Source organism: Periplaneta americana, chromosome 4 (genome assembly GCF_040183065.1).
Source record: "Periplaneta americana isolate PAMFEO1 chromosome 4, P.americana_PAMFEO1_priV1, whole genome shotgun sequence".
In the NCBI taxonomy this organism is placed as follows: domain Eukaryota; kingdom Metazoa; phylum Arthropoda; class Insecta; order Blattodea; family Blattidae; genus Periplaneta; species Periplaneta americana.
In genome coordinates, this window is record NC_091120.1 from 146,386,398 (window position 1) to 146,524,310 (window position 137,913).

The 137,913-nt window shown below is 36.0% G+C and overlaps 1 protein-coding gene across 1 annotated transcript; it reads right to left on the minus strand.

Moving 5' to 3' along the window:
* Positions 1–24,179: 24,179 nt before the first annotated feature.
* On the minus strand, positions 24,180–70,647 carry LOC138698274 (ice nucleation protein-like). Its single transcript, XM_069824062.1, has 4 exons — positions 70,483–70,647; positions 45,893–46,538; positions 40,714–40,770; positions 24,180–27,238 (listed from the first exon to the last, which is right to left on the minus strand). The coding sequence occupies exons 2-4, from the start codon at positions 46,497–46,499 to the stop codon at positions 25,608–25,610; spliced, it is 2,295 nt and encodes a 764-aa protein (XP_069680163.1). The 5' UTR covers positions 46,500–46,538; positions 70,483–70,647; the 3' UTR covers positions 24,180–25,607.
* Between the last annotated feature and the right edge of the window lie 67,266 nt (positions 70,648–137,913).

Consider the following 137,913-nt stretch of genomic DNA (forward strand, 5'->3'; position numbering starts at 1 on the left):
ACTGAATTTCAATAACTTAAAATGAGTAATATTGATATCAATAATCATTATTTCATTAGTTTCAATATATTAAATTTGTGCAGCTCTGTTTATAAATATAATATAGTATTCTTCTTTAATGTTTAAACATACTTTTTTGTGCGTATTTTAGTGTATAACTAAAAATTTCAGTGAAAGAAATAAGTATGATACCTTGATGTGCCTAAAATGCCTATTTTCATTAAAATAGAGCCTAATTTTACAAATTTTGAGCTTATTTTAGGCGCCTAAAACTGCAATTTTTAGTGCCTAAAAATCCGATGTCTAGTTATGAGTGAAACGCTTCATCACTGCACAGTGAACTGCCACCATTTTGAATTAAAAAAATATATTTTTTTTAAATCGTAAAATTATTTTTTTCATATAGCAGAAGGACACTGTTTTGCATGTACAAATTTTCATTATTGTACAAGATACAGTAATGGAGGAAAACAATGTTAAATAGTTCCAAAAATTTTAGCTACTGGTGGAAATTGTACCTAACCCCTTATAGAGAGAAATAAAGGTAAATTGAAATAGTGTACTTACAATTTTGGTAGTGTTTATCAGTGCCATGCACTAACCACATTCATGCCACGAAAATTCGGGCGCACAAATTGCTAAAACTCCTTTTCTAAAAGAATAATTCGCTGCGTCCAATACAGAACAAGTTGTAGCTTCAAACGGACTCCCAGAGTTCAATGTACAATTTGTCAACTATTTCAGTTGTTACCGGTGACGTACCAGCATCCCCCAAAGCTACAGACAGAGGTACTCCGTTGTGTGCAACTCCCTGTTTTATCAAACTCTCCTCTACAATTTATTTCATTGTTTACCTTACTTTTTCTCGTTGCAAAACAAATTCTGTACCTTTTAAAGGTTCTCTGTTATACAGGGACATCATTTTATTTTTACTTCAATTCTTATTGTACCTGAGTTTTTGAATGTACTTCACTCCCACCCCCTCTACTAGTAAACTTCCAAATGTTCACGGAACCAAGGCCGCATATGCAGTACTGAGTTAGTGAGTATAGTACGTTCCAGAAATATGTTCGCGTTTTCCAGTGACGAAAGAGCTTTCAATATTGAATCATATTTTCGCACAGGTATTGTCGTCCGTTTGCCTACGTCGTATCCTGGTTTCCCCACCTGCTTCTGTTCGCCCCTCTGTAAAGTCTAGTAGCTGGGCTGTCTTACCTCTTTTCTGACAACATTAATTTCTGTTAGGAATTAATTGGACGTCTACGTAATATTATACAACTGTTTAAAATAACTTAAATAAAAGGGCCTCGTTAAATAATTAACTGTCACGTGATTCAAAACTACTTGAACAGACAGTAGATAGCATTTCTGAGTAATTTCATCTTTTCGAATCGGGCAAAAGTGGAGATTAAATTTACAGTACGTAAGGTACTCTTTTATAGAGTAGGTACAGAATTATTTCAACATGAACGGCCACCATTTTCAAAAATTTGTTTAAATATCCATGTTATGATTATTTTTCAATTTAACTTCATTCTCTATATTGTACGCTAATGTGCTGAAACAGTACAATATACACTGCATAATTAATACGTCCGAATGGATAGCTCAATTCGTGAGTAAAAACACTGTTAATACAGTACTGTATTTTGATTAAACAAAAACCTAATGAAAATTATCAAACCCAAAATTGCGATATTTCCTAGTTTACATAAATGGATGAACTACTTTTCTTCCCTCCTATACATAGTAAAGTGGTTTGTATTTTCGCCAGTATCATCGAACTTCAGTCTTGGAAGGGGGAGCAAGCGGTGTTTCCGGTTCTAGACCTTTAATCCAAAGATATAGGCAGGTTAATATTAAAAATGTTAGTAAAAATAAAATGATGTCCCTGTAGACCTGCGTCGTTACGTACAAGGATATTTTTAATGCTGAAAAGAATCATTGAACATCACATGATGCCTGCCGACCCGGAGTTGCGCTCGGGCTGTGTTCTACTCCCACTGGGGCCGACTACCTGGTGAGGTTCCCCCCCCCCCCCCGATGTTTCTCCCAAACCGTAAGACAAATGTCAAGTATTCTATCATAAATCCTCTGCCTCATTTCGGCAAATGCCATCTCGCTATCACCAATTCCATCGACGCTAAATAGCCTAGTAGTTGATATAGCGTCGTTAAATAACTAAGTTAAAATAAAATCACATGAGATCACTGGGCAAAATTTTAGTGTACAAATAATTGTGTATTTATAAGATCCAGGTTCAAGCAGCCACGGTTTCATCCTGTGGCTCTGAGAGTGACACAGATATTGGGCAAAAGGTGTCTTCATAAAATGCCTCACAATACTAATATTTTTATACAGATACTGTTTTCGTTCCCGGGATAATTCTAGAGAGGTCATTTCTTTTGGGAAATCCATCTGAATTGAGGTGTCAAACGTGATTTCATGCCTGTTTCTTTGATTCCCTACGGCTATTAGAATATACACAGCGCTTCTTTCCTGACTACTTAGCTTCAAATGTTGGTAAGTAGTAATTTTAGGCATGAATGTTCGATTTATTTAAAAAAAAATACACATAACTAGTAGTCATAAACTGCAACAAGAGATTCATCTCTTTCTGTGCCAGTTGTCATAGGTTGATTCATCTTGCTCAGAAAAGTTGAAATTTTAACATGTTCAACTACAATTGTTTAAAAAAAGGAATCACCAATGATTATTTTTATTACATTTTAAAACTTGTTTTAAGATAGTTGCGATTATATGAAGAGGTGGATTCCAAACTGGCCTAAGTTCAAACGACAAATTTGAGAAAAATGACAACTTAAAAATAAATTTGACCCCTTAGATCCGTTTGAAAAAAAAACACAGGCGGACACTAAGTCAAGACTTAGGAGAATCTGAGAAATAAACTTACACAGTTATATATGGGCTTGAAAAGAATAAATTAAAACTTGAATAAAGAAAGTTAAAATCTTAAAAAAGGACTTAGGGACAGTTTGGAATCCACCTCTTCATAATGTAACCTACTGTAATAATTTATAAATATTATGTAGTCCTATTATACTAGACTACAATAAAAAGGACTTTAACTTCTATTTAGTTACTGTTGGTAAAGACAATGTGCCTTTTCTGATTTGTGCAAGGGTTACAATAATGAATTTTTACACAATCTAGCAACTTTGTACTGAGCTAAAAGCTATTCGAAGTGTAGAAACCAAGTGTAGGTATCACTAACTGTGCATAACCAAAAATATGAAATTTACAGCTCTCTCACTGTTATTGACTTTTCTGAAAAATTAGTTAGGTGAAGTTAAGGTCTCTTTTCCTATAGACGGTCGCAATGTTCTTTGGCGTTGATAGAGTTTATGATGAAATAGTATTTAGCGAGATGAGGCCGGTGATCCGCCTTGAGGATAAGAATTGAGTCAATATTGGAAACGTTTAGTTAGGTAATTTTAATTTACAGCAATGGAAGATGTCCAATCTGTACTAATTGTTAACAGTGTAGTAATATTGATAAAATACAGAGGGTCGTACTGAAAGTCATGAGCAACACATTGCTAAAATTCAATTTCAATAATGTGACAGAAACGATTATATGATCATAATCTACAAACTTTACACTATGTATTGACATATTGTGACGTCATTAATTTCTATCACGTGACCACAGGCATTGTTTGCAAAATGGTCGAAAACGATGGTTCGTTTTGACAGCGTGCTGTCATTAAATTCCTTGGTAAAGAAGAAAACTCTGCTGTTGAAATTCACCTCAGACTACACCCTGCATACGGAGATGTGTGCATGGGTGTCAGCAATGTTAGGAGATGGGTGAAACATTTCGAAGATGAGAACACGAGCATTCAAGCTGAGCCTCGTAGCGGTCGCCCTCGATCTGCCTCCACGAAAAGCAACAAGGAAAGAGTTGATGAGTTCAGGGATGCATTTTGGTTGAATCTGTTGAACCTGGACAGACCATAAATGCTGTCCGCTATATTCAGACAGTTTTGAAGCTCCGTCGTGCATTGTGCGAGAAACGCCCTGGAAAGAAGATCATCCTGCAACACGATAACGCGTGGCCTCACGCTGGTCGTGTCACCGTGGAGAAAATCAGAACATTTGGGTGGGAAACTCTTCCGCAATCTCCCGACAGTCCCGACTTGGAACACTCCGACTACCATCTTTACGGTTCTATAAAGGAGCAGCTGCGAGGCCAACGCTACGAGACGCTGGAAGTCATCCGGAAAGCAGTGCGTTTGTCTCTTTGGGAAGATAAACGGACTTCTACAACAAGGGAATTTTCAAACTTACACAACGGCGAGAAAAATGTGTGCAAAGAAATGGAGATTATGTTGAAAAGCGACAGAAAAGTCTGTACCTGGTTTGTCTAAAAATAAAAATTAAGATTTATAACAATGTGTAGCTCATGACTTTCAGTATGACCCTCGTAATACTGAAACATAATACTCAAAATAAAGTAGCCTATTGCAGTACAGAGAAAATTGTGTAGACCTACATATCGAGCGCAATGCGGAAATTTTGAATTGATATTCCTAACTTTGAGACATTTTATACACAGTTTCCTAGAATATTACAGAAAAAGGAGTGTTTATATCTTTATATTAATTGATGCATCAGATTCTAAAATCCGTGTTATCCACTTTTAGACGAAATTGTGTTAGCAGCAGTTTCTGAATATAACTTACTTCCTTTCCCCTATCTAAAAATCTAACACTAATCCAAAAGACTTCTAATCCAATTGTATGTTGATTCCAAAATCAAAACTCACCTTATTCATGTTGTTTTCATGAACTGCTCATGATCATGCAAATATAGGCCTATTGAATTTAGATGATGATGGTTTCATGATGCTCTTCATCCACTCGCATCTTGTTTAGCAGAAGAATTTGGTTGTTACTTAAATGCTTATTAATATAATTCGATATTAAAATAAATCAGTATGGAAATTGTTTTATTTTTATAGATAGTGAACAATGTAACAGTTACAATACCGAGCTTAGTTTGATTGTTAGACAAAGTTATGTCTACTAGTTTTATTGGTGTTTAATTGTAATTTAACAATTCAAATTTTGAAGTCCAGCACCATCAATTCACTTTATTCTTCTCATATTTTACATTTTACACTTTACATTCAGCTCAAGAGACATTTCTTTTCATTTAGTTATTTTTTATGTTTTTATCATGAGGCTAGTAATGACATTTGATTAGTGAGTTCAAAACAATTAAGTGTCATTGCTTCTTCAGAAATGTAACTAATATATTGGCGGACAAAAAATTTGGGACACTTGAATTTTGCTTTGTGTTTAATATGTCACCAATATGTTATAAGTGGTGATTGGTTTAATAACGATTATAAACGTAACATAAGACTGAAAACGAAAATGATTATGATTTTATACCATAAACAATTGCCAACAATAACATCACAACCTAGATTTGAACACATTTTTCCTTATGTAGAACATTCTGCATGGTTATTATTGTTGGTAAATAATTGTTGGTGTTTTGAAGTCGTGTTCATTTTCTTTTTTTGTATAGTAAGATTATAATCTTATTAATCACTATTTAAAACATATTGGTGACTTATTAAATATATCTACAAAGTACAATTCAAGTTTCCCAAATTATTTGTCTGCCAGTGTACAGATTGTCAGATTGCTATTTTATAATACCAGTACTTAAAAAGAAATAGACGTATAAGTGGCTTCTTTAAAGAGAGGAGATCAATGATTTACTTCGGTTGCAAATACCCTTAAATTTCTGAGTTGCAGTTCCAGAAACCACATTGCTCAGTGTATGGCTCCAAACAACATCTAATCCAAAATATTACACTTTTGATAAGAACACTGTATAATTGGCCCAACATGTGTGGTTTATCTTTGAATATATTACACTTTATTTTGTTATCACACTTAAAAGATGAGGGATGAAACTTTTCAGATTTGATTTCTTATTCTTTATTAATATTTTATCACATAGATTTAAGTAGATTGTCAAAGAATACCTTACTAAAATGTTTTTTTTTTTTTTTTTTTTTGTGGTTTATGGAAAATAATAGAAACCGTATAAGAAGGATTCTGCAACCTGATCCACATTTGAAGCACTTATATCTAGTTTTCTTATTTCTTTATCTATGTTGCTAACAATTTCTGAGGAGCTTCCAGCCGTGCATTACTTTATTGTGACATTAAAAGAAAATGCTAGGGACGACAAATTAAAAAAAAGGAAAAGTAGGACTTACATTCTAAAAAAAAAACTTAAGAAAATGTTTGAAGTTTTTCTAATCTTTTACGTATCAAGCTTTACGTAGCCTTAGAAAAAATGTTTATTGCAGAAATGCAATTATAAGTCCCAGAAAGGAGGAAGTGCACATGATCAGAGACCTGGTTCACAAGAGAAGGACTAGTTGAGGTAATACTGCATTCAAAATCTAAAGATGGAAATAGTTTATCATGGTTATGTATCAAAGAAAGAAAGCATTATTGTAAGGGTAGAGTAATAAGTGGAATGGCAGGAGGTCACAGTCCAATCTTGTGTAAATTTGGGCTGTCTATAGCTTTCTACCTCCGCCCAACTTCAAGGTAAGCCTGGAACGTGATGCCTGCTATTGTTTGATTATAAAATTAGTTTTGCTTTGTTGTATGTCTGATCATGCGCACTACCTCCTTTCTCATACTTATAAAATATCTGTGCGACAAAACATCTTTCTAAGACTGTACAAGAGATATACACAGCATTCCAATTCCTGCTACAGTTCCTTTATGGCTTCATTTTTCATGCCAGTTTTCTTTGTTGAAAGGCAGTTTTTGAGCTGAAACTACTCCATTTCCTGAAATTAATTAAAGAAATATAATTAGAATGTGAAGTTAAAATATGAAAGTACAGAATTCATTCAACCATGCGGGGTTCAAATCCCAACTTTTATTTCATAAAGAAATTATACACTAATCAGGAAGATTAAATTGGCTGGGTCACTAAGAAGAAATTGCCTGCTACGGGTACACTGGAAGGAATGGTGAACGGTAGAAAAGTTCGAGACAGGAGAGAAAGTGTTAGACGACAGGGAACATTAAGATATATACTGTATTATGGATCGTATGCGGAGACTAACAAGAAGACAGAAAATAGGTAAGATTGGAGAATGCTGGGTTAGCAGTGAAAGACCTGCCATTGAGTATAAAAGTATGACTGATTGAATAATAACAGTGTTAAGCCTAATATTTGCATTTACCTTCTTCAACGGGAGGTGCCCGTGTGTTTGTTGAGGGCTGCACACTCGAATGTTGAGGCAAGTTGCTCCTTTGAGCACTTTCTGCAAAGAAGTACAGGGACATCATTTTATTTTTACTTCAATTTTTATTGTACCTGAGTTTTTTAATGTACTTCACTCCCACCCCTTCTACTAAGGAAGTTCCAACTCCACACAGACCGCAGATAGTAAGCAGTACTGAGTTACTGAGTATAGTACGTTCCAGAAATATGTTCGCGTTTTCCAGTGACGAAAGAGCTTTCAATATTGAATCATATTTTCGCACAGGTACTGTCCGTTTGCCTACGTCGCATCCCGATTTCCCCCACCTGCTTCTGCTCGCCCCTCTGTAATAGCTGGGCTGTCTTAGCTCTTTTCTGAAAACATTAATTTCTCTTAGGAATTGGAAGTTTACGTAATATTATACAGCTGTTTAATTTAACTTAAATAAAAGGGCCTCGTTAAGTAATTAACTGTTACGTGATTTCCTCCCTTTCTACAATCCTGCGGTATAACCACTTGGACGGACAGTAGATAGCATGTCTGAGTAATTTTATATTTTCGGGTCGGGCAGAAGTGAAGATTGAATTTACAGTACGTAGAGTAGGTACAGAATTATTTCAACATGAGTTACTAGTACGAAGGACGAAACTGGCAATTGGAATTAGATGCAATAGTCTATAGTGCGATAGTATGCACAAAAGAACTGAAGCCTGTATCGAAATGAACGGCCACCATTTTCAAAATTGTGTTTAAATATTCATATTATGATTATTTTTCAATTTAACTTCTTTCTCTATATTGTACGCTAATGTACTGTAGACAGTATAATATACACTGCATAATGAATACGTTCGCATGGATAACTCACTTCGTGAGTAAAAACACTTATTCTTAATACAGTGCTGTACTTTGTTTAAAGAAAAACCTAATGAAAATTATCAAACTCAAAATCGCGATATTTCCTAGTTTACGTAAATGGATGAACTACTTTTCTTCCATCCTATACCTAGTAGAGTGATTTGTGTTTTACGCCAGTATCATCGAACTCCAGTCTTGGAGGGGGGAGCAAGCGGTGTTTCCGGTTCTCTAAAGGTATAGACAGGTTAATATTAAAAATGTTAGTAAAAATAAAATGATGTCCCTGTATATATTTGTAAGGAAACAGCTACTTATACGTACATATCCTCTATGAGAACAATGTTGTACGTAATGAATCTAATAAGTGGAAGCTCTTAAGTTAGACAGAAAATAAGTTCGACATTCTATAGTTCGACTGCTTACGTAGGAGAATTAGACACGCCCCTATACGGGCACTAAGCAATGAGTTTGTCATTTGAATGGGAATTGGTTCTGTGTCTTGTAGTGATACTTTTGTTAAAGGAAAACATAATATTTTATTGATTAGGACATCCATATTTAATCACTGATTTTAAATTAATGAACTCTTCTTTTTCTATTTGAGAATTTTGCCGTTTGTGAGACGGAACTGTCGAAACCCACTGTGGTACTAGAAGAGCATACACAAGTCTCTGGGCAGGCAGTAAATGCAAGTACAGTACTGTATTCGTTGTTGGATATCCAGTAAGAATTTGTATTCATTTCACCTGCCACACCCACTAGCCTTATTGGACTGAACTTTCAATTCTTTTCAGTTGAACTTAGGAGAGCCCACTGTATTTTGTTTATTACTCCGGGCACAAAATATTGCAAATAAAGTATTGTAAATTATCAAAACTTTAAAGAAACGGTAGCTTGAACAGTTTGCTTTATGTAAATGAGATCAAAGCTGATGTTTCAGAATTTTTCAAAATAATTTTAAGTGTTAAATATCACATTGCGGTTTACCTCCTTCAAGACGCGATGAAAATCCGCTTGCGGACGTTATGTCGCTCACGCGAGCAGGCATGTTGCTGCTTTGCATAATATCTGCAAAGAAATAAATTGTACAAAGTGAGTAAAAATTATGGAACACCGCCTGTGACTTTGCTATTGTTAATTCTATTAAGACACTCTATAGTGTGTACAAAGTTTATTATTACATTAATATTTTGGTAATATGTTTACTAATATTTTGAACACATTTGTAAAGTCTATATTTTTCGCTTTTAAGGAATGTGCCAAGGAATCTGTCTTTAAATTATCTTCTGTTTATATTTATTCATATTGTATTTGGATTTTTCAGGTCTCAATAAGTGCTAAAGCAATCCATTTTCACTATTTATAATCATAGACAAAAACTAATAAAACAGTTGTGTAAGAATGGTTTTTTCATGAGATTAATTATGATGAATCTTACAGAAAGGGAACAAATTGAAATAGGCCTACAGTTGATGATCCGTCTTTGTTACTTCAAATGACAATATTTACTTTTATTACTTTCATTTTATAAACGTTGATTTTAACGTTTCAGCCGCCTAAGAATTGCCACAACCATTCAATATCAATATATTTCAGACAGTATTGTTTATTACGGCGAAGTACTTATTACTCGACCAAGGCCAGTGGAGTCCTGCAGCCCTGAGCCATGGCGCTACTGCTCCTGCGTTCGTAATACCGCATCGCGATAGTTCACATTACGCCCGCGGCTCGACTTGCCACGATCGAGTAGTACTTCAGAAAGTGTGGGTTCGGGTATAAATGGCTCAGCAGTTTGTATTTTAATATCGTTCTGATTATTTATATTTGGCCTGTGTACATTTAGTAGTTGCTCAAAATAGTTTTCCTATCTGTTCAGGATTGAATGAGAGTCTGCAAGCAAGTTAGGCCAGTGGTTCCCAACATTTTTTTGGCTGACGACACACTTTATTGAATGCCCACGATATCGCGACACACTTATTTGTTTTTATTAATAATAATATAATAATAACAAGTAACTTCTATGTAGTGTCGGACATCCATTGTTGTAGATATGTTGATGTTAATACGCAATCGATTATTCTACAAAGCAGGCAGCAACTTGAGTGACATTAGAAAAAAAAAAACAAAGGTATGTGTCAAAAATCCTAATCTATCTATGCTGGATGTCCGATGAAAGATTTTTATTATCGTTTTTGAAAACTCATCTATTTGAATTTAATGTGAAGTCTGAACTTTGTAGATTGCACAGAGTTTCTCTATACGTGACCTTATGGTTGATAGGCCAACACGTAGGCCTAAATCATCATCAAGATGTAGGAGTCTGTTCCTTTTTTAGATGTCACTATTTTTATGGTAAAAATGCTGATTCACTCAAGTATGAACGTTGAAAACGGCAGTTCTAAATGTATTTTTAGTTTATTCGGCACTATCCACTGAATTGACAAAACATTTCCGCATATAATACACTTGGGATTTTGTTTATATTCATCTCCACGCCATGTAAAACCACATAGCAAGTATCCATCACTATATTTACGAAACGCGGTGCATTTTTGTGAACCCAGAAGAGAATTTTCGCTCACATTATTTGAATTAGTGCTGCTGTCATCTAACCCAGAACTTGATTCAGATTGTCTTTTTCGAATTAAAAATTTGGCCATGTCAAAATCTAAAAAAGCACTTGTGATAAAATAGTCGCACTATCACTCCCTCTCACGTCATACATACTGTATATACTGAAACTGACGATTCTAAACTCTGTTTATTACTAAGTGGGAAGAGTAAACGAATTACTAAGCATTTTTGCAGGTGTTCACATTTCATTAATAAAGTCTGCCTCAAAATAAAATATACTATATCAAAGACTTCGTTGTAAATAAAAAAATTCGTTGTAAAGAGTCCTTCTGAATGACATAACATTTATTTTTCAATTCCAAAATTTCGCGACACACTGGTTGCGAACCACTGAGTTAGGCTACCATTCTCATCCTTGATCGTATTTACCCATGCCTGTTTTGCTTTCTTAAATTCCTTTATGCCCTTATATGTGTTTATTCTTACTATTTATTCCTACGTCTTTCTGTTTTTCCTTCATGTAGTCTCTCGTTTTTCCTAAGTGTACGACTTACATCCTTTCTTTAATTGAAATAATTATCTCTATTGTCTATTCGCCTGGACTGGATTCTGTAAGAATTTCAATTTTGCATGTTTCCGTCTTTCTACTACCATGGAGTAATCTTAATCATACCACGGTTTCTTTTTCTTAGTTTCGTTATAACTTATGCTCTGCTCAGCTGCAATTTGATATTATCTCGGGAATTTTCTCACACGCTGTTAATATCTAATTCTATAACAAATTAAATTAGATCATAGCAGAATTTGGAACAAGTTCCTGATTTTAATTACCTATTTAAGTCGTCATATTACATAGGGTAAAAGTTGGTAATATTGTGATACTAATAATATTATGAGAGTTCTTTTTGAGAATTTTTTAGAATATTACTGAGCGAGAGGAAGATCGGCTTTTTGCGTCAACGTATTAAGGGAATGTTCATGGACAAGTTTCTGCACAAAACCAGTCCTTTTCTCGCTCAGTAAAATTGTAAACAATTCTCAAAAAGAACCATCATAATATTATTATCACAATATTACCAACCTTTACCCCATAACCATGATGAAAACTTCATTAATGAATTAAAAAAGAGAATTATTCCTAAAAAACATGATTTTTAACAGTTTCCCTATGTTCATAGCTACAATGAAGCTAGCACGGATGGAACGTTCGGTCCTATTTTCCGTATTCTGCAAAGAAAATGTTTCAGTACAATGGACAGGACGTACTGAAATCTAAATAATAAGTAAAATTAAATACGATACAAAATAATGGTTTCTCATTTTATTAAATCTTGCAACGGCTGTTAAACAGAATGACATTTACCTCTTCGGAACTTTCAAATGCAGATTTCAGTTTCGCCATTAACTCCTTTCGTTCAAGCCACCGGCGTAGCTCGATCGGTTAAGGTGCTTGTCTGCCGATCCGGAATTGCACTCGGGCGCGGGTTCGTTTCCCGCTTGGGCTGAGTACCTGGTTGGGTTTTTTCCGAGGTTTTTCGAACCATAAGGCAAATGTCAGGTAATCTATGGCGAATCCTAGGCCTCATCTCGCCAATTATCATCTCGCTATCACCAATTCCATCGACGCTAAATAACCTCGTAGTTGATACAACGTCGTGAAATAACCAAGTAAAAAATATAAAAAAAAAGCCTTTTCGTTCATCGCTGGTGATGTTGTGAGTCGCCGATTGTTTAAAATTGTAATGCATACTGGTTATATTTTTTGGATTTCAATCCAGTGTAGCACATCAGAGGTAGCCTATATGACCTTCTTCGTGTTGCACAGATTTCAAAGCTGAATATCAATGCGACGTGTTGAGTTTTCTAAACCCACAATTTTATGTTGTGGAGGGCATGATAGAAATTCCAGAACTGTCATTGTCTCAGTTTTTATTGGTGGTGGAAATGTTCAGTTCTGGAAATGAACTACTCATATGAAGTAGAGCTGTCCAGAGTTAGGCCTGACGTATCAAGCTCTGACAGTGAGCGGGAACTTTGAACTAGAATATCAAAACAACAGTCGTTGCGCTTGCTTGAATGAGCATCACAGAAGCTTGTACTTTGATTGATTCAGAATGTATATTTTTATTCATTGTAATGGAGATCTGTAAACCAGTGACTAGGTTTGTTATATAGGCTGGATGGTAATCTCTGCACCAAAATGAAACTGGTAACACTGTAGATTTTTTATTATATTTTTTAGTTGGTTATTTAACAACGCTGTATCAACTACTAGGTTAAATACTGTAGATCGTGAGGAGAGATTTTAAAAATCTAAATAATATTTTTTCTTTAACAATCACCGTTTTAGAGTAAATCGTTATGTTACTTTAACGATTTTCGCAATTATTCAATTTAAATCCATGGCTAAACGGTTTAATTTGAAAAAAATTCAAGACATTAATTATTCAGATTATTTTTACCTATCTGCTTGTATAACAATCAGCCATTTCTCTCGGGCCGTTACCACAATAGAGGCTGCAAACATTGGGCAAAGATTATTTTTTTCCTGCTTAACGGTGCTTCATCGAAGGAAAATTGTAATAAAAGTTTTGTTATATTTTACTTTTAGACTCACCTCTTAAATGTTGGTGCATCGGTCCTCTTCCACCCTATATACAATAGATGTGTATTTAATTTAGGCCTATGTATTTATTTTGTATAAAAAATCAATGAACCAGTGACTAGTTATATTCTGGCCTGTCTACACCTATGGAGTAATAGTTAGCGTGTCTGGCCGCGAAACTAGGTGGCCCGGATTCGATTCCCGGTCGAGGTAAGTTACTTGGTTGAGGTTTTTTCCGGGGTTTTTCCTCAACCCAGTATGAGCAAATGCTGGGTAACTTTCGGTGCTGAACCCCGGTCTCATTTCACCGGCATTATCATTCAGACGCTAAATAACCTAAGATGTTGATAAAGCGTCGTAAAATAACTTACTAAAATAAAAATCTTCTGGCCTAGTTGTCTCACGACTGATGCCTTGTTGGTGTTACTTGTGGGTCCAGACAGTTGACTAAACAATAACAATGTTTTTCTATGCTATTTATGTCGCTATTTATGTCTTTTATTCTGTCTGTCCTAAATTACAGTATTTATAGGTTCATATCACTTAGAAATGAGAAGCAGGCAATTTTTGCATTGATTTAAATGACTACCCTGTTTTAATCTACCGGTTGGACAAAGAAGCGACACTTTTGGAAAAATATATTATTTCTCAAAAACTGCTACCAATGAATAAATCATAACTTTTGTGGATTGACATGGATAATTGCTTAATGTGATAAAAGTAAAAACAAAAAAAAGTCATAATTTTAACCACATAAAAGGCTCACTGCAGACCGCCAAGTCTAAGGTACCATATTTTATCCAACTTTCTCCACTTTTTCCTTCCTTAAACATAACTTATAGGTGGGGCACCTTTAAAATAGCAAACAAAAATAGTTAAATAAACATTATTGTTATTATTATTATTATTATTATTATTATTATTATTATTATTATTATTATTTAAATTGAACCTTTTCCAACTGAACTGAACAAAGAAAAATTATTTAAGGATACCTATACAATTAATTCTACCTACTCGTAAATGTATAGTTTGTTAGCTGTTATTTCAATTTTAAACATCAGAATTCAATTTGTGAAGAAATATTATTAAACAGGTACATCTGTCTTTTATGTAGGAGAGAGTCGGGTAGTATCGGACATCGGGTAATATCGGACAGTGCGTTTCTTTCATCTACCACCATATGGTAGTATCTGAATGACATGGTTACGTTTCTCTATGCGACATCACAGAAACGTAACCATGTCAATCAGGTACTATCATCGTGTGGTAGATGAAAGAAACTCACTGTCCGATATTACCCGATGTCCGATACTACCCACTCTCCCATAATTAATATTCACGTCGCACAGTGATCCTGTTACGGTATCTGGCCGCGTAAAATTCGATTCAGTATTAAAATTATATGGAAACATTAAAATAACAATTTGTAGGCCTACATATGTTAAGCATTTTCCTTATCCATATCGACATGATTCGAATTCAGTTTAGACTTAATATTAACTCTCAATCACAATCACAGACTATAGGCATTCTATAGACAACAACACTGTAGAACTTCAGGTCTTCCTCACTGCATAGGCCTATATGAAATATATAATTAAAATACATGGAAGAAATCAGTTACATTATAATTTTTATTTTAATTGGACTTTTAACTTCACACATGACATAATATTTCAATAAAAACACTACATGGTTTCCTTTATGTTAATCAAGTAAGATATTTCACTACAATCAGTAAGTACATTTTCTTTCCATAGAGAAAGTAGTGGATGCTTCATATTTTAACAAGTTTTTCATAACAAAATACATAAAGCATTAAAACTAGATAGGCTACATGTGAGTGTATTCCTATATATTAAATTATTTATATATTCACAGTAATGATTTCATGTCTACAGTAGCAGTGAGCCGCATGCCATTCCTGCAGCTACGTGCTACTTACGTGGTCCTAAGAAGGGTGGTATTGTAATCAAACATTCATTTTGAGGGATGTACCACACATTTATCACTTCAGTGTTTTATATTGTGACGTGGCTAGTTTTTTTATTATAAATTGTGAGGAAAATGTTACAAGTATAAAGTAATGGGGAAGATGACAAGACGTACACTCATAATGAACAGTTGTCACTACTAATTTTTCCTTTACTGTAATTCAGTGTTAAAAGTGTTTTCAATAATATTTAGTTCTCAGTGCTGCTGCAAGCTTCAGATTAAGTTGCTGAAACAGGCGCGGGGTCTTGATAAACAAAGAACTTCATTGAGTATAGTTCCACTTCTCTTTCGCGTTTTCTTTGTGAGACTGCTTATTACACGATCAGCATTCAGCATTAGATGACAAGCCACTTATGGAAACTTTTTCTATATTTTGTTCACATAAAAAACAAATTTCTCTCTAGTCACTTCTTTTTGTGACTGGAATTTACTCAGGATTCGGTGACAAGCAAGCAAAATTAATAATCTTAACAGTATCTTTAAAACGGATTATCTGTAAGTTTTCAAATCATTATTTTACAGTAAACAGTTAAATAGTTAATCACTTCTTTCTACTTTGTCATCTGTATGACGCCAAACATGAAGATCGTTAAGCGATACCTCTTATGAGAGTACTAAAACCTGAAAAAAGGCAAAGTTGCAAAACGTAGCAGCTAGTTTTTATATAGGAGAAAGAATAACGTATTGGATGTAGTCTTCTCAAAGAAATTTGATCGATTGTTGACAAATTCTAAATTTCCGGATGTAAAAATACTCAAAATTAGAAGTTAAAATAGGCCTAGCAATAATTTCTAAATTTTCAAGCAAATTTCACTTTAAAGTAGTAAGTTCTGTGGGATTTTTAAAATATCACAAACATAGCACATATCTTGATCTCCCATATCCACCAGTAACCGGATAAAATTGTCGGAAAAAACACGTCCTTTCAAGCACAGTTATCGAACATAAATTATGAGCTCGGCTTCAGGCCGGGGATGCGATAAGAAACGCCATACTTCTGGCTTCTTTTACAACACAAGAGCTGCACGAATAAGCATAACTATAACAAATCTCGTATCCTTGGATATTATAGTAATTAAAAACTCCATAAAACATGAAAATATGTGATACTCAATTTTTGTATTTTGCGCGGCCAGATAGCGAAAAAGGATCACTGTGCGACGTTCAGATATCGTTATTTGAAGATGTGCCTTTTATTGTGTGAATTATGCCCACAGTCAACGCGCATGTAAACACTATGCTCTGAGCAAATGTACTTCTTGCATATCATATCTTGCAAAACATGTTTGATTTCTATCTTTATCAGACCTCAGATTTAGGTATAGTGCCGCCCCTAGGCAGTGCTAAAATTTACCACCCGTCAACTCCCACAAACAGTTTATGAGTAGCTATTATATACTTCTTCTTTAGTTTAAATTAGTGTTAAATGAAATGTACAATTCAGAAAACAAATTACTGGAATAAAAATGCATGCTTCTTACTTGTGAATTAAAGATATTTCCTTCGCACTTTCTTCACAGAGCATTGATGATGTCATCAAAGTCGATCTGATGAAGCACATCAGAGTCGATGCAAAGAAACAAATTCAAACTTATTCATTGTTGAAACGAAATTGATTTGTGAAAGGCAGGCTGTGGTTTATTTTGAAGCAATGGTTTTTTGTTGGTGGTATAATATTATTACGACTATTTCTTAATTCGACAGGAAGTATAAAGTAAATTGAAAAATAAACTCCAGCTCTTTGCGGAATAAACTTTTCATATCGAATTTTTATGTACGGTAGTTCATCCAGAAGTTTAAGATGGGCAGGCATATAGCACGTATGGGCGAATTCAGAAATGAATATAGAGTGTTAGTTGGGGGCCGGAGGGAATAAAGATCGTTGGGGAGGCCGAGACGTAGATGGGAGGATAATATAAAATGGATTTGAGCGAGGTGGGATATGATGGTAGAGACGGGATTAATCTTGCTCAGGATAGGGACCGATGACGGGCTTATGTGAGGACGGCAATGAACCTGCGAGTTTCTTAAAAGTCATTTATAAGTAAGTGCACATGCTGGAAAATGATTAAATAGTATTGTTGACGATATAATTATATTGGAAATGTAACTGGGAGTTGTGGTTACTATCTATAGCGATAAATATCTAATCAACACACATCCAATTTGGTTTTCAGCAATGCATCCTTGTTTGTACAAGCGGTTTTATGGTATAATAACGTGATACATTACAGTACAACTATGCAGCTGCACACTTTGCTTTTACTCTCGACGCGACCGCGACAATGCAATAAGAAAACGATATCTGACTTCCAGAATGTGTTCAAGAACAGACTTCAGAAAATATATATCAACAAGTGTTTTAAAAACAAATTTCACTGTAAAAAAAAGAGAGACAGAAAATGCCGCCCACCTAGAAATTGCCGCCCTAGGCAACAGCCTAGGCCAAAATCCGGCACTGATGTTTATCCCGTGGACAAAAGTCACACCGTTTTGTCTTTCCTCTCTCGTTTACTTGGACTGGCTGATGAGGAGGTATTAGTAGTGGGTTTCCAGAAATATTTTTGATGAGGGCTTTCAGTTTTCTCGGAAAATTCTTGTTCTGCAATCTCTGCTTCATGAAGAGTAGCACAAGAGCCAATTCTACGTCCTTGAAGTACTATCTTCTTGTATTCCTTCGTTTCTTCTTCCATTTGGAAACGGCGAATGAGAATATGATGAATAGGAACCGGATTTTTATGTAATATCAATGTGTGAAATATGTACATATTTATGTAAGAAAAATAAGCTGAATATGTACCAACATATGTAAAATCATGAAAATAATTAATATCAATATCTGGCAGGTATAGGATAGGTAAGACTCTCCAGTTATGATCTCATAGTCCACCCGACTTTTTTACAGCACACTTGACACATTAATATTTTTCCATCTGTAGTGAAAGCTTCGTCCATTGCAAACAATGATTTTATTTTTGTCGGTAGGGTTGAAGATACAGGGGCCATTTTATTTAGTTAAAAGCAGTAGATAAACTCACTTGCACTTTATAGGTACTGTAAGTACTAAAACTAGAGAACTGATTGAAGTGAATGACACAACAGTACCGCAAGCACTGTTTCGCTTTACTGGATTAGGAGAAAATAAGAGGAGATATGGGACACATGCATTTTAGCTGCTCCCTGTAAGAAACAAGTAGGCCTACAGTACCTACTAAAACCTCAAACTATAGGCATTTACAAACTGTTGTTTGAGAAGTGACATTCCTATCTCATTCAGAAGGGAGAGATTATTCCAGCCAAGAACAATACTTTCTAATTGCTCGAAAAATGCCATTTCCGTATAGGTCTACTAAATTTAAAATAAAGAGGAAAAAACAAAAACCTGAAAGTCTCATGTCAAACTTGACACGGGTTTTCCCTGGAAGAATTAGGAAGAAGGTAGGTAAGGTTGCAAATTGCATAGGAACGACTTGTTAAGAAGTGAGCAGAACAATTATAGTTCGAGAAAGTCCCGCATATAGGCAACGCTACTTTTTGAGTGATTTTTACAATACAAGGTAGTTGTATGAGAAAGATTGCCTTTTGTTCACTCATGTTTACAGTGGGCGGTATGGGGTGAGTGCCTCTATTACTTCCTGGAACTAAGGACGTTATGTTTAGTCCGAAATATGTCCTTTCTTGGGTAGGTAGAAAGCTTTTTTAAATCTGTGTATTTCAAATTGTAAACTTCCACAACAGAAGTTTTTTTTTTTCCTTTCAGAGAAGTAAACATGGATAAAACCCCTAAATATGTAGATTTATGTAATACCAAGCCATTATATGTAATGTGGGGTAATTATGTAAAAATATGTAGTATAAAATTTTAATATATTAATGGTAATTACAAGATTCGCAAAGATTTGTTATTTATATAAGGTTAGGTTGAAAGGAATATAATATGTAATTGCATAAAAATCCGATCCTTAATGATGAGTGAGTTACTTACACCTTGGTCCAGCATTCCATAAAAAAGTCTCATTGACTATCGTCTTGTTCATTTACTTAACTAACTACAACTGAATTTGACCCCACCTATATGTCCTAGAATTAAGGATTAATAGCTCCAGGACGGTTGCAGGACTGTTGAATATAGTAAAAAGTAATTGGAATAGGTGTGTTGACAAGCAAATATATGAGAATTGTAAAGAAAGTCAAACTGAATTCTGTGTTTATATTTATAGTACCATAAAACGGGTGAATCCGATGTAATATTGTGAAACCGATCAGTTATGTTGTTTTATAACAAAGAACATTGCTTAGATGCCGCTGATAATTTGAAAGCATTGTTGACACCCGTGTTTCTAAGAAAGATAATTTGTCAGCAACAATTGATACTCAACTCACGCAACTCACTGTGTTCAGTAGCGACAAAGATTCCAAGGTATGCTATATTTTTGTGTTGGAAAATTCTTGTGGAAAACTTGTACTGTACTTCACTAAGTACATATTGTGTTAATAGAGAAGTAATACAATTTTTAATTTCATAGGAGTTCCTTAAGGGTTAGTGTAAAGCATTAGAGATAAAATTATTTTAGTTTTTATTTTATGCCATTTTAAAATGTATTGTTCTTGTTTTGGAAGATGACTCGATCACGAACGTGTGTAAGGAAGAAGTACTTGATTGGTATTAATTTTGTTATTAACAACCAAGTTATGCTCCTTCACTTAAATTTCATTACGTTGTAGGTTAAATTCAATAATGTGGGTATATGAAAAGAAGTTAGGGCCAAAAAGGAAGTGCAATTGCAACTCAGTGTACCTTTGTAATAGGCTGAAAGCTTTAAAATTACGAAAACTAAGCATTAGGATTTCAGAAGAATATGAGGTCCCTTACCAGATACTGAATGATAAATGAAGTCATCAGAATATAATTTCGCTAGTGTAAAATTCCCCACTAAGACGATAATAAAATACTTTATTGGCAGAGTGGACAGAAAAATAGGGAAATACTTGTCTGGGCAGAAATTTGTCCGAAAAAGGTGGAAGAGTGTGATACATTTTTCTATACAGGGTGTAAAAAATAACGTTTACAACGTTTCAGAGGTAATAGCGGAGGTAAAAGCAAATATCTTTTGTAAGTGAAAAAAATTGGCAGATGCGCCGTTTATTGTGTACATGTTAGTATAATCCATAAAGAACAAGACCAATTGTCGTTTTAGACGTGGTGTTCAAACTTCCGTTCATTGAAGGCTTTGCACAACTGGTACCTTCGTACTATGGAGTGTTTGCAATGCTCAAAAAGGCCAACATTATCTCTAATAACGTGTGCAGCTTCAACAACGCGAGCAACTAAGTCTTTTGTCGTATCGATCGGTGTCTCATACACAAAACGTTTCACGTCTCCCCACCTAAAGAAATCCAGTGGGGTTAGGTCCGGTGATCGAGGTGGCCACGGTACCGGCCCACCCCTGCCAATTCAGCGATCGGGGAATGTAGCATTTAGATGGTTCCTGATATGACGATCAAAGTGTGGAGGGGCACCGTCATGCTGAAACCATATTCGTTCTCTGATGTTCAATGGGATATTTTCTGAAAGTTTTGGTAGGACGTCGCGTAGAAAAACAAAATAATTATTACCATGGAGGCTGTTAGGCAACAGACAAGGCCCTACCATGTGGTCGTGCACAAACATAACTAACCAGTGTGTGTTGTGACGGAAGTCAAGTCGTCTAATCATTCAGGCCATCTAGCGGAAAAACGGCGCATCTGCTAAAGTTTTGACACTGAAAACAGATGTTTGTTTTTACCTCCTCTATCATCCCTGAAGCGTTGTAAACGTTATTTTTTAACACTCTGTATATCCTGCCACTGAAGTAGAAGAAGGGCAGGCGGTGCAACAAACTTTGCAAAATGGGAAATACACGTTCCTCAATATTGAAGTCTACGATATTATGTCATTTATGATATTCTTATGATTATATTTTGTCAAAAATTTTGAAACACTCTTTAATTTCGCTTCACTACGTTGTAACTTTATACGGTTAACGCTTAGAAAACTGAAATTTAAATTATGGTTTATTTAACGACGCTCGCAACTGCAGAGGTTATATCAACATCGCCTGTGTGCCGGAATTTTGTCCCGCAGAAGTTCTTTTACATGCCAATAAATCTACTGACAAGCCTGTTGCATTTAAACACACTTAAATGCCATCGACCTCGACTGGGATCGAACCCGCAACCTCGAGCATAGAAGGCCAGCATTATACCAAGTACTCTACCGAGGGCGACTAGAAGAAACTGAATATTTTGATCGGATTCACCCCGTGTTACAGTACAGTTTGCTTATGTTAAAGGTAAGCAGGAACAATCTGTCTTCAGTGTTTAAAATGTATTTATGTTTATGATAAAGCTAGACTGAAGGATACATGATTTCTGAGCATTGCAGTGTACTACTATTTTTCAGTTTTGTCAAATAGGCTATTTTTTAAACATAAAGGTTTCATAAAAATACTGTAGACAAAAACTGTTTGTTTTTGTGCGTACAATCAGAAGCTGATGAAATGTTTATGTTCCCATTTGATGAAATCAAGTTCATCTTAAATGACCTTGACAACCTATACCAAATGAAAAGTAACTAATAACAGATTTTTCAACAGTAATCTCACTAGAGGTTTTGATTTATGTAGAGAAAATCAAAACTCGATTAGAAGAAAGTATATATATAAAGATTAGAAGAAATAAAGTACTCTAATACAATAAAATGTTAACTGACTTTGAAATTCTATTTCACTAATGTTACCTTCACAAAAGTGTTTGAACGGAGCCGCCATTTTCAGTCAACTATTTATGTGGGAAACAAATTACGATCGCAAAGATGTTTTATAGTACCGTAAAAAAATTGCAGTTTGAAGTGTTGGCAAACAAAGAAACAAATGCCAGGGTAGTGATAAAATTAAAAAAATGCTATGGAAGCGATAAAATTAAACAAATGCTAGGGAAGCGATAAAATTGTGCGATAAGCAGCCATGATTGGTTGAAAGACGTCCTTTCGTACCGTTTTGTTGGTCAGAAGTAATGTGACGTAGTAAATGTGTAATAGTCACCATAAAAAGACGAAGAAACGTTTATTCAAAACTACGAGGGGGATCCAGGAAATAACGACCGTTCGCGCATACCCGCCGCGCAGCTGACTCCCCTTCCTTGTTTGAAGGTCAACTGGCTTCCTTAACATGTGTTCTCATAATGTTGTGAGTACTGGTTGCAACAAGTCGCCATTGTGCATTTTGTGTTACTTCACAATGAACGACGTGATTGATAATCCCGCCGACTGTGAGGTGAGGAGTGTGATTCGATTTTTGAATGCTCGACATTTGAAACCTGCAAAAATTTACCGGCAATTGAAAGAAGTGTATGGTGATACTGTAATGAATGAAAGAAATGTGAGAAAATGGTGCGAAATGTTCAACAATGGGCGAACAAATGTCCACGATGAAACTCGATCCGGACGCCCATCACTCATCACAGAAGACCTGAAGACTAAAGTGAACGATAGAATCTTGCAAGGCAGGAGCACATCACTCGACGAATTGCATATTGCCTTTCCTGACATTTCTCGGTCTTTGCTTGGTGAAATTGTGTCGCAACATCTTGGCTACCACAAAATCTGTGCACGATGGGTTCCACGGCAACTGAGTGACCAACACAAAACTCAGAGAATGGCCTCAGCATTGACATTCTTGATGCGATATCACATAGATGGAGACGCCTTTCTTGATCAAATTGTGACTGGTGATGAGACCTGGGTGTCTCACAACACCCCAGAGACCAAGCGCCAATCACGTCAGTGGCATCATCCCTCATCACCCAAGAAACCGAGAAAATTCAAACAGACTCTCTCAACACAAAAAGTCATGGCTACTGTCTTTTGGGATCGCAAAGGTGTTCTTTTGCTGGATTTCATGCCAAAAGGCACTACGATCAATGCAAATCGTTATTGTGAGACTTTACGAAAACTACGGCGAGCCATCCAAAACAAGAGGCGAGGAATGCTTTCGAGAGGAGTTGTGCTTCTTCACGACAACAACTGCCCGCACACTGCTGCTTCAACTCGAGAATTGCTGGATCATTTCGGTTGGGAAATCTTTGATCATCCGCCCTATAGTCCAGACCTTGCTCCTAGCGATTTTCACCTTTTCACTAAGCTGAAAGACTTTCTGGGTGGTACGCGTTTTGGAAGTGATGAAGAGTTGAAGAAGACAGTGAACACCTGGCTTAATGGACTGGCGGCAGAGGAGTATAACACGGGAATCCTAAAGCTAGTGAACAGATACGACAAATGTTTAAATGTAGGTGGTGATTATGTAGAGAAGTAAAGGAAGCTTCAGTTATGTAACAGACTTTGTTTTTTCAAATAAATATATTTTTTTAATTATTAGAACAAAACGATCGTTATTTCCTGGATCCCCCTCGTATATTCTCGCAAGAGAGTTGCTTTTTTTCTTTTCAGGTAAGCAAACGTAACGTTAAAAAAAAACCAACCTATATTTTGTTTTGTATCTGAAAGTTTTAAGCTCATTTCTGCTTCTGCATTTAGTCTGTTCCTGTATTTTGTTTTAGTGGACACATTAAACCCAGTGATAGAAGTATTAAATTGTAAATGTTTTCTGTTCGATGTTTATTAATAATAATAATAGTAGTAGTAGTAGTAGTAGTAGTAGTAGTAGTAGTAGCAGCAATAGTAACGATAATAGTCATAATGTTAATAATAATAATAATAATAATGATGATGATGATGATGATGATGATAATAATAATAGGAATGATAATAGGAATTATATTAACGGTAATAATAGTGATAAGAATTATTATTCATATTATTACAATTATTGTTGATGTTCTATGTCAATATTGATCCATATTTTCGTGATTATTGTGTACATTAAATAGTATTCAAGAAGTACAAAATAACATTAAACCATGCGGAACACCAGATGCCAATGTATGTGAAACCCCAGATACCAATGTATGTGGGACTCCAGATGCCAGTGTCTGTGGTACTCCAAATTCAATGTATGTGGTACTCCAGATGCCAATGTATGCGGGACTCCAGATGCCAATGTACAGGTGGGACTCCAGATGCCAATGTATGTGGTACTCCAAATCCAATGTGCAGTATGTGTTAGATACTCCATATGTCAATGTATGTGGTACTCCAGATGCCAATGTAAGTGAAACCCCAGATACCAATGTATGTGGGACTCCAGATGCCAGTGAATGTGGTACTCCAAATCCAATGTATGTGGGACTCCAGATGACAATACATGTGGGACTCCAGATGTCAATGTATGTGGTACTCCAAATCCAATGTGCAGTATGTGTTAGGTACTCCATATGTCAATGTATGTGGTACTCAGATGCCGATGCATGTGGGACTCCAGATGTCAATATATGTGGTACTCCAAATCCAATGTGCAGTATGTGTTAGATACTCCATATGTCAATGTATGTGGTACTCCAGATGCCAATGTAAGTGAAACCCCAGATACCAATGTATGTGGGACTCCAGATGCCAGTGAATGTGGTACTCCAAATCCAATGTATGTGGGACTCCAGATGACAATACATGTGGGACTCCAGATGTCAATGTATGTGGTACTCCAAATCCAATGTGCAGTATGTGTTAGGTACTCCATATGTCAATGTATGTGGTACTCAGATGCCGATGCATGTGGGACTCCAGATGTCAATGTATGTAGTACTCCAAATCCAATGTGCAGTATGTGTTAGATACTCCATATGTCAATGTATGTGGTACTCCAGATGCCAATGTAAGTGAAACCCCAGATACCAATGTATGTGGGACTCCAGATGCCAGTGAATGTGGTACTCCAAATCCAATGTATGTGGGACTCCAGATGACAATACATGTGGGACTCCAGATGTCAATGTATGTGGTACTCCAAATACAATGTGCAGTATGTGTTAGGTACTCCATATGTCAACGTATGTGGTACTCAGATGCCGATGCATGTGGGACTCCAGATGTCAATGTATGTGGTACTCCAAATCCAATGTGCAGTATGTGTTAGATACTCCATATGTCAATGTATATGGTACTCCGATGCCGATGCATGTGCAAATCCAGATGCCAATAAATGTATTGAGTTTTAGATGTGAATGCATGGGAACTCCATATGCCAATGTACGTGGAACGCAAGATCCATATTTATGTGGGCGCCAGATGCCAATGTAACCCGAGCGCCGGAACAAAATGTACGTAGAGCGCTGGATACAAATCTACGTGGAGCGCAGAATCCAAATTTACTTGGAGTGCCGTGTCCCAATACAGGTGGAGCGCCGGATCCCATCTGGAGCACCGCTTGCTGAGACAACTGGAATGTCGTACGCAGAGATAAGTGGAATGGAGAACCTTGGAGCACCAGTTTCCGAGGTAACTGGAATGCCGGATGAACAGATCTTACATGGAGTGCCGGATGACTGGAAAACTGGAGTGCCGGATGAATGGAAACATGGAGTGCCAGATGACTGGGAACCTGGAGTGCTGGATGACTGGAAACATGGAGTGCCAGATGACTGGGAACCTGGCATAGCGGATGACTGGAAACCTGGAGTGCCGAATGACTGGAAACCTGGAGTGCCGGATGACTGGAAACCTGGAGTGCCGGATGACTGCAAGCATGGAGTGTCCGATGACTGGAAACCTGGAGTACCGGATGACTGGAAACGTGGAGTGCCGGATGACTGGAAACGTGGAGTGCCGGATGACTGCAAACCTGGAGTGCCGGATGACCGGATACCTCGATTGCCGGATGAATGGATACTTCGAGTACTGGATGAGCGGATACCTCGGGTGCCGAATGACTGTACACCTGGAGTGCCAGATGACCGAAAACCTGGAGTGCCGGATGACTGGAAACCTGGAGTGCCGGATGACTGCAAACCTGGAGTGCCGGATGACTGGAAACGTGGAGTGCCGGATGACTGGAAACGTGGAGTGCCGGATGACTGGAAACGTGGAGTGCCGGATGACTGGAAACGTGGAGTGCCGGATGACTGGAAACCTGGAGTACCGGATGACTGGAAACCTGGAGTGCCGGATGACTGGAAACGTGAGGTGCCGGATGACTGGACACCTGGAGTACCGGATGACCGGATACCTTGATTGCCGGATGAATGGATACTTCGAGTACTGGATGAGCGGATACCTCGGGTGCCGAATGACTGTACACCTGGAGTGCCAGATGACCGGAAACTTGGAGTGCTGGATGACTGGAAACCTGGAGTGCCGGGTGACCAGGCATCTGGAGTACCGGATGAGCAGATAACTGGTGCGCCAGATGACCAGATACCTGGAGCTCCGTGTGACCATATACCTGGGGTGACGGGTGACCAGATACCTGGAGCACCATGTGACCAGGTACCTGGTGCGCCATGTGACCAGGTACCTGGAGCGCCATGTGATGAGATACTTGGAGTGACGGGTGACCAGATACCTGGGCTGCTGCCTGACCAAATATCTGATGCGACGGGTGACCAGATACCTGGAGCACCATGTGACCAGGTACCTGGAGCGCCATGTGGCCAGGTACCTGGAGCGCCATGTGGCCAGGTACCTGGAGCGCCATGTGGAAAGGTACCTGAAGCGCCATGTGACGAGATATGTTGGGTGCTGAGTGACCAAATAACTGGGGTACCGGGTGACCAGGTACCTGGGATGCTGTGTGGCAATGCACCTGGAGCGTAGGAGATACCTGTATTGCCGGATGACCAGTTACCTTGAGCGTTGGCTACCGAGATATCTTGAGCGTTGGCTACCGAGATATCTTGAGCGTTGGCTACCGAGATATCTTGAGCGTTGGCTACCGAGATATCTTGAGCGTCTGATGCTGAGGTATCTGTAGAGGCGGAAGTCGAGGTATCTGATCTGAATGCTAAAAAGAAGTGATAATATTAATGTCTTAATTTTAAAAATATGTTTGGTTCTCTGCTGTGAGTAAATTTTGAGACCTTTCTTCTTTGTCATCGAGCATAATATTTTACTGTATTCATGGATAATAGCTGCATGATACAAAATTAAACATTTTTTCTATATTACATCGCAGATGGGATAATAATTAATATTCATAATATGGTTTCTTGCCTGATGAGCCCTCATTTTTTTTCAAGGTGCTTAATCATCGCCACATTTTAACAAATGTTGGGGGGGATCTGCTAAACAGGCGTTCAGCAATAGAAAGGCCAGTGAAACGGCAGTCAGTAAACTAAAAATACAAAAGAAGAGAGATTGCGTCTGGACACTGTGGAATATAAATTTTAATTGCATGTAGGGAGTAAAATTTGGTTCCTCTCGATTTGATTTGTTATTAGGAACGCTTGACCCACACCAGAGGGGGAGGCCGCGAATATAAAATTATTCAATGATATCCTAAAAACAAATCTACGAATAGAACATTGCGGAGTTCAAATAGTTTGTTGGTGAGATTTAAGAGAAATATCGAGTATAGTGTCATCGAAACCATGTGCGACATTTCATATTCAGTCGAATAATGGACCAGAATGGATGATTATTAAATGTAAACATTAAGGTTTTGTTCCGAACTTAGGAAATTCTAAATGTAATTTTATTAAATTACCATTCGTAGCTCTGAAACATTAAGACGATTTCATTCAATTACACCGAATCACATGATGATTCCAAACAAATTTTCATTGCGAATCACCTAATAATTATCATTAAAAAGAAAAAAAAAATACATAGGACCTACATGAAGTACATTACGTACATTACATTTAATCACTCTTACATTACATTGCGTGCTTACTATCCTTCATCAGCATGAATACATTTTTTCCAGTGATTTCCAACAATAGACTACCATTCAGTACGACCGTTAAAACCTTGAGTTTTATTTTAGACTCAAATCTCGTCAGCTGGAATGCGCAGGTAAAATATGTCTTAAGAAAACTTCCTCAATCTTATTATTATGATGTACCGAAGTGCTTATGATATTTCCATGCAGAAATTCTGCGTTATCACATGATGAGGATAGAAAGAACAGAGAAAAATTCTTTCCGGCACCGGGACTCGAACTCGGCTTTTCAGCTCTACGTGCTGATGCTTTATTCACTAAGTCACACCGGATTCCAGTTCCGATGCCGGATCACTTAGTGATTCAAGACAGCGCTTATCCCGTCGGATCCCGGCCACTTAGTCATTCGTAATGATTGCACCTCTGTACATAGTGCGTTGGACATTGTGCCACTGTCACATATTCTGTGACACAGTACATGAGGGTAGGCCACCAAAGGAAAACTGAGAGGTAGAACTTAAACTGCGGGGATTCGATCCGGCATCGAAACTGGAATCCGGTGCGACTTAGTGGATAAAGTGTCACCACGTAGAGCTGAAAACCTGGGTTCGAGTCCCGGTGCCGGAGAGAATTTTTCTCTGTTCTGTCCATCCTTCATTACATGATAACACAGAATTCCTGCACGAAAATATCATATGCATTTCGGTACATCATAATAATATGATATGCGTAAGTAATCACTTAATGATTCAAGAAGGCGCTTATCCCGTAGGATCCCGGCCACTTAGTCACTCGTAATGAGTGCACCTCTGTACACAGTGCGTTGGACATTGTGCCACTGTCACATATTCTGTGACACAGTACACGAGGGTAGGCCATCAAAGGAAAAACTGAGAGGTAGAACTTAAACTGCGGGGATTCGATGTGGCATCGGAACTGGAATCCGGTGTGGCTTTGTGGATAAAGCGTCAGCACGTAGAGCTGAAAACCCGGGTTCGAGTCCCGGTGCCAGAGAGAATTTTTCTCTGTTCTATCCATCCTTCATCATATTTCTCATTCACTGAAAAGACTGAAATATTTCTTAACTTCTAAACTGAAATAGATATTGGTACAGACCCTGGTGATGACTTACTTTGACTATTGCTACGTTTTGTACAGTAACCTTAAGTTAGGTTAGGTTAGGTCACTGTGGCTACGGGTGGGTTAGGATGGCCTTTTGCACGTCGGCCATATTAAGGCCTATTGTGCACCCAGAATGTTATGGGATGAATGAGGATGAGGGTGTACCAGCCCACCGGCCGCATGTGACCCCTCACTCGCTCACTCAATTGGGGGCCTCCTACCCTTTACACCGCCAAGGTGACCAAGCAGCACAGGATCTTCTATTCCAACGGCCCGTATAAGGTGTCGAAGCGCCCTTGGAAGTTCTCTTATGGAATGAATCCTGGCAGAGATATTGCGGAAGGCTGGGAACCCAGGAATGGTTGCGGAGAGGACGTCCCCTGCCGTAAGCGGATGAAAACATACGTCTTGACTTGAATATGTCTGTTGAATGAGATGAGAAAGATGAGTGATATGATATGAAATCTAAATTCTTTTTCTATACGAAGGGGAAGGGAAAAAGGACCGTGGCAATGAAAATTCCAACCCAGCATTTGCTTAAGTAACTGTGGAAAACCACGGAAAAACCACAGTCAGGTTGGTCGGTACGGGAATCGAATCACAGATCTCCCGAATATGTGGAACGCATTAACCAACTCGCTCGATTATAGTGACCTTAGCGTTGAAGTATTGTAACTGAATCTTCAGTGTGTTCATAATGCTTGTGTCCGTTTCATTTTTAACAGTAGTCGCTGTGATCATGTCTCGGATTATTTCTTACAAACTACTGTCATCCTCTGAGGAGTTTAGTGCTGAGAGGAATGCGGTTCCGACTAGTCTAGCGCGGTACTGGAGTGGGAGAGGACAGTGACAGCTGCTGTCTGGAAGGAAGTACAATCATACTGAAAACATTTCACTCGTATATAGAGTACCTAACACGTGCACACAGTCACACACTACTACAAACTGAAGACTGCATAATTTTGGACGATTAATACTTCCCACTCCGCTCGGCTCGGCTTGACTGTAGCAACAAAAGAATCTACCTGCACCTACCCCCCCCCCCGCACCGATAGCAAGAATATCTCAGGTTCCAGCACTAAACTCGTCGAAGGAAGACAGTATATCTTGGCTTCGTTTACGAGAGACTTTGAGTCCATTCACTCTGTTTTCTGTGTCAGATTCTAAATACCGTATTCGTAATTCCACACCTAATTACCTAGTTTTTCGCTTCACACTTAAGCATCCCATCACAACCGTGATGCACGTTCACAGCATAACCTTGTTCTATTAATACCATATCATCAAACATCACTCTACTACAGTCTAGTATATACAGTCACGAAGCTTGAGTTTATGAGGGCACTAGGAACAATAGACTGCGCAGGTACTATTTCTCATTGTCTGTAATGAGGCGATAGTAGCGATCCTAGTAGTTAGCAACTATCTATGGATGCATATTTACTACATATTGAGCTTCGTGACTGTATATACTAGACTGTGACTCTACTCTGCTTCCTTCACAATACACACAGCCCGTTCCTGGAATTCATTGTCACAGGAAATCTGGAGTAGTCGGAATTTAGAATCTCTGAAGTATAGTCTGCTTAGAAATATGTTTATTGAACAGAATTAGACTTCTGCGAAAGTTTCTAAATAATTTGCTTTACATTACCAACTTCTTCTCTCTCTCGTTTTCTCTCTATCTCTTTTTTATTATCTTGATATCTTACTCAATCGTTTATATCTGTATATTATATAGTAGGCCTACGTTTTAGTTATACATGGACATAATTTTATTTTTACTTCAATTTTTATTGTACCTTAGTTTTTGAATGTACTTCACTCCCACCCCCTCTACTAGTATACTTCCAACGGTCCTACACACAGTACTTTAGTGAGTATAGTACCTTCCAGAAATATGTTCGCGTTTTCCAGTAACGAAAGAGCTTTCAACATTGAATCATATTTTCGCACAGGTACTGTCGTCCGTTTGCCTACGTCGCATCCCGGTTTCCCCACCCGCTTTTGCTCGCCCCTCTGTAAAGGCTAGTGACTGAACTGTCTTAGCTCTTTTCTGAAAACATTGATTTCTGTTAGGAATTAGACGTCTACGTAATATTATACAACTGTTCAAAATAACTTAAATAAAAGGGCTTCGTTAAGTAATTAACTGTCACGTGACAGTAGATAGCATGTCTGAGTAATTTTATCTTTTCGGATCGGGCAGAAGTGAAGATTGAATTTACAGTACGTAAGGTAGGCCTACTCTTTTATAGAGTAGGTAGGCCTACAGAATTATTTCAATATGAGTTACTAGTACGAAGGACGAAACTGGTAATTGGAATTAGGTACAATAGTATACAGTGCGATAATATGCACAAAAGAACTGGAGCCTATATCGAAATGAACGGCCACCATTTAAAAAAATGTGTTTAAATATCCATATTATGATTATTTTTCAATTTAACTTCATTCTCTATATTGTACGCTAATGTGCTGTAGAGAATATCTGTGGTGTTTGGGTAAAGGGAGATAAGTCATAAAAATGAGTTTGCAGATAAATGAAAATTAAACTTGGAACCCTTATTACAAATAATTTTCTACACAAATAAAACACATCAACTGCTTGTATTCCTTGATTTTTGCACACCCACTTGTACAATTTAATTTGTGTGTTCATCTGGGGAACAAAATTCCACCTGGACAAAAAAATGACATACCCCTTTACCCGAACACCACAGATATAATATACACTGCATAATGAATACGTTCGCATGGATAACTGAATTCGTGAGTAAAAACACTTACTGTTAATACATATTTTGATTAAACAAAAACCTAATGAAAATTATCGATCACAAAATCGGGATATTTCTTAGTTTACGCAAATAGTTGAACTACTTTTCTTCCCTCCTATACCTAGTAAAGTGATTTGTTTGTATTTTACGCCAGTATCATCGAACTCCAGTCGTGGAAGGGGTAGCAAACGGTGTTTCCGGTTCTCAACCTTTAATCCAAAGGTATAGCCAGGTTAACATTAGAAATGTTGGTAAAAATAAAATGATGTCCCTGTACTACTTTTTATATCAGCAGTCCAATCAAATTCTCTTATTAGTATATAACTGTATATTCTATCTCAAGTGATTTCGTTATCGACTAACTTTTTTTCTATTTATTCTTTATTTTATGGAGTTATTTTACGACGCTGTATCAACATCTAAGTTATTTAGAGTCTGAATGTAATGAAGGTGATAATGCCGATGAAATGAGTCCGGGGTCCAGCACCGAAAGTTACCCAGCATTTGCTCGTATTGGGTTGAGGGAAAACCCCGGAAAAAACCTCCAGGGGAAGGTTTTGGGGGGAGAAAAATGTTAAGGGGATTTTCGGGAGAGAGATAAATTTTAGAGGGTTTTTTGGTGTGTTTTTCTAAACTAAGTCATTAGGATTTATTTTTAAAATTAATTACAGTGAAACTACTGTGTTGTGTAATTGAACAATGAATATCATGATCATGAATCCTCTCTTCGGCCAGTATCGCATCTTGCAAGCATGTATCCTCACTTATTGTAGGGCCGATATAAGTAGCGACTTCTGAGAGCGGGGAAAAGAGATGATAACCTCGTCACCTCTGTGTGCATTCTGCTGACCTCAGATAACACTGAGTATTACCAGTACGAAAATATTACCTCCTCACAGTTTGTATTTAGCAATGGAGCAACTAAGATCAACTCGACGGCGTGGCCGAGTAATACACAGTAGAGTGAGGAAGATTATAAAGAATATAATAGAATGTTGTGACGAAGAGGCTCGAAACAAGAGGCTAATCGCTCCCCTAAGGCAGGCTACGTCCAGAGCTGCTAAATACGCCGGCATTAGTAATGCAAATGTCATAAGAATCCGGAAAATGGCTAGCGAGCGACCAGATGACATTGAAACAACTCCTGCTAAAAAGAGTTAAGACTTTATTTCTACTGTCATTACAGCTCATTGCTGTTTCATCAATAATTCGCATTATTTAAAAATCAATTTTAAGTCCATTATTTTTAATTTTTCCTGTAAGGAAATTTTACAATGATAGTACCCCTAATTACTCGTACTTCAGAAATTTCAGACTTGGTTTACAAGCTATTTTTCATTGAAATAATTTGTAAATTAGCTATATACTGAACACTGTAGATGGTTTTAAAAACAAATAACACCTGTCAAATTATCTGCAAAAGTGAACCATCCAACTGCAGATTTATATTTGAAGACTTGGAATAAATAATGAACTAAGTTATCATCATCATCATCATCATCATCATCATCATCATCATCATCATCATCATCATCAACAACGTCGCCCTCGGTAGCGCAGTTGGTATAGCGCTGGCCTTCTATGCTCGAGGTTGCGGGTTCGATCGCGGCCGAGGTCGATGGCATTTAAGTGTGTTTAAATGTGACAGGCTCATGTCAGTAGATTTACTGGCATGTAAAAGAACTCCTGCTGGACAAAATTCCGGCACACCGGCGACGCCGATATAGCCTCTGCAGTTGCAAGCGTCGTTAAATAAACTATAAATTAAATTAACAACAACAACATATAGCGCTGGCCTTCTATGCTCGAGGTTGCGGGTTCGATTCCGGCCGAGTCGATGGCATTTAAGTGTGTTTAAATGCGACAGGCTCATGTCAGTAGATTTACTGGCATGTAAAAGAACTCCTGCTGTACAAAATTCCGGCACTCCGGTGACGCTGATATAACTTCTACAGTTGCGAGCGTCGTTAAATAAACCATAATTATATCAACAACAACATTGGTACCACAGCCTATTGCAGACCTTGACCGCCCCTACAGTGCTCCAACATTTGTTTCTATCTTTCGCATTCCTTTTCCAGCCATGTACTTTCAGTAAGAAAGTGCCATTTTAAAATATTCAAGGTGGCCAGTCTATGTATATATTTGTATTTTACTTACTTATTGCTTAATGTTTAATAACGTCATAAGGAGTTTGTGCAGGTCACACTAGTTTCAGTAATGAGCTTATGAGCATAAATAAAAGTTTGTCACTATAGCCATAGAGAGTTGTCTTGTTATCATTTGCGGAAATTCACTTCATCTGTAGAGCGAATGTTTTTTGTACGGTAGTACTATTGTAGAACGCTGTCAAGGCATCTCTGCTATCGCGATTATGTCATACATATGTGATCAGGGGTCATTCTCAGACTAGGGAGCTCAGCTCGCTACTTGTCGCGGCCCTACAATACTCTCTTTATTACTCGTATTATATTATGACTAGGGAGCGGATGTTGATGACCTAAAAACTACTTAATAAGATCATTAAAATGCCCTTAAACGAATGGAAAAATAACGCAGAATTAAAAGAAAATGACATATAAATATTATTCACCGTACTCGCACCACAACTTCTTAAAAATTAGTCACCTTGTTTCAATGACTGCCCTGCAAATCTCGGAGAGAGAAGGCAACTTCCTGGAATTTAACTAATATAAAGAAAAAGAACATGCAACAAAATGAAGGTTTTAAAGGAAAACTATAGATTTTAATGAAGGTTTACAATGTGTTTCAATTAGGAGTGGTCCATGTCAGTGCCTTCATTTTCAGTCTCCTCCTCCTTCCGCGCTTCACTTTTGTTACCAGATCTTCCAGATGAAGGAGTGTGAATGACAAAACAAATTGTGGGCGCAGTGTGCATTCTTGCAATCTTTGTGTAAAAAATACTGTCTACTACAGCAGACATCCCTTTCGAACCACATCCTGTCCAGGACACGGTGAAAGTTTTCCCCCTTCCAAACATAAATTCTAAAGACACCCTCGCACCGACAAACAACAGTAGCGGTCAAAGCCCTCACTTAAACTAAGCTGTTGTCAACCCTTTTAAATTACTTCTGTCGTGTGAAGTGAAGCCTTCAGTGGAATGAAGGATGTACTTTAGAATCTGCTCCAAACTCAAACTTCACTGTTATTCACTTATTCAGTAGGTAATTACTACTGATCTATTTGCTTAGAAAATGATTTAACAGACCTGTCAGTAAAGAAGATAAAAAATGCATTCCAAATGATGTAAAAGCTCTTCAAAGTATTAAAAATGACCAAAAATATCGAAAAAATATAAAAATAACCTATTAGTTCGAAAACGTAAAAAAAAAAAAAATGCAAAAAATACAATATAAGAAATTACTTTTTTATGTTGATATTAACATATTATTTTCTATATTAGGCCTAATAAGCATCGTCCTAATGTGAAAAATAAGAATATGACTTTTCATCAACATCCGCTCCGTAATTATGACACACTCCTGCCCGTCGTCGCGTTGCACACTATTTTCTTTGTCTTGCTTTAGTCATGGCCTACACAACAACAATAGTGTCTGCAGTAAAATGCAGTTAGAGGATTTACCCAATCTAAATTTATGCTTATGATACAACTGATTTTCATTTCTTTTATATTCTACGTGGTTCATGTTCAATGGCATCTTAATTTTCAATCCTCAGAAACTCGACGAAGTCGTCATCAGTTGTAAAATAGCCGTGGAGTAACGGTCAGCGCGTCTGGCCGCGAAACCAGGTGGCCCGGGTTCGAAACCCGGTCGGGGCAAGTTAACTGGTTGAGGTTTTTTCCGAGGTTTTCCCTCAACCTAATACGAGCAAATGCTGGGTAACTTTCGGTGCTGGACCCCGGACTCATTTCACCGGCATTATCTACCTTCATTTCATTCCGACTCTAAATAACCTAGATGTTGATACAGCGTCGTAAAATAACCCAATTAAAAATAGTCGCCATTTATTTCCTCACAGTTGCCTGAGATCGTATTGTCTAGTGTAAATTCTCAACACACAACTCAATTTCAGAACACATACACTCTTTGACTCCACATTACACTACACAGACACACCCCCACAGGAAACAAAACAAAAGACGCCAAGATCAGCAACAACCAGTTCTGAAGAAGGCGAATAGCAGGCCGAAACTTGTTAACCAGGTACAGTAAAATTTAACACGAGAAAGACATATAATACATATGCCGAAGTTTGATGTTTGTTTCAGTTTGAAAATAGAGAGTATTACCCTATGATAAGAGAAGTGATTAATGGAGCGCATGTAATATTTTTTTTTCACATTTCGAAATTGAAAGCACTTCAAGTTCATAGCATAATTTTCACTATGACTCGCTCAAACTATATCGTACATGCCTATTATCACTTAAAAATTGTAGAAGTCACGGTTGCAAATCAAATGAGTGGTCGCACAGCTCTGTAGCTGCAGTCGGATCCGAAATATTACTGAGAGAGTCCTAGCGGCACGGCTATTATTATGTGCAATTTCGGTGCTCTTACGCCCCTTAGTATGGGGAGGTGGCGTCATTGGCGCTTGTAACACAAGTTACATTGGTTAATAACCTAACAACTAATAAGCTCAGAATTCGGCTGTGGCTCACGGTCTTTTGTCAGTAAGCATTTGAAATTATGCCATATTTTGTTCCACCACGGATCCTGGAATGGTGGCCATACTCGATGTGGAGAAGGACGCTCTCCATAAAAATGCACAAAGTGTACCACTAATGCACGGATAAATATGTTTTTATAAACTAGATACGGTATCTAATGTAATCACAGTCTACTATATACAGTCACGAAGCTTGGGATGATTTTTTGCAAATCTCGCGGTAGTTGCTAGCCGCTTGGAGCGCTGTGAGTACTAGGAACAATAGACTGTGCCACAGCCATCGTGATCTAATACAGGCCGTAAGGCAGACCATGTGAATCGCTGAACTCGATCACGAAGGGCGGCGTTTCAACCGTATAAATTAGTTGGAATGCATAAACAGTAACATATGTTTCTCTAAAATGTAGTGTAATTCCATTAATAAAATTTAAAACAATGATTATGAGACACTTCATACATAATTCACTTGCGAGTTAAGATGTAATATTATTTATGGTATGAAAATTACGTTGTTCGTATGTGTAATACCTGACTTTATTTCCATTAAATATTGCGAAATTCTTGTACATTCATTTATCCATGATTCAATAATTTTCAATTGCACCGCATGGATATTTAGATATGTTGAAATTATAGATTATGTTTACTGTACCAGTTGCCCCTTTATGTCTAAATTTAGTGATCTCCAATACCTTGCCATTAATATGAAAATTATAGGTTATGTTTACTATATTTAACTTATATTCCTAAATTCGCAATTATACTGTACTTTATAATTAAGCATAATGTCATGTATGATACCCCGGACATTCAATTTGTCTGTATTTTAATACTACAATTGAGTACTGAATTATTGTATTTATGCTCGACCATGCCGAAATGTAGTAATTACACACCTGGTGGCAGTCCTTTAATGCATGTCATTAAAGTACACTTACTCAGTAAGTACAGGTGTTCAGCCAATGACAACTCAGCTTACAGGTGTTCAGCCAATGACAAGTCAGCTTTGTACCGTTATAAAACCGCAAGTATCGATTATTCTCGGATATGCAATCGAAAGAGAATTAGCGAAAAGTCACGGAGGCTGGAAATCCAATACTGTCGCAGAAGGTTATGTTCTGTTACTATAATAATTAGCGTTAATTGTAAATAATATTCAAATAAATTCAATTTGTCATCTCGTTTTTCAATGTCGAATTCAATAATCAAGGTTATATCAAGTTTAACGGGATTACATCAAGGTCAATGACATTATTGTTCCTCGGAAAAAAATCACTACTTTCGCGTCTGCGCACATCTCACAATTCACGACCTAGAACAAGGTCACTTCCGATCTTGTCAGATACAAATAAAATGTATACATCTGAATAATTTCAAGTTAGAAATATGGTGGAGCATAAAAAGTCGTATGAAACTCGCCTATAATGATAATCGTTTCATAAATATCCATACTCGCTTCTTAAGTACTATCATTATAGGCTCATTGCATAATGTACTATTATCTACTACTTAAGAGACGAAGTAACACAATGGTACGTACACTAATTTCATAGGAGTGGTATGGTAAATGTTTTGTCTAAAATTAAGGAAGGTAGATGTGCTAAATTGAAATCACAATATAAATCCTTTTTTATTAAACCTCAAAATAGCTTCCATTCTAAACTTGAAATGTTGACGCGAACAGATTATGTTAACATGTAAAATTCTCTTCACATTAAAATAATACAGTTTTGTAATTATTTCTGCAACATATTATGCAACAAGAAGTAAATGGAACTTATGGACACCTTACACTAAATAAAGCTTAGCAATGATAAGCAATAAAGTTACAATATAATATTTCACTGAGCTCCATACACTGAAATAGAAAACCCGAACAAACATTACGGCCTGGTCTATATCGAAAAAGCATTGACTGTGCCGTATTTCGCATTTTTGTGAAAAGCTATGTAAACTGTGAAATGTTCGTTATCGGTTGTAATAAATGTAAATGGCTAAAATACAATAATTTGAATAATAATATGGGACAAGGAGACTTTGTAGTATTATAAATTGTAAGAAAAATAGGTTAGAGTTATCCTTCTTCCGAAAGATCCAGGAAGGTAAGTTTATAGAATATAATATATATTTTATGAAAATAATATATAAACCTTATCTAGTTCATATTTCAATAGTGGAAGGAAGGTGTTAATTTTTTCAAAAGAACACGATATCGAAAGTACAAACATTTTATGGTCTGCTAGGAAAAGAGTCTGTGATGAGGCGATAGTAGCGATCCTGGTGGTTAGCAACTATCTATGGATGCATATTTCAACCGTCTATGTTTGCAAATTTAGTAAGTATTAAGCTTCGTGACTGTATTAAACTAGACTGTGATGTAATTTAATGTACGAAGGTCGTTCAGAAAGTAATGCCTCCTATTTATTTCCATGGAAATTACAACAGATACACAGAACATCATAACACAGTTAAATAGAGCAAGGTTCAGCTACATACATTTATTTTTCCACATAGTCACCACCATTCGTTATGCATTTTTGTTAGCGATGGACAAGAGCCTGCATGCCGCGCTCGTAAAAATCTGAACCAGCAGAGGCAAGTCACTTTGGCTGCTGACAGGGACAGCGCTGAGGTCGCGCTGAAATAGCGACAGCATTGAACGCCTTGCTGACTGACAGCGCTGAAATACCGGCCGCCATTTTGGTAGCAAATGTTTTTTCGCTGCAAGCCAGCAAAAGTGGAGGGAGTAGGCAACAGCCAATAGTGTCCTATATTTTGAAGTAGACGGCGCAATGGCGAGTTTCTTTGTAAAGACAGCGGACTTTTGCAATCTGGTCGTTCAGCAACTTACAGCTGCTGTAAATGAGCAAAAATGAATAGCTGAATTAGTGCTGTCCCGGCTGAACGCTGCCATTGCGATGACAGCATTCTTGTCTGGTAAATTTTTCCGGCGTAGTCCATCTTTCATAGACTCAAAGAGATGGAAGTCTAAAGGCGCTAAGTCCCGACTATACGGTAGATGTGATAGGAGAGTGCAGCCAAATTTTGCAACGTGTTGCAAGCGAAAGGTTTCCTTCTCTGGCCTGACTCTGGAAATTCAGGCTTCCAGCGTAGCCAGAATTGACAGTTTCTTCAGGCTCCAGAGCTCCAATAGAATCATATCCTGCCTATCCCAAAAGACTGCCACTGTTGAAACGCACTACTCACGACCTTACTGTGCTCGCATTCAATGTATGGTTTCCACATGCCTTCAGCAAACGGTGATGGATGTCAATGAGTGTAATTTCTTTTGCAGTGAGAAATTCAGTAATAAATCTGTTTCTTACGCACCTCTATGTCAGATGCCATTTTGGTAGACTGCCCTACTGCCACTATTTGTCGCACGATAATCAAACTAACAGGACATTAGCGTGAACGTTCAACCTTTACTACAACGCCACTAACATTCGGCTCAGACGTTACACGTTAACACAAAAAAAATAGGAGGCATTACTTTCGGTACGAACCTCGTATGTAGTGCATAGGCGCTATAATGTATGTAATGTACAGGCTGCGGTCCTGGGCACAGAAACGCATGAAGTTCAGAACGCACAGGGATAGTGTTGTGTTGGTCGAGTGGAATGGGAGATGGAGCGTACCGTTACTTCGTGTCTCAACGTGTAAACAGTCCGTCATAGTACAGCACAAAATATATTTCAACCTGTACAGATGCAATATATACAGTACATTCCTAGTGTAGACAATAAATGTCTACCATTAAAGTATTAACGTGAGTTGTAACCTCCAATCAGGTGTCCCTACGCCGAAGCCTGTTACACGTACCGCAGCCAAGCAGCAATACACACAACGGTAATGCACATTACGGACCCACCTGCGCTGTTGCAGTCGGGTGACTGCACACGGGTCATGACGTCATTTATACTCCGTGTACTCTAACCCTCATACTGGTTACTCTGTGTCCCTAGGCCGAAGCCTGGTAATGTATGTGTGTATGTAAGTATGCGTGCATGCATTCAAGCCCTTATTATATTTCAGTCACAAACCTGTGGAATTTATTTGTTGGGATGATGTTGAAGGTAGATCTTCAAGCCGTTGCGTCCCTGTGAGGAAAACAAAATAATTATATTACTAGATACGTCTTTGATAAATTCTTATAACTGAAGATAGACATTTACCCACAGCAACTACAACGTTAGGTATGCATAGAGTGTTCGTTGTACGCACGAGAAATGTATCCCCATCCAATTGCTGCGATACAAAACACATTTCAGTTTTAACCTGGCCATACCTCAGGCTTCACGTCATTCATGACGCAACGACAGTCTAAGCACAACTAACCTAATATCTTCATGTTGTGGTATAAATTCCTACCTTTACTTATAACCAGGCTTAGGATCCGGGACACTTTAGCAATCAATGTACGCACAACTTGACTACAGAGTTCCTTGAACATAATAGACAGACATACTGTGAATGTAAACAACGACGTCAATGTGCTGCGTTATATTCTACTGTTAATAGTACAATCTAGTGACGTTGGAAAATGAAGCAGGATACATATTTCACAAGTTTTCATGTCCCTAGGCGACGTTGAAGGTAGCGTTACAGTGAACAACCATGTACATACTTGGAACTAGTTCGAAAAAAACTGTTCACTAAGAATTTAAAATACATTGTTATGGCCTTAGTTCGTTTCGTAGGGAGAGACGGAAGAATACTGTACCTCTGATCACGAACCGGATTGTACACTGACGCACAGGTAAACAAAATTCAATGCGCCACCTCACTCCATCTGTACTCCGTTGTACTGTAACTTCATTCTTAAATTGTCTCGGATCCTAAGCCCGCTTATAACACAATATTCATAAAACTTTGATGAAATTAAAACGCAATATTATGTCAAGAAATAACCTGAATTCACGGCGCGACTACAAGGAAGGAGGTTTGTGAATGACTAATACATCTCCATTATATTCTGCGTGCGATGAACAATTCGATCAGTAACGCCTTCCCTCCTTTTAGACTCCGCTAGCCAGCTCGTTATATCCCTACAGTAACTATGACACGCCCAAGTTAAAACTACGAAAACCTACCATTGCACACCACACAGACCCATCGACTAGCAGGGAATTACGTGTTATTTCTATAAAGCAATCATTTTTGCCAAAATATCAATGGAACTGAGCTTATATTATAGGGTATTTTTTTTTAAATTTACAGCAGCTTATCACGGAAACAACGCGTTTGCAACAATACAATTTTTTTATTTAGTGGAGGTTATCAATTTAATTTCGATGTCAATTGTTTTAAAAAGGTATCCCATATTTTGTTCGATGTCAACTATTTTAAAAAGGGATCCCATATTTTGTCATTAGATTATGATTGTTCGCACAGAAGCAAACGACTTTAATCTGAAACATTATTTTATCAAACACATCTTAGCTATATAAGGTATTTCACAAGATAGAGAAACATTACCATATGGGAATACTTTGAAATTTTATGCCTTAGTCGGATTCCTTTTTCTTACCTTTCACATAAACATAAATATGCGTTTTAAAGATTAATAGCTCCATGACCGTTGTAGGCCTAACGACCAAACATTCACATGGGGGAAGATAAAAAGTTATTTTTTTTTCTACCACCATGTTAATATTGCCAAAACAAATGCTTATACAAATTTTGGCCACTCGAGCGCAATTATGAGGGCTGTCCAGAAAGTAAGTTTTCCTGGACCGTTTACATGGAAAGATTTATTGGGACGGATACAGCAATAATTGTTGAGCTGTTTTACAATATATTCTTCACCCGAATTGAGACATTCCTCAAACCGTGGGATTAACAGAGGGGTGTAGACGCTGTCATAGTGGTTCCGATCCCAGGTGGCAGACTTCTACGACACAGGGATACAAAAGTTGATCCCACGGTATGACAAATATCTCTTTTTCGTTGGAGAATATGTTGAAAAATAGTTTAACGGTATCTGTATTCGTTCCAATAAAACTTTCAATGAAATTGTGTTTTCTTTTTGTAGACGGCGCCAGGAAAACTAACTTTCTAGGGGGCCCTTGTAATTGCGTTCGAGTGGCTAAAATTTATATGATCACTTGATTTGACATTATTAACATGGTGGGAAAACAATAACATTAGAACCTAGTAATTAAAATGAGTTGTACTCACTAGCTAGCTAGTTAAATAAATTAAATAAAATTAGTTGAAATGAGATAAGGAACTGCCTATCTTAATTGTGTTAAGTTATATCTTACTTAAAGAATCGTTTTTTCGAAAAGTGTTGAAGCTAAACTGCTGATTTTGAGAGCGCACACGCGTAACTTTATTTTATGCCGAAGCAGTAATTTTTATTTAATTTATTTTCCTTACTGGAAAATAATTTTTCCCCCATTCGTGACGATTTTCAGTACATTACTACCTGTAACATCACAAAATTAAAAAGAAATGTCAATAAACAAGACTAATTGAGTACATGTTAATAACGCAAATAAATAATTCCTGAAAACTTTAACTTTCTACAAATGTAAGGCGAGAAAGAGTTCGTTTTGTGTGGAAAAATCTGAATTTACGGATAATGAGCGTCAGAATGAGACATCTAGGCCTACACATATAGCCTACTACGCTCACTCCTTAGAAAAATGAAGCATTAACATAGATATAATTTTTCTATAATCATATCTGTTAAACCATTTTACTTACTTATAAATGGCTTTTAAGGAACCAACAGGTTTATTTCCGCCCTCACATAAGCCCGCCATCGGTCCCTATCCTGTGCAAGATTAATATAGTCTCTACCATCATATCCCACCTCCCCCAAATCTATTTTAATATGTTAAACTATTTTACAGAAGTAAAATCAAAGAATACATTGGGAAAATAAAAAGATTATTAATTTTCCGCCTAATTTCCGTATTTTTTTTAAAAGACCACTAAGTTAAAACTCATATACCTCACCTCAGAAAATGTAAAAACTATAACTGATAATACATCACATATTCATTATATATATCAGGTGTCGCCCACCTCATTGAATATTACATGACTACTATGAAGTAGCCAATGTGTATTATCACAATTTAATACGAAAAAAATTCGTTCCGGCGCCGGGAATCGAACCCAGGACCTCTGAGCTCTACGCGTTGAGTGCTCTTTCCAACTGAGCTATGCCGGGACACGATCCACGGTGCCTGCCGAACTCCTCTCGTAATGCTTTACGGCCTTACTACCTGCACTTTATACAATGTAAGTCATACATGCAGGAGCGCATATTTAAATGACTTTATGGCCATATTCAACATCAGTTTATGACAACTGCTAACAGTTAATACATCACATATTCATTATATATGAGGTCTCGCCCACCTCAAGGCCGTAAAGCATTACGAGAGGAGTTCGGCCGGCACCGTGGGTCGTGTCCCGGCATAGCTCAGTTGGAAAGAGAACTCAGCGCGTAGAGCTGAGAGGTCCTGGATTCGATTCCCGGTGCCGGAACGAATTTTTCTCGTATTAAATGGTGATAATATAACTGATAAAATTTGAACCTAGTTATGTAGTATTTAAAAAGGGAGAACCAAATAATAAATTGGAAAAATAAAACATGAATGAAAATTTTCAGCAAAAGTCCAATTCTATTCTCCATCAAAGATCGGATATACTTAAGTTTATGCGAAGGTAAAAGAAAGAAATCTGACGTCTGGTGTTTACGTATATGGTCTTTGTTTGATTTAAGAGTTTATTTAATATCATGTTGTGTCCGTTAATATTTTCGGTTCTAGAAAGGGAAAGTTTTCAGGTTTGTTAATAGAGTGTAGTTTCACCATGTATTCTAAATTAACTGTAAGACCCTGATCACATATAGGCCTATATCAGATTGTTCATTCCCTTGTAATGAAATGGCTATATATACAAGAGAACAACCAGTAGGATCTCCACTGTCGAAAATGAATTTTTTGGTAACGACCGCTAGATGGAAGTACAACTATTACTCCATGCAATCCCATCAGCATTATGAAGCGACTTATTTTGCAGTTGGTAGCGTAGTGAAATTAATAACAGTTATCTTGAAAGTGCGTTAAGTTGATCAATCTGTTATATGTAGACAGTGGATGCGGGATGACTTAAGGAAAAGTGAAGTTGTTTCGTATCGGAGTATATGGTACGTGCCGCACCGTCCGTCTTTTGTGTACCTGGCGAGTACAGCAGCGTACATAATGAAGGAACCCCGGTTGTGTTATCCTGCTCAAGTATTTAGTACGAGTTGAATAGTGTAGTGCTGATCCATTCATAATGTCGAAGTCAAAACGTTAAATTCGCTTAGAGATACGAAATGTAATTAAGAAGTATGAGAGTGACATTTTATGTATTAACTAAGACAATATCATGTGTAATGTATGTAAAATTTAAATAAAAGCCAGAACAACTCAGGCTATAGAGAAACATTGCAACAGTACATAGCACAGGAAATGCGTTGAAATGAAATCTGAGGAATCATCATCATCATCTAGTTGTGCGGGTCTAACGACACGTGCAACATGATGCTCGGTACAAATATTCCTCTAAAGAAATTGAGTGATCCCTATTTTAGAGGTTTTCTTCAGAAATTCTCTCGATACAAACCCAGATAAGACTGACGTCCTATATATAGGATCCGAACGTTTTATTTTTTTTAACATTGCGTGTAAGATTTTCATAGTCGGCAATCATGATACCATAATCTTTGTGTTATAAATTGCCTCCAATTTTTTTTTTCTTATATTTAGTCTGTCATAGTCATTGTTATTAACATATTTGTGTGAAACGTCCAGTATCTATATATAGGACGTCAGTCTTATCTGGGTGCTATAGGCGAAGACGATTCAGCTTCGACAACTTACGAGAATATATTGTTGTTTACTGCAACGCTGGTAATTGCATCAATGATGACGAGGACTGAACCTTGCAAGATATGTACTACAGTACGTTATTTTTCTTTTCCTTCTAACTGTACGGAGATACAGTTGCATGTTAACATCGTCTGTTTACGTTTAAAACCTTTTGAGCCAATGGTCTGAATGAAAAAAATGTAACATAAACTAAATGTGCACCTACATTCAACGATAAGTCATCCCGCATCCACTGTCTAGTTATATGTGATCAGAGGTGTAAGCTTACATTCCTGTCAAGGATGTTCTTTGCTTTAAAATAGAATACATGCATGGAAATAAAACTTACCGTTGGGCACGTTCGTTCTGTTATTCATTTCATATCTGGAAATCGCAATAGCTAAATGCCAATTGTCATAATGTTCATCTGTGTCAGAATCTGAACTTACATCTTCAAGTTCAGGATTACTGTGTGTTTCCTTATTGTTTGTTTCTCCAGCCTTAGAGTTGTGCTTTTGGAGCTGTGCCAACATTTCCGAGTGGCGGAACCTTTCCTGTTTCAATTTGATTGCAATCTCGTCCCATTCCTTCCACAACTTGTAAACTTGGTCAGCCTGCCTTGGAGTTAACATGTCTTCTTCGGCAGCGGCGAAGTACTTATTCCGTAGTTCTAGTTCGTACATCTCAAGCAAGCTTATGACATTTTCTTTAGCCATTAATTCATTTCCCTTTAGAATCTTTCTAACCTCTTCCGAGTACTCCTGTTTCTCTTCCTTATTAAAAAATAATTCAGCCTCTACATTTTCCTGTAGAAACTTTCTAATCTCTTCCATCTGCTCTTGTTTCTCGTCCTTATTCAAACTGGGTTCATCAAATGTCTCTTCATCTTCATCAGACAGTGGATCTTCAATATTGGGCTGATCGGGTGGACTCGTAGTTCGAGAATTAGAGCTCATCTTACTGGTTATGCTTCCTAGAAGATTCGTTCCTTGTATCTGGAAGAAAACATAAAACATGTTACACTAAAACTTCGTTTATATGTTTAGCACTTACGGTTTTTTCACTTTCATACTTTTTTCGTGAGGACATGCAAGTTACTATAAGGTACACGTACCAAATAACGCTACCTTAACACTTCAGTCACTTTTGCTCTGGAAATAAGTTCTGTACAAACACGAAAATTATGAAATAGAAACTGTAATCTTATCTTTACAAAATAGCACAATGAAAATGGATATATTATATACCGAACAAGAATTAGAACTCAAATAGGAAAACTTTGTAAACTGGCGTTATTAGGAACAGGTTGTCCAATTAACGCCACCTATTTTCTAGTAACCTATACACTTATAATTGTTATTGAATTATTTTTCCTAAGCAACACAAATTGAACTAAGCGACTAAATTTGAGTTTCTCTTAATAAAAGATACAAAATCACTCAATACTAATGAAAAATTTTTGATCTGAAACTGAAACACCAGATGGATTAGGAAAATATGTTTTCCAGTGACTCCTTACTTAAAAAAAAGAGACAGTATGACTCAGTAGAAAGTTATTAAACACAAAAGCTTTTACCTTAGTTTAATATGAATGTTTTCCAATAAAAAAAAATTAAGTTATGTAAAATAAAAAAAATTAAGAGTTTGATAAGCAATTGAACCAATATCATTACTGCACATTCTGAACATTTGTAAGTTGAAAGCTTAGTGATGTTCCTGATGTGTTCACACTGATGCTGTACTGTCAGCCTTAGTACTAACATAACCTAAAATTTTGTCTGTAGACCTTTAACGCCACATGGCGTTAAAGCGCTACTGAGTACTTGATAACATGACATGCCTGTTTCTCTAACATTTTCAAATTTTATAGATAGCAAATACTTTCTATACATAGAAGAATGTTTAAGGATCAGGAAAATATATAGTTTAATATAGTTATTATTTGCTCAACACACAAAATAAAATATTGCCTCTTACCTTGATATAAGAACAGCCATTCACTATCAACACACAACAGGAAAATGACTGAATATAATGTCACTCGTAAATGTCAGCGGACAGCTAGTAACACATTTCATTACTAGATTGCAAGCGAATGCAGGCTACAGTAGTGCACTACCGAAGACTTGTGCCGTTAACAAATTTTAATAGGGTGGCGTTAAAGGTATACATGGCGTTATTTGGCTCAGGGACCTTAGTTTCCATTTTAATTTATTTTTAACATACATTAAAAGCACATTTCCGTTCCATTGTTCGGAAAGGTGAATTCTATTTTTTTTTCTTAAAATAATATACAATTATTAGAATTGCTGAAGAAATCTGTGGTGTTCGGGTAAAGGGGGATGTCATTTTTTTTTTGTGCAGATGGAATTTTGTCCCCCAGAAGAACACATAAGTTAAATGAGTGTGCAGAAATCAAAGAATACTAGCAGTTGATTTCTTTATTTGCGTAGAAAATTATTTGCAATAAGGGTTCGAGGTTTATTTTTCATTTATCTCCAAACACTTTTTTATGACTTATCTCCCTTTACCCAAACACAACAGAAATATTGTATCACTTAGTTACAATGCCTTAGGTCTATATTTGCACTTTGTTTCCTCCAGTACACCTTTGTTCTTTAACGTATTTATGTAATTTCATGTAAAGCAATACTTGTAAGAAAATGTTATAAGATGTACTCTGTTTTTATGAAAATAATTTAAAGAAATTGCGGATAAACAATACTGGAAAGACTCAAGAAAAACCGTGCTTTTTCTTTAATCATAACTTTCAGAACAGGTCCGAAGTCAATTGTCCTCAGTACAAAATAGATTACAACGTGTTTGCAACTCAAAGTGATATTAAGATTGCATTAAAGATACAGGGTGTATCACAATTGATAGCGCAAATTAAAACGGTTGAAAGTACACAATAGAAGCAGAAAAAGACTCGGTAAACATGAGTCCGGAAATGAGCCACTTCCGAGATAGTTGCGAATGTAGAGTTACGAGCCGCCACTGCCTGACTTCTTGCATACATGCATAGATTGTATACTTTTCACTTCGTAATTGCAGATAAACATACAAAATACTGGAGGGACTCAAGTAAAAGCGCGCTTTTTCTTTAATCATAAAATCATAACTTTCGGAATAGGTCCGAGGTCAATTTTGTGCTCAATTCAAAATAGATTACAACAACGTATGTATTTGCAACTCAAAGTGACATTACAAGATTGTGGGTTTGAACTGTTTGTATTAAAAATACAGGGTGTATTACAATTTGTAGCGCAAATTGAAACGGTTGAAAGTACACAATAGAAACAAAAAAGACTCGGTAAACATAGGTTCCTAAAGGAACCACTTTCGAGATAGTTGCGAATGTAGAATTACGAGTCGCCACTGGCTGACTTCATTGCATACATGGATAGATGGTATACTTTTCACTTCGTACACCAGATCTCGTAGTCCTAGTCAGTGCTTTTCTTCCCGAGAGAAAGATGGCGGAAGTCTGTGTAGAACAGGGCTGGGCAGCAAGAGCGGATTCTACTCTCTCACGGGGAGCCATATGATTTCTCTTCATCCCCTTTCTTCCCCGCCGAACACCCGCGCAGTGCTGATTCTGTGACGGATGAATATTAAGCGTCCCCGTTTAGAGACTGGTTCCGCTCCTGATGCCCAGCTCTGGTGTAGAATATGTACTGGGCTGGGAGATTATTACCACAGTCTAGTATATACAGTCACGAAGCTCAATACGTAGTAAATATGCATCCATAGATAGTTGCTAACCACTAGGATTGCTACTATTGCCTCATTACAGACAATGCGAAATAGTACCGGCACAGTCTATTGTTCCTAGCACCCTCACAACTCAAGTTTCGTGACTGTATATACTAGCCTGTGTTATTACTATCAAGTGCAGAGAATTTTAGTCATTTTTAACCTCCTTTTCGCTCAAGCGGAGTTAAAAATTAATTACACTAGTCTGCTATGAAATTCCTGCTTCCAAAGTTGTAATGTTTTTAGGGTATTTTCAGCATGCTGAAATCAAATTCAAAGCCAAAAAGTTCCTATCACGTACCATTTTTTTGTTATTTTAATTTTCTTATAATTTTTATTTTAGTTGGTTATTTAACGACGCTGTATCAACTACTAGGTTATTTAGCGTCGATGAGATTGGTGACAGCAAGATGATATTTGGCGAGATGAGGCCGAGGATTCGCCATAGATTACCTTGTATTCACATTACGGCTGGGGAAAACCTCGGAAAAAACCCAACCAGGTAATCAGCCCGAGCGGGAATCGAACCCGCGCCCGAACGCAACTTCAGACCGGCAGGCAAGCGCCTTAACCGACTGAGCCACGCCGGTGGCAATTTTCTTATAATATATTACGACAATTTATAGCGTAATTATTTAAACTGTAATATTTTAACATATGTACGTTTAGTATGTTAGGATGAAAACCAAATGTATTCAAAATAATTTTGAGGTGTTTATATTTAAAACCAAGGACACTGGATGTTTCTTAGCAGATAGGGGGTAAAAGCACATAAGGGAGTTAGGGCGAAATAACGTGCAGCCTTGTCATTATTTTTATTTGTGAAAGATAGAAATGTCAGTCACTCCTTGGTGAGAGACTGAACTCAACTCGTCTAGTTTCTCTCACATTTCATTAGTCTGCATTTCATCTGGAAACGAAACGAAATCAGTTTGAGCTTTATTGTGGAGTAGAATGTTGAAAGTTTTTAGTTCAGTAAGAAAGTATTTACCATGTTGCATCGAGGATGTCTAAATAATCCAGACCACTTTTGTTATATAACTTATGTAGGATATACACATTGCCTAAGCAGAGGTGTAATATTACAGATTTTGTGAAAAAGTCATACCATGCCTATTTTGGAATCAAACTTGGAGACCAAAGTAAAGCTTGGGCACCACACAAAGTATGTAGAGTATGCACTGAAGAACTTCGTCATTTGATCAATTGGAGAAGACTGTTGCTAGCTTTTGGAGTACCTATGGTTTGGAGAGAGCAGTCGAACCATAGTGATGACTGCTACATCTGTTCGTGTGATTTGAAGGGGTACGATTCTAAACATAAAAATCAAATCGTGTATTCAGCTGTTCGGTCAGCCATTTTACCTGTGCCTAATGTACCAATCCCTGTGCGACCAGAAAATCTTAAACAAACATCATTCTATTGGTACTGACAACGTGAAATAGGTTTTAAATACTTTTTCTCCGAAGATGATAATCTTGTATACTGCAGTAATGTAAAAGAATTTATGCTGAAACTTGACTTCCAAACTATGACCTAAGTGAATGGAGACTGTTCATTGATGCTTCCAAGTGAAGTTTAAAGGATTTCCTCCTTCATAACGGAACCATTTTTGGTTCAGTGCCCGTTGCCTATTCAGTGATCCTCAAAAAATCATACACAAATTTGCAACTGCTGTTATTGCGACTAGAATATAGGAACACAACTGGCAAGTTTGTAATGATTTCAAAGTTTTTACTATGTTGCTGGGTCAACAATTTGGTTTTACCAAATTTCCATGCATTCTTTGTGGGATAGTAGGGCACGAGTTGATCACTGGACTATGAAAGACTGGCCACCTCGACAACATTTGAAAGTCGGTTGTAAGAATGTTGTGCGCCAAAGCCTTGTGAGTTCTTCTAAAGTTGTGCTGCCATCTCTCCACATCAAGCTTGGCTTAATGAAACAGCTTGTAAAAGCTTTAAATAAGGAAGGAGGCTGTTTTAAGTACATATGTGAGAAATTTCCACTACTGTCTGAAGCAAATTGAAAGAAGATATATATTTAATGGTCCTGACATAAGAAAACATGTCTGGTGCAGCATTTAAAAACAGTATGGATGAAAAGGAGAAATCAGCATGGATGTTGTTTTGTGAAATTGTTTTAAAATTTCTTGGCAACAAGGATCCTGATTACCGAAACATTGTGGCTAACATGCTTGAAGCATACAAGGAATTTGGTTGTAACATGAGTATCAAAATTTTCTGTTTTCTCAGCTAGATTATTTCGCCGAAAAACTAGGATTTTTCAGCTAAGAGTAAGATGAACGATTTCACAAGGATCTGCAGGAGTTCGAAAGAAGGTACCAGGGACGCGAGAGCATCAGTATGCTTGGTGATTATTGTTGGATGTTAAAGCGTGAAATACCTGAAGAGAAACATAAAAGAAAGAGTAACAGGAGGACGTTCTCAACTAAGAAGCAAGTGGTGTAATTTTTTGTGTGATACATTGTGCTAATTTATACATGCAATAGTGAAGTAAACAAGACAAAACAAAGCAAAAACACTCTAGTGACTTGTATGAACAACCACACACATAGTTTCAGCAACTTGTATTTTTTTAAATATTGTTTTTGAATTTGAAATAAAAAGTGAAATGAAAAATTTTGTGATGAAATTCACGTAATTATAAAATACATTTAAAGTGATTTTGCTAACAAACCTGACGTGACAGAAGCAAACGGATTGAAAATTCGGATTCAGCACATCGACATTATATAAAATCACATTACTTAGTTTAGGCAACAAACACAAAGTTGAAATTCCCAGGCTAGTGTTATCAACACATTTCTCGATTTCATTATGAAAAATACAACAAAAAGATACCGAAACGCCGTTCCGTCACGTTCCGCCAGAAAAAAAAGCATTGATCCTAGTTAGTAACAAATAAAAACAAGTTAACCGTTATTGTATACTTCGTCAGAATTACTGTTGCTTTAAGGCGTTTCTTTTCTACTGATGTTTACAAGGGATACTACTGTAGCACATTACTATTACTGTACACTTGCATCTGGATGCAATACTGTACTCGTCTCCGCATTGAACTTCGAAGTTCCCTCTGATCATGCAAATCTGGCTTTCAGGTAAAATCTCCCTGTGAAGCAGGCTTGAATAATTTCAAAGGAAAAATTGTTAAGTGTGCACTCAATGTTGGGTATCTGGCGTCTTGTCAGCCCATTTCAGTTGTGTGGATATAAAGGAAAGAATTGTGACGGCGTCGTGTATGGTTCCTGGGGTAGCTCAGTCGGTAGAGCATTCGTGCGCTAAGAGAAGGGTCCCGGTATCGATGCCCGGCCCCGGAACAATTTTTCCCTTGAAATTATTCCCCCGGATCATTTCGGAATTGTTGACAAGCATTCTCTTCGTCTTTGTAAGGTTGTTCCGTGTCCCCGCTGTGGAGGAACGGTCAGGGGTATGGCAGTAAAACGAGCGTGCCCGAGTTAAAATTCTGGTTGAGACAAGTTCCTTGGTGGGGTTTTTTCCGGGGTTTTCTCTCAACCAATTGAAGCAGAATTGCTGGGTAGCTTTCGGCGTTAGACCTCGGACTCATTTCGCTATCATTAATTCTCTCCATCATCATCATCATCATCATCATCATCATCATCATCATTATCATCATCATCAACATCATCATTCATTCTACAGTCAACCTGGTTGGCAAGTTGGTATAGCGCTGGCCTTCAATGCCCAAGGTTGCGGGTTCGATCCCGGGCCAGGTCGATGGCATTTAAGTGTGCTTAAATGCGACAGACTCATGTCAGTAGATTTACTGGCATGTAAAAGAACTCCTGCGGGACAAAATTCCGGCACATCCGGCGACGCTGATATAACCTCTGCAGTTGCGAGCGTCGTTAAATAAAACATAACATTTTTTTTCATACTATAGTCCGGGTTAAGTTCACGGTGCGGCGTGCTGTACTTGTACAAGAGCGCGGCCGTTCGGCTACCCAATAATTCACAGAATAGGAGTGGCAAGCAGAATAAGCTTCAGTCCTTCCTCAGTAGGGGAACTAGGCCTAAAATGACATACCTTAAGGAAATCTTGAAAAAAATATGTATTCTTACCAAATTTGTTTTGGCCAATTATATATAACTGATACTACAATATTAACACATATATTAAAATCATCAGAAAGTGGAAAATACTGACAATCTTTAACTGAAAGGTATGTTTGAAAATAGACAAACTATGTCGTTTTAGCCAAGTTACTAGGGGTAAAATGACACACTCACGTTGATTTTTACATAGTTCAAAAAAATTGTTGTTCTCATAGATACACTTGCACATTCATTGTGTGCCCATGAGAAACATTTCTTGCACTGTAGCCATGTTTCTTCTGGTTTATATTGGCTGTAAAATTCATTGTAGTACAGACAAGGTGTATCGTTCTCAACATCACTATGGAAGTCACTCTCTTCATTTTGGCCCCCATTGCTTAGATCAAACTGAAGCTGTGTTTTTCCTCTGTTTGCTGAACGCCTTTCTTCTACAGCTCTTCTTTCAGCTTCCTTTAATTTTAATTGGTTAATAAAAGAGATGCTCGATTTGGGACCCTTCATGTGTTCTCTTTCTTCTCGGCACAGATCTAGTGCCAGAGGGAATCGAGGAGATCTCTTGCTGTGTCACATGATCTGAAGCCTCGTTTGTGACGCTTTCGCAGCTGTTGCAGTTAGTGGTGATAACTCTATCATATGTTCTCTTGCATTTCTTGTTGTTGAACTGCTCTTCTGTGTTGCACCCTTTGACCCGTCTGTAGGGACTGCATTCGTTAGAGGTCTGTCTGTGGGCGCTGCAGGACTAAATAAGTGATCAGGAAATATGTCCGAATTGAGTGAACAAATTCCTGTTGAAGAAAATCCACCCAATGCATTGGTGATGGTTGCAGCTTTTCCATAGACTTCAGAAAATAAGTCCGCAATTTGAAACTGTGTAATCACCCATCCAGGATGGTTCTTCAGCCACTTTGTAACGGCCTAACCATATGTTTTCAAAGGCCCGAAGAAAGAGACATCAAGTGCCTGGAGTCGGTGGGTGCAGTGACGACGGAAGGCTAACATGACGTGTAATCACTGTTGCCAACTTCTGTGCACTATAGAGCTGTAAATCCAAACTCATCTTACAATGTTTTCCACAAAAGCGCTTTTTGGTGAAGTAGGTGCAAGTAAACTTCAGACTCACCAAGCCTAGCTCATTCATAAGAGGATAAATCAGAGTAACAAAATTCAGTGCATATAAGTATTGAAAATATATTTCTTTTATAAACTTTAGGGTTTTATATATTTTAAAGAAATCCCCATCTCACCTATTTTAAAATCAGTTAGCTTTACGAAAAATTCAGTCGAGCAATGAGAGAGATGCCACTATATATTACATAATTTCACAGAAGTAATCACTAATCAGCCATTGTAAACAAATTTGACACCAATTTTGCAAATCGCTACCGCCCATAATATATGGCTTCTCATTTCCAGTCAGAAACATGCACTTGGGTAAAATGACATAGTATGTCATTTTAGCCAAGTAGGTGGTATGTCATTTTACCCGGAATGAAGAAGAATAAGAAGTAGTGTTAGTACGACCTAACCTCTTTGTGAATTTGGATATTGTAATGCTTTTTATAGAGGGAAATATTCATGTTTTCAGTCATGAACGTTATTTCACTAATATCTGAAGTTTAAAAGGACAAAAAATACATAACATACCTCAACAATATTATATCGCATTGCACTTTTTTCCTTTAGTTGCACCTGCTTCACCAAAAAGCGCCTTCGCTTGCTAAAACTTGGACGTAACCACTGTTTCCAGCTTCTGTGCACTATAGAGCTGTAAATTGAAACTCAGCTTACAGTGTTTTCACTGAGATTGTTCCATGTTGATTACCGTACAGCACAAATGACGCTCATCAGACAAGTGCCGTGCTTGCTATTGCTACCATTTCAGAATGTGTAAGTACTGTATCAGTCCTGCACAGCTGTCAAAAAGAAGTGACCGTACTGGTAAACAGCGAATATATTCTAAGTCCACATCGGATTACGGTGATGTTACACGATGCAGGCGTTTGTTGAAGCACACTTGAAGAGAAGCTTGCTTCAGACAAGTCTGACAACGGCTTGACACGAGCTTACTCAAAAAGGTGTTGTCCACACCTGTGGAGTAACGGTTAGAGTGTCAGACCGCGAAACCAGGTGGCCCGGGTTCCAATCCCTTTCGGGGCAAGTTACCCGTTTGAGGTTTTTCCGGGGTTTTCCCTCAACCCAATACGAGCAAATACTGGGTAACATTCGGTGCTGGAATCCGGACTCATTTCACCGCCATTATCACCTTTATTTCATTCAGACGCTAAATAACCTGAGATGTTGATACAGCGTCGTAAAATAACCCAATTAAAAAAAGAGGTGTGCGCTGTATCAGCAATATGTATTTATTTTGTATTGTATGTAACAATAAATAAATAAATAAATAAATAAATAAATAAATAAATAAATAAATAAATAAATAAGTAACTGGGTAAGAAACTAAGTAACTCAGTGAGTGCGTGAGTGAATAAATGAATGAATGAATGAATGAATGAATAAATAAATAAATAAATAATAAATGGGTAAGTAACTAAATAACTGGGTAAGTAACTAAGTAACTCAGTGAGTGGGTGAGTGAATAAATAAATAAATAAATAAATAAATAAATAAATAAATAAATAAATAAATAAATAAATAAATGGGTAAGTAACTAAATAACTGGGTAGGTAACTTAATAACTGGGTAAGTAACTCAGTGAGTGGGTGAGTGAATAAATAAATAAATAAATAAATGGGTAAGTAACTAAATAACTGGGTAAGTAACTAAGTAACTCAGTGAGTCGGTGAGTGAATAAAAAAATAAATGAATGAATAAATAAATAAATAAATAAATAAATGGGTGAGTAACTAAATAACTAGGTAAGTAACTTAATAACTGGGTAAGTAACTAAGTAACTCAGTGAGTGGGTGAGTGAATAAATAAATAAATAAATAAATAAATAAATAAATAAATAAATAAATAAATAAATAAATAAATAAATAAATAAATAAATAAATAAATAAATAAATCTATACTAATAATAAATTTGTAGCCGAAATTGTTCTGGTAATTTTCGATTTTCCAAAAATAATTGGTCCTAACATATATAATTAACCATCCTGAAACCGAAAATCGCTTTTTTGAAATTTTTGTTTGTATGTCTGTCTGTCTGTAATGTTTGTTACCTTTTCACGCGATAATGGCTGAACGGATTTCGATGAAAATTGGAATATAAATTAAGTTCGTTGTAACTTAGATTTTAGGCTATATGGCATTCAAAATACATTATTTGAAAGGGGAGTTATAAGGGGGCCTGAATTAAATAAATCGAAATATCTCGCTTATTATTGATTTTTATGAAAAATGTTACATAACAAAAGTTTCTTTAAAAATAATTTGCGATAAGTTTTATTCCCTGAACAATTTTGATAGGACTGATATTTAATGAGATAAATGAGTTTTAAATTAAAATAACTGCCATCTAAGGCCGTGTAATGAATTAAAAAACAAATGACTTCGTCTATAAGGGGCCTTGGACAGCAACAATCGAAAGCTATGAAAGATAGCCTACAGAGAATGTTTGTGTGTTTGAATGAAGTAATATCGGAAGCTAAATTAACCGATTTGTATAATTAATTATTATTTCACCATTGGAAAGTGTAGTTCCTCTAGATGGACATAATGCTATAATGTTATTACAGTAACTTCTGATATAATATAATATAATATAATATAATATAATATAATATAATATAATATAATATAATATAATATATAATATAATATAATATAATATAATATAATATAATATAAGTTACTTGAAGGGTTCAGGACCATAGTGGCCAAGCGCCATTTACTGAATACGTAGAAAACAAGGGTTAACATTAAGTTATTACCATAATTCAATGGAAACCTATAACAAGTAAAATAAAATATACACATTAAATCTAAATGATGTCAATCTTCATTAAGCTATGGTTGCATGTAATAAAAATTAAGAAACATGTTAAAGGAATTGACATTGCACCAAATGAGTGTCTCTGGACCAAAATGATCGCATTTTAATTATTTGGATGCAATTTAAATTAAGTAACATATTAAACGATTTATCCTTCTATCAAACGCGATCAAATGTCCTATTTTAATTATGTAATTACTTTATATTTATTTCTAACGGGTGCAGCGGAGCGCACGGGTACGGCTAATAAATAAATAAATAAATAAATAAATAAATAAATAAATAAATAAATAAATAAATAAATAAATAAATGAGTAAGTAACTAAATAACTGGGTAAGTAACTTAATAACTGGGTAAGTAACTAAGTAATTCAGTGAGTGGGTGAGTGAATAAATAAATAAATAAATAAATAAATAAATGGGTAAGTAACTAAATAACTGGGTAAGTAACTTAATAACTGGGTAAGTAACTAAGTAACTCAGTGAGTGGGTGAGTGAATAAATAAATAATTAAATAAATAAATAAATGGGTAAGTAACTAAATAACTGGGTAAGTAACTTAATAACTGGGTAAGTATCTAAGTAACTCAGTGAGTGGTTGAGTGAATAAATAAATAAATAAATAAATAAATGGGTAACTAAATAAGTGGGTAAGTAACTTAACTGGGTAAGTAACTCAGTGAGTGGGTGAGTGAATAAATAAATAAATAAATAAATAAATAAATAAATAAATAAATAAATAAATGGGTAAGTAACTAAATAACTGGGTAAGTAACTTAATAACTGGGTAAGTAACTAAGTAACTCAGTGAGTGGGTGAGTGAATAAATAAATAAATGGGTAAGTAACTAAATAACTGGGTAAGTAACTTAATAACTGGGTAAGTAACTAAGTAACTCAGTGAGTGAGTGAATAAATGAATAAATAAATAAATAAATAAATAAATAAATAAATAAATAAATAAATTGGTAAGTAACTAAATAACTGGGTAAGTAACTTAATAACTGGGTAAGTAACTAAGTAACTCAGTGAGTGGGTGAGTGAATAAATAAATAAATAAATAAATAAATAAATGGGTAAGTAACTAAATAACTGGGTAAGTAACTTAATAACTGGGTAAGTAACTAAGTAACTCAGTGAGTGGGTGAGTGAATAAATAAATAAATAAATAAAAAAAATAAATAAATAAATAAATGGGTAAGTAACTAAATAACTGGGTAAGTAACTTAATAACTGGGTAAGTAACTAAGTAACTCAGTGAGTGGGTGAGTGAATAAATAAATAAATAAATAAATAAATGGGTAAGTAATTAAATAACTGTGTAAGTAACTTAATAACTGGGTAAGTAACTAAATAACTCAGTGAGTGGGTGAGTGAATAAATAAATAAATAAATAAATAAATAAATAAATAAATGGGTAAGTAACTAAATAACTGGGTAAGTAACGTAATAACTGGGTAAGTAACTAAGTAACTGAGTGAGTGGGTGAGTGAATAAATAAATAAATAAATAAATAAATAAATAAATGGGTAAGTAACTAAGTGACTCAGTGAGTGGATGAGTGAATAAATAAATAAATAAATAATAAATAAATAAGTGGGTAAGTAACTAAATAACTGGGTAACTCAGTGAGAGGGTGAATAAATAAAAAAAATATAAATGAATAAATAAGTGGGCAAATAACTAAATAACTAAGTAACTAAGTAACTCAGTGAGTGAATAAATAAATAAATAAATAATAAATAAATAAATAAATAAATAAATTGCTAAGTTATTTGTCCCATTTCAATTTAAATGTAGTTATTGGCGGTAAAGTGAAGTCACGTGATCGATCAAATGTTAGAAGGTTAATGAATTAATTAAGAGAGTACAACTTTAATATGCAAATGATATTCCAACAAGATAACATGTTTCGATAATATTTTTACAAATTTAGTATGTCTACTGAACTATGCGAGGTAAGAGTTGTGTACCTTAACATCTCTTACCGTAATGGTTTTCAGGCGACTGTATTATTACAGTACCAAATAATGAATGTGGTAGAAAGTCTACGAATATTAATAATTAATCTGAAACAAATATAAGCATATTTTAACAAAGATTAAGTAACACTGATTGGTATATGTTGTTATGTCAGAAAGAATTAACTGGTAGAAATGTCTTCAGTAATTTTCTGTCCACAAATTTGTGAAATTGTTTACTGCTTCACATCCTAAGAGATCCATAATGAAGGGGATGAAATGTAAAAGATCAAGATGAAATTATCCAAGTACATCAGTGACTTAAAAATAATGAATTATAGGTTTCTGACTTATCGTACTTTATATTTGACTACTAGAAACGAAAACAGGTAGAAATAAGTACAAGGTAGCTATAAATAATATTCAGGGTTTCCCATTTATCTTCCTCGCCCAAAATAATGTTTTTCTTACGTGTCAAGTAAAACATTGTTTCAAACAAAAGTTGTTTAAGTACAATGGGGAATTAGTACTATGGGTGTATCTTTCTTATAACCTTGTTCATAAACGAGATAAATTCACTTCTTTAAATGGCAACATGTACTTTTTGTTCAAGGAAACATTTAACCTCTTGAAAGCCAGTTCAAAAATGTATTACAGTGTACCATTCTAATATACTAAACATTGAAGAGAACAAAAGAATGTGGAATTTATAGTGTACATACTGTAACGTCTAAGTAAATTAGCATTTTGTAGCACTTTGCCACACCTACTAGTAAAAGAGAACATTTACACATCCTGCTCCAAGTCGTGACCATTGGAATTAATGCATAAGTACAATCTTTGAATGAATAACTCCATAGATCGTTCTAGTGCACCCTACTGAATGGATGTATAAGATCAGTTATATGTTGCCGCATGTCCTCTGGTGTTGCTGCAATATTTCGACACACAGCGTCCTTGACAGCTTCGCAAAGAAAACAGTCTAAGGTGGCGTAAATTCAGAAGAACGAGCAGGCCGAGTAACTGGTATACAACGTCCAATACACCTACAAGGATATTTTCGTTACGGAACACGACGAGTTATTAAGACGTTATGTGCTGGGCATCCATCATGCCAGTACAATATAACCATTCTCTTCTTCAAATGTATGGCCTCCAATAGATCACAAAAAAAATTTTTACGAATCATGACATATCGTCTGGCAATAAGTGTTAGGCTGAATGGACAATAGATAATCCATTGATACAGAAAGAAAGGGGCATTGAATTTGAAACAACGTCAGATGAATTTAATACATACTGTATTGAGTCTGTGTCTGAGACTAAGAGACATATGAGGAGGTCCGTTCCAAACTATATTAATTTCACTGATGTGAATTTTTTTCGGAGAGAAGAAAATCTATTTATGTGACAAATAAAGGAGGTAAATTAAAATAATAAAGTTATTAATTACTGGAAAAACTTAATTTATCAGAATCAATTATATTTGAAATTACTTTTACATCAGACTGCCCTGAAATTAAGAAAGTAACATGGACATAATACGGTTTAACTTGGACATAAATAAGAAAAAAATATCTTCCTCAATATTTGTAAAACTTTCACCAAAGTAATTGTGTAAGTAATAGGTAACACTTCTTATTTTACTCTTAAGTAATGTTTATTAATGCTAACGATCTTGCTCATCTTATTTTGTTGAAAAGACTATTTCCTTAACCCTGCGTATATCATGTGCGGGAATTGCACAACAGTGTAACCAACCTTCCTTATGTTAGAACAGTGTTAAATCAGGATCATTATCAATATATCTGCAGATTGAAACAAGAATACCTAAATGTACAGTTTCCCTGGAAAAGGATGATACGATTGAATATTCCTAAGTCTCAGATGTAAGACACTGCGCATGATCGGAGACCAGAGCACCGATACACAAGATAACGAATATTGAGTTACTTAAATTCAGGCTATTTGGTTTGTTACTAGCATCATTCCGAAATTCAATTAAAAAACTGCAAAAAATATGATAATATTACGTAAATAAAAGATAAATATATACATAAATCGTGTAGTTAAATCGACAATGGACCTTCATGACTAGATCGACACTCCGCACAGAAAGGAAAACTTTCATGTCGTTTCCATAGCTCAGACGGTAAGACTTCTGCGTGTTGTGTAGAAGAGTGCGAGTTCGATTCTTAGTCTACACAACAATTTTTTTTTGTCTAAATAACGTTGAAATAGCTAAGTCACGTTGAAATATAGTTTTACAAAGTCCTGAGATTAAGTGTTAATGATCGCAAACAATACAAAATTACAAGTTATAATATTATAAACGTTAATCTAATGAATGCATTTATACACACACATATATACAATGTAAATGCATATATATTAAAAACTAACAATTAAAATGAAATTAAACAAATATATAATAATAGACAAACTTTTACAAAGGTTTAGAGTCCTTAGGCTATGTCATTTGTTGAGTAATTATTACAATAATTTATTAATAGCTTTCCCATATGTGTAAGAAATGCACTCGCAAAAAACCATTTTTGTTAAAAGTATGGCTTTGGATTATTTCATTCTCACCCCTGCAGTTAATTTTAACTATTTTATCTACGTGTTTGCATTCAATTTTATTCATGTTATGATTGAATGTATAAGCACTGTTGCAGTTATTGACTAATTACATATATTAATAATAATTATTAAATACATCTGTTAAGTAACCAATTGCAGTATCTTTTGCAAAATCTTGAATGTTTAAGGTGTCAATAATATTTCTGTACTATATACTATAATACGTTAAAAGAATTTGCAATAGATTTGGGATCCTCTACTTTATAATCATTGGTTTTAATGAAAAAATATTTTCTTTCTTAGGATATCTACAAGTTTAAATTTAATAATATTACGAATAGGTTTAATTGCATTATCTGAATTTTGTACTTTTCTACTCAAATATATTCTATTTCCCTCTTTCATAATTTTTGATAAATTATACTGTACTTCTTGCAGTATTTAAGAACATGAAGATTATTACATTGCAACTCATTACATATAGATTCTTCTTTTTAATGCATGAGATTTTGAAGTCCCTGCGTTATCTACATGTTTTAACTTTTGAATTTTTTCACAACATTGAGTGGAGAACATCCACTGAAGTGATTATGAAATTAAGTGAAAAATTCAATATATTTACTCTTAATATCAGTAGTACCAGCATCATATATGTTTTTCCAAGATTCATTTTGTAGACATAAATGTAAATAATCACTATATACAGCAATTACGATCCTTTCTTAGTTTTTAAATTAATATTTTGAAATTGTTCAGTGACATTGGAAACATATGGAATTTGTTTATCATGGTCAGACAAGCCATTGATTATAGGTTCTGTCGAATAGGAATTCAGTCTAATTCTGTGTACAAAACGTTTATCAATGGCTGTGTTACTTCAGCTTGTATGCTATGGGAAAATGACCCTACGAATAAGGTTTCCAGTTTCAAGGAGTGAATTTAATTTACTTTTACGGAAAAGTTCCGAGAGATAATCTATGTTTATGTCACTACAGATCACAAATTCCATATGAGATTTCTAAAGTCTTTTCTTTACAAATTCAATGTTGGCTATAAATATTAATAAATAATGTAAGAAATATGAATGATTGTAGTTATAAGTCTGATTTACATTATAAAAAGCAAGAAGTTACATTCCTCGGCAAGATTCGAATTTTCGATGTTTGGTTTTGTCGTCCAACGCACAACCACGGACCTATTCAATGCTCATGTTAATAACATACAATTTAGCTGTAGCAATGTGGTGTCATAACTTGGGGTTTGTTTATTTAATGTAATCAGATTTAATTTGATTAGTTTCGCAACAATTGGACTTCCTGTTATATCCTGTTATTTAGATATTTAATTTAGGGTTGATTTATTAACTCTTACTATGCAAGATGCCTCTTATTTCAATAATTCTATATCATGTTAAATAGTCATTGTCTACACTAAAGTATTATCGTCATCTCTCATTTCTCATCGTAATGGCGAACCGACGTGACATGAGACAGCGAGTTATAGCTCTAGTTGAGGCTGGATATGGGGCTAGATCTGCTGGCCGTTTGGTCGGTGTTCCTGGAAGTACAGCCGCGAGATGGGTTCATCGTTACCAAAATTTTGGGGAGGTCGAAAATCGCCTTATTCCTGGGCGTCCGCGGATTTCTTCATTGGAAGAGGATGCTCTTTTATTCGAGACAGTTCGACAGTACCCCTTTCTGACTGCTAACGAAATAAGAGCAGCATCTAACTTTCCCGGCTCTTCACAGACTGTGATCAGCAGGTTGAGGAACCGCGGTATTAGATGCCGGAGGGCTGCGCAAATGGAAATATTGGGGGAAGCACAAGCTGTCGACCGTCTTGCCTTCGCTACCTATCGAGTGGATTTCGATTGGAGAAATGTAATTTTCTCCGACGAAACAACCATTTCGAGTGATTACGAAGGTCCTGTCCGTGTCTATCGTGAGGATGGTCTCCGACATGATCAGCGCTATGTGCACCGACGTGAAAGATCGGGGCGCTTTAGCATATCGTGTTGGGGGTGGATGTCTTACGATGGACCTGGCGTTATAGAACGCATCGATGGCCGGTTTAATGCGGAAACTTACGAGCACATTCTGGAAAATATATTCCTTCCCTCCGCCCGAGAACGTTTTCCCGAAGGAACATTGCTGTTCCAGCAGGATAACCATCCCGTGCACTATGCTGCAAGCATTCAAAGATGGTTTCAAAGGAGACCCGAGATCGAAATCATTAATTGGCCTCCGAAGTCACCTGATTTGAATGTCATCGAAAATTTATGGGCGGAATTGAAAAAGAGAAGGATAGCCACCTATGCCCACCGACGCCCTCGAAATCGAGACGAATTGTGGGATCAAGTTGTTGACACCTGGGAAGATCTCGCCGGGGATCAGAACTTATTCCACAATCTCGTGACATCCATGCCGGATCGACTTAGAGCTGTAATAGAAGCTGATGGCATGTGGACAAGATTTTAAGTTAACAGGTCTCTTTTTGTTTCTTATGATTTTTGTTTGAGGAAGAATACTTTTAACTTCCAAGTAAGATTTATTTTTTTGACGAGGTTCAGCCCACATATAAGACCTAGAAATTGGGCATAAATTATTCCATATTTTTCGACAAATTAGACAGTCGAGGAACTCTGAACAAATTAATTACACCTCAATAAAAAAAAAGTTTTACCTGGGATCGAACACGAGACGTTTCGGTTATACAATGGAACCGGCACGCTACTATATGAGCTACCGAGACAAGACAGTGATAGCAGCAGTCCAGAATGTAGATCCCTTAGCAGGCATTTGCCATTCGGTACAGTGAAGCAATGATATTTTGGGACTCGAGCTATGTTGTGAAATCCTGGCCTTAAATGGCAGTCTTCTTCGTGATCCTTATTCTGGTCCTTGTCCTTGTTGTGGTCCTTGTAACAATTCTTGTACTATCTGTCATGTCATGTATCCCTACGTCGATATCGAGTGAACCGCGCTGTAGAACTTTAACTTCCGACGACCAAGAATCGTCTCATTCTTTTTCAGGGTAACTGTACATTACATGATTATTGTAAAAAAAAAACAGATTTTTAATGAAAATTAAGCTCCTAAACACCTATTAATTAAAATTAATATAGCAAATATTTTTAATAGAAAAAGGAGCATCTTCTGCGGACCTCTGGAGAAATAACTAAGGAAGAGACTAGTGAAGTGCTTTGTGTGGAGTGTAGCATTGTATGGGACAGAAACATGAACATTATGACGAAGTGAAAAGAAGCGATTAGAAGCATTTGAAATGTGTATAGCCTATAGAGAAGGATGGAGCGTGTGAATAATAAGAAACAGAAATAGAAACAGAATAATAAGAAACAGAATAAGAAACGTAGCTGTGTTGGAAAGAGGATGAAGAAAGAATGATGCTGAAACTGATCAGAAAGAGGAAAAGAAATTGACTGGGTTGAGAAGAAAATGCCTTCTGAAGGATGCACTGGTAGGAATGGTGAACGGGAGAAGATTTCGGGGCAGAAGAAGATATCAGATCATAGACGACATTAATATTTATGGATCATATGAGGAGATAAAGAGGAAGGCAGAAAATAGAAGACTGGAGAATGCTGGGTTTGCAGAGAAAGACCTGCCCTTGGGCAGAACACTATGAATTAATGAATTGTAAACATATTATTCCAAAATTCACTTTTTTGATGTTGTGCCGTTTTTTTCTTCACTTTTTTCCTGATTCCTCTGCTATTCTCACCTATAGGCACTTCTCCCTCAATTTTCACGGATATCACATGCACAACTGGAACTGATACTAAGATCGATAATATGTCAATGCTGTAAATTGGCGCTAGTTTTTCTCAGTGCAGGAAACTTGACACGCAATCTTACTATGAAATATATTAATTGGTTTTTTCACAAACTACAGTTTGACGCGGACAAAAATGTAGACATAATACGGTTTGCCACGAACACCCATTTTCATGCATTCTTTTGAAGTGGATTTAATGCAGTTCGACCCAAACAGACTTCACAGCATGATAGAGGATATTCAGAACTATACGAAATAATATAAAACTCAATTTCGTCCATGGGCGGACTTAATACGATTTTGAACGGATCTCCTCAGATCATTCAACCTACTGTAAAGGCGAAAGATGTTCTTCAAAATTATTGATAAACCTGAAGTGCAAATTTTATGGGAAAATGTAAGTATTTAGGTAACTAGGGAAATACAATGTGAAAAATGAAATCCGCACGGAGTAAACATGTGTTTGATATCTCTAATAATTTTGATATGTTATAAAATTAGTCATAAATGAAATAGTCTCATAATTGGTTTATTGTACCTACTAACAGGTGTCTGAGTGGGGATATTTTCCCTAACTCACTTAAGACTGCAAGAGTACCCGTTTTATTTAAGAAAGGAGGTAACACAATGGGTAAAAATTATTGTCGTGAATCCCTGGTACTTGTGATGGGAAAAATATTTTAATCTTTCTTAAATTCACAGATTTGTAATTTTTAATGATTGTACTAAATTATCTGATATATATATAATTCTTTGTTTCTTCGTTTATTTATATATTTACTTATTCCTACTGACAGAGTAAAGGCCATAAGGCTTTCTCTTCCGATTCGCAGTTTGGCTCCTATAGTGGTGGTGAATGTATCACTGATACAATTGAGAAAATTATTTATAATGTCACATAGACTTTCGAAGGTACAACTAAATACAGCATCTGAATTAAGCAAGGTATTCGATTGTGTTGATCATGAATAATTGTTGTTAACGAAGCCTCTTCATTATGGACTCTGTGGTATTTTATTACAGTATTTTTAATCTTATTTTATGAGAACGCATACAGTTCGTGGATACTCGGGATGGACATTCATTTTTTTTTTAATTTTAGTTGGTTATTTTACGACGCTTTATCAACATCTTAGATTATTTAGCGTCTGGGATGGACATTCAGAATATGCAAATATTGAAATAGGTGTACCACAAGGATCTGTATTGGGTGAACTTTTTTCATTGTTATGGCAAATTATTTACCAAAACATATTAGTGACCTTATACTAAAATGTTTGCATATGAAACTACTTTTTGAGTGTTGACGCTGAATTGAGATAGCTTGAAATAATTATGGAAAATAATCCAAGAGTCTTTCTTAGAGTCAACTGGTTTAGAGTTAAGGACTAATGGTCTTCTAATTAATAAACCGAACATTATATATTCGGGTTGAATAAAATAATTGTGAGAACGATCATGTAAAAATTAATAATGTTAATGAAATCGAAGTGTTAGTTAAGAAGATTAATAAAAAAAATTGGCCTCTACACATTATTATAATGGGTGTGTGCATTAAATTATCTAGAGTTATATAAATCTTGAAGAGGCTAAAACATGTTTTATATAAAATTATATACTGTGTGAATACTTCAATCAATTATAAATTATGTCCTTATATTGTGAGGCAACAGTAAAAATATTAGTTGTCTTGTCTGAAAGAAAAGCTATTAGAATAATATATAAAACAAAATTTTTTATTAAATTTAAGTTTCTTGCAGTGATTAACCTGTATATTTTGCAATATCTGTGAAATGTAAAGATATGAGAGTATATATAACACCAGAACTCAATCATTGTTTGATAAGATATCGTAATAGGTTATGTAAATCTCAGAATAGTTTTAATGTTATTGGATTAAATTCTTTAATAGGCTTGACAATAGTGTGAAAAGATTCAATATAGTTATGCTCAAGTGTGAGTTATGTAATTGGCTATAATTATCACTCATTTTTAATATAAAAATAACTATTTCGATTTCAAGATAGCAGAACTTTAATCAATTATTTTATATTGTAATGTATAAATTTTATTTGTTGTATAGAACAATGACTTTTTTAATTTTTATAATTTCTTAGGGGAGAGGATGGTATTTTTTGTGAAAAAATTAGTAAATTAAAAAAAATCTTTAAAATACTCTGTGATATGTGTGGAATGCATAGCATAACATTTTGTGGGTATTTTTGCCCTTATTGGATGTTGAGTCACCATTTTTTAAACTTCCTGCGTTATGGATTTTTAAATCACTCGCCCACTTTTATTGTTGTTTCCGGTAAATTAAATTAAAAAAAAAAAAAAAATTTTGTTTTCTTTAAAATATTCTTTGATATGTGTGGAATGCATTGCGTAACATGTTGTGGGTATTTGTGCGCTTATCTGATATTGAGACGTCATTTTTAAACTTCCTGCGCTATGGATTTTTAAATCACACGCCCACTTTTATCGGTTTCCAGTAACTTCATTTTTTTCCTACATTGCCAGACAAAAATGGATATCATTTCTGAACTATTAAAGATACATGCATGAAATTTAGAACACGTATTCTTTAGACTATTAGGAAACGTTTCTCTGTAACAGAATTTTGTTAATTGATTTCATTTTAAAAATATGTCCGTTTGTTTGCAAGAAAGGACATCAGGAAATTGTTATTAAATTGTAATTGTTTATTTTACAAACGTAGGGACTAATATCAAAATTCTGTTACTCACAGTTTGTAGAAAATAATTTTGCAAATACATTGCAAAAAAAGTTTGAATCTATCTTTAAAAACGGTTTAGATATATCGATTTTAGTACAATCCTGCATTGGGTGTATTTTTTTCAAATTTGGGCCCCCAAATATTTTTTTTTTTCAAAATATTTATATTTGGTTGAGTTCCTACAGTTGTTAGCTCTCTACGTACAAAAAATTTATATTTTACACCAAATAGGAAAAAAGTTTAAAAAAAAAAAACACCATCCTCTCCCCTTAATGAGTGAAATGTAAACTCTTAAACTAATTTCGGAAGAAACGCAAAGAATTCCGAAAGTCACTGAATCCATTTTTAGATAATTGTTTGAACCGGATGACATTCCTAATAACTCGTTAAAATTTTTCAGTCATAGGAAGTTGAAACTAGATTTTTTCAAAAAGTGTGCAACGGTTTAAGAGCAAAGTAATTAAAGATTAAGAATGCTTTGAAATTGAGTTAAAAAACTGTTAAATGTTTTTGATACTATCTTGAACTCTTATTCATACGAAATAAGTTTCTCGCGTATGATTGGCATCAAAATAATGACGAGAAATGACCTTGAATTCGCTGAAGAAGATATCATTTTTATTGAATACGGAGTCTTAAAAGAGATATTTATCACATAAATATTTCTTTCATTACAACATTTACATATTTTGTTTTCTTTCGGTGAAGTTTCAGTTTGGTATTGCCAGTATAGGGAATTAAAAACAAACACTGAAAATACCTTAGTTTTGTAGTGTGGAGTAGTAGAAACTCGATGTGATCACTGGGAGAGCTGTGGTCCCACCCAATCCGCCCTAAATAGGTTCCTTACTTATATAGGAAAATCGTCGTACTTGAAGGAAGAAGGCGGCCATATTTCGTCGTTGTGGCGTTATTTGAGGTGGAGTGGGAGAATGATTGCAGTGTCGCCAACTGTGGTAACCATTCATATTATCTTACCCACCTAACAAAACAAAACCTAACCTAACCTAACCTAACGTGCTACACACCTATTGTAACATTCCTAACGTTTAGCACACCTGTTGTAACATTCCTTACAATTTCATTTCGTTTGCCGATATTGGCATCCCTGCTACACCTGTACCATATCGTCTGCTGGAATTCTGAGTCATCTAGTGGAAGTGAAGTGAAACTGCTATTCTGTTAATTACGTTTCCGAAGTTGTTTCTGTGTTATCTGCAAGAATTATTGTGTCATTGTAGTGATAATTGCATTTATATTGTACAATAAAAATTTAAATGTGTCGTGGCTGAGATAAAAGTGTTCTAAATTGATTTCCAGCGCCACAATCCCAGTGATAAACGTGTGAATATTCGTTAGGAGTCCGTTGGAAGTGGCCGTAGGAAACTAAAGCTTGACCCTTTCTTTCTTTATATTTAACGTTTATTTTTACGTTCCTGAATTCAAAATAAATGTATGTTAATTATGCGATTATTTTTCAATTTCTAAATCATCCCGCTACACAATCTCCTCGTTACTTACACGACCTCATATTGGGTCGCAATCCACACCTTCGGAAACACTGCCTTAAAATAATCACATGCACACACAATTTATTTACTTACTAGCGCTGAATGCAAACACAATTTACCACTGAACGCTGGAGAACTAGAAACCACAGCCTTCTCGATGATGCTTTGTGGATTGTTTCAAACGTGTCGCAGAGAAAACTTTTGATGCATATACGTAATTTCTCCGAGAGTGTGACTTTCCTATATAGTTTTAATTACACCTGCACTCCCTTATAGTTATACCGCCATACGACACACTGTATTACTTCCATAATTTCAAAACCGTTTCTTCACAAAACACTGTAGGCCTAATGGCGTCATTTCAAATTCTATCAAGATGGCGAATTATTACACCTTCATTGAAATAATAACACTACAATCGTAATAAAGGCACAAACTATAACCACTTTAAATTCGATGCAATGATATAAATGTTAAATCACAACTGACCAAGTTTCTAATTACAATAATATTGTAATGTTAGTTTGCATGAAAGAAAGACTTACCGAGAGTATCGAAGACACTGGAGGTAACACCGTCTGCCTAGCTTCAGTCTCAACATTAACCAGAGAGTGCAGCACTTCGGTTCACCCCCTCAATGACTCTCGGCCTTCTAGCGCCAGTGTTGCCAATTGTCACTATCGTCTGTTTCAGCCAGAAGTATCTATGACTCCAAGATTTGTATTAAAACAATGCACAACGTTATGTAATGTATTTATGTATTACGTTTTGAATTTTATTTAATAAGTATTACATAGTATGCACATATTTACACATATACTCGCCAACTTTCATCGTGCTGACATCGTAATCATATCTGTAGATGACGTCACAACGGCCTGCGTAATAATCTTATTCAATATACAACAAAAGCGTTGTTAATAAATTGGACAGAACCTCTTAAATCATAAAAGATAGCAAAAACTGTCAATTTTTCAGTAATTAACTAGTAATGTCCAAAATATTCATTATTGAATCAAATAAATAACATGGAATGAAAGTTCTGGAAAATGTGTGAGCGAAACTGTATGATTCCGTTTCCCTACCTGCAACCATTTCCTCCTCTTAATGTTTCCACGTCCCGTTCCACTTTCTCAGCCCCCTCGAACAAGGTTCTGAGAGCATAGAAAGACTGGAGGGAGCAAACCAAGGAAAATTGCTTGAAATCGGTGCGGCGGTTATGACGTTAAGCTACATCTTTCACTTCCCATAATCCTCCGCGAAATACCGCCGAATATTCAAATGCTTCCAAAGACCTCGCAAATTAATATTGCTGCTATCGGTTTCGGTCATGCGTAAACGGTTTAGAATGGCTGTGGAGGTAACAGGAATATTAGTAGATTATTATGTTTCACTGTAAATTAAAGAAACGTGTTATGGTTCTTATATGGACTGAATACATCATTTCTACTTTCTTTTATTACTGTTCACTATATTCACCAACAGGACAGAATAACTTATTAGCTTATTTATAAAAATAACATCCGCTGAATTTTACTAAACTTTTGGCATATTCACAACAACACAAAACAGAATTCATAATTGTATTAATATGAAGAAAACAGCTAAAAACATACCGTAAAAGATCTCTTCTACTATGGGTAATTTGACAGTCATATTATAACACCTCTTTGATTCCACCGTTTCAAGTTTATGCTCTCGCCTCTCTTTCTATTCCAGGCATGCAGAATTGGGCGACAGTCGTGGTAGACGTCACAAGCCGGAATACGTTACTCATCTCTTCTCATTAACTGGTAGGTTAGAGGGGATTTATATTCAATGTCTAGTGCTGCATGGTTGCGGACCGGTCACGGAGACGTCATTCAACGGCGGTGGACTGTGGAGGGGGAACCAATGCTTTCTCTCCCAGTTCTGCATCTCTGTTCTATCCTTTCAGACCTGGTCATCTGTTTGGTTCACAAATTGAGATACTATTAGGAAAAAGAGATCTAAAACTCCGGAAAATATGTGAACGAACCTGCTTCATTCAGCTTCCATACTTGTAGCCACTTCCTCCCCCGAACCTGTACTCGTCCAGAAACACTTCCTCACCTGAACCTGTACTCGTTCAGAAACACTTCATCCCCTAAACCTGTAGTCATCCAGGAATACTTTCTTCTCCGAACCTGTACTCATTCCGAAGCACTTCCTCCCTTGAACCTGTACTCGTCCAGAAACACTTCCTCCTCCCCTTCCCTACAATCTAACCACCTGTTTAGTTCACAAATTGACCTAATGAGAGTCCTTGGGTGCCGATTTTCGAAATCGTCCGTTTTCATGTTCGATATTTTATGATGTTCTCTAAGTTTACTTTAATGCAGCTTACAGCTTGATTCAGGTATATTGGCCCCTGCAAATGTAAGCAGATAGACTAAGAGCGAGTTACTCATCACTACTGGCAGGCTGGGTCACACAGGTCAGGTCGCGCAGTCATAACACCTAACACTTTATTCTTATCATGTCGCGATACACTCCGTCTTAAAAACACAATATTCTTCTACACGTCCCGTACGTCTGTTGATTAAACAATGTCATGATGACATATTTTCTTGACAGGAGTGTCCCTCAGCTACGAGCATAATATACTAAGATTATATTATATTCATTCTTCCTCTTCCCCTGCTACTGTTCTCCAACCAGGAGATCAACCGTGAAAGGAATGTGCTTACTATTGCGACATGTAGGGGAGAGTCGGGTAGTATCGGACATCGGGTAATATCGGGCAGTGAGTTTCTTTCATCTACCACACGATGATAGAACCTGATTGACATGGTTACGTTTCTGTGATGTCGCATAGAGAAACGTAACCATGTCATTCAGGTACTACCATATGGTGGTAGATGAAAGAAACGCACTGTCCGATATTACCCGATGTCCGATACTACCCGACTCTCCCCTATGTGTATGTATGTATTTATTTACACTGCAAGTGGGCAAGCACCCGGTGGCAGTGGTATATACAATATTAACAATACACAATAAAATGATAAGCAATACACAATAAAATTTACAATACACAATACAATTGTACAACACATATACAATTTTATACACAATACAATAAGAATACACAATACAATTTAACACAATAATAATAAAACATAAATAAAATACCTAATTTTACAATACAACCTACATAATTATGTATAGATCCTACATAAGTTTCAATAGTCTTTCACTTTACTCTCATCTCATTCCCTGTAGTGGCACTATGACGCATTTCACTGACACTTTAGCATACATTTCACTGACACTATAGAACACATTTCATTGACGCATGTATTGGAGCGAAGTAGATATATAATATTATTGTTATAACGTCTGTTTAAAAACCATGCGCTCTCCTGCATTTGTTATTTCCTGTATGGAGAGATTAAAAGACCAGGAGATTAACAGTGATCTAATTTTGTAACTAGGGTAGTATAAACATGTGCGTATCAATGTTATTGTTTGTGCTGTGACAGCGAGCCAATAGAGATATGAGTACTCACGTGTGTGACCTTATGACATCTTATGACATCAACATTCATTCACAGCATTACTCCCTTTCGTCTCATCCGGCAGAGACTTTCTCGTGGTTGGAACACATTTGTGATTAATTTTTTCTTCTTATGACAGTTATGACGCAACACATAGCTCGCTCGCTTATTAGCCAAACAACCAAGGACAGGGCCAATAACGTTGAATTGAGCTGTATTATTGAATTTATTTGTATTTAGTTCAGTTTAATCCACGTCTGGTCTTAGATGTAAAAAAGCCGAAAAACTAATAATAATAATAATAATAATAATAATAATAATAATAATAATAATAATAATAATAATAATAATAATAATAATAATAAATGACCTTGGATTTTAGTTAACGTCATAGCTAAATTTATACAATTTTACAGTTACCATAAACAGAATTTTACTTTTTACAATCGATGAAAACCAAACGAGATCACCAGATATTCTAAAATCAGTAATACGTATATGCATAAAGTTAAGTTAGAATTCCGTATAAATGCATCATATTTATAAAATGGAGGAGAAAATCTTTACATCTTATTAGAAACATTACAACAGCAACATTTCTTTGCTAGTAGTTGGTACCATGCAACTCGAATTCCTGTAAAAACATAAAGCGGGTGAGTCACACCTCCTCCTAGACTTCTGCAGCGGCTTTGAGCGTTGTTCTTTTATAGCCTCTATGCACAGGTCTGATTCTCTCGTTATGCTTGTTTATGAACGTTAAAGAATGGGCTTCAATTTCAAAGGTTATTTTTCAAATAGACAAAAGAACAAACTCAGCTGCATACTTGATAACATTATTTATTGCTAATACATTTCTTACTAACGGAATTTATTGTCTCGTGCTCTCTTCGTATTTCAATTTACAGTGTTTTTGGAAAATAGAACTTAGACCACCGGTCTGGTGTGGGAATAGGGAGTGATAATCATATTCGGAGACTGCTTGTTCTAGGCCGTAGGAAAGAATCCTGCTTGGGGTTACTACCTGTTTAGACTTATTTTTCGATATTTCCCTTATTGCAAAACAAATGTCAGAATTAAGAGTGTAGATTATTAGTTATTACCAGACACTGGAAGTTTAGGCATTATGAATCATTAAAATACGCAGGCAAAAAGGCATCATAAATAGCTCAAATAGGCAGGCATAAAGGTATTATAAATAGCTAAAATACGCAATAAAAGGCAATTACAAAAACCTTGCACTAGACCCACAACCTTGCACTTTCCACAAAGGGATTTCGGCAGCAAGAAAAGCTTTACATAAGTCGAATGCAAATTGAGATTTTCGACTTGATGTTGCAATTACTGTTGGAAGCAAAGAAATCTTCTTCCCAGTAGCCTTGGGAAGTGCAATTTTGTGTTTGGTTGTACTGATATGTTGCGATATGAAATATTTAGCTAGTACAACAATGTCGCAATGAAAACTGAAAGAAAAATAACCGTTAAAAATAACGTTAGACCCGCACTCATTGTTGCCTTGTCAAATAAACACAAGAGATATAATTAAAACGCTTACTGTTATACATTTTTGCACGGCAGCCCTCATTGTTGCAAAAAGAGTAGACAATAATATAAATTCGGTAAGTCACTTTCATTGTAACGGTTATAGAAATAAATTAAAATGTACCTGTAGACAACTTTTAATAATAAATAATAGATAAATAATCAAATAAAGGCAAAAAAAGCATTCATTTTGTAAATTAGGCATTTATATTTAAAAAAAAAAGAAGAAAGGGGAACATAAAACCATGACGTTTCAATCACAAAGGTATAATTCGTACAGATTTACTTTCAAAATGAAGATAGGTTTAACCCTAGATCATATATACACAGATTGCTCGGCGTTATAGGTTTTGACGGTAACAATTTTGCTCAGGTTTACTATGCTGCCATCTAGTTGTTACATAAGGAGTCACATCATAACTCCCATTTGAATTGCATTAGCGACTGTACTGCTATCCCGTGTTCGTTTACGGCGGACGGGTGGCGATCCTGACGGTTGTTCTGTTTAAAGTGCAACCGATTTTAACATAGGAATGAGCAATCTATAATATGTCATCTGGTGTTTAACACATTTAAAAAGGCATTCTACCAAAGTTCCGGTCTCTGGTTATCACCCACTCATTGACTATATAACCTACATTTACGAATTTTAAAGATATGAAAAGTTTTGTAGGTCCAGAAATGAAATTATTATGTGCGGATAACTCTCTAAATAAGGCGGAAGGTCGCCGGTTCGATTCCCGAAATGATAATTGCTTTTTCTGTTGACCTAATCCTCCCAGCCGCACTATGGCCCTGAGTCTACTCAGCCTCTAACAGGAATGATTACCAGGGGAATTTCCTCTGGAGTAAAGGCGACGAGCACGCAGGATTAAAATCCCTGCTGGTATCAAATGCCGATTGTCTGTAAAGGTGAGGGCCTTAACTTCTCGCCATCCTTTGGGCCGATTTGGCCTGTCATGGGATTGACCATTTTACGTGTTTAAATGCTGTTCTTTTTGTAGATGATCAAATAATCCAAGAAAACGAAACGCAATTTACAAAGCCCATGTACCTTTTAAACAATTTATGCAAATCTTACAACTATAATTTTCAATTAGGAAAACGAAAATAATGGCTTTTAAGGGATACTAGAGCTGAATTTTAGTGATAGTGATATTACATGGTGGCCGTACTAGCAAATATAAAATAGTACTGTCTTAAATATCTTAATTTGTTATATAATCTCTTTCTGTGGCCTATGTTAAAATTGCTTAGTAAAATACCATAAGATTTGAGAATAAGGTTCTTGGGAAAATATTTGACGCTAAAAGGGATTAAGTTACAGGAAAATGGAGAAAGTTACACAACGCAGAACTCCGCGCATTGTTTTCTTCACCTGACATAATTAGGAATATTAAATCCAGACGTTTGAGATGAACAGGGCATGTAGCACGTATGGGTGAATCTAGAAATGGATACTGTACTCCAACCACGAGAAAGTCTCAGGGGAATGAGATCCAGCGGGTTGATGCTGTGAATGAATGTTGATGTCATAAGATGTCATAAGGTCACACACGTGGGTACACGTATCTCCATTGGCTAACTCTCACAGCACAAACGATAACACCGATACACACATATTTATACTACCCTAGTTACAAAATTAGATCACTGTTAATCTCCTGGTCTTTTAATTCCTCCATACAGGAAATAACATATGCAAGAGAGCGCGTGTTTTTAAACTGACGTTATAACGGTAATATTATCTATCTACTTCGCTCCAATAGATGACGCAATAATAAGCATATTCCTTTCACGGTTAATCTAACGGTTAGCGCGTCTGGCCGTGAAACCAGGTGGCCCGGGTTCGATTCCCGGTCGGGGCAAGTTACCTGGTTGAGGTTTCTTCCGGGGTTCTCCCTCAACCCAATATGAGCAAATGAATGGGTTATTTATGAAAGGGTCTAAGTCTTGAATACTAAATTCTTAGCAGTTTAAGAAAAACTGCTTACTGGCCGAAATTTTGAAATTAAGGCTGAAATAAAAATTGTATTATAAATTCTACTAAGCATTATAGAGTGTGAAACTTAGTCCTCTTCATATCTAAATCGATGTATCTACACCCAAAGAGCAGTATTACATTACAAACCCATTTTCACAAAATTAGCGACTTAGGCCCTTTCATAAATAACCCATTCAAATGCTGGGTAACTTTCGGTGTTGGACCCCGGACTGATTTCACCGGCATTATCACCATCTCAGTCAGACGCTAAATAACCTAGATGTTGATAAAGCGTCGTAAAATAACCTACAAAAAAAAATCTCCTGGTTGGAGAACAGTATAGAGTGTTGGTTGGGAGGTCGGAGGGAAAAAGACCTTTGGGGAGGCCGAGATGTAGATGAGAGGATAATATTAAAATGGATTTGAGGGACGTGGGATATGATGATAGAGATTGGATTAATCTTGCACAGGATAGAGACCGAAGGCGGGCTTATGTGAAGGCGGCAATGAACCTGCGGGTTCCCTAAAAATCATTTGTAAGTAGGCCTAAGTAAGTAAGTAAAATACCATAAGAGTTTTCATATTGTCGATAATTCATTAAATGGAAGTATCTAGTTCAAAATGTTATGACTTCAAACATTTGTTTAATTTTGCTGCTTCACTGACCATATTTTCTACAGCTGCAGGAGGCCAAGGCCATGCCGGGCAATGAAATATAAGTCTTTTAATTTGGCAATTTTAATATCTTATTTAATAGCAATGGTATGTTAGCGTCTAGCTTCTTTTTATTTATTGATTACTTATTATTATTATTATTATTATTATTATTATTATTATTCAGGAAATAGTCTTATTCAAATATCACGCGTGTTCTCATATCTCTGGACAATTCACTCATGCTACGCGCTCGCAAATTATAAACAAGATGAGGTCTCTAATGAGATTTCTTATGCCAATATCGTCATGGTCCATGATAGTACATTGTCTTCTTTACTTACCTATACAACATTCTCACCTTAAATGCAATTTAATATAAAATACAATAATTTAATATTAATTATAATATACGTCAATTAAAAGAGTATTACTCAATATTCGAATGTGGGCTTCCATGGCCGGCGGCAATGGAGCGAGTATTTTCCGGACTAAGAACCCGTAATCTACTAGCTATGTTACATCCAGACGTTTCGTCTACAGCTGCGGTAGACATCTTCAGTGACGTGGCACTCCAGAGCGTAGTGATCTCCTCAGTGTTCCATGGACGACGGAGTCGAGTGCTTCGTCACTGAAGATGTCTATCGCAGCTGTAGACGAAACATATGAACATAAAATCACCAGTAGACCACGGCCTCTTAACCCAGAAAACATTCACTAAAAAAATTAAATTTAGAAATATTCATTTTCTTATAGCTGTACGTACAGAACAACGTATCTTGTATCATTTTTCACATGTCACCAAAATTATACGGTAGGTATTATGAAACAAGTTTATGAGTACTCTGTGGTACGAGTCATTGTTTAGAGAACGAGCGAGGAAAGTTTCCTAATTTTGACAAGTGCAACAACTATATAACGTCATAAACGTGTTTCATGCGATTTTTTGTCCGACATAATTATACAACAATTAACAAAGAAACAACATGACATTTTTAATGATGGGTAGTTCTCTATGGAGAAAGGGGTTGCTTTGACAACAATGATGTCGTGGGGTTTCTGCGAAAACCCTTTAATTTCATTTTTCTAAGTTTTGAGAAAAACGGAGTTGAAGTTTTAGCAATAAAAAAATAGAAATATTTAAGTGGCAATTATTTATTTGAAACAAATGTTTCTAACAACATTGTCTAAATGAAATATGGCATTCATAACGTTTCTGAACATTCAACTACATTAATTACCAATTAATGAGAAGAATATGTAAAAAATATGGACTTAGTGGCTCTCTTCAGACAAACAATTGTACGATTCCTTAAGGAAAAAACAATTATTAATACTTCCAGTCTGAATCATTACTACCACTGTTTTAAGCTCCAGGTTCAGGTGCGAGGTCCTCAATTGATGCTGAGGTGGGTAGTTGTTCCACCAGCTGTGGATTTCTTCTGGTATAGATCCACTTCTGCAAAGTTTCAGAAAATATCGTTTTTTTGTCTGTCGACAACTTATTGGCAAATGTTTATTATACATTTTTTCAGCTCAGTCCTTATATTCAATATCTTTTGATGACCTCTTCCACTTGTATTGATAAATTGATAAGTACTTGAATGGTCATACCAATATAACTAAGTGTCAGGGTGTGCTTTACAGTACTTGAAACATCTGACCATCAGCGATGTCACTTTAATCCCTACAGTGTGTGCTGTTTTGTTTTTCAGTGCTTATTTACTTAGTTCTTTCAGCTCAACATTGAAATTTTAAATCTTTTAAAACAAAGAGAAATTTTTTTATATTCTTTCCGTGAATTAGCTCGAGCAACTCGAAAAATGTTTAGCCAATCCCACATTGTATAAACTGAAATGTGTTTCTTAGCTGCTTCAGTTGAACAATGTATAGAATCAACATCCATGAAACTATGTTCACTTTCCAAAATCAGCCACCGACGTGGCTCAGTCGGTTAAGGCGCTTGCCTGCCAGTCTGAAGTTGCGCTCGGGCGAGGGGTCAATCCCCGCTTGGGCTGATTACCTGGTTGGAGTTTTTCCGAGGTTTTCCCCAACCGTAAGGTGAATTCCAGGTAATCTATGATGAATCCTCGGCCTCATCTCGCCAAATACCATCTCGCTATCACCAATCTCATCGACGCTAAATAACCTAGTAGTTGTTACAGCGTCGGTAAATAACCAACTAAAAGATCCAAAATCTTCTGTTCTATCACTTCTAAGTTAGTAGCTTGAATTAGGTACAGTCTTAGAAAACGTTTTGTCGCACAGATAATTTATAAGTCCCAGAAAAGAGGCAGTGCGCATGATCAGACATACAACGAAACAAAACTAATTTTATTACCTCATCTAGCCTTCTCTTGTGGACCAGGTCGCTCGTCCTCTGATCATGCGCACTGCCTCCTTTCTGAGACAAAGTATCTGTGCGACAAAACTTTTTTTCTAAGACTGTACATTAAAAGTGCTACAATATGCTGAATTCAGTTTTGTCCTTCATAATTATCTCAGAACATGGAAACCTATTTGACATTTTCTGGAATAATATTGGTCAAGAAATGCATGAGGCACGTTCCAATTTCTGTTAAAAAGCAAAACTTAATAATGTTAATAAAATTATCAGTAGTGCTGATGGAGTTGCAGGATTCTCGCTGTAGGAAACTATATAAAAGTTCTGTGAAAATCCACTAAGTGATTTTAAAGGATTTTCCCTGGCAATAAAATATCATATTAGGACTTACTGAAAACTGACCAAGATTACTACTCCAAAACTATACCTCTCAGGAGTAAGTGGGTTTTCCCAGACAATGGAACATAACATTTTACATATTCAGATAACAATAACTGCATTTTCAGCAAAAATTGGAGTTACAGGGTTTTCGCAGAAACCCCATGATGTATTAAATATTATTGCACGACAAATCATTTCATATTATTAACATTATGGCACAAGTTACGCCATCATAATAGAAAGTCAAGACGTTTTAATTGGCATGGTAATATTTTACGGCACTGGTACAATAATGTGGCATATTATGCACGATTTTCACTAACAATAAAGACTGTTTTGACATATATACATGAAAACTGCTGTTTTTCAGATCTCATTATTGGTTAGAAAGTTCTTCTTTGCTGTACGAGCACGGAAAAAAAAAAAAAACATTGTTACGATTAACTTTTCCGTACGAATACTGCTAAGTTGTCGGTAGTAATATAAACAGCTATGACGAAACATTATGGAATCTATCACGCCACAATATCAAGACATTCCCAAACTACGAACACAGAAATTGTAGTCAATGCCTTCAATAAGTGTATTTAGCTTTACTTACAGAAACGGAAATAATATACAAACAACTTCATGACATTATAACTAGACCTACTATAAACCAATGTAGAATTAGTAGGTCGTCGCTTCTAGTCTACAAAAATCTCAATAGTCTGTGATTCATTTAATAATTAATCTAATTAATTCATATAGTATTTCCATATATTTGTGGAAAAAATGTACGTAACTAGTACAATGCCTCGTCCGTAAACGTCTCACTCGTGCACAAAAGTATCATTTTCTGTCCTAGTTACGTAAATTATTGTTATAACGCTGGTATACAAAGTGTCCTTAAGTTCTAAATAAAGTGATTGATTGGTTCAATCCTTTTGTAGAGTGCAAATCTTTAATAAACCTTAATTTTTTTTTTTAGGTATGAGAAGTTTCTCAAAGTCTTTTAAAATCAGATCATGTCTTAACTTATAGCTGCTATCCAAATCTTCTTCTCCAATTGAATCATAGTCGGAGTTATGGGGGCATGTGGGGTGCTGCCCCCCCAAATTTGTCTGAACTCCTTTTTTTCTATTAACATTAGAAAATATTGAATTCTTGCTTTTATTAATGATTTAAGTTTCTGTGCTTGAATTGGTGAATTAATGTCTTCAGGTCATGTGTCTGAACTATAATATTTATTTTAAATTTCTGAATGTACAAGAATTTCTATACCTCATTTCAGGAATGGAAGCATTGTAATGTTTCTTTTGTAACAGCCTAGAATCATTTGTTAGAAGTCTGCAGGTGTTCAGGCCGCCACTTGGAGAAATATGAATAACATACTGCAGAATAATGCAGAAAAAAGAAAAGTGATCTCAGTATAATGTATGAACTTAAGGACCAGAGATTAAGTAAAATAATTAGAATTTACATTTCATTATGATATCTTCAGGAACATAAGCTTAAGATAAAAAAGTTCCTGTTAGCACTATTACATAGTGTTATTGATGTATACATGTTTTTGTGCATGAGAAAGAAAAATAGGGAGATTTTTTTCAAGTTATGCCCTATTATAATTTGTAGTAGACCTACCTACAGTTCAAGGCCTATACAACTCAGTCCGGAACGTTGCGGATATGGATGTAACACTTTAAGAAATATGCCCCCCCCCCAAAATAGCTTTGTTAAATGATCTTATTCCGATATACTGTACCACGGTCAAGTTATTACGGTGGGAGAAGGTAAATAATGTCCCCCATAACCTTATTATATCGGGATTCAGTGGTTTTGCTTTGCCCCCTCCCCCCAAGGAAATTGTTCTCTCTCCGCCTATGAATTGTATGACACTTTTTAGAAAGAAACTACGTAAAAGAAGATGAGTAGGAAAGGGTACGGTAAAGAGGAATGGATAATAAAGCCTGATGTTCATTCCGCAGTGTTATAACATATTCAAAGCGAATTATGAGATATTTTGGAGTAGAAGTGAGTAATATTGTAAACAGAACAGATAAAGAATGTGCTGTTCTATGCTCCTTCAGGCGGACCCATGAAAGAACTTCAAAAGATGGCGTTATATGGTCAAATCTACGAGTATTGCAGATGAAACGGACACACACATTATGAACACGTTGAAATCTTTCAGTTAAATTGACAGTTGCACTAGTCAAGAGAGCATCGCATTAATCAAAATGGAGCATCACTAGCGATTGAACAATGCCAGGATATAGAATGTTTTTTTTTTAATGTGTTTTGTAAAAGAAATGGGTAATATGAAGATGAAACAAGACTAGGTCTTACTTTTTGATGATTTCATGACGTTTATGAATGGTATTTTGTAATACCTAACTTTTCTGTAACAGAAACATAGCACATATCCGCCATCTGCGGTCTACTGAATAGCATAGGCAGTACCTATAAATTTTACTGACGTGTAAGTAGAGTACATTGTATTGATGTCTTTGGTTGCAAGAACAGTTGTCCGCTTTGCACGTAGCAGCATTCCAAGCACAGTCGTCATGCTCTTCGTTTCGAAATCCATTAGCGTGTAAATTCCTCTCAGATTGCGTCATCAAACAAGTGTTCATATTTCATTTCGGAGAAATAGTTTGTGTGAAAGTTATTAATTTCAGGACAACCGCAGTTTAATTTTATCCGGAATGGCATGTACAGGACTGTTGAGAAAAATTATCTATCAGCTATTAGCTGTTTCTGTATTTATATTCGGTTATAAAATGTTGACAACATTGATACAGGGAACTGCTTAGAGCAGTGGTGTGGTGCTCAGTACTTACTTACTTACTGGCTTTTAAGGAACCCGGAGCTTCATTGTCGCCCTCACATAAGGCCGCCATTGGCCCCTATCCTGAGCAAGATTAATCCAGTCTCTATCATCATATCCCACCTCCCTCAAATCCATTTTAATATTATCTTCCCCTCTACGTCTCGGCCTCCCCAAACGTCTTTTTCCCTCTGGCCTCCCAACTAACACTCTATATGCATTTCTGGATTCGCCCATAAGTACTACATGCCCTGCCCATTCAAATGTCTGGATTTAATGTTTCTAATTATATCAGGTGAAGAATACAATGCGTGCAGTTCTGTATTGTGTAACTTTCTCCATTCTCCTGTAACTTCATCCCTCTTAGCCCCAAATATTTTCCTAAACACCTTATTCTCAAACACCCTTAACCTATGTTCCTCTCTCAAAGTGAGAGTCCAAGTGGCACAACCATAAAGAACAACCGGTAAATAACTGTTTTATAAATTCTAACTTTCAGATTTTTGACAACAGACTGGATGACAAAAGCTTCTCAACCGAATTATAACAGCCATTTCCCATATTTATTCTGTGTTTAATTTCGTCCCGAGTATAATTTATATTCGTTACTGTTGCTCCCAGGTATTTGAATTTTTCCACCTCTTCAAAGGATAAATTTCCAATTTTTATATTTCCATTTAGTACAATATTCTCGTCACGAGACATACTGTAATCATATACTTTGTCTTTTCGGGATTTACTTCCATACCTATTTCTTTACTTGCTTCAAGTAAAATTCCCGTATTTTCCCTAATCGTTTCTGGATTTTCTCCTAACATATTCAGTGGTGCTTAATAGCCAATATTGAGAAAAAGTAATTTCCCGAGAACCACAATGCATTTCACAGTATTGAAGGTTAACAAAATGCACGGATTTTTAATTATTAAAATATTTGGACTATTATTATTATTACTATTATTATTATTATTACTATTATTATTATTATTATTATTATTATTATTATTATTATTATTATTATTATTATTATTATTATTATTATTATTGGATATAGGTTTTTCCGAAAAGAAAAAGTATTCTCGTGAGCAGAATATTGTACGAAATGCAAATATGAAAACTGGAAGTGTATGCTTTGAAGATATGGAAAATACAAATATCTTGGAATAACATTAACAAATATAATTTAATGATACTCGAGAGGAAATTAAACGCAGAATAAATATGGGAAATGCGTGTTACTATTCGGTCGAGAAGCTTTTATCATTCAGTTTGCTCTCAAAAAATCTGAAAGTTAGAATTTATAAAACAATTAAATTACCGGTTCTTCTGTATGGTTATGAAACTTGGACTCTCACTTTGAGAGAGGAACAGAGATTAAGTGTGTTTGAGAATAAGGTTCTTAGGAAAATATTTGGGGCTAAGAAGGATGAAGTTATAGGAGAACGGAGAAAGTCACTCAACGCAGAACTGCACGCACTTTATTCTTTAGCTGACATAATTAGGAACATTAAATCCAGACGTTTGAGTGGGCAGGGCATGTAGCACGTATGGGCGAATCCAGATATGCATATATAGAATTAGTTGGGAGGCCAGAGGGAAAATGACCTTTGGGGAGGCCGAGACGTGGATAGAAGTATAATATTAAAATGGATTTGAAGGAGATGGGATGTAATGGTAGAGACTGGATTAATCTTGCTTAGGATAGGGACCGATGTAGGCTTATGTGAGGCGGCAATGAACCTCCGGGTTCCTTAAAAGCCATTTGTAAGCTGTAAGTATTATTAGTATAACATTACAGAACTAATACTCACGGATTACTTGACATTTTCAAGTTGAACATCTGCTATTCCTCTGCAAAATCATATCAATACTGCAAGTTGATATATTGTTTTATTTCACCTGTAATCTGTTTTGAATTAGGAAATTTAGAAAATTGTGTCACATACAGCCAGAAGTCACTCGTTAAGAATTTCCGCATCTCTAAATGGCTTAATTCCTGCTACGTGTTACGGTGCTTTTTTTTTTTTGTCAATTCATTTTTATGTACAGTCTTAGAAACAAATTTGTCGCACAGATACTTTATAAGTCGCAGAAAGGAGGCAGTGAGCTTCAACAGACATATAACGAAATAAAACTAATTTTATTTCCTCAACTAGTATTTCTCTTGTGACCCAGATCGCTCATCCTCTAATCATGCGCACTGCCTCCATTCTGCGACTTATAAAGTATCTGTGGAGCAAAACTTTTTTCCTAAGACTGTACAGTGGAACACATTATTTTAAGATATTACGTACATGTTTAACATTTTCATTTTTTCTAATCTTGATTGAGAATGTTTCGGATACTTGTTATCAGAGTTTAAATGCACACTATCGGAATGTCTATTAAGATAAAAACATGTATAACACGTTATTATATTAAGAGACATGACAGTATCTTTTTTGAAAGGAAACAAATACGTGTCGTTGTTGAAAGGCGTCACTGGCAATAATGATGCAGGGTAACCAAAGTTTTCTCCACTTGCACATTATTACAGAAATTTAAAAAATAATTCGCATAGAAAGAATAGTAATACATAGTAATATTAGTTCAAGACCCGCAATAAATATCTTTGAGAGCCGGGCCGCGTAATGAGTACCACTTTCAAGATTTGAAGGCATGAACAATATTATCGCTCTTATTTAAGCTCAAGATGCATAAACATTTGCTTCTAATAGTGATATAATTTTATAGCTTGATAACGTATGATTCAGGAATATTTTAAAGTGTGAAATAGAATTTTTAAGTTCACAGTCTTTCTTTTATGCTCATCACTATGACATATTATGTGACAAAATTATTTTAAAAGTGCATATTATATGAGTATGAGCACATCTCAAAAGCGAATTATGTATGGAGTTTCATGCAGTGGCGTAGCATGAAATTTTGAGCAGGGGAAGCTAACTCAAGTTGTCTTTCATGCAATATGAGAAAACGTATTACAAAAATACAGTCTTAAAATAAATAGTAGTCAATGTCAAGTCAGCAGTCGAAGATTGGTTGGAACATCGTAAGTAACACCAATAAGGCATGACCTCAAATGATACGTAGTAAAATATGATTTCACAGTTTACACATATCTCTTAACAAATAGACACGTATAAGTATAACATTAGCTCACTCCCTGTCATACTTATCTTAGAGAAATCACAATATTAATATCATTACGTAACTATGCGTCTGTCTTTTGGTTGTGTCCTTCATTGACAGCAAGGGAGTCGGTCATTTGTTTTTTAAATCACACTTTTGTTCGTAAGTCAGTATTGATAATACAATTGTCCTAAAAATTCAAGTAAATGTGTCAGGAACTGTTATTTCGCTCATTATTTATTATATCAGCCACAATGCACACTAACACTTCAACTGAACACAACAACGAAAAGGGATAACTCGGAAACTACTTATTTTAAATGTTAAAACTAGCTTCATGCTAGCCTTGCGTCTAGGCTAGTTTAGTTAGAAAGGGATAGAAAATCTGCGGGGTGGATTATACAGAAGAAACCAGTCTGCTTGGAAGCTGGTGTGTGCAGGCTTCTTGTTTACTGCTGCATCACAAATCATCCTGAGCTGCCGCATCACAATATTTAACGCATATTTAATAAATAATTTTGTCCATAAACTGCAGATTTATTATGAAATTATTATTAACTGGGGAAGCTAAGCTTTTTAGCTTACATTGACGCTACGCCACTGGTTTCATGGTATTTCTTAATAAGATAAAATTTGAAGTAGATTATTATACCTAGTAATTATTCTATGTTTAGTTATGTTTAAACATTTTCGAACGTGGAACGTTAAAGTGGTCACCTATTCGTTAAAAATGTCCGTTATCATTTCTGTAGACTAATAGGCCTACTTTATCTTGGATCAACAGTAACAAATATAAATGGTGCTCGGCAGGAAATTAAACGTAGAATAAATATGGAAAATACCTGTTATTATTCAGTTGAGAAGCTTTTGTCATCCAATCGGCTCTCAAAAAAACTGAAAGTTAGAATTTATAAAACAGTTATATTACCGGTTGTTCTGTAGCCTATGGTTGTGAAACTTGGACTGTCACTTTGAGAGAAGAAAAGAGATTAAGAATGTTCGGGAATAAGGTGCTAAAGAGAATATTTGGGGCTAAGAGAGATAGAGTTACAGGAGAATGGAGAACGTTACACAACGCAGAACTGCACGCTTTGCATTCTTCACCTGACATAATTAGGAACATTAAATCCAGACGTTTGAAATGGGCAGAACATGTATATGGGCGAACCCAGAAATGCATATAGAGTGGAGGCAGAAGGGAAAAAGACCTTTGGGGAGGTCGAGATATAGACGGAAGGATAATATTAAAATGGATTTGAGGGAGGTGGGGTATGGTGATAGAGATTGGATTAATCTTGCACAGGATAGGGACCGATGGCGGGCTTACGTGAGGGCGACAATGGAACTCTGGGTTCCTTATAAACAATAAGAAAGTAAGTAACTAATGAAGTAAGCCTACTTTGCATGCTTCTTAGCGGGAACGCGCCGAAGCAATCCGCAACATATTAGTATTGCTTCTAAGCGGCAGCGGTGCGATGCAACACGCAACAATTTATTATTAGGCCTATTGCTATTGTTATTAGAAAAGTGAATGGAGTTTGAATATCATTGTATGTGTTAGACCTATATCTATTATATTCAAAACATACCTATGTAATGGCTTGAGCAGCGAAAATACATTTATGCTCTAGCGTTTATTATGTTATTCATTAAGATTTCAAGGTCTTTGTTTTACGATTATGCTAAGATGAATCTCATGAAGTAGTCACTTACATTATTTGAAATCATATAACCACCAGCTTTCCATGCAAATAGGCCTATACCGTTTCTGCGATCTCCTGTCATATTTTTTATTTGATTAATTATTATTAAGAACCATTTTAATTAAAATCCATAATTTCTGTAAAAACACTTCAACTCCTTCTTACGTTTTCACAATAATATTCTACTTCTCACGTGCTTGAATTTTGAATATTATTTTTTATCTAACACAACGGTCATCAGCACAGTGCACCCTCGGGCTAGCGTCTCTTACCCGCGGATAAGAGCCTGCACTATGGTGCATCCCTGCTGTACGACGGGGCGTATTATTCTTGTATTAATTGACTTTTTCAAATTGTTTTTTCTCTGTTTCAGGTTAGTCTAATAATTCTCATTTCATGGAAGATTAATTATTTACAATTACGAACTTCCGCATATGGTTTGTCTGGTTCAGCTTCTAAACGCCAATGGTAAGTTAACTACCTATATATTTCTTCATTCCTCTTATTGTGCTTCTGGCTGATATGTATATATATATATATATTTGTCAGGCAGTACACCTCACTTGACGATATGTGTCAGAAGAGAAACAATATTGTTTGTATACATCTGAAGTAGCTTATCGGCAATGTACGCTATGGAGGGGATAAGGAACTGACTACCCTAACCCTTTGTCTCCTGGCCTAGTTGCCTCATGATTGATTTTTTAGTGGTATCACTTATGAGATTCAGACCTGTCTTCGTACAGTTAAACAACAATATTTCTTCAATATTTAATACGTCTGCCTTACGCCTGCTATGCAGGCAACTCGTCTGTCACAGGTGTAATGCTGGTTGAAATAGGAGTGAAATTTTGTAGAATGAACTTTCACGTCGTGTTGAACAAGAAGAAAAGTAGGGCTACCTCACATTCGACTCCTTGTTATTAAGTATTCCTTAATTATTGTTTATTAAGTTTACAACTACTAAATTAAAAAAAAAATTATATATTGCTTTACATAAACTTAAAACCCGTCCAGTTTCACAAGAAATTTCGTCTGAAATTAAGTACAGTGTTCACAAATCAAGATTTCAGGTATAACTCCCTGTAAAGTTGATTTGAATAATTTCGAGGGAAAAATTGTTCCGGAGCCGGGTATCAAACCCGGGACCTTTGGTTTAACGTACCAACGCTCTACCACTGAGCTACCCGGGAACTCTAACCGACACCGATCCAATTTTTCCTCTATATCCACAGACCTCAAACTGGGCTGACAACCGTCAAGCAACTAACTTCGAGTGCACACTAACTCCGTGTGACTTAAATTGTGGTTTTCTGTTAACGAACAGTGACGTGTATTATACAAATCAAGATTAGAAGATAAACTAAATTGCAGTTAGAAGAAAACATCATCATTATTAATGCGCTTTGTTATGGTTTCCGTGATAGTGAAATCCAATTCAATCTGTGTGCCAGAACTCTTAATGAGGAATCAAATTTATACAGTACAATTCCAAAGATATTATAATGGCATATTTACTTTCTTTATTTGAAGACAAGGATAAAATAGTATATAACAATTACATATATCACTCCACTCATTCAGCAAAAATGGAGATCGATCGTGTTGGTGGTGTAATACCTTGTGTCACAAATGGGAATATATATGTTCGTATCCACGCATTTAAGAAAGGTAAGCATACGCATGTTGCAAATACAGCTGAAGTTGATGCAAAAAACATGGTAGGAATCAAAGGAAGGGCCGAAAAACAGCAGCCGTAATAAGGGAAGAAATTTAGGCCTTTGGAGATCAGGAAATATTATCGAATATACCAGAAAGAAATTCATTATTACGTATTCTCAACAGAACACAAAATGTGCTCGATTTATATTTGCGTGCCATCAACTACAGTTTAAAATTGTAAAATACCGAAGAGAGGGATGAATAGAGAAGTAGAAAACAATTTAACATTTTCTAAAATCAAATGTGTAATTATTTTCATTGTATATGACTGAAATAAAATAGCCTAATAATTTTCTGTAAGTAATATATTAATCCTTTAATGGACCATAAATGTTGTAGACTAAGAAATATGGACTAAAAATATATAAAATGGACAAAAATATCTGAGGACATTTTAGTATGGTGGACGAAATCATACAAAGAACGATTTTTATAAATTGACATAAATAGGTGAATGTTAGGGACGTAAAATTACTGTGGACTAAAATTTCACTGGATGAGAAAATTTGTGGTGGACGTAAATACTGTGGACGAAATATCACTGGACAATCAATATGGGAATCAAAGTTCTATGGAAATTATTTCAGAATATTTCATTGTAGCTAAATAATGGTACAGTATTAATACAACTTGAAACTAAATAAAGGTTGATTCATAATATGTTTTAGCCCGGAGATTATGTCCTGATCTTGTTATCGAACAGACAATAGCATAGTTACTTACGTTTTTCAGGTCGCTCCTGATACTGTTGATTGATTGGTTGGTTATTGAGTTTACGATCGATTTATTGTTGGAGTGATTTATTGATCGATTTGTTGTTTAGATTGATTTATTATTCGATTTTTTGTTTGGATTTGTTTATTGATCGATTGGTTGTTTGTAATGATTGTTGGGATTGATTGACTGACTGATTCCTAGATTCGTTGATGATATGAATTGATTGTTTTGATTGACTGATTGATTAGTTGGTTGTTTGGATTGATAGGTTGTTGTTTAGATTGATTTATCGATTGGTTATTTGGATTGATCAGTAATTTTTGGAGTGATCGATTGTTTGTTCTGAGTCGTGAATTGGTAATTTGGCTTGTATAATTGGTTGTTTAGATTGACTGGATGGTTGCTTGGATTGATTGTTAGTTAGTTAGTTGGTTGGTTGGTTGCTTGCTTGGATTTATTGACTGCTTGTTTCCAGTCATGGATTGGTTATTTGGTTTCTAGATTTATTACTTGGTTGTTTGGATTGATTGGTTGGTTTTACTGATCGATTGCTTGGATTGATTAATTGAGTTGTTGTTTCGATTATTTAATTGATCGATTTTTTTCGATTTATTAATTGAATTGAGTAAATATTGTCCTATGTATATATTTTTTACAGACAAGTATCGCACTATGCATAAAATTGTGTACTTAATATCACATAGTATAATTAATTTTTAATCCTTAATCTTATCGTTTTATGTAATCGTTATTTCCAGTTTACACGTTGGAATTTAGTGAATCATCATAATATCATACAAAATATCAACATTTTAAAATTGTGATTTTTCTGTGTTCCACTCCCACATTAAACACCGGTAACAAAACCTATTAATATTTCCTTTTATAACCCTTAGTCAAGGTGTGACGCACCAATGGCGTCGTTAAGTGCAATATTACGTGCACGTCATATGATTGTCAACTAACAATAGAATTGTGGCAAAGTTTCTTGAATGCGATAAGGCACATGACTAACATTCACCTGTTATTTATGTTTTTCTCTTTTACAAAGCTATAGGCCTACCTTAATATCGTGACATTATGCTATCAACCAAATCACATCTAATAACAGGTAGATAGCTGAATGGTATATTGAGAACCAGATACCAATCATAATATTATTGAAATTCTTCAGACGGTAAAGATTCAAAAGTACATACATAAGGCTGCGACTTGGTATCCAAATCCCAAGAAAAGTATTGATTTCTGTAAAAATGTTGCTTCAACTGCTAATATGTGAGAAACAGAAGTAACATTGGTCCCACATCTCTCCAGTCCAGTGAAGGAAATGATTCAGTCCCCTGGGTTCTAGGAGATGAAAGAAATTATTTAACATATACCTATATTTATTATACTAGCTACATAGATCCTTTATATTACACAGATCAAAATAATAGTAACTTACTTATGCTTTTCGGAATTTGTTTTATACTACAATATTTGCGTCATTGGCTACTGTGTTTATTCTGACACTATAATATTGTAATGAGGGGTTGTTAGTTTACTATGTTACTAAAGGGCAACTGGTAGTGAGAGATCGCTCATGTTCGTGTAGGTACTGTCATGATTAGACCGCGGAACTTCTTGCATGTTTTTATTGATCTGGCATATTGAAAAAGTAAAAATGTATCTTTGCCGATCATGATTTTTTTTAAGTTCGACTGAAGCCATCTTCACTTTGCATAAATGCATATTTCGAGGGTTTTCCGTTTTACATACGTATTTTTATTTTGCATATTTAAATGCATAATATTAACATCTTTCCTTGTTTTTCCCAATTTATTACCCAAGTTCAAAATTTCATTCCGATAAAAAAAAGATTTAGGGGAGAGTTGGGTAGTATCGGACATCGGGTAATATCGGACAGTGAGTTTCTTTCATCTACCACCAGATGATAGTACCTGAATGACATGATTTCGTTTCTGTGATGTCGCAAACAGAAAAATAACCATGTCATTCAATTACTAACATCGGGTGGTAGATGACAGAAACGCACTGTCCTATATTACCCGATGTCCGATACTACCCAACTCTCCCCTATTTCTAAGAAAATAAAAGGATATGCGAGAAATAAAATCAATAATCAGTTAATTATTGTTGAGGAATGAAATATACATATAAATATCACTCTAGCACCCCCAGAAAGACTACATACTCGTGCTCAGGTGACATTCCACAAAATTTTAAGACATTTTATTTTTCATTTTTCTATATACAATTTTAACACATATATCACTGATTAAATTTCTAAATTCTTTACTGTGTTAATATTTAGGATTTACCTTGCTTGACTAGTTTCGAAGTCTTGTGCTTCAATGTCCAAAGCCTGTTTTATTTGATTAATTAACATAATAAAAATAAAAAGAGAAAAACACAGATATTACAGTAATTGAAACTATTTTATACTTTCTCGCTAAAAAAATTTAATTGATTTTTAAAATAAGTAACATTAGTAAATTGAATGTTTGGTAATTTAACTTTAATATTATTATAGAGCGCTGGACCGAAGTTGCTAGTGTGATTATAAGCTAGAATTGTGATACATTTAGGTTCTGTCAGGCATATGTTGTCTGATCTTTTAGTTTTATATTTATGTGAGTATAAATTAAATATATTTCGGGTTTTTATGAACGAAATTCAATAAAACTTTATAAATTTGATTTATATTAAAAACTTCAAATTCAGAATAGACTACAACAGTTCTGAGGGTTAATTAAGAGACTTATTAAGACATTTTTATTCTTCTTCTCTGTAGCAGAGTTATTGGCATGAGGGAGGTACTAAAATCACAACCCCATCCTATAATACCATACTGTAATATAGCTTTTACTTATGCGAGATAAATCAGTCGTAAAGTATGAATATTCAAATAATTTCATAGGATAATGAAATAGTGAATATTTTTTCTTAATTCACTGCAAAGAAAAATAACATGTTCATCTCAACGTAAGTGTTGGTCGATTATTATTCCGAGATACTTAACTTGAGGGGATGCATTTAGAATAGGACAGTTACAATTATTAGAAGAACAATTGAATGTATGAATTTTTAAATACAAGAGCGAATAGAGATTTCATACCGACAGATGTTAACGGAAATGGTACAACCGTAGTTTTAGTACGATTTAAAACGAGTAGGTTGGAATCAAGCCAATTTTTAATCAGTGTGATAGCATTATATTGCATTAAGGTATGTTGTTCACTATGTTTTAAAACCAGGTGTCAGAATAGCTGTTGCAAAATATTAGAAGCCTCTGGTTTAGTTTTCTGATAGCTATGTACAGCCCATACCAAAATTTTAAGGACACCCCTCCATAAGTGATGTTTCACTTCTGTCCTTATACTTATATGAAACCCCCTGATGTTTATACAGGGACCAAATGCCTATGAAAAGTGAAGATTTTACTACATACTAATCTATCTTCCAAACTGTGAATTATATCTAGTCTACGTCATTTTTGAGGTCAACATTTTTATAGCTGTTCCTTTATGTTTAGTGCATGCTGAATTCAGAAGTATAACTCTTTTTGTGCAGTCAAGTCAGATTTTCTTGATATCGTATTTTTAAAAAATATGGTATTTCAAATTGTACCTAATAGTTATTAGACTATACCAATTATTGTTTTATGTCAGACTTACATTTGCGTAAATAGTAAAATGTATATATGGAATGAAACACGAACACCACTGTTGTGGAAGCAAGGACCTTTCAAGAACTTTCGTGCGTGTTTTGCATCTAGAACTTCTGACAGTATTGTGTGAGCCTGGTTTCAGGCTAGTCCTGCGTCCCAGATGCGTTGAACAAAGTGCAGCACACAAGAGGTACGAAATGTTTGCCCTGATCATAAATTTTGACACCAAAGTAGGCATGATATTCGTACATTTTTCTCACAAAAGGAGTGATTTTAAACTTTCGATCTGGCATGGTGATTTTATCACAAATGTTGTAAAATCGGTCTGGGTGAGTCTTGCACTTTCTATTCATTTTGTAAGAACGTTCCTTAAATCAGTCTTATCACAGACAAAGCTCAAGCCAGGCTACATAGGGCTGCAAGAAAGAAGTTGATTTTACTCCGTCTCTGTCTCTCCTACTGAGTTGCCACTATACAGACCCGTGTCTCAAGTGTGATTTTCAGGGTTTGAAACAGGAATGAAATTTCTTGAATAGACCCTTTCTTCCAAATGAACTGTATTTATGTACTATATAATATATTTAATGTATATTTGATGTGAATTTAAGCCTGTTTTGTAATAGTAAACACCATATTTTCTTACCTGTTGAACGCTTTATTTCTGTAAATACATACTAACTAAAATCTTAGGTAGTAATGTACATTTCATGTGAATTTAAGTCTGTTTTGTAATAGTAAACACCATATACCTGTTGAACGCTTTATTTCTGTAAATACATACTAACTAAAATCTTAGGTTGTAAAGCAACCTGACCTGATTGAGCAAAATGATTTATATTTTTGAATTCAGCATGAAAGGAAAATGAAATGTCAGTTATAAAATCCTTGACCTCAGAAAAAAAAGTTTTCAAACGCAGACCAATATATAACAATTTTACTGTTATGAAACTTATTGAAGAATTACATATTTTGTAGGAAAAAAATTAATTACTCCAGAATGGGTTGACTTAGATCAATGAATTGTTGAATGGAGTTAGATATTATCTCCAGTCATTCTTCCACATTCCAATAATCTGCGACTTCACGTCCACACTCACCACTGAATTTCGATCTATTTTCATTTTATTCAAGGAAGAACTACAACCTTTCCACACTTGTAGGAAACTCCAGAGCTGATTACTAAAAAATGGAGGGAATAAGCTGATTGATCAGTGTTACCGACTCCCAAAGTTATTATGTAAATGGCAGGCAGTGGGGGGGGGGGACCGAGGTCCATTTGCCGCGAATTTCAAGCTGAAGAGAATTTTAGAAAATGTAAATTTGTCCTAAAAAAAAAAAAAGTGGATTACAATGCGTGAGCGAGCTATCACAAACTTTTTTAAACAAAGAGCAATAATTGCACAAGAAGTCTTTCAGATATTTCTAGCTTTGTCTCAAAATTGACTGAATCTGGAGTAATTATTTTTTTCTTACAAAATAGGTAATAGTAAGTTTCATAACATAAAAATTGTTATATAACCCACAGTTTGGAAGATAGATTGGGTTGGTAATAAAAACTCCATTTTTCACAGGCATTTGGTCCCTGTGTAAACATCAAGTGAAATATCACTTATGGAGGGGTGTCCTTAAACTTTTGGTAGAGGCTGTATTTTAGGTGGTAGATTGTTTTCCAACTCTCTAAGAGTTGCAGCACAGACCATGGCACTGCTCAGTCACGTCAAGGTGACCTTGGCTCGCCGTCTGCATACCAGGTCGAAATGACGCCAGTGCTCGTGCAGTTGAGTCAAAGGCTTCCACCCTTTGAGTTAGAAATCAGGTTGTCTATTAATACATAGCGTTACTTACGGGGCCAGCGGGAACGTGGTGCTCAGAATTTTAGTAGTACGTTCAAAATTATACACGGATGACATACTCCAAACTACTCCTTGTATTTCCCTTCTTATACCTATATTTCCCTGGTTGTCATTGTATTTTCCTTGTTCTCATTGTATTCCCCAAGTTCTCCTTGTATTCCCCTTATTCTCATTGTGTTCCTCTCGCTCTCTTTGTATTCTTCCTTAGACTACACATGTTTTCCTTGCAACACTTTTGTTCTCATTGCATTCCTATCGGAAATACAAGTAAAATAAAGGGAATATAAGGTGAAAAAGCGCAATAGAAGGAGAATAAGAGACCGATAGAGACAAGAAGGGGAATACAAAACTAATGGAAAAAGAAGAAGGGGTAAACGGAGAACAAGAGGAAGACAAGAACAAAAGAATAACAATGATAAAAAGGTGGATAAAAGGAGAACAGGGAGACAAGGAGAATAGATGCAGGATAAAGAGAATAGGTGCACGACAAGGAGAATAGGTCCACGACAAGGAGAATAGGGGGCTACAAGGAGAATAGGGGACGACAAGGAGAATAGGTGTAGGATAAAGAGAATAGGTGCACGACAAGGAGAATAGGTCCACGGCAAGGAGAATAGGGGGTTACAAGGAGAATAGGGGGACGACAAGGAGAATAGATGCAGGATAAAGAGAATAGGTATACGACAGGGAGAATAGGTCCACGGCAAGGAGAATAGGGGGCTACAAGGAGAATAGGGGGACGACAAGGAGAATAGATGCAGAACAAGGAGAATAGGTACACGACAGGGAGAATAGGTCCACCGCAAGGAGAATAGCGGGTTACAAGGAGAATACGGAGACGACATTGAGAATAGGTCCACGACAAGGAGAATATGGGGCTACAAGGAGAATAGGGGACGACAAGGAGAATAGGTGCAGGATAAAGAGAATAGGTGCACGACAAGGAGAATAGGTCCACGGCAAGGAGAATAGGGGGTTACAAGGAGAATAAGGGGACGACAAGGAGAATAGATGCAGGATAAAGAGAATAGGTATACGACAGGGAGAATAGATCCACGGCAAGGAGAATAGGGGGCTACAAGGAGAATAGGGGGACGACAAGGAGAATAGATGCAGGATAAAGAGAATAGGTATACGACAGGGAGAATAGGTCCACGGCAAGGAGAATACGGGGTTACAAGGAGAATAGAGGGACGACAAGGAGAATAGATGCAGGATAAAGAGAATAGGTACACGACAGGGAGAATAGGTCCACTGCAAGGAGAATAGCGGGTTACAAGGAGAATAGGGGGACGACGAGGAGAATAGGTCCACGACAAGGAGAATATGGGGCTACAAGGAGAATAGGGAACGACAAGGAGAATAGGTGCAGGATAAAGAGAATAGGTGCACGACAAGGAGAATAGGTCCACGGCAAGGAGAATAGGGGGTTACAAGGAGAATAGGGGGACGACAAGGAGAATAGATGCAGGATAAAGAGAATAGGTATACGACAGGGAGAATAGGTCCACGGCAAGCAGAATAGGGGACTACAAGGAGAATAGGGGGACGACAAAGAGAATAGATGCAGAACAAGGAGAATAGGTACACGACAGGGAGAATAGGTTCACCGCAAGGAGAATAGCGGGTTACAAGGAGAATAGGGGGACGACAAGGAGAATAGATGCATGACAAGGAGAATAGGGGACAACAAGGAGAATAGGTGCAGGACAAGGAGAATAGGGGATGACAAGGAGAATAGGTGTAGGACAAGGAGAATAGGTCCACGGCAAGGAGAATAGGGGGTTACAAGGAGAATAGGGGGATGACAAGGAGAATAGGTGCAGGACAAGGAGAATAGGTCCACGGCAAGGAGAATAGGGGGTTACAAGGAGAATAGGGGGATGACAAGGAGAATAGGTGCAGGACAAGGAGAATAGGTCCACGGCAAGGAGAATAGGGGGTTACAAGGAGAATAGGGGGATGACAAGAAGAATAGGTGCAGGACAAGGAGAACAGGTCCACGGCAGGGAGAATAGGGGGTTACAAGGAGAATAGGGTAATGACAAGGAGAATAGGTGCAGGACAAGGAGAATAGGTCCACGGCAAGGAGAATAGGGGGTTACAAGGAGAATAGGGGGATGACAAGGAGAATAGGTGCAGGATAAAGAGAATAGGTGCACGACAAGGAGAATAGGTCCACGGCAAGGAGAATAGGGGGTTACAAGGAGAATAAGGGGACGACAAGGAGAATAGATGCAGGATAAAGAGAATAGGTATACGACAGGGAGAATAGGTCCACGGCAAGGAGAATAGGGGGCTACAAGGAGAATAGGGGGACGACAAGGAGAATAGATGCAGAATAAAGAGAATAGGTATACGACAGGGAGAATAGGTCCACGGCAAGGAGAATAGGGGGTTACAAGGAGAATAGAGGGACGACAAGGAGAATAGATGCAGGATAAAGAGAATAGGTACAGGACAGGGAGAATAGGTCCACCGCAAGGAGAATAGCGGGTTACAAGGAGAATAGGGGGACGACGAGGAGAATAGGTCCACGACAAGGAGAATATGGGACTACAACGAGAATAGGGAACGACAAGGAGAATAGGTGCAGGATAAAGAGAATAGGTGCTCGACAACGAGAATAGGTCCACGGCAAGGAGAATGGGGGTTACAAGGAGAATAGGGGGACGACAAGGAGAATAGATGCAAGATAAAGAGAATAGGTATACGACAGGGAGAATAGGTCCACGGCAAGCAGAATAGGGGACTACAAGGAGAATAGGGGGACGACAAGGAGAATAGTTGCAGAACAAGGAGAATAGGTACACGACAGGGAGAATAGGTTCACCGCAAGGAGAATAGCGGGTTACAAGGAGAATAGGGGGACGACAAGGAGAATAGATGCATGACAAGGAGAATAGGGGACGACAAGGAGAATAGGTGCAGGACAAGGAGAATAGGGGACGACAAGGAGAATAGGTGTAGGACAAGGAGAATAGGTCCACGGCAAGGAGAATAGGGGGTTACAAGGAGAATAGGGGGATGACAAGGAGAATAGGTGCAGGACAAGGAGAATAGGTCCACGGCAAGGAGAATAGGGGGTTACAAGGAGAATAGGGGGATGACAAGGAGAATAGGTGCAGGACAAGGAGAATAGGTCCACGGCAAGGAGAATAGGAGTTTACAAGGAGAATAGGGGGATGACAAGAAGAATAGGTGCAGGACAAGGAGAATAGGTCCACGGCAGGGAGAATGGGTCCACGGCAAGGAGAATAGGGGGTTACAAGGAGAATAGGGGGATGACAAGGAGAATAGGTGCAGGACAAGGAGAATAGGTACACGACAGGAGGAATAGGTCCACGGCAAGGAGAATAGTGGGTTACAAGGAGAATAGGGGGACGACAAGGAGAATAGGGGAACGACAAGGAGAATAGGTGCAGGACAAGGAGATGACTGCTGGAAGTTAAAACAGTCTTACGTTTATCACTCTTCAATTTTTAACTCTGGTTTAGATTTCGTATCTACTATTATTTTATAAAAGCTTAAATTTTATTAATTACTGAATTAATTAATTAATGAAATTATTTATTCCTTTTGAGTGATTTAAGTAATGCGGGTCTATATTAATTTATTTAAAAGGCGGATTATTCAGTAAGTAGTAGAAAAATCTTCTATAAGATGTTCCTTAAAAGGTCATACAAATTTTGAAAATTCATGGTGAATAACTGCAGTTCCCGTCTTGAAAAATACTGTTCGCCCAACAAATAAAGAGACCTGGTGAGAGAATTAAAATTTCGTCTCTCAATTTTTATCTTTTCTCCACTTAATTAACGGCAGTTTGAGTTAGCTTGTGTCACTCCTGCATACCACTAGAACTTATAGAAAACTAGGCAGTAAGGTTAATAAAATTACTGTGCACCCGGTGAGGGTGCTGAGCGGTTTGAGAGGGCGGAGTAGGTAGAAAGATCGGGGTAATTTGGGTATAATGAGGTAATTTAGATATAAGTTACAATTTATTGAATAAAACTTGATCTAATTTTCAAACACATGCCAATTTAATATAATATATTGTCTATTTCACAATTTCTATCATGGAGTGTTTGAACTTTGTGTTGAGTACACTGATATTGCCTGGTAAAAAAAAAAAATCTTGTTTACCACTATATGAACACATTCAAAGAAATATTGTTGGGAAACCATTTGAGATACAGTAACCAAATTCTTGTATTTGTACCTTACACATGTTTGGAACACGTTTTCAATAAATTGGTAATATATCATTAATACTTTGTTAGTAAATTACAATTTACAAACTTGAGTAATTTCGGCATAAGGTACAATTTATTGAATAAAACTTTATGCTCGACATGCCGAAATGTAGTAATTATACACCTGATAGCAGCCCTTTAATGGGCCTCATTAAAGTACACCTATTCATTAAAATTGAGGTGTTCCACTAATCAGAAAACACCATTGTAGCAATATGAAAGCGCAAGTATCGATTATTCTCGGATATGCAATCGAAAGACAACTAGCGATACGTCACGGAGGCTGGAAATCCAATACTTTCGCAGAAGGTTATGTTCTGTTACTATAATAATTAGCGTTAATTGTAAATAATATTCAAATAAATTCAATTTGTCATCTCGTTTTTCAATGTCTAAATCTATTTCAAGGTTATATCAAGATTAATGTTTATTTTACTCTCTAGGTTATATCAAGGTCAATGGCATTTGTTTCTCGGGAAAAATCAATACTTTCGCGTCTGCGCACATCTCATAATTTACGAGATATTGCACAAGGTCAGTTCCGCTCCCTAGTCAGATAAGAATAACATGAATACTTATGAATAATTTCAAGTTATAAATATGGTCGAGCATAAAAGGTCGTATGAAACTTGCCTATAATGGTAATTAAGACCTCGTATGAAAATTATGAAACTCGCTTGCGCTCGTTTCATAAACAAACTTACTTGCGTCTTAATTACTACCGTTATAGGCTCGTTGCATAATGTACTATTATCTAATCTTGAAATACATGCCAACTGTTTTTTTTTTATTTACCAGTGTATGAAATGACACATCACATTCAAAGCAATAAGTTATTGTTGGGAAACCAGTTCTGACTCAGCAACCAAATTCTTGCATGTGTACATTACACATGTCTTTAATAAATGTAGTAATATATCATTGTGAGTAAATTTCAACTTACAAACGTGGGGTAATTTGCAATTAATTATCATAGGTTATTTGGTAACTAACCTAGTTTTCGTTCCAGATCATGCCACCTACACAAATTATGGTTTGGTGAAACAGAAATATAAATATTCGAAGTGTCTTCTGGCCCTGATTTTAACGAGAGATATTTTATGTTTACAAAATAAGCCTTATAAAGAACTTAAGTATTGCCTGAAATTTTGTTATGTTATTAGGTCTAATTAACATTTTTAATGCCTACCTAACCTCTGCATTCTGTTCTAAGATAGGGAAACTAGGGTCTGTTGGACAGTCGGGCATGTTGGACACTCTGTACTTTAACGTGTTACCACGCCACTTGTGGGCACCACATTCAGCTAGAAGTCAATGACGGAAGTAGCCACGAGTGGGGCTACTTCCGTCATTGACTTCTAGCAGAATGTGGTGCCCACAAGTGGCGTGGTAACAGGTTAAAATACAGAGTGTCCAACATGCCCGACTGTCCAACAGACCCTAGTTTACCCTACATACACTAACTTATGGTTGGGATAATTTGATTTTACAAGGACTTTAAAGCATGTCTATAATGCACATAATCTACATTATACCCAAATTTCCCCACCAGTGGGGTAAAATGAGTACATTTAAACCTAGGGTTGTTGTTATTATCATGAGAGGAGGCCAGCATACTTGAAAATACAATAGAATCATTCTAGAAGACCATAGTGCTAACATATAAAAAAAACTGACTAGAAAATTTTATCATGCTTATAGGCAGAGGGTCTCTAAATTAAAAAAGGCTCTTTTTATACCAAAATTACCCCAATCCATCCTGTTGCAAATAAGTTGTAGAGAGCGATAAACAGCGAAGAAATTTCAGTAGCGGGAGTTGATACTTCAAAAGTACAGACCGATTATTTAGTCCTGACAGCTCGGCGACGCGAAAGAGGAGAAGTGATAGGAATAGTGGGGAGAGTTCCGAAGTAGAGATAGGAGCGAGCCGTCAAAAAGAAATGCAGTACAGCTTAACTCTACTGGAAAAAACACCGCTCTACCGATCATTCTGAAGGCAAGAAGTGACTGACTAATCTGAACATCCCTTGGCGTAACTTAATGGACTCGTCTGACCCGGACGCACATTTCCGGCGACTGTCAGGACTAAATAAGCGTACGATAACGACACGGGACTCAAAATCGGCTGAGTAGACTACTCTTTACCTCGCCCAAGATTGTCAACTTGTAATTGTAATTACATGTCCATCGCTATGTGGTACGAAAGAAAAAACAGGCCAGAGAATCTTCAGTAGTAGAATCTTAGAAAACCTGAAAAAAAAACTGCAGTTTATTTTGAATAATATTTGACACCACACTCAAAATGATTCATACCAAGGCAGTCTAATGTTGGTTATATATCCGTTATAGATCATTATTTAATGAGAGACAGAGAATCATCACCGTCACCAAAAATATCTTCCTCCATTACAAGTTCTTTTTCTGAGTTCGTACAATTCTTTGCAAACCCGCGATGAAAAACTGCGCAGTTTCCTTCTTGAAAGACATTTTCTACATCACATCTATAGGAGACTGTTTCGTGACTTGATGAAACGACACCTGTCCCATCTGTCCTTGCAATTGTCAACCTGTAATTGTATTTACAAGCTTTATACTTAGGTCCTACGTAGAAAACACAACAGAACAAAAGATCTTCAGTAGCTTTAGATAACCTGAAGAAAATCTCATTAAGTGTGAATAATACTTGACACCATGCTGAAGACGATTCAAACCTAGGCAGCCTAGCATTATGAACCCCTAGAACGTGTCTAGAATCACTAGGGTCTGTATGCTTCTCCATAATATGTTCTCTCATTTCCTCAAGTTGTCCTTCCCAGAGGCATTCTATAGGAGTTATAGCGAAGGGACATTTATAACTACCATAAGGACATTCGTCTTGATGTTGGTTGATGAAGTCAAGCAGGAAAGTATCAGTACACCCGTTATCACTATATTTGCAAGAAACGCGTATTTTGCGGGCAATGCTTTCCAAAGCTATATTTTTTATATTGGAGAAAGCTTCGTTACATGTTGGACATTTTTCAAGTCTTGACTCGCATTTATTGCAGATGTTGTGTCCATTCCAGCATAACATTATGGGTGGGAGCATGTATTCCATGCAAACTGGACACTCCAGTTCACTCAGTAGGTCTTTTGATAGAGTTTCCATCTTGTTGTTTCTGTAGCTGAGCCTGAAAATGGAATTTTATATAATTAAATATGATAATACATATGAGGCATTTTCTGGAACAAGAACTTAACTACAAAACCTTGAATTTTAATTACAGAGTATCAAATATTTTTGATCTTGTATAACAGCATTGCGTAAAACGACATTCAAATGTTTCTAGAGGAGGATGTTTTTCTTGGCGGGAAATAATATTTTATCAAGAGGAGAGGTGTTACCAAATACTTTACTATAATAATACCAGACAGCTAGCAGTTTCGCGTGCGAACGACGCTGGTGCTGCTACCTACCTGCCGGTGTGGAGATACTCGCGAAACAAGCTGTAATCAACTGCAATGTATATTGTTGCTGGGCTAGTTAATAGTTTTATTAATTAGTGCTGTGTTAAAATGTCAGAGTGTATGTGTGCTGTTTATAATTGTGACAATTTCAGCATTACAAATTGCTCCAAATTGTACTTTCGATTTCCGACAGTTCATAAATTTCAGTCAACAACATTCTTTAGTAGGCCTAATTCCTTCGTCTTTGTGTTGATGGAAAAATACAACTTAGTTTTTTTATTTAGACCTAATAAATGAATAGAAGTTAAAATGTATTGGATTTTAAGGTTTTATCAAATTAAGTTTTATTGTTGTCCACATGCCTTTACTAATTGAAGCGTCGGCTGGAACAACGTTGTAAGTTACAAAATTTTCATTCGGCGTGTTTCCGTGTAATAATGTTTTATGTCATGTTACTTTGCTATACTCCTTGGCTTGCAACTGTCCATCAATGCAGTACGTTAAATTTGTCCACTCAAAAGTTTGCTACCCTCATAAGAACAACTTTGTACGCGTACACATTTTTGCAGCTCCTGTAAATTTTACCAAATGTAACTTATAACGTTGTTCCAGCCGACGTTTCAATTATTACAAGCATCAGATTACTATCAATTTTATCTTTCCAGTTGTCAGCAATGCGTATATAAAACATTACTGTAAATTAATTCCTAATATCAGATAGATTTTATCTTGGTAAATCAAAGAAAAAATATGTAACAATTAATTACGGAAAGTAATATGAAGAATCTTTGTTATAAGATAATAATTTTACATTAAATATTATTCAACATTTCTTAAGTATTTCATATATAATTCCACATTAGTAATTCACGTTTTAAGCAATAGTCCGAATCTCGCTATGTTAATATTTGTATATGTGGACATAATTCCATCCCTCTCCGCTAGATGTCAGGCCCGCGATATTTCGCACACACGCCAATGATGCTAGTATACAGCTGTCCGGTATTATTATAGTAAGGTAGGCTATTTGGTGTTACTAAGATTTCAGTAGACTATGTTGCAAACGTATGAACGACGTGAAGTACCGTACGTTAATTTTTTTTTCGCTGTTATTTATACTCGCTTTAACATCTCTGATCATATCGCGAGTTTATCTTCTGTGTGAAATCCGAAGGCCTGTGTACTATTGTTGAGACTGGTTCTATTGTTGTGAACTAGATGGCGACTGTATATGTATTACTGATTTGTTATGAATATGATTTTGGTGATGAATGAGGCCGGTGATATTCAGGGATGTTGTGGCCCGAATTTCCTGGCATTTACCTTACGGTTGAGGGAAAACCCTGAAAAAAACCTCAACCAGGAAATTCAGGCCTACCAGGAATCGAACCCGGGCCCTCTGCGTAAGAGACCAGCATGCTGACCTCTACCCCACAGAGGTGGTCTACGTTAAATTGTTATTTCAGGAAATGCCACAATTATTGAGATTTAGATAGGCCTATGGAAATGAAAGAAAAATTGTTATTGCCCATTTTAATGGCTCTAAGGATAGGCCTATTTAATTTCAGCTCAAATGGTGATTATGATGATGATGCATAGTGTATACAAATATATCGTGAAATAAACAATGTTATGAAATAATGCAAAAGTATCTATTAAGCTCATCAGAATAATTTATTTCTGTTTTCCTTTTGTAAAATGTTAAAATTTTGATTGGCATTAATAAGGCATTGTTTTCAAGTGTACGTGTTGTTTGAGTTGTTTAATGGCGAGTAAACAACAGAAGGCTTGTCGTGTGGAGTGGCTAATTGAGATAAATACCACAATACAGGCACAACGACTTTTCAGGAGAATTTAGAGTTCGTAATATGTACTCTTTAGACGTGATATTAAGGAGACACTATAGTGAAATAATGATGAAAAAATTAAGAAAACAAACTTAAAATAAACTGTGACTCTCTATTTAGACTGAGCTCAAAAATAATATAATATATTCAAGCTTTTGTGCCAATATGAACTAAACACTTTGAAAACTTTGCCTCAGGGAGTCTATTTAGTGACGTCAATATAAAATGTACTTTAAAAATATAATTTCAAAACTGTTACTCTAAATGGCAGTACATTTTGTACAGATGATAGTATTGTAGGCATGTTTATGTAGTTCAAAATTAATTAATTTTAGATGAATATTGTTGAAGTTTTAAAACTCGCATAAAGTGTCCCCTTAAACTATTGCATGAGCGGTTGATGGAAACTGGTAGTGCAGGAGAGACGTCATGGGGGTAATTATATGTTATAAATATTCAGATTATAAACAAACACACAACATTTATTGCAAAAATTCAAGAATAAATAATAGATGGAAAAGAAAATTAAAAAAAAAAATGTAAATTCTGTGCATTTATATCTGCTCTGTCCATTGTTGGCAGCCCACGATTACGGAGAGTCGTTATTGTATGTTTATATGTAATATAATATTTATATTTATACAGGGTGTTTAAAAATACGAGGCATAATTTCAGGTATATTTCCCACATGTAGACAATCAAAATAGTTCATTACAACATGTGTCCGGAAATGCTTTATTTCCGAGTTATGGCCTTCACAACATTGAAATTCACCGGAACGTTTTTCTTTCCGCAGGTCGTTGCCGTCAAGGGAGACATTAAGAGGGCACTCTGACAGTTCATTCCGAGGCGAAGGTTACATTCAGTGTTGTGTAGGCGTTAGACTGTGCGACATGTATTCAAATCAAGAGCTGGCAGAGATACACTTCATGTACGGTAAGGCGGACGGCAATGCTGCGCTGTCTCGTCGTTTGTACCAGGAGAGGTACCCACAGCGACAATGTCCAGATCGGAAGACATTTGTACGTCTCCATTACCGTCTGTGCGAGTATGGAAAATTTAACTCTCCTGGTTTGGGAAGGGGACGACCAAGATCTACAACTCCAGAAGTACAGGAGGAGATTCTGGAGGCTGTGAACGTGACTCCTTCTATCAGTACACGAAGGGTAGCGTTGCAAGTCAATGTTCCCCATACGACTGTCTGGAGACTGTTGAAAGAGTATCAATTGTATCCTTATCATTTGCAACGTGTACAGGCCCTGTCACCAGCAGATTACCCTGCACGAGTTAGGTTCTGTCAGTGGTTCTTGCAGCAGTGTGGTGTAAATCCGAACTTTCCTGCCTTAGTATTATCTACAGATGAAGCACAGTTCACACGAGATGGCATAACAAATTTCCACAATCAGCATGTATGGGCGTATGAAAACCCACGTGCAACTGTTCCATCTCATCACCAGGTGCGGTTCTCCCTCAACATGTGGGCCGGTATCATTGGTGATCGATTAGTTGGATCCCATGTACTTGTAAACAGACTTACGGGGCAGGCGTACACAAATTTCCTGGAAAACACCATACCTCATGTTTTAGAAGACACTCCACTGATCAATCGTCAACACATTCACTTCTTGCATGGCGGCGCTCCTGCACACTTCAGTCGTACGGCTCGCCGGTACTTGGATCGAAGGTTTCCTGATCGATGGATAGGTAGAGGTGACCCAATTGCTTGGCCTCCACGCTCACCTGATCTGAAACCTCTCGATTTCTACTTGTGGGGCCATTTAAAATCATTGGTTTATTCGTCTTTGGTGCCTGATTTGGAATCCCTTTGGAATCGAATTGTGGCATGTTCTGAGGACATACGCAATACTCGTGGAGTTTGGGATCGTGTTCGCAGGTCAATGAGACATCGATGTGAGGTCTGTATTCAAGCAGGAGGTGGACATTTTGAACATCTTCTGTAATGACAACGACCTGCGGAAAGAAAAACGTTCCGGTGAATTTCAGTGTTGTGAAGGCCATAACTCGGAAATGAAGCATTTCCGGACACATGTTGTAATGAACTATTTTGATTGTCTACATGTGGGAAATACATACCTGAAATTATGCCCCGTATTTTTAAACACCCTGTATAATAAACGATGGTCAGTGTTAGCAAAATTCGAGGAAATTTCCTCATATTAGGGGACTTTTGTAAAGAACATGGAAATTTTGAGGATTTGAAGCAAATGCCAGACTTTTGAGGAATTTTTTGCTTTTATTGAATCTATCGAAGAAATGTGCAGTAAAATACTGAACACTATATATTTTCGATCTTTAATATACAAGTGTTGTGAACATCAGTGATCCTAATACTGAATTATATTTCAAATAACCTCTGTTATTTGGGAAGTCTGTATATTTTCCTTCTCCCCACTACTCGTCTTCATGTCTATCCCGTTGATGAGATTCGTCTTTCACAGGCCAATCAGAATGAAAGTTATCGACAAATCAGAACACGAGCATTATATAGAGCGAAAGACAATATTCAAATAATTGCCACCTCACCAATAGCAATCAATCTTTCTTGACTTTTTAATTATTGCCGTTACTTACACATAACTTAGTTAATAACGACTAATCAGCAGTGTTGCCAACGTAGCGGAATTTCCGCTAGATTTGACGGATTTTAAAGGTTGTCAGCGAAAAAAATTTGCATTTAGCGGATAGCGGATATTTTGACGGATTTTGTAGAGTGTGTCAAAGGTTTCCAACGGATTTTCCACAACACATATAGGTTACATTTTTGTTTGTAGACTAATTTAAAAATCACAGATATTCGAAACAGTATGTTGGAACCATCCAGTCATAGGAAGCAATTTCATCATAAAATGAATCAACAATACTGTCTTAATTCTGCTCAACATTTCTGTACTCAGTTTCATCTTTCAACCGGGAGTGTAAAGTCTTATATGGTGCTGTGTGCGTGATACATGTAGTGTTAATGTTCTTTAATACATTACACTAGTATTTCTACCATCATTCTAAAGTGTTGTCGTGAATTTAAATTATTACAAGTTATTAGTGTTACAATGCCTAAAGAAACTGTTAAGAAATATACACAAAAATTTAGAAACGATTGGCTTTCGAACGAATTATTAAAAGACTGGTTGGTTGAAGTACCGGCGGATCCAACAATGGCGCGATGCAGATATTGTCAGTCTAATATTAATTCAAGATTGTCAGATATTCTCAATAATCGTAAAAGTAAGAAACATTTAAATGCTGCCAATCCGTTCTCTTGTGAAAGACAATCTACATTGCAATTTCCCGTAGTTAAGCGCATTAATGAATGTGCGGCTACGGAAGCTGCCTTAACTTTGTTTGTTGTGAATCACTGCGCAATAAGATCAGTTGATCACCTTTGCGATCTAACGAAAAAGTGTTTTAAAGGAGCGGACCACGTCTCCACTATGCGTATTCATCGTACGAAATGTAGCGGTATTATAAAGTATATTCTTTTCCCTCATTTCAAGTCGGAATTAAAACAGGACATAGGGCATGAATATTTCAGTGTGTTACTGGACAAATCTACTGACATAGACTAAGTGACACCAAACTGTTAGCTGTGTGTGTTCTGTATTTTTCTTATGAGCAATGTCGCATTGTTTCTACTTTTCTGGGCATGGTAGAACTAGAAGCAGGTAATACCCTGGTCTAATGCAGAGATGGAAAGGGCTTTCAGTCAATTAAATGTTTTAAAAACATCTTTACTCAATAGACTAACAACTATCATGGTGAACGCTGTGCTGACTGTAAGTGCCGGTCTAAAACGTCTCAACAAATTCTGTCACGATTACGAATTTTCGGCAGACGTCTTGCAAAAAAATAGGTACAATGGCTGCATAGCTAACCACAGATTCCGCACCCACTACTTCTGCTTCAGAGGACATTGATTTGGTGGGAGGTGATGACAAATTATTCTTGTTTTAACGTCAGGTGAGTTGATACTGTATTAGTATTTTATTAACATGTCTTTATAATAAGTTATGTAGTCTGTTTTTAATTTTATAGCGGATTTTTAACGGAATTTCACCAACATTTTAGGGGGAAAAAATTTAACGTGTTGGCAACACTGCTAATCAGTGCAAGGCAGTTCATGGTTAGTGCTGCATGCTGAAGCTGGATGCTGGTTGTCTCGTAATTTTCAAAGTGTATACGCTTTTGTGATACAGGTAGGCCTATGTAAAAAGAATTAAAAAATCCCTGAGTAGTTGTAGGAACGTTGTCTGCAAGCTTCAGGAGTGAATTTTCATCCTTTTATAGGTTTATAAAATGAGTAGGCCTACATTCAGTTCTGACGCAGATGAAGTATTTAGCTTATATAATTTTGACGAATAAAATAGCATGAAAGTTCAGAATGTAGTTGAAGAGCGTGTTCCCAAAAGGTGGTCAGTCCATTTTTATAAAAGAACTGGGCTAGTTTTTTTTAATCCACTCGTCTATGGGACAGAGAATTTTCAAGTGACATACAGAATGACACAAACTTTTAGACGAGGATTGGCGTTGTTTTGGAAAAAAAGCAAGCTTATAATGATAGAGGTCTCAAACATAATCATATATGTAAGTGTGTGTGTGTGTGTGTGTGTGTGTGTGTGTGTGTGTGTGTGTGTGTGTGTGTGTGTAAATCATAGAAATGGACTGAGCGAGTTTTCGGGTCACAGTCTTCAGTTGCTGTCTTTAATTTATATTATAGGTTTCTTTCCTATAATTTAAAAATAAAATAACTTAATCATAAAATGTTAAAGAAAATTGAACGTCAATTTTCTTCAGATTAATTTTAAACTGTTAGGTTAGGGTGCAGTTAATACTCACAGTTTGAAGTTGATGTTAAATATATTATAAAAGAGCAATTGGGTAATATGAACATTTTACAGGCACTGTAATGGACAAAACAGCAGTTTTACGTCCGATCAAACCACCTTGTTTTGTTTCTACTTGTTACCCGGCATCTCCTGCACCTCTCCGAAATTCGCAGACATGGTGAGGAAATTTGGGGGAATTTTTGCCTTTTACTTGAGGAAATTTGGGGACTATTTTGCCTGTTATTTGAGAAAATTTTCAATTTGGATCTGGCAACACTAGCAATGGTAGAATCATTTTGTAGTAGAAGCGAATTGATAGTGTAACTACAGTCTAGTACAGAGCTGGGAATTGGGAGCGGAACCAGTCTCTAAACGGGGACTCTTAATATTCATCCGTCACTGAATCAGCGCTGCGCGGTGTTTTGCGGGGAAGAAAGGGGATGAAGAGAAATCATATGGCTCCCCGTGAGAGAGTAGAATCCGCTCTTGCTGCCCAGCCCTGGTCTAGTATATACAGTCACGAAGCTTGAGTTGTGAGGGTGCTAGGAACAATAGACTGTGCCAGTACTATTTCGCATTGTCTGTAATGAGACGATATTAGCGATCCTAGTGGTTAGCTACTATCTATGGATGCATATTTACTACGTATTGAGCTTCGTGACTGTATATACTAGAATATTATAGATTTATTAATTTGTCCTACAGAATAATATCTGTAATAATGACAATTAACGTGGTGTAACGTTAAAAAACATAATGGAAACAAATGTTTTGTATAATAGATACGAAACATATATTATGGTGGGTTTACACATGCATGGATTTATTGACGCCAATAGCTATTAGCGCGCAAAAAAAAAAAAGACTTTTATGTGTAAACCTTCACTGGTGTGCAAGTTTCGGCATTGCATGCAATGTTTGGAAACGTTAGTGGCATTCTAACTTTTCAATGCGCCTGTGGTGACGCATGCTCAAGTGAACATTTCTGTTACATGTTTAAACATGTAGTTTCTCATGGACACGCCAGTAGTAGGATCTACATAGTAGTCCGCAAGTTTTGTAAATTTTATTTCCAATAATGAGTAGGTTTGAGTGAAGCTCTGAGATAATCATAAAGTTTCTTGCCGCATAGGAAAAACACTGGTGTTTGTGAGATGTGCATTCTAATCTTCATATTATATACAGTAAAATTCCTCGTAACCGGCACCCTAATAACCGGAAATACCAAAAAAACGACACTTTTGGCTGAGAAAAAAAAATAAATCTACCAGATTGCTATAGTCTGTACCGTCAGTTTTGCCACATTAGAAAGTTCACACGAACTTTCGTTTTCAGTGAATATTCTAACCTAAAATTAGTGTATTATTTTATTATTTGTGTTGTGTGATTTGTTTTAATAAAGAAAATCGACACAGTTTTATGTTTAGGTAGTTAGTTCTGGCCGTCAGTGTGCCATATAAAGAAGTTCTACGAACTTTCGTTTTCAGTAAATATTCTAACATAAAATTAGTGTATTATTTGAGTCGTATTTTAATAAAAAAAATCCACACAGTTTTTATGTTTAGTTAGTTATGTTCGGGCCGTCAGTGTTGCCACATTAGGAAGTTCGCACGAACTTCAGTGAATATTCGAACCTAGAATTAGTGTATTATTTGTATTGTGTGATGTATTTTAATAAGGAAAATCCATACAATTTTTACGTTTATTCAGTTGTGGGCAAGTGATAGAAAAATAAGCTTCATATGGCTGCAGTTTCAAGATTTGGCACCATGAAATACGAACTTTTTTTCTATATATCGGTATTTATTCAATTATCCGACAAAATCTCGTATCCGGAACTAGCCTGGTCCCTTTCGTGCCGGTTAAGAGGGATTCTACTGTATTTATATATATATATATATATATATATATATATATATATATATTTATATTTATATTTATATTAACAAGAAAGATACTTATAATTACCCACTCAATTTAAACATGTCTCCATATGTACAAAGCGCATACAGTATATGTCTAAAATGATCAATTTTTCAATCAAGAGTTTGAAGATCTGCAGTATGGGGAGACTACAAAATGGTAGCAGCCTTATTATATGGAATGGTGATGATCACATTTAGAGATATCGCATGTGTCACGAATAAATTGTGATCCCTGGTATTAAAACTAGATAGGCTAATAAATTTTAAAAAGAAGAAAACTATTATCGCACAGCGTTCCCTGATGGAAGTCAAAATACTTCGGAATGATCAATAAACGAGTCTTGCATTAGTACAGTGTGACATATTAGATGGATTGATAAAAGGCATGTAACTACTGTATTTGAAAGACAGATAAGGAATATTTCCTCGAAGACAATGATAAACAGAGATAAGTGCTGGAATTTGGAGATAGTGCATAAATACTTCTTTTACCATACAAAGAATACTGTAAAACAAAAATGTGTGTTTACAGTTACTTACGCAATCTTAGATCTTATCTGGATAATCTGACCGTATATGCACATCTAACATTTTCCCATATACATAATATTACAAACCTCCACAGCTACAAATACTCGTATGAATCGATATCACATATTTCTAACGGATAACAATAAAACTATGGTGCCTAGAATATTATAAAATAGTCCTTCTGTATAGCTTAATTTATGAAGCAGTTTGTAGAAATTAATACCAAGTTCTAAAATTTATTACTTTATAGCGTACGTAGGCTATATACCGTAACACATTTCTCCCCATTATATCACTGTTAATGCAATTGTGTTATCTCACTTTATCGAAATTACGAAATTGTAAAGTATATTTTAATAATAGCGTCATTTTCGATCTCTTTAGAACTTCAATTCAGCTTCGGTACATTGTCATCAAAGAATTATTAATTTGAATTGGATAGTAAATATTGCATTCATTAAAACAGTCTGTAATATTGTATGAAATTAGGCAAAAAAAAACAATAATATTTTAAGTTATATTATAAGAAAATGAAGGAAAGGGATTGACAGATTAACAGATACTGGCCGTGTACCTAGGGTTAAATATAGCATACCCGATCAAACAATTTATTGCCAATGGAGACGTCTTTACTCATTTTTCAAACTGCATAATGCTCACTGTTGAACTGTTTATGTTACATTTGCTTGCAGTTGCATAATATGCGGAGTCTGATAGGTTATTCAGTTGGTATGTGATTTAGTTATTAGTTAATTATAGCAAGAGTGACCGTAAAGTTAAATTAAGTGTTGAGCAATGTAAAAAGCAATCAAAAGAACCGACTGTTTAGAACAATGGATTAATCAGACAAATTCCAAAACTCTAGGCTAATTGAATCATTTATTTTGAAAAGGGGTTAAGTCATTAAATGAGCAAAATTGAGTTACATCCCAAAATACAGCTTTTTGAATGAAAAGGACTCGAATCTTGGCATTCCCTATCATTTTATCACAGAGTACAATTGTATGTTTATTTTCAAATAGACTTAAGTCATTGACTTATATCCTTTTCAAAATAAAAACAAATTAGAACTACAGCTATGCCTCCGTAAATATGTGAACAAGTTGTTCAACATACAGATTCGTTTGAGGTTAAGGTAGCGCATTATTCAAACGGGCCAATCAAGTACCTGAATGCTGAACTGAATGTAAAAATAATGCATACTCATTTCAATCACAAGTATCCAGAATCAAAAGTGTCATATTGGTTCTATTATAACTATTTTAAAGCAAACTATTCCTAGAAATTTTGTAGGTCACAGGTAGATGCCTATAATCTTAGTAATTTTAGTGAGATTAAAAAGAAATGCAAGAATGAAGAAAATGTAATGGGAATTTCAATACACTTTATACGAAACGTTACGTTACTTCATATACCAGTACAGGAGGTATTCTACTATACACAACTATGGGTTTTTGTTTTTGGAATTCATGATCTGAAAACTGGAAATGCAAATCTCCAACTATTATCTAAGTACATATTTGAATATGACAGCTCAGTACCAGGTGTTGTAAAAACGTGGGACTTCATTAATGGGTTTACAGTGAATGCCTTCCTTACCAGGAAGAGTATCTTCATTGCCCAGTGAGAAATCCTACAGAAATGAACACCCAGTGGCCTTCAATGTAAAGAAGATTGTCGACATTAGGAAGCTCCTACAGTATGTTCCTGATGAACATATGGAATTCTATAGAGACATTGTTCAGTGGAAAACTGTTACAACGTCAGAAGACTCTGATGCAAATGAAGAATATTAATCTTGTTAAACAGAAAGTTTGTCAGTATTTTTGTCGGAGATTCATTGAAGCTGGTAGACTTTATTTTGTCATGTTAATGTATTATTTTTGAAATGGTACTGGTAAAAGAAGTATTGTTTATTTTGAAAAGGTATCGAAGTCAGATTTGTGAAATTATAAATTTATGCTGTTTAAAATGTAAGTTATTAAAATACTGTTAAAGATGTACCTATTTTATCAACGTGACTACAATGTTTTTCACTACATTTTAAAGTCTGTACCTCTTAATTCTTAGCCCTAAACAGTTTTTTCAACTTCCCGAATATTTTTCAATTAATGACTTGACCCCCTTTCAAAATAAATGATTCAATTGTTTTTTTTTTTTTAAGAAATCCTGTTCGAAAAGTTCGGGCCAGCAACCTGGTACTTCTGTGTCCACTGTTTCTGATTTAAGTGATAATAATGCTGAATCAAATCATACAGATACAGTAGACGGCACGGACAATTCTTCGCCAGTAAATGATAGTGACATTTTATTTCCTCCGATAAGTAATTACAACGTAGTAAAAGGTATGAAGTTAAATTAAGGCTATGAATCTGTGAAATTTCTAATGTCTACATTTTTACACCAATTAATCTGAAACTTTTACCACACATTTCTTACAATGTTAACATGCAATACACAAATTTTTACTTTGATATTCCAATTAGTTTACTTACAATTATTATTATTATTATTATTATTATTATTATTATTATTATTATTATTATTATTATTATTAGTATTAGTATTATTATTATTATTATTACTATTATCTATCTATCTATCTATCTATCTATCTATCTATCTATCTATCTATCTATCTATCTATCTATCTATCTATCTATCTATCTATCTATCTATCTATCTATCTATCTGTCTGTCTGTCTGTCTGTCTGTCTGTCTGTCTGTCTGTCTGTCTGTCTATTTTAAATACTGAATTATAATTGTCCCAATTTTAAAAGTTTACATAATTTTTCTTTAAATTTATATTTAATTTATTTCTGATAGATGTATATAAAATATGACACATGCTTTTCATGTTTTTCCAATATTTACCCTTTTAGTTGTTCATTTTTCAATTTTTTAAAACTTATCACATCTTCAACACATGGTGATTTAGTAGCAGAAGAAAACACATGTGTCAGTTTACTTCATGTGCTTTTGTGGACTTCTGTGAAAAAATTCATTGAGATTGGAGACAAATTGCATTCATTTGAGCATTTAAAATGTTACCGAATGTTGCAAATTGCAAAATCGAAAAAAAAAAAAAGTATCAAAGTACAGCATGTATATGACATATACTATCGATATCCTTCATTCCTATAGCAGTCTACCACACACATTTTTCTCCTACATAACAGCGCTAAATATGAACTGAATGAAAAGTAAAATTAGTTAGAATAAAAAACGAAATCTGTCCGAAGGACAGCTGTGTCAGTTTAAAGGGCTACAGCTCCACGCGCATGCTGGTCCCTTTAAATTCGTTCTGAGGAGCTTTAAATTATCATAGGGTCAAGGTAGAGGGGAAGAGCAGGCTTGATGGCCTTATCTCTACCAGGTTAAATAAATAAATAAATAAATAAATAAATAAATAAATAAATAAATAAAATAAGCATTGATTTAGAAAACTCAAACATTATTTTATATTTCTAAGTTAAAAACGAAATTTTCATTTTTTAATGTTTTTTTCTTTTCGTTATTTTCACGGATCAATAGCCTTAATTTATCAAAAATATTAGTCAACTGTTATTTTTAAACTTATTTTTAGAGTCATTTGAATATTTTTACAAACAGTTTGAAGTTAATTTCATTCATTCAGTCATTTATTTTATTCCATAGATCTTACATGAGCAATGAAGCTTTAAGATGTAGAGCAAGTCAAAATTTTACAATATTACAATTACAGTTCTTACAAATTTTTACAGTTTTACAATTTAGTAATTTTCTACAATTTTTACACTTTTGTGCAATTTTTTACAATATTTTGGCGAGATGTAGTGAGATGAGGTGAGGTCCGAGGATTCGCCAAAATATTACCCGGCATTTGCCTTTTGGTTCGGGAAATCCTCGGAAAAACCCAACCAGGTAATCAAGCTGTATGAGTATCAATTTTTCATCAATTCTTCCCTCTATTTGAAACTTGAATATACATGATTTGTGACTGCTATAATTTTCCTAGTGATGGCTATGTTAACTGTTTGCATTTCAATGAATCGGTTAAAAAACGGGGCGGAAAAATATAAACTTTCCCGGGCGGCAGAATGTCTAAATAAGGCGCTATAGATAGACCTGCTACAATTTAAAGAGTAGATTAACCGTTATTATGGAAAATGTTGGTATTCTTTCTTATATTGTCATAATTGCGGGAATAAATTCTAACGATTTTCAATTTTATCAGTAATTTAACAAAATTCAATATAACTCGTGACCTTAGAAAAGTCATTTTGCATTCGGTGTAACGGAATAGGCTATTATTGCATCATGTGTGGTAATACAGTGGCTCGATCTTTCCATTAGACCCAGCCCCACCTATCGCTTTCTCGTTTACCACCAGTGTTGATCTATAGTTTATAGAAACATATGTTAACACCTATTAATGTTAAGGGGATCTGAAAAAAATTGGCATGCTTTAGTTCTACTGAGATATTTTAACTTAAATTTGTGGGTTTCTTTACACACTTCTTTACAGACAGACAAATTCAAGCTACAGTGCATCTCTTGTCAATGTGTAAAGTGAATTATACTGCTTATTGGTGATGTGATTACCATGGCGTAAAACGAAACGGAACAAATGCAAGAACCGATCACACACTCTGCCTTATATACAGCTAAATAAATTATCACTTTTTGCAAGAAATGCAACACGATTGCACTGGCTTTTTACTTTCACACTCATTCAAATTGTAAAATAAGGTGTTTCTAACTTATTGACAAAGTTACCTGAAAATATAGAGGCTTCCAATTCACTCCTGATGTTACAATGTTTAAGCCTACCAGTTAACACTTTATGACTGAAGCCGCTCCACTAAATGACTGACGTACCCACGGTAATTACGATAGACGCTTCCACAACACTTATCTTATCTCTTGAGCCAGGTGAACAACGTTTTCACGGTTAAAATGAAACCCGCTTTGAAACACACAGCACTCTTGATTAGTATTACTGTCGCAGTATTGTCACTTTTACAATCTCTCTCGTGATCAGACAAAAATATTTCGGAGATAATCTACAACATAGCGTATGACGAAGATGCCACGAGGATGTGACATCAGCCTGTTTAAGAAATATTACTGATTGCTGACACTTGTTTTGATTGCCTAAAACAATGCAGCTTTTAACGTAACAAACGTCATTCCCCACACCGAGCGAAAGCGACATCCGTGGTGAAACAGAAAATAGTACAATTTTAAATGCTTACTGTAACACCCTTATAGACCATCTGAATGCTAATGTTATTAGTAGTAAGGCCATGAAGCAGTGCAACTTGTGTGACCACTTCCAATGACGCCGTGCCGCGAGGACTGTATCAGTAATATCTCAGCATCGAGAGCAGTTACAGATCTATGCTACCACTCGTTTGATTTGAAATTGCTAGTTCTGAAATATTAAAGTGATAATGGACAATTAGACATGTACGATTAGGCTTGTCATATCTTGAGTCACAAAAACCGGGACACTTGCGACTTACTGTATTCACATATTCTGTAAACATCACACATGTGAATGAAATTCATATGTAATTACATTAAACAAACATTTCTTCAAGAATGATTATTATAGTACTATACGTAATATTGTCAATATTATATCATTATTATGTCTTGAATTTTAATCATTTAAATTTATTCAAATATATGTATACTAGCTGAAAGCACCCGGCGTTGCCCGGGTTCTCCTTTTTCCTTTCCTTTTTTTTTTTTTCTTTTTTCATTATACTTGTTATTAAACTTTTCAGAAATCTCAGAAACTCAACTATAGACAACCAAAACTATTTGTCTTTAATAAGCTTTCCTCATCCATCAAGATGAATCTTTACATAGCGTCACTTAGGCCTACATGAATTAATGAACTTCTTAGCCAAATGCCTAAAAGGATTAACTCAATTAAAAAAAACTGCTGATCAGGCAACGAAAGAAAACATTTCATCACGTGCCTTACTTTCAAATGTTTTTAAATTTGTGTGTGTGTGTGTGTGTGTGTGTGTGTGTGTGTGTGTGTGTGTGTGTGTGTGTGTGTATATATATATATATATATATATATATATTCTGGGGTAGTTACGGCGACCTGGCCTTCTCTTCCACATCACTAGAAATACAAATAAAATAATAAAAAAATCAAACTGTAAATAAAGTAAAACCAAACGAACGTATCTGCAGTGCTTGGGAAAAGTGGCATAAGTCAGTTTCCACAAACATTATTTATTAATTTATTGACAACTTACAGAACATCTGCTCGCTTGGGAAAAGAGACATAAGTATTTCTCCCATTACAATAATTATTCATACAGAAGAAAATCAAATTGACATAAACCAGTGTGAAGATAGTTTTTTTCTTTCTCCTATAAAATTGACATTTTTGACTTGTGCCACTTTTCCCGAGCACTACAAATATATATAGGCTACAGTCACACAAACTTTAAATGAGTTAGCACTGTCTTGAAGTTCAGCAAAACAAAAACACACCCCTCGGTTCCTATAGGCCCACTTAGTATTGTATCAATGTTCTACAGATCTTACATTTTATCTCCGCTGGTCAGGGACTGTTAAATTATCTTACATTCTATCTCTACCGGTCAGTGACTGTTCAATTTCAAGTGGCTTATCTTAGTTATGGGAGTCAACGTATTAAAAAGCATTACAACCTTTCTGCCGTCTCCTTTCCTCCCCCGCAAATGTGACATTGCACAGAGATAGAGATAAAATAATTATAAGATCTGTACATTGATCTGAAGCTGTGCATTTCACGTAATTTCATGTCTGTGTGTGCTTTCACTTGAATTTCAGAGACAGCTGACGATGAACAGGGAATTACCTTGTTCCCAGCCTGAACCCGTTGGGATGTCATCGAGAGCCAAAATTTATCTCTCTATCGGTGGTACCAAAAAATCAATATATTCGTATATAATTTAATTTATACTGGAAGATTTTTTACCCTTGACCGCTATACGACTACTTTTTTATATGACTTGAGAAACTATATCTCACAAATTCAGAACATATTATATTAATTCTTATTTTATACACAGAATACAGATACAATACAAACTCACAATAAGTCATTTTTTAATATAAAGGCTAATATTCTGAGAGATGTATGTTGTTGTTTTTTTAAATAGAAATTAAGAGATCATTTCCTCATTTCCACAATGCATAACATACTACATTGACGATGTGATTACCTATACAGTTAGAATTTCTCAGTAACACATTTTCGTACATGAACAATGTTTTGAGAGACGTATATTTAAGAATTAATACAGTGTTATTTTCAGTCGCCTTACGTACATTCACATACTACATTAACAATATGACAAAAGTATCATTGAATTGCTTTTTGATGTGTGTAAATTTTTTCCCTACTTCTTTGTATAAAATATAGTTGAGAATGTGAAAAACACGGGGCTTTTAAATTAATGTCTGCAACTTTGAGCAACTGTCCTTGAGCTTAATTTTAATATGGCCATTACAAATGCTGGTCGCATATACAAATTAGTTAAATTAAACATGTCTCTTACAACGATATTAGCCACTTACTACATATAACTCGTGATTGTAATTATTTATTATGTTTATCACAGTGAATACTATATTGGACTTGCGTTTTAGATATCGTTATACTTACTGGCTTTTAAGGAACCCGGAGGTTCATTGCCGCACTCACATAAGCCCGCCATTGGTCCCTATCGTGTGCAATATTAATCCAGTCTCTATCATCATATCCCAACTCCCTCAAATCCATTTTAATATTATCTTCCCATCTACGTCTCGGCCTCCCTAAAGGTCTTTTTCCCTCCGGCCTTCCAACTAACACTCTATATGCATTTCTGGATTCGCCCATACGTGCTACATGCCCTGCCCATCTCAAATGTCTGGATTTAATGTTCCTAATTAGGCTATGTCAGGTGAAGAATACAATGCGTGCATTTCTGTGTTGTGTAACTTTTTCCATTCTCCTGTAACTTCATCCCTCTTAACCCCAAATATTTTCCTAAGCACCTTATTCTCAAACACCCTTAACCTATGTTCCTCTCTCGAAGTGAGAGTCCAAGTTTCACAACCGCAAAGAACAACCGGTAATATAACTGTTTTATAAATTCTAACTTTAAGATTTTTTGACAGCAGACTGGATGATAAAAGCTTCTCAACCGAATAATAACAGGCATTTCCCATATTTATTCTGTGTTTAATTTCCTCCTGAGTATCATTTATATTTGTTACTGTTGCTCCCTGGTATTTAGATATCATTATAACATTTAAATATCTGTTGATGCCGTATAGGCGAAAACGTTCATAAATTATTCTTTAGTAATATGATTAGCAAATATTAATCTGCAACAAATGATAAATCATATGATTGAGAAACTTTAAATAAATTTATAATCTTAAACTGATTTATATGGAAATCAAAATGAATTGTAAGATACATGGATCTTAAAATTAATATCTTCCGAAAGATAAGTAACTTGTATATTAACATCATAAGAAATGCTCAGTGTGGTTTTCATTAAAAAAAAAGCTTTCAATATTCTGAGATGTCGTAGTATTCATCAAAACAAAACATAGACCATTAAACATGGGCCCTAAAATTAATTTTTTTAGAAACAAAGACTTTGAAATTGGTATTGTAAGAAGAGGATATCTTCTAATCTGATCTACATGGTTATTTATTATTGGGTATACACTATCATATCAGAAATGAATTCAAGGAAGGGTAACAAGGTGCCATTCTCCAAGACGTAGGGCAGAAGAATGTATTACAATGAACGGAAATCACATTGAACATCTCCTATGAACAAGGATGTCCTTTATTACCTATCCTGTTCAAAATCTACTTGGAAGATTTGGTGAAGAATTTTTTTCAGAACATGGGAGTAGTGATAGTAGGAGGAAGAAGAATGAAATACATAAGATTTTCTGATGGTAGGTCTATGGTGTTATTAGCAGAAGAGGGAGTGATACTAAGGGATATACTATAGGATCTAAATGACAGCTGTCAGCAGTATAGAATGAAGTTAAATGCGAACAAGATGAAGGCCATAGTTATCGGAAGAAAAATAAAGAAGGTAAACATGCGAATTCTAAATGACGCGGTAGAAACCGTGAACAGTTTGAAATACTTGGGATGTACTATAATTGGTAACATGAACTGCTGCCAGGAAGTCAAAATGAGAATAGAAATTGCAAAAGAAGATTTTAATAGAAAAAGAAGCATTTTATGCGGAACTGTGAAAAAAATGTACTAATGAAGAGACTAGGGAAGTGCTTTTTGTTGATTGTGACGTATGGGAAGTAAACATGGACATTACGAAGAAGTGAATAAAAACGACTGGAACCATTTGAAATATGGATATGGAGAAGAATAGAACGAATGAAATGGACAGACAGGGTAAGAAACGAAACTGTGCTAGAAAGAGTGAGTGAAGGAAGAATAATGCTGAAACTGATCGAGAAGAGAAAAAGAATTTGACTGGGTCACTGACTAAGAAACTGCCTACTGAAGGATGCACTGGAAGGAATGGTGAACGGGAGAGAAGTTCGGGGAGAAGACGATATCAAATGATAGACAAGATTAAGATATTATATGGATCATATGCTAAGACTAAGCGGAGGGCTCGAAATAGGGAAGATTGAAGGATACTGGGCAGAGAAGTATGGAGATAAGAAATTAATATTGGGATTAAAATATTGAAATGAGGATGCCTGTTCTAAAATTTTATTGTATAAATATAATTTATAAACTGCAGAGAGGGCTGCATCATATAGGAATAGGATGGGTGCGGGTGAAAGGAGAGAATAACATGAGGAATGTATGACGTAATGTGAAGATGCGTTTAATTGATATCGAGAGGCAAGAGATTGAGCTCCAACGTCCGGAAAAGTCCTCACTACATTTACAATCAGATCTCATGCTTAACTGGGGGAGGTGTGACTACATAAATTCTTGTAACAAAGACAGCAGAGCAGGTTTAGCGTGGCTAACATTGGGGAATGGAAGTGTAATAAAATTGTCAACGAAGAAGGATAGCGTCTTTGTCCGCTTTGCAAAGAAAAGAACTCCTATAAACATATTTTATTACAGTGTGTCGAATTGGAACATGTACGGAGAAAATATCTACCACCCTCGATGCTAAGTCAGAATAGGAGTTCGCTTGCATGTCTTGACCTCATGGGGAATAGAGAATGGGAACAAAAGACTGGATTGTTCCTCTAGAAGGCGAGAAAGATTAGAACTTCAGCTGTTGAAGTTTGTGACACTTACTGAGGAAGGGATAATAGTATCCACCCAACTGTACACTTTTATGTCTTTTAGGTTAGGATATATTATATAATGTGTTTTATTGTGCCATTTCCATTTTAATAAGTTATGTGTTCTTTTAGAGAGTAGTTGGATGTAATCATAGGTGGGGGGGGGTACCTACAAAGTAGGACTTGTTTTGGGTACAAAGCACGTACGGTCAGAAGACCCGTGCATTGGATTTTAGAGAAAATTATAATATAAAATCTGTATGTATAATATTACTCAATAAATCCATCTATCTATCTAATCAAATATTGAAGCAAATTTTCTTGTAATTTGTAATTAAATTTGGAAATTATTCAAATGTATTTCAATATTACTTACTTATTACTTACGGCTTTTAAGGAACCCTGAGGCTCATTGCCGCCCTCACATAAGCCCTCCATCGGTCCCTATCCTGAGCAAGATTAATCCAGTCTCTACAATCATATCCCACCCCCTCAAATATTTTAATATTAAAGTAATTTATAGAACCAGTTATTTCTAAATGTATTTTAATAAAAAGTTAATGTAACTTATAAAAACACTTTCTTGTAATTCTATAAAATCATTTCAGGACTTTATGGTTGGACACAGAGTTAGTAAAATTCTTTAAAGTGTTTGATATTTTCAATAACTTCACAAACGTGGAACAATATTACAGTACACGTTGATTGCAATCTTTGCATTGGTTTATGTGTTCTGTCTGCAGTTCTGTTTTGTTACGGCTTCGAGTGTAGGAGGTGGATGACATAACACTTATGGAGCCGTGAGTTTCCTGTTAACAGAGGCATAGTTGCCAAGTTGCGCTGATATTGTAGAAGTAGCGTCCAAACCATGACTCAGTTTACCGATCCTAGAATAAAACATACTGTTTCTTCGTGTCCGATCTGCACGGCTTCGATATAGTTGTTGTTTAATAGGGGCCTATTCCACAACGCGCAGCTGGTTAAAATGCGGAAGTGGTGAAGGTTTTGGACGTTGTGGTATAGTAAAAGTTCAGAAAACGCATTAAGGTGCGTACAAACTTAGCGAACGAACAACGAACGAATGATGAAGCAAAGCTTCGTTGTCCGTTCGCTGTTTGGAGTAACGTTCAAATCATCAGCAAATTGTCAGAAAATATTAACGTTCGCTGATTATCCGCAATAAAGGCAGACGGAAATATAACTATAGCAAGCGCAGCCGTTGTTATTATAGGCAGTTTAACAAAAAGAAAGTTAAAAAACAAAAGGCGATGGTGGCAGACGCCACTCTACGAAAGTCGCCATCAATGTAGAGGCACTGACTTGCTTCATGATTTAGGTCGAATGGAATCGGGACAATTTCACAACTTCTGTCGCATTTCAGAAACAGACTTCGACATATTACTGTGCAAAATAAGGCCAAAAATTTCCAAGAAAGACACAGGCTGGCGAGAAGCAATACATATTCAGGAAAGACTAGCATTAACACTTCGATATCTCTCTACAGGAAATTCGTATACAAGTTCAATGTATTTATTCCAAGTGTCGAAACAACTAATTACCAGGATTGTTCCAGAAGTATGCACAACTATAATTGAGGAACTGGAAGATTTTATTAAGGTACGACTGCAAGACAGGGGAAAGTTTCAGTACACGGATACCTCACTGACAATAATTATCTTAAAATACTAAAAAGAGAGATTTGTCTGTGTCGAATGCGCATCATGCTTACGGAAAGGCACTTTTCAGTGCCAATAATTTATTTTGTGACCACAAGCTTGGAACTTTGTTTTTCTGGGCGTGAATTTGTCCAAAAGGAACGACATATGTTTATACGCGAACCAAGTTGACTCGTACACTTCATCACTCCCCATTCCAGATCTTTTTGTGGACTTCTGTCTTTCCCTCCGGAATGATGTCAGTAGGGATTCAATTTTCTTTTTGACTTCTGGTCCCTACAATAAACAACAAACATGTAGTCTATCCACTGAAAATAAATAAACAAAAATAATTTTCAAATTTTGCACGTGTTTGACTCGCCTATCTTGCAGCTGAACATCTTTCCAATAGCTTCCCAAACATCACGTTTTCTTACTTTATTGTGGTAAGTAGGATGCTTGGGATTCCATTAAGTTTCCTGCTCCCTATATGCATTAATAAGAGTTATAACAGCGTCTTCCGTCCAGTTTCGACATCCTGTTGGTGAAATTGAACTAAGCGCTGCGTTCTGTTACGAACTACAAACTAGTGGCAAATCCCGTCCACAACGAATTCCAACTTCCTTTGATGTACCGACAAGCGACGGATCACTTCCGAAGGCAAATCAAACGATCGGTTTGCCCTTGCTGCGACGCACAGTGTGTAATTTAGCGAGTCTAGCCGGCCAAAAATCATTTCTCGAAAACTAATTGCTCAATTTTCATAAAATTTGGTATGGAACTTCAATTATTGAAGTAGATAAGTTTTCAATAATGAAAATGAAATGAAATAATGGGCTTTACTGAAAATAAAATTAGTAATATTGTAAAAAAATCGATTTGAGTGAAAAAATAAATTAATGTTCATAATGTGGAATGCGCTTAAAATTGAAAGCGTAAGACGAAGGAATATTACTGCATATCTTACTCGTTCAGACGTCAGATGCATCCCCATCAGAATCTGTATCCACGCTGCTAGTCTCTCCTCCGGCAGCACCGAGTAATAGAGGCTCGGAGAGAACAGCAGCACTACTATTAAAATCGACAGCAATTTTCTCTTTTTAATTTCTTTAAGCTGATGATGTAAGTGTCCAAAGAAATAAGTAGTCTCAGTAAAAGATCGGTATTTGTTCTTTCTTGATGTTTTTCTTGCGAAGACTTCTCTGAAAAGTCTAATATGGTATTTGTTCCTCGTTTCCTGGGCTTCCTCAGATAGTTTGCCAGTAAGTATATTAGTGTCCTGTGACCTTCTGTCCATGAGCCAAGAGTTTGTAAAGGGTTGTAGGCATATAATACTATTTGTGCAAGCATAATTCGATGACTCAGAACGAGACTGTTACAACTCAAAAATAGAGATTTTTCAGTAGAGCCATTTAAAGTTTTCCATTCTATATGTCAAATCAGAGAATCATGGCACAACAATGTGCATTTATGTCCCACTAGGAAATTTTTTAGAGTTTTAACACTTTCACATAGCATAGTTCTCAATTCAAGTGTTCAAATGATGGTAATAACTCAAAAAGTGAATTTTTTTGAGTTGTAACAGTCTCGTTCTGAGCCATCGAAATATAATTCCCTTGTCTCCCTTGCATACATGTCAAGTGCCAGTTCATCAGTATTACAAAACCTCAAAAAAAAAAAAAAGGTTTCTGATAGAGTCTAAACGACTTATTAAATTTCCATCTATTCCCGTAATATATGTGAAAGTGGATACCTCCCTGAAAAATCTTCTTGCGGTATTTGCATAATTTTTATTGCGACTACTTTGTTTTATCACGCCAACAAGTAGTCCCCTTTCCTGCCTGAACCTATCCTATCTTCAATGTTTCGCAATAAATAAAATGATAGATCTAAATTAACTGTTACAAGATTTTGCATTTCCCTTAATTCTTTATATTGATTAGAGGTCAACTGTAAATCGGTAATCAAAGCGAGATCCTTATTAGGTGACAATTGTTGGTCGTTCCTGCAAAATCAATTTTCACGTTTTTTTCTCGATTTTGTCACACGTTTAAATGATGCAAGTAAAAGCTCTTCTACAATATTGGCCGCATCTCTTTTCCTAGAAGTTCAGAAACTCATATGGGCAGCAGAAAGCTTTTCTTCTGGTGATCTTTCTTTAAAAAGTGGACTAAATGTTTTCCGTTTTGATCTTTCGCTCAGTTCTCCGAAAAACTTACGTGGACGTCCCCGAATGCTTGTACGGGCAGACTCAAATTGGAATTGTTTTGTAGTAGATTTCAAAGTATTATATATTTTATTCTCAGACTTTGCATCTTGGTTCAAACATAGCACATTAAATTTTAAGAAAATTTTATCATTCATGTTGTATTTTTCCCACCGTAATAGAATTTTCAAGGATAGAAATTTAATTAATTTTTTTATTGACTCTAAAATGTCTTCAGAGTATTCTTTGAGAGCAAAATGTTCAATTATATTTGAGAATTTCACTTTTTTTCTCGCTCTTGTTCCATACCTGGAAAACAGCTCTCCGGATTACGGAGCGCATGGTATCTGAAAATAATTAATAGTTTTTCTGCCTGCATCTGGGTGCAGAAAAAATCACGACGTCTTGCTTAGAAAAGCATAATGAATATCTCCACAAAATTTTAGCGAGGTGATAGAGGGCTACACCTTTTAAAATTCAACTTAAAGTAATGTAATAAGATCGAACTTTGACTCTCTGCACATGTATATTCAGACACTTATTCTAGACAATAAGATAATTTTTAGCAAAAGAATTAGTTTATTTGTAAGTATATACCTTCTTATAATATATCCACACTGTATATTAAAGACAAATATTATATTAACTTCCTCACTTGTTATCATCCAAACACAAACTGCGCGCCCGCCTCTGCAGCGTAAATGATCTTATCGGAGACATGCAACTTTCGCTCTGTTGTGAGGGTCCCCTAACAGATGTAAGCATCTGTCTACACTTGGATAGTATACTTTGAAGTGTTATAAACACGTCTATATAAGAATTTAGAATTAAAGATAGAGTGTGAAAATTGATTTTTGGCCGGCTAGCTGCTTGAAATTACATATTGTGCGACGTACACACATACCGATTTCAATCAGCGAATGCAATCGTTTGTCGTTCGTTCGTTGTTTGTTCGCAAGTGTGTACGCACCTTTAGGCCTATGTGTCTTTCGCATGTTACATTTACATTACCTCGTTGTAGTGTTAAAAGGTGTGTAATCAAGATGTATAGTAAAATTGTTGAATTAATACCCTAGCGGCAGGTTTTGTTTTGCATCCATATTTGTAATATCAAGTGGTGTCGTAACATTTTCGTTGTAGGAGGTGGATGAGGCATTTGTTTCCCGTGGTCAGTTTTTGCATGCACGTTCCTTCCCTGTCCAATAAGATCTAAAGGTAACAACAATCCAATTATCTTCTGTCACATTTTATTTAGAAATATAAATAGCTCTCTTCCCTCCCGTTCTAAAAAGCAGAGTTCCATTTTTAGTTGGCTATTTAACGACACTGTATCAATTACTGGTTATTCAGCGTTGATAAAATTGGTGATAGTGAGATGATATTTGATGAAATGAGGCCGAGAGTTCGATATTCGTCTTACGGTTGGGGAAAACTCGGAAAAAACCCAACAGGTAAACAGCCCAAGCGAGAATCGAACCCGCGCGCCAGCGCAAATCTGGATCGGGAGGCAAGCGTCTTAGCCGACTCAGCCACACCGGTAGCCTCCTTTATTAGTTACTATTGGGAGTAGACATGCCATGTTTCAGCATAACTTTGAAAACATTTGCAACATACCTAGAGAACAAAATATTTTTGTCAAAATTGAACATAATATTAGCTTCTGCCATAACACTACAGCAGTGGTCCCCAACTCAAAGCACTGTGTCGTCATCAAGCCTTGCCCGCTTGCCCTCTCGGCAAGGGAAAGTCGTAAGAGGGCAGATAAGACGTTCAGCGGCGGGACCACAATATGAATTTACTGCATAGGTGTATGATTGGTTTCTGATGATAAAAGTACGAGCTAAGTAGAAATAACTAAATAAACTATCTTAAGTAATTTGGAAAAACATTGTAACATATTTTCAACAAAGTTAGAAGTTAATAAATTTATAATTACTTTCAGAAATGTAATACACATTTCGTGTTAATTATTCGGGCAATGCATGGCAATTATTGTAAATGTGTAAACTGCTTCTGTTAGGAAAAATGTTGAACAAAACACATAATAACCCTAGGAATAGTAATGCAGAAATTTAACTCCATTCAGTCCACTCAACACTGGCATTAGCACTGATTTTTCGGGATTTAATTCTCTTTTCCCTCAACAATTTCTCACAGTTTTGAACTATCGTTTGTATAGTGCATAATGTGCCAGCACATTTTAAGTTGTGATTCGATACTTGGCTTCCATGATATGGCTTGTTTATCTTCATCATATGAAAAAAATTACTGTTCGCACAGATATGTGAATTCGAAAATGCATGTCTGTATAATCGAGGAAATCTAATACATGGAAAGTTAATATAAAAGTCAGATAACTTCTTTTGTTTTGATATTAGTCCTTCAATTCACTATCGTAAAGTAAATCAATAAGTTCCAATTACAAATAATAATCTAAAATCAAATTGAATATTTCCCTAATCTCTAAATTTCGAATCAAATTCCTGGCGCAGATCGCATGATGTGTGAATATATTCTTCGAAATCCAAAATCTTAAGAAACTAGTATGCCTATATCGTTGTTAATTTTGAAAAATGTGCTGTAATGTATCCCTTTAGTTAAGCTAACATTCCTATTAGAGGTGGTTTGACATTAAACGCCTTCACTCTGTCATATAACTGTGTAATAATCTTGTTGTTACCTTGTAGAAAACAATTTAAAGCATTCAGATAATTTCCTTAAGAAGGCAAGTTCACAAATCCATTTTTTTCATTTTTCACTTATGATACAGACTTTTCTTCTTTCTCCGTTAACGATGATGTTTCCTCCCTCAGTTCAAAGAACCTATCCAGTAATTTGCAACGACTTAGTCACCGCACTTTACTATAATATGACAGATCGCCATATTCGCTATTGCATTCGTCAAGAAAGACTTAAATTGACGATGAGCGAGACTTTTCGATATAATTGTGTTGGTGGTTTTTCCAACTGGGCTACTTCTATAACACCATTTTGATTTGTTTTGCACATGAATTCTGTTGGTGTATAATGCAGTGAATAGAAATAACTTCATGGGATACATTAACGCTTTTCACTTCGTCCCTTAGATTATTTATTACACCCGTTTTACTTCCAACTATGGAAGGAGCACCATTGGTTGCCAAGGATATTAGTTTATTCCAAGGAAGTCCAAAATAATTTCTACAGCCTCTACATGAAAATATCGGAACCAGTAGTAGTATCCTATATGAGCTCTCCTTAATCTGAAGGTTTTCAATAACGCCTCTTACAAAAATTACCAGTTGGGGATTATCGCTTGCATAAGTATTTTCATCTACTGCCAAAGAACAACAAATGACAGACCGACAAATAATTACTAGTTGCACCTGAACGTCCTCGGCTAGACCTCGGATGGGATGCATCACGGTGGAAGGAGACAAACTGATAGATTCAAACTGCTACACTTGAGAAAAGTTCTTCAGTTGTAATTAAACATTCTTCAAATTTTCAATCTTTAAAATGTTTATAATATCGTACTATTACAAGTGAAATTTTATAACTGAGTCGCACAGCCGATTTACTAACATTGTGATCTTAAACAACTTCTAGCTCATTTTCCTTAAATTGTTGAATTAATGCTACACGCTCTTCTCTTCGTATCTGCCATATTCGTTACTGTGAGTTGTATAAGGCATCTGTAAATTGTATTTCTTGAGTGTGGCTTACGTTTTGAAGTGTTTTCTGCTCCTCACATCTCTTGTTTAAATGGATGGCAAGAACCGCCTCTGTTCACTACAACGCAACATCACAGACCGGTCATCTGCCCGGTACAGTAAGCGCGCAACAGCCAAGCACTGCCCGTGCCCGTTCATACGCAAGTTGATGATCACTGATATAAACTAAAATAACCGAGTCCATTGAAAACCGGTAAGAGGCCTTATGTTTGGTTCAAGTTTGCCGAGTCTCTGTAGAACCGAAGCTCCTCTTGCATTTGTTCAATCTTCCCCTTTCCTTACATATGTTCGGTGCCTTTCATCTTAGTCCTTCCTCTCCCTGCGTCCTTATGCTTTAGCTGCATAAGGATGTCAGACACATATCCTACGAAGTTACGCATAGTAATGAGTATCTATAGATAATTTTTCTTGTTATTAATATGACTAAACGTTCACAAAAATAATTAAATCAAACAAAATGTATAAAAAACGCATATGTTCAAAGTACCATCTAGTATTGTGCAATGTTCAAACACGAGAAAGGATACGAAGTCATTGCAAACTTCGTTTTATTACACATGAAAAAAATCTAATACTGTAGCAAAATAGGTGCTCAAATCCTTAAGTGGTTTAAAATTGAAGAGTCCACTGCAAGAATGATGGATGTCACTTTCTTGTCGAAAATGAACCAAGACTGTCAATGCATAGCTTAAGACATAGAGAATGTACATAGATAGTTATATGGGATTAACACTGACAGTCATTGTCCAGTAATGATCGGAAAATCACAGTTAAGCTTTAAGCGCTAAGCATTTCAAACTTTCAATTGCTTCTCCTGCAAAATGTATTCCAAATGACATCCATCATTCTTGCAGTGGACTCTTCAATTGTGTCCTGCAATGTTCGAACATGAGAGGCAACCAAGACATTACAAACTTTTTCTTGTTTTGTATGAGAAACTAATCGCAAGATCTGTGCTAAAACATGAAGAGATGGGAGTGGGTGACAGCGAATAGTTTTATAACAAGTTGGAACAAACACGACAGGCCTGTTTTTGCAGAGCGAACATCGACGAATGTCGAATTTCGTTACACTCGACTAACTTGAATCGAACTTAGTCCCTGTAATATTTTCATCATCCGTATAGTCACACAAATATTGTTACCGAGCAACTGTGATTTATTTGAATATTATGTGAAGAATATTTTCTGTCGGTAATTGATTTAGTAACAACTGTCATGTATTTTTAAAACATAATGTGATGTACCTATATGTACAGCTCATGCATTATGTCCAGACACTCCCCCACTCTTCCTACAGAGTTGCGCATGAGGTCGGATGAGTCTACTTACGAATTATAGGGGAATGAGTTAGCCTTGAACTCTGTAGACACACGCCCGAACTTTTCTTCTACTTCTACCCCTTCCACAGAAACGTTGTTCCCCTAATGCGTTTCGCGAGTATCTTGATAAAATGCATGAGCTGTACATATATTTCTGTTGATGTTTAATTATATTTTTTTAAAATGAAAATTACCTTCCTTACATGTAAATAAAACATCACGAGAATTTTTCTAAAATCATTTCTCAGCTAAAAGCATGAAGGGCAGTGACGTCGCCAGGATCAATGCAAGGGGGACGCGTATGGGGTGCGTGCTGTAAAAATGTGGTACATAAAAATCCAAAATGTTCTCTCATGCACTTGCGCGCATACTATACATCTGTTTATTATTATTATTATTATTATTATTATTATTATTATTATTATTATTATTATTATTATTATTAATATTATTATTATACAAAGTGAAGTGGCGTCCAATAAGTTAGCCTAGCTGGTCTAAAACCTGAAAAGCGTTCATGAATTTTGTCATTTAGTAAAAACGAACGACGTTAGTTTCGTCTACCATAAATAGCGCTGTTTATTTGTTTGCTCACAACTTCAAGAGTAACACAAGCAATGACATTTAAGATTTCATTCTGAATTGATGGATGAGTATACTTAGCATTTTTTGGCCTTTCTTTTAGTTTGTTTTGTACAACGGGACTGCTTTTAGATATTAGCTGTAGTAACTCTAAGAAATTTCCGCGATTTTCATTATCTTGGGTTTCATTGTTGCCTCTCTGAGCGATACCTTGTATAGCAGTAAACCTGAGGATTTCTATTATTTGTCCAATATACATACGATTTCCTCGCACTTTAATTGAGTATATATATATATATATATATATATATTAATGTACCGAAGTACATATGATATTTCCATGCAGATATTCTGCGTCATCATACGATGAAAGAGTGATGGAACGGAGAAAATTCGCTCCATCACTCTTTCATCGTTAATTGCGTATGCTTAGCTTATCAAGGTCCGAACTGATGTTTCTGGATCTCTTATTTTCATGCGTCGGTATTCTTCCCATGCAGCACAATTTTTCTTGTGTGATTCAACATTTTCATGTTTTTTACCTTTGTGTCGGCGGATAGTGCTTTTTTCGGCTTTTTTCCGCCCTTCGTTGTTAGAGACGAACAACGACCACTCTCAGTCAAAAAAAAAAAAAAAAAAAAAGGCACGCGAAACAAAATGCAGCATCTTGGGAAACACTATTCTCCAGTCAGGGGAAAGTTTTAAATCATTCAGGCTGGAAACGTTTCTCCTGCTTCCCAAATGTTCTTTTCGGGTATTCATTTAACGCGATATGTTGAGAACAGTCGGAAACTGATTCAGCTATATCGATAGGGAAGCCCTTTTCACTCTCATTAAGCGCGAGTACATCATACTCTATCCCTTTCACTTCACTTTCAAATTCTTTTGTAACATCTTCATCTTCACTCACTTTTCTTTGTTTCTGCGTAATTTTTTTTAAAGAAGTCCGAAATATTACGTTTTTGCCCGGTACACATTATAACAGACTGTAGAATTTGTCTTTTTACGACCAAATCACTTATATCTCATAATTATGAACAAAATATTATTTAAACTAGTAACTCGTAAGAACACACTCACACTATGTTAGAAGTCAACTGTATACTGCATTGTCGCATTGCTGGAAGTTAATTTCATTTAATAAAAATGTTAAATATATGGAAAAATAATAATTAATATAACGTATAGGTTTACCAATAATGAGTCTGACATCCGGGAATGTTCACTGTCTAGTCGACTGTATTGCACCGATACATATTAATGCTAACTGCGTTCAAGCAGATGTAACGCTATTTATTGATGGAATAAAAATAAGATTAACGTTGATTTGAGTTTAACTGTGAATCGTGTAAAATGTCAAATGTTATGTACAGTTTGAATAATGGCTAGTTTTTATTTCTCGCATTTAATGAAATTTGTTTTACACACTTACAGGAATATGTTCGTTTTTGTTCTTCAAAATAGCTTATGCCTGGTATTTTTTTAATAAATTGCCCAAATTAGGGCTTTAAATAACCTTTGGGGTGCGGAAAGGGGTGCTCCGATTTTTTATGGGGTGCTTGCGCACCCTTTCGCACCTCCCTAGCGACGTCCCTGATGAACGGTTGGGAAGGAAGAGGCCAGCGAACATCAAGGGCACAGATCATACAAGGCGCAAGTCCTAGCGAGCGAGACAGATCCGCTTCTTCAAAGCAGACTTCGGTTCTTGTCACGCTCGACAAACTTGAACCGAACATAGAGCTTGAAATGCACGACAATATTGCCCGCTGATCCGCAGCTGTGGTTGGATTTATTTATTTATTGGGTTATTTTACGACGCTGTATCAACATCTCAGGTTATTTAGCGCCTGAATGAGATGAAGTTGATAATTCCGGTGAAATGAGTCCGTGGCCCAGCACCGAAAGTTACCCAGCATTTGCTCGTATTAGGTTGAGGGAAAACCCCGGAAAAAACCTCAACCAACTTGTCCCAACCGGGATTTGAACCCGGGCCACCTGGTTTCGCGGTCAGACTCGCTAACCGTTACTCCACAGAGGTGGACCTGTGGTTGGACATTAAACTACTTGATGGATATACCAAACGGGGATTACAATCTGTTATTTACTGATTTCAATAAGCAATCATCCATGTATCAAAATAACAGATAATAGTCGTAATAATAATAATAATAATAATAATAATAATAATAATAATAATAATAATAATAATAATAATATACAAATTATTGCGTGGGTTTAAGCCCGACGAACCCGTATAAGTTGGGGCCACTGGTCTTCAGCACAGAACATGACGTAGTTCATCAAGAACATTTCACTTCAAGGCCAAGTCCTTACTTTGCAGTTGTTCGGAGTTAGTCAGCCATCTGAATACAAAAGAATTATCGTGTACTATTGTAACAGTGTCACACGTAACCGCGTGATTCATCGGCAGTGGGTTATCAGTGCTTAATCTATTGTATCACAGCCAGGTAGAGAGAAGTACAATTTCATATTTCAGCTTGCGAAACAGTTAAGAATTTTATGATAGCACATGGAAAGACCAGTGATAAGATACGAGTTGCAGTGCTAGTAACGTGTTTCAACCTGATTTTAGTACGTATTTAAAAAATTTGCAAGCATAACAAGAGATTGGCATATGACAGGAATAGAGTCATCATCAGTTGTCTAGTTGTGACGTGATCAAGCTGGTCTCTGTACCTCGACGTGCAAATGATGGATAAGGTTACTGGGTAGAGCTGTTTGCAGTATTTTTGCTTATAAATATGACTGTATAAAATATTTTTCCCTCTGTTTCGATCAAACACAGACTAATGTCCTTTGGCGTTTCTCTCATTGCAGTAAGATTTTTGTATCAAACCGGAAGTACCTATCGAACAGACACACTCTCGGCTGTCTTCACTGCGCATGCGCGGCCTTTTACAAGGTATAGCCTGATTCACACGGGGATAGTTTACAGGAGTCAAGTGCTTGAAGCCTGTAAACTTGACGCCATATTTGTGATCACACGGAGACACTAAACTTGAAACCATGTTCCACACGTAAAAAAACGCGCGCTGAATGTTGTATACTTAAAGGTGCACTGTTTATGTTTTTTTAAAACCTTTTTGCGAACCACTTCTGCATTAATGTTTTGGACATCTTGTTCCTTAAGTTTCGTAACAAGTTTCTGAAATAATTGCCTCTTGTTTAATTTTAATTTTTATTATTATTGAAGTTTTCTTGTGCCGTATATTCCACGGAACTTCGAACATCTCATGCACTTCTAAACATAAGGGGCTAGGCTATATTGGCCTATTTATTTTTATTTACTTATTATGACTTATGGGAAAGTAGGTACACAGGCTAGATGCCCTCAAAGCACCCTCTTCACATTAATTTAATTTATAATTATTGATAATGATTCACATGGACAGCAGTTATAAAATATGTACTAATATATGCAACTCATTAGTAATAGAAATAAAAGAAATGAAAACATGAAAGAGATGTTGCTTATTCTGATTGAAAATTCAGAAATTTAATAAATCGGTACCGGTAATAAATTGCAGGGCCAAAACAAGGAAAAAGTTTTGATATATTTGTCTCGATCTAGAGATATTAAATACCAAATTTCTTCTATATATATTTGGAGGGATATAAAATGGAATTAGTTTTAGTATTTCAACGGAATCAGTATTATCTTTGTTCATATTTTTCTGAGAAATATCATGGAGTAAGTCATTCTAATGTCATTGAGCGTATGGAAAATTCATCTCAATAATCTAGTTGGGAACTGGAATGGAAAAGGTATTTTGAATATCTTACAATATAGGAACCTAAGGAATTTATTCTGTATCAACTCGATAGAATGAACGTTTTTTTTTGTAACGAGGATTCCAAATAATTGTAGTAGCATATTCCACTTGCTTATGACCAGGTATAGGCCTAACCTAAAAACAGGTGGTTGCTTGAATATTTTCGAATTACAAATCCAAGTGATTTGTAAGCAGAGTTAGGTAGTAAAAGTGAAAATGTGAGGTGTGAAAGTTAAATTAATCTCAAATTCGATACCTGAATTAGTTAGCTATTAATTTAAATAAACCATACACGCACACTATCCACAATATCTGCTTGCAAATTGCTACAAGTTAGCATTCACACGAGGAAAGTGGTGGAGTCAAGTTGATCACGTGACGAGAAAGTGGACACATAAGTTGATGAGTCGTCAACTCAAATTCTGCTTGACCGCCAGGTCACAACTTGACTGTCTTGACCATATCACACGGGGAAAGTCGAGTTGCTTGAAGCACTTGACTCCTGTAAACTGTCCCCGTGTGAATTGGCCTTATGTGACAAGGTTAGTGAGTTAGTTGAGAGGATATCTAAGTGACGTGAAACCTAGGGTCTTAAATCATTGAAATCTTTTCACATATTCCTCGGCCTCACGTCACTTAGATATTCCCTCAACTGACACACTCACCTTGCTACATACCTTGTAAAAGACTGCGCATGCGTGTGGAAGAGAGCCGAGAGTGAGATTTATCCACTCGTGTGTCGTTGTTCGATAGGTACTTCCGGTTGGACACAAAAATCTTCCTGCAATGAGACAGAAGTTATCCTTTGCACCGTGTGATAAACAAGTGTTGGTGAGTTGTGAGCTGACCACAGAAACAAATGATCTTTCACTGTTTTAATACAGGAACAACAGAAAAAAGAGTATTGAAAAAAAAAATACTGTTCTAAAATCAGGAACCATTTGCTCATAAACTAGTAAGATAAAAGGATGCAATTTTTTATGCTAAGTAAACTATACAGTTCTTAAAAATGAGTGGACTACTATTTCAAAATATTTAATTCAAGTAGTGCAGGCTTTGCCAAGCGGCCCGATATGAGTCTTGAGACTCCTCACCTGTACTCTCGGAGTTCGGAACCAGTTGGAGTCTGTCAGTTACCTGAGCACAGTGGTGGAAAGCAGAATGTCCGAATCTACCAATCCCAGACCGCTTGAAAAACAGGCGAAAGTGTATAAAAGTTATTTTCAATATCAGTGGGAGGAAAAGTGTTTGTTTATAGAGGAGAATGGTAATCCTTTATGTCTTCTATGGCTGAAGTAGTTTTCAAATATCAGGATTAGTAATATTAGTCAACATTATGAAAGATAGTCTGTCATAAATCTGAATGTGGGCATGTTTTTGGAAACGAAAGACGTTTCTTCAGAGATAAAAAATCAGCAAAACAAACAGCGATAATCCGATAATTTTGTTGTAGTGCAAAGTATAATAATAATAATAATAATAATAATAATAATAATAATACAGGCTTATTTTTTTCTTTTTAAGTTTATTTATACACGCTTTAACATTTGTGGTCAC

Coding starts and splice junctions, on each gene's coding strand:
- LOC138698274 (XM_069824062.1), bottom strand. CDS start 46,499: ATGAGCTCTAATTCTCGAACTACGAGTCCACCCGATCAGCCCAATATT. Junction 40,771..45,892: donor CAGAACGAACGTGCCCAACG/GTAAGTTTTATT, acceptor TTTTCCTCACAG/GGACGCAACGGCTTGAAGAT. Junction 27,239..40,713: donor CCAACAAATAAATTCCACAG/GTTTGTGACTGA, acceptor ACTTCTTTTTAG/CATTCAGATCAGATACCTCG.